Consider the following 144,179-nt stretch of genomic DNA (forward strand, 5'->3'; position numbering starts at 1 on the left):
TTTAAAGCATAATTTCTCCTTCCATTTACCATTGGCAAATAACAGTTTAACTAATTGAATATTGGTTGTTCCGGAATACTCATAACTTTAAAAATGTTTTCATTCTAGTAATGTTTTAATGTAGTTAAGTTTTTCAGCTCTTATTCATAGTAGGCAGCTAAAGGCAGTTGACCAGTGAATCCATTTATTAACGGGTGACTATGGAACACTGGTAGACACCTTTGTTATAACTGAACTAGAGCATTATTTGTGAGTTACTTACTTTTGTGTCAAATATGCAAAGTTGAGCCCATATTTATAATGGTCTTTTGGGGCCATAATTTAGTTATAAAATACCAAATTTTAGCCCTAAAATTTCTTTTACTTGCCCTAGAATTCCTTATTTTTGCCCTAAAATTTCTTAAAAATTGCCCTTAAATTTGCCCTAATTTTTTGTCAGAAGGTGCTGGACAGCCTGAATTTAGTATATTAACTTATTGTAGGGCCAGGTAAACCAATGGTTGCTAGTGTACAACATGTATTTTAGTATGTTAACTTATTGTATGGCCAGGTAATCCAATGGTTGTAGCGTACAACATGTTATTTACTATATTAACTTATTGTAGGGCCAGGTAATCCTATGGTTGCTAGCGTACAGCATGTAATTTATTATATTAACTTATGGTAGGGCCAGGTAATCCAATGTTTGCTAGCGTACAACATGTAATTTAGTTTATTAACTTATTGTAGGGCCAGGTTATCCTATGGTTGCTAGCGTACAACATGTTTATTTACTAGATATTAACCTATAATTGTAGGGCCCAGGTAAATCCAATATGGTTTTGCCTAGTGTACAGGACATGTAATTTAGTTTATTAACTTTATTGTAGGGCAAGGTTATCCTATGGTTGCTAGCGTACAACATGTTTATTTACTATATTAACTTATTGTAGGGCCAGGTAAATCCAATGGTTGCTAGCCGTACACATGTAATTTAGTTTAATTTAACTTATTGTAGTGGGGCCAGGTTATCCTATGGTTGCTAGCGTACAAACATTGTAATTTAGTATTATTAACTTATTGTAGGGCCAGGTAATCCCATGTCTGCTAGCGTACAACATGTTATTTTACTATATTAACTTATTGTAGGCCAGGTAGATCCAATGTTTTGCTAGTGTACAACATGTCAATTTACTATATTAACTTATTGTATCGCCAGATAATCCAATGTTTGCTAGCGTACAACATGTAAATTTACTACATTAATTTATTGTAGGGCCAGGTAATCCTATGGTTGCTACGAGTACAACATTTATTTACTATATTAACTTTTGTAGGGCGACAGGTAATGCCAATGGTTGCTAGCGTACACCAATGTTATTTACGTATATTAACTTATTGTAGAGTCAGTAATGCCAATGTTTGCTAGTGTACAACATTTACATTTACTTATATTAACTTATTGTAGGGCAGGTCAAACAATGTTTGCTAGCGTACCAACATGTAATTTACTATATTAACTTATCTGTAGAGTCAGGTAATCCCAATGTTTGCTAGTGTACAACATTTAATTTATTATATAACATGTAGGGCCAGGTAAACCAATGTTTGCTAGCGTACAACATGTAATTTACTATAATTAATTACTTGTAGGGGCAAGGTAAATCCAATGGTTGCTAGCATACAACATGTAATTTACATATTAACTTATTGTAATCGGCCAGGTAGATCCAAATGTTTGCTAGGGTAAAACATGTAATTTACTATATTAACTTATTGTAGGGCTAGGTTATCCAATGGTTGCTAGCGGTACAACATGTAATTTACTATATGTAAGCTTATTGTAGGGCCAGGTACCCAATGTGTTGCTCAGGGTACAAAGCATGTATAATTTACTTATATTACATTTTATTGTAGGGCCCACGGTATGCCAATAGTTTGCTAGGGTACAACATGTTAATTTACTATATTAACTTATTGTAGGGCCAGGTTATTCCAATGGTTGCTAGCATACAACATGTAATTTACTATATTAACCTTATTGTGTAGGGCAGGTAATCCAATGGTTTCTAGCGTACAACATGTAATTTACTATATTAACTTATTGTAGGGCCAGGTAATACAATGGTTGCTAGTGTACAATCATGTAATTAACTATATTACTTATGAAAGGGGCCATGTAATCCAATAGTGTGCTAGCGTACACAATGTAATTTATCTATATTAACTTATTGTAATCGCCAGGTAATCCAATGGGTTGCTAGCGTACAACGTGTAATTTTACTATATTACATTATTGTAGGGCCAGGTATCAATGGTTTCTAGCGTACAACATGTAATTACTATATTAACTTATTGTGGGCGAGGTAATCCAATGGTTTTTGCTAGTGTACAACATGTAATTTACTATATTAACGTTATTGTAGGGCCATGTAATTCCAATAGTTGCTAGCGTAGCAACATGTAATTTACTATATTAACTTATTGTAGGGCCAGGTAAATCATGGTTGCTAGCGTACAACATGTAATTTACTATATTAACTTATTTTAGGGCCAGGTAACCCAATGGTTGCTAGTGTACAACAGGCAAATGCTGCATCCAGCTCACCGGGACAGGTAGATCAAAAACCAGAAAAGGTAGCATATTACTTGTAAGGTGAATTATTGTACAATTACTTGTTGCCTACATTTGATCACGTTAAAGGAACGTTTACTAACTTTGCTTCTTGTGCTTAGAACAGTCCACAAATGAAAAATGTTTATGAAATAACTTGACACTACTAAATGTACAGATAAAAACATTTCGAAATGTATTTAAAATTTTCAATGCAAAGTAAAGGGAAAAAAAGCTTAATTGTAAACAGTATTATGTCTATTTCATGTTCAATTTTCTGTTACACTTCCAGGATTGTGTTAGTAACATTCTTTGTGATATTAATGTTCATATTAGAAATTTAGTCTTTGATATTTGGAATATTTAAAATTGCTGTCTTGTTAGCTAAATAAAGGTAGAGTGTTGGCTGTGAATCAGGTGACCAGGTTTCGACTCCCGAATGGCATAGGTTCATTTCATTGTGATTGATCATGAAATCTTTTCTACAGTCTCTCGCACTGTAGGTCTGCTCTTGTATGTTCAGAAGTTATCAGTTCTTTGTGAAAGTCATGCAACTGTTACTGGTGAACTGCTTAACAGCCTGTCCAGGAATGAGGGCGGTGCTGAACTGTGTTCTCGTAAAATTAAATGTGGCCTTACTGACGGTGAATTGGGGGGTAAACAACTCAACATCAACACCCAAATATTTTAAAAGGATTGTTATTGTTAGATTTAAACTTTTTCATGCTAGAAGCACCTGGACTGGAACATAAGCCCAGATGGAAGAACTTAATTACTATAACAATGTAACCAAGCAGGTCGAGGGGAGAAGCCAAAAGACTTACAGACTGAGACAGAGGTAGCCATAGTAGACATCAAGGCACCTGGTCAAATTGCAAGTCAGCCAAGTAAAGTGGTTTTTCTGTGGTGACTTTATTCTGTGTTTTCTGCGTCAGTCTTCTGCGCCGCAGAAATAAAACCGCAGAATATTTTCCATGTTTTTTTTAACGATAGTGTCCTACATTTGACTTGATTCCTCTCAGAAAATCAATGGACTAACGGGATTATAAAGGTTAGCGAGTCATCGAGTTATATAAAATTGATTTCTGCTAAAGTATGTAATTACTACTGCTTGTAAGGGATGTACCTACTGTTAATTATGCCAATTCATGAATAAAGATCATTTTAAACATCAACAGTGTTTGCCTGTGACGTAAGACAAAGGTTTGGGTTTAAGCCAAACTAAAGTCATTAAACCATTTTTTAACCCCTTATACATACACTAAATAATTGACGTATGCATTAATTGTTGTCTGATTACGATAACTCTGTCCAATTTTATTAAAATTAAAGATACTACAGCGTAGCGGCGGGGTAAATTTTCACACATCATTTCACGGCTGATTCCAAAAGATGCATGCTGTCTAATTGTCTGCACATGTATATTTGTTTGCAAGCAAACCATATATAATTGTTTGTAATTTACTATATAGTTTTGACAGTGATGACGAGAAACAAAATTTAAATCTGAATGTGTAGCGTAATTGCACATAAATAGGGTAGAGGTTAATTTAGACTTTGATAAGATGAGCCGCAGAATTTAATTCACGTTTTGTCCAAAGACTGTGCCACAGAAATAAAGTCCGCAGAAATAAAAACATGCCAAATTTTTGAAAAACTGCAGAATTTGGAGCCCGCAGAAAAAACCACTTAAACGGTATTGTCAAAATGCATGTTTATAACATTGATTTTCATTGGACAAATTTGAAGTATTGTCTCACTGCATGAATTTTCATTGGACAAATTTGGACAATTGTTTTTAACATAATTTTGAGTATTGTCAAACTGCATGTTTACAACATCAATTTTCATTGGTCAAATTTGAAGTTATATGACACTGCCTGTTTATAACATTAATTTTCATTGGACAAATTTGGAAAATTGTTTATAACATTGATTTTCATTGGACAAATTTGGAGTAGTGTCAAACTGCATGTTTATAACATTGATTTTCATTAAACAAACTTGAAGTATTGTCACAGTGCATGTTTTTACCATGCATTTTCATTGGACAAATTTGAATATAATTAGATTGCATGTTTATAACATTGATTTTAATGGGAAGAATTTGGGGTATTGTCTTAAAAAATTATATAACAATATTCATATTTCAGTAGTGTAAGATTAATAAATCCAGCAACCTCGCGTCTAGAGTTAATATTTCAAATTTCTGTGATGACTGTGAGAACTTTAATTTACCACTATTTCATGTGATGTGCTAGCAAGAATTCCATGGACAAGAATATAAATCAAGATACAGGGAAGTTTACTATCAAAACTCTGTCACCAAGGAAGTCACAGGTGGAACCAAACCTAAAGAACTGGACGGCATTCAGAAAGGTTGGTTTCGATGTAAGTTAATAAAGCATGAAAATCCTTGAGATGTTTAAACTTCCAGGCTAGAGCGCTGGTTTAAAAGATGGTCCTCGAGGCGTTAGTCTGAAAGAGTGTAAGTTATTTCACTTTTCTTCAAAAATATGGTAAATACATGTCGAGACTGCCTTGAGCGACCCCACGCTGATTTTAAACGACTCCTGTCTTATCCGACCTTTGTTTCAGTACTCCCAACGTATTTTCCTATAAAAAATGGTCTTGAATAAACTGACTCCCTGTCATGAATGTGACAAGCGACCTCTAATTTTGGTCCCAATGCAATGTTTTGTCTGATTTAAACGACTTTCACACCTTTTAACTGTCCGTTAATCAGAAATAAATAATACCTATTTAACACCCAGAGGGCCAAAATAATTAAGTCAATTATAATCCAGTAGCAAACAAAGTCTAAAACACACCTCTGTCTCAATTACAACAGTTAACATGTATACAGGTATCGAGTGACGTCAGTAAGCGTCTGTTAATGGGAAGCAAGGTGTGTAATGTATCATATAATGACCTGAGTAATACTGGATTAAGCTTGTGTCAGATTTTTTTTAATTAAGAGTGCCAACGGAAGATATATTTTAGGCAGCATTTTTTTTTTATTTACCTTCTATGGCTTGCATATTTAATACAGAAAAAATACGGATACCAAACCAGAAAATTGGATATGGATATGTTTAACTTTACAGTACATGGATGCATCAAAATTCAAAGTTAATTAATACAAAAAAGCTTCATTTAAATCTAAAACAAAAAAGTAAAATTAAATTTTATGTCGATATAACATGCTAATATAGAGGTTGTTTTACCATGGATTTCTTATTTTATTTTACATAAAAATTTACGATACGAATGTTTATTTGCAATTGGTTAATGTGATGCCTTCACACACAGTTGATGTATGTTAAGTCACAATGATATATAGACAGATAGATGGTATTTAAATTTAATTTTCTTTGAGACTGTATTTAGAGACTCCCTGTCATATGTGACCTTTTTCTGAAGATCCCTTGGAAAGTCGCATATGACAGTCTCGACTGTATTTCCAGATACTGTAAAATTCCTTTTAAATGCCCTTACCCCTCCCCCAGGTTTTTGATAAGAAAATCTACTCACCAATGCTGAACTAGAGTAATCCATGATTTATTCAAATCCTTCAGAATCCATTTTATTTTATAGTAAACACAAAAATGTATCATATAAACTTTTAAACTTTAACTCTTTTAAACGTAATTATGAAAACTTGTTTAACACCAAACATATTTACAATGATTATTTTGGATTTAGGAGAAATTTTAGGAGAGTTTTTATGCTCCCCTTGTCTGTCCATCTGTCTGTCCGTCCGTTATCTTGTCGGGAGCATAACTTGAAAACCCTTGGAGATAATTTGTTTAAACTAGATACAGTGGTAGAGGGCATTGAGGGGGAGTGCAGTGTCAAAGAACCATAACTCTATTTTGCCCTGTTTTTTTAATTATCTCCCCTTTTAGAAAAATCTTGGAGTTATTGCCCTTTGTTAATTTTAACAACTTTGAACTTTGTCCGGAACATAACTCTAAAACTATAAAAAGAGATATCAACATCAAACAGTGTAGGTAGTTAGATTCTCATTGAGGGGAGTGCAGTGTCAAAAGAACCATAACTCTATTCTAGCCCAAGGTTTTTGAATTAATCTCCCCTTTAAAAAAAAAATCTTGTCGAGGACATAACTCTAAAATTGTAAGAGATATCAAACATGAAAATTTTTAGGTAGATAGATCTCAATGGGTAGATGGTGCAAGTGCTTAAGAACTTGAAGCTCTGCCTTGCCAAATTTTGTAGTTATTGCACTTTGTTTCAGTTTTTAAAACATTTTGAACTTTGTCCGGGTCATAACTCAGAAACCATAAGAGGTATCAACAAGAAACTTTGTTGGTTGATAGATCGCATTGATTAGAAGTGCATTGCAAAGAACAGTAACTCTGCCTTACCTAATTTGGAATTATTGCACTTTGAACTTCTTCAAGAGACAGAACTCTGAAACTACAAGAGGTGTACTTTTCTGTGTCCAAAACCTATTTTGGGGCTCTTGTAATAAAATGTTAGACCAATGGGGGCGTTTAATAGGAGTTTTAGGATAAAAATTCACAAATCATCTCACGAATGTGGAACTCATATGTGGCAGTATCCTTAATGTTGTGATTGTTTAGCAATAATACGTCCTTTGCTCAAATTGCCATATTTACGAACTTGAGAAAACTTGAAGGATTCTTTAATCTTACGTTGGCGCCAGTGAAATTTTGTGAATGGATCAAAATTTTGCCTTGCCCAAGGGGACAGTGACATACTTCCTTGTCCATTTATCTGCCAGAAATAATATTTTGTTGCATTTGGCGCCATTGGTGAGCGACATCGGGTACCCTTTATTTTAAAATGTAAAGAATCAGTTATGGAAAGTTGCTTGCTATACATTCTTTATCTTATAATTTTTCTTTAAGTTAAGCATTTCTCTTTTTTTTTCCAGCAAGCATCGCAAAGCAAAGGGAACAAGAGAGGTAGTACTTTATCTTAATATTCAAACTTGTTACCAATATTCAAGTCAGGGAAATCATGAAGTCCTTTTTGGCTAAGTTCAGTCCATTATTTGATCAACATTTTTGAAAGAATTGTATGAACTCCCTTTCATATAAAGCAATATAAAAAAAACAATGTATGATTTCCCTTTCATATAAACAATCTATGACCCCCCTCCCGGTTCATAGTTTTATAAACAATGTTATAATCTTCCTTTCATATAAACATGTATTATCGTCCCTTTCAACAAAACAAAATGTATGATTTCTTTTCCTTTCTCATTCATATAACAATATGAAAAACACTGTATAATCTCTGTTTCATATAAACAATATAAAAAACAATGTATGATTTCCCTTTCATATAAATAATATAATAACACTGCAGGATCTCCTTTTTATATAAACAATAATAAAAACAATATATTATTATTTTACAGAAGGGGAATCAGCAGCCAGTGACGCTCCAGCCAGTACGGAGGCCCCTAACCCTGCCAAACCTCTGTCTACAATAGAACAAGCCATGCAGGCCACCCTACGCCTCTATTGAGCGACCAGCCGTCCGCCAAAAGCGTGTCACACAAACCCAAAAAACCTGTGGAGAAGGAATCTTCAGGAATAGCAGGGTATGATACATTTGAGTCGTGTCACAACAAAAACCAAACATAGTTTTCATTTTGCAATGGATTCAAACCAGCCCTGCGCATCCGCGCAGTCTGATCAGGATCTATGCTGTTTCACTATCAGTTTCTCTACTTGTTATAGAGTTGGTAAAGCGAACAGCATGATCTGATCAGACTGAGCGGATCCTTGCTGGTCGCAAACGCATTATGTTGTTTTGTTGTGATGCGGCTCATTTAACCTACTCTATTTTTGTAATGTTTTAAACCTTGCTTTGAATTTTGTAACAGTTCTTTTAAAAAGTAAAGGGGATTTTCAATATCATAATATACAAAGTTTATATACCAACCTGGTCACACTGCACTCCAGTGCAGGCCGAGGCTTACCAGACTCTATCCCGGTAAATCCCGGTGAAGATGTTCATTGTAGGATAAGAGCTAGTTTAAAGTGAGTTTTTGCTGTCAGTGAAGTGAATACTGTTTGTATAGGCTGGGCCTCTGAATGCAAAAAAAAAAACCAAAAAACAAAACAAAACAAAAAAACACTAGCATAAAACTTTTATTCAAGTACAGTACTAGAATTACTTTTCTACAAGAACTCTTTTAACATTCAATTTTCATTGTATACATCTGTTATAAAAATAAGGAATATGTATGAGTGGGGATGATTGCAATGTGTCCTTGCAAATCTAACTTTAAATTCTTTTGCAGTGTAAAAGGTTTAAAATAAATATATATTTATATATATATGTATGACTTTAACAGTTGGGCGATTGCAATGTTTCTTTGCAAATCTAACTTTAAATTCTTTTGCAGTGTAAAGGTTTAAAATAAATATATATTTATATATATATGTATGACTTTAACAGTTGGGCGATTGCAATGTTTCTTTGCAAATCTAACTTTAAATTCTTTTGCAGTGTAAAAGGTTTAAAATAAATATATATTTATATATCTACAGTAGTGAGGAGTCTGAGGAGGAAAAACCAGTACAGAAGAAACCGCCGGTCAACCTGAAGTTCCGTAACAAGAAGGAAGCAATGGATGCCTTCAAATCATTGTTGAAAGAAAAGGTATGGTTATGCCAGTTTAACAAAATTGAGATGTTCATTTAGCAGTTTATAATGACATGAGAATTTAATTAAGTGCTTATAAATAGATTCAGGGACGTCTGTGGCCGAGTGGTTAATGTTGTTGACTTCAAACCACTAACTACTTCACCGCTGCAGGTTTCGTAACTCAGCAGTGACTTTGGATTAGCTATCCAGCTAGTTTACGGATCGTCAGTATTTCTACTTATGTGCCTGCACGTTCATGCCTGAAATAATGCACACATAAAGTCTTCCTCCATAAGTAAATCTGGAAGTCACCATATGACCTATACTGTGTTGGGGTGACCTTAAACCCAACAACAACAAAATAATCTATAAATGATTTATTTGATTATTTGACATCGAATAAAAAACTTTTATTCATTGTCAAAAAATTGTTCATTTATAATTTTTTCATTGCATATAAAGTTATCTATATTTGGAAAAGGTTTTTTTACCAGGTCATTAATTGAGTAATTAAGTATGATCAGGAAAATTAAATAAATAGAGGATATTGAATGAGTGTAAGTTCAATACTGTATTTAATGCACAAGTTGAATAAAATTATATTATGCGAGCCTCTGGCAAGCATAATATTATTTTATTCATTGAGTTCAATAAATTTAGTAATGAACTTAAATGAATTTAATAATCTTATTTATCACATACCCAAAATAAAGACTGTTTAAAGTGAATAAAGAGTCATTTTTCTTTGACCCGCCTAAAGTATAGCGCTAATATTTACCCCCTCTTTACACTATGTTTGTATAATGCTAATGATGCCATGTCAAAAAATATGCATTTTTACGTAGTCGCAAAATCGGCACGGGTGTGTGATAAATACTGTTAGTTACATCATGTCCAGACAGCCTCCATTAACATAAAGATAAAAACTATAATTATGTTCAGGTTTTATGCTGGTGGACTTTTTTCTTTTGAGTGTTTCTGATGTATATTGATTCATAATAGATTCTGTACTTGTTTAAATTGTTTTTAAGGCACATTATACCTCAGAAATAAGTGTGTTTTTTCCCCTTCTTTAGAAAGAGTGTACATTGGTTTAATAACATTAAAATGAGCCGCATCATGACAAAACCAACATAATGGGTTTGCGACCAGCATGGATGCGCAGGCTGGTCTGGTTCCATGCTGGTCGCAAACGCACTATGTTGGTTTTGTCATGACACGGCTCAAATAATGATTTGAGAGCATGTTAGATGCATTACACTCAAAGACAGTACGTAATGACGAATGTGGAATTATTTGTCATAAAAGTAGCAAAATGTAAACAAAGTAGTATTTTGACTTCCATACAAAATACTTATTCACTTTAACTGTACTTATTGCCAAAAAGCAGCAGATGAAAAAGATGCCTTAGGTTATTGGCCAATGAGTAACATTTTGGAAAATATAACTGGTCATCAAAAATAAAAAGCTTGTGAAGAATAAACAGAAAAGCATTTCTGAGGCATAATGGGCCTTTAAAAAAATTTTTCAAGTACAATTTATACAAAAATACTGGTATTATGAATATTTCTACCATCATGACATAGAATTGAAGTTGGTTTATTTTTGTCATTCAGAAAGTGCCGTCTAACGCAACCTGGGAGAACGCCATGAAGTTGATAGTAAATGATCCACGCTACGGGGCGTTGAAACATCTAAATGAGAGAAAACAAGCATTTAATGAGTACAAGACGCAGCGAGTGAAGGAAGAAAAGGTGAGTTATTACGAGCAATGTGGAAAAAAAAAGTCAGAAAATTTATACTATGAGCGCAGAGCTATATTTAAATGGAGAGAGATTCTATGACATTTTACACTTAAAATCTGTATCAACAATTTATAATCCCGCAAGTTCACATTTTTTTGCCCCGCCATGTAATGGCGGGGGCATATTACATGGCGGGAGCATATAGTGTTACCCTGTTCCGTCATTCCGTCCTTCTGTCCTTCCGTCATTCTGTCCTCATCAGTTTCCGTTCATTATCTTAAGAATGGTTGGACACATTCAACTCAAATTTGACATATGGATATGTCATGAGAAAATACAGGTCAAGTTCGAATTTGGTCATGGTTCGATGATTTTTGGCAGAGTTATGCTCCTTTTACTTTGAAAATAATATGAAATTTCAGTTTCCGTTCATTTTCTCCCCAACGGTACAACACATTCAACTCAAACTTGACATATGGATATTTCATGAGAAAATACAGGTCAAGTTCGAATTTGGTCATGGTTCGATGATTTTTGGCAGAGTTATGCCCCTTTTACTTTGAAAATAATATGAAATTTTCAGTTTCTGTTCATTATCTCCCCAACGGTACAACACATTCAACTCAAACTTGACATATGGATATGTCATGAGAAAATACAGGTCAAGTTTGAATTTGGTCATGGTTCGATGATTTTTGGCAAAGTTATGCCCCTTTTACTTTGAAAATAATATGAAATTTTCAGTTTCCGTTCATTATCTCCCCAAAAGGTACAACACATTCAACTGAAACTTGACATATGGATGCGTCAAAGGAATGCGCAGGTCAAGTTTGAATTTGGTCATGGTCAATAATTTTTGGCAGAGTTATGCCCCTTTCACTTTGAAAGTAATATGAAATTTTCAGTTTCCTTTTATTATCTTCCCAATGGTACAACACATTCAACTCAAATTTGACATATGGATATGTTTTTGGAATGCCCAGGCCAAGTTTGAATTTGGTCATGGTTCAATGATTTTTGGCAGAGTAATGCCCCTTTCACTTTGAAAATAATATGAAATTTACAGTTTCTGTTCATTATCTACCCATCAGTGTTACATATTCAACTTAAATTTGACATATGGATATGTCAAAGGAATGGGCAGGTCAAGTTGGAATTTGGTCATGGTTTGATGATTTTTTGGCAGAGTTATGTCCCTTTCACTTTGAAAATAATATAGATACATCTTAGGAATAAGCAGTTTCAGTTTGAATTTGGTCGTGGTTCAATGATTTTAGACAAACTTATCTTTCCTGAATGTTTGAAAAATTTTGAACTTTCAGTTTCAGCACGCTTACTTTTAGCCATTATTTTGGCTACAAATATGCAATATGCTATTTTTAAAAGGTTAAGACTGAATAATTTCAGTGCCTTGAACATGATGTATGAAAATGGTTTGTGTTAACATTGAAATGTTTTAAGGGCTTTGAACTTAAAACGAAAAAAATAATTAATGCCTAGATATTTTGGCTGCATGCGGGGGCATCCGTGGCATGATGACACATTTCTAGTTTTTATGAGATTTCCCGAGACCATTTCTGTCATCTTGAATTTGCAAAGAATTTTTTTTCTTTTCTTTTCTTTTTTTTCAAAAATGATTTATTTAAAAAATGACTTTATGTCATTTAAGTATTTGCAATTATGCAAAAATAAGATGAAATAATAATAAAATGGAAACTGATCTAGACCAATAAACAATCATTTATTTCAAACAAGATGGCGAAAATCGACCAACTTCAACAGCCAATATATCTCGCACAAAGGATTGTGGGTATGGAGAAGAAAATATTTTAAGTTTAGAACTTCCTATCCCTTTGTATTATAAGTCTGTGCTATAGGCTATGTGTTTTTTGAGTTTGTTTTTTTTAATTTAATGTAGAAACTATTCTGGAAACAATTAATAAATAAGTATCTATCTATTTCACAAAGGAGGTTGACTAACTTTGTGAAATAGATATTTACATGTATATTAGCAATTTACTTAATAAGCAATTTGTTTGTATCAAATTTTGCATCTAGCACTTTGTTTCAGGTATGATTTATTTCTGTAATCACTTTATTACATGATTTGTTTTTGAATAAAAAACTTGTATCATAGAAATGTGAAGAAGTAGCTTCAACTAAATTATATTGTTGCATACATATAATAATATTGTTTAATACAGGAAGAAGCCAGACTTAGAGCCAAGCAGGCAAAGGAAGATCTTGAACAGTTCTTGTTACATCATGATAAGATGACCTCTAGTGTTAAATATTGGTGAGTGGTAACAGAATACAGGCCCCGTGTTCACAAAGAAAAGATCAGGAACAGACTCAAATGATCCTGATTTTATTTTCATTGTTTTATAAAACTAAAACTGATCGTATTATGCTAGAATTAAATGGTACATAATATAATTCGGAATGATAATAATTGCTTATTTACAAAGAAACCTACCTATTTTGGCATAAAATCAACAAATAACAAAACAAATACAAAAATAATCCGATCAAAATGAGAATCAATTTTAGAATCAAAATCAAAATATGGATCAACTGTAAAATGCCCGTATCTTGTAAAAATAACAATAAATCTATTCTAAAAATTCATAAAGATGCTATTTCAAGTCCAGTTTTATCAAGATAATATTGAATCTATGAGGATTAATAAAGAAGAATATTTGAGTTTTTAAATTTGATCCTTATCTTGATCCTGATCCTTAAATCTATGTGAACACGGGGGCCAGAATCTGCTGATATTTAGATTAATGCTCCCATAATTTTTATAGACGCTGCTTCGTCCTTCCAAAGTTTTATTATGTTTGCTGTAATGCTTTCCTTAAGTTGCTCCTAGCAATTATTTCGACCAATATCTTTCCTTGTATGGTAGATAGATATCTTGGATGGTCCTCTTACTTTTTAAGTGGAGTTAGGGGTCACATGGGTCAAGGACACTTATTCTAAAAATAGATGTTTACACTTTTGTTCGTACAGCCTTTACTTCTTGACCAATGTCTTTTATATTTGGTAAGACATACCATTGGTAGTGCTCTAAATTTTATCTTAGCTGTCAAAGTCAAGGTCAGCGATGCTAAAAATAGATTTTTATATTTTCTTTAATATTTTGCATTGTAGTATATTGACAGAAATCTAGTTTGAGGAGCTTCCATCATTTTTTTGCTATGTTTCATTTAAAGGCACTCCTCTGAGGATTTTATGACATGATGGGACTGGAAATAATTATTTTGAAATTAATAATCCATGGAAATAATTTTTAGAAATTAATTTTGTATTTGATGCAGGTCTAGTCTTATTACTTGTGTGCAAAATTTAGATCATCCACTCATTCCGTTTTTCCAGCTTAATTATTCCAATTGTGTCAAATTACCCGAAATTGAAAAGTGTTGCAACTCTTTTCACTCAAGTCAAGCTAAGAATAGCACAAAAATATGATTTTCAATTTATTTCTGAGTTTAAATCTTAATTTTCTTTTTCATTTGTGTCTGTTTAAAGTGCCTTGGCTGATCTATGTAAAAATTCAAATTTTAAATTATGATTTTAAGCTTTTGAACCTCAGTGGAGTTCCTTTAAAACATGACACTGTACCAGTGAAGTAACATATATCTGTATTTCAGGAAAGCTGACAGTTTGTTTTCGGACTATGATGAATGGCAAGCTGTTAATGACCGGGACAGGAGGGAACTGTTTGATGATGTGGTACATATGCTTGAAAAACGAGAAAAGGTCGGTTCATTACAAAATTCAAAGACCCTGTAACGCAAATTTTTTTTATGGTTTATGATAAATCTGATGCTCAAATGAAGATTTAACAATCTTGTATGTTTCAAACAGCATTACTTGTAAAGATATTACTGAATTTAACATTTCCTGTAAATAAAGGGAGGTAATTCGAAATTTATTTTCGATAAAGTTTAAGCTAGTTTTTTCAATAAAAAATGAATTCATTAATTTTAACGTTTAATGAAAATGTATATAAACATTTGCTGTACATGTTTTTACATATTCTTGGATGTTGTTGTCGGAAATTGTTGTAGAAGAATAATAATATTACATATATAAAAACTTCACTTAACTGTATGATACATCCTTAATTACAACTAAAATAACTAATCAGTCTTTCGGATGAGACTTTTAAATCAAGGTCCCGTGTATGGGTGCTTAAATACTTGGCACGCTAAAGAAGCAGGAGAAGCTTCTGGAATTGGGGCATCTTTCTGCATCTGTAATTGCACTATCCTCCAAAATATAAAATGACTTATACTCTCCTGGAGGACTCGCCCATATGGGTAAACGGTGTCGAGTATACATAAACACAAATACATACAAAATTACAAAATACAGGATCTTTAATCACCCCAACAAAAAAAGTATATTATCAAATCTTTCAGGTTGTAAGCTACACTATTATATACCCACATAAATGATAATATCTGCATCACAATTTTTGTTGTTGTTTTTGTACCATCCTATTGTTGTTTTTGTACCATCCTTGTTTTTTCAGTGTACATTTTGAGAAATTGAGATAAAAGTATCAATTATAAATCTGGTTAAGGTAGTGAAAGAAAAATCTTGCTACAAAATTAACAACTTACACAGACAAACCATCATTTTTCCTTATCTTTAATCTTTTTATACCCCCACAAATGAAGTTTATGGGGGTATATAGGAGTCAGCTTGTCGGTCAGTTGGTTGGTCGGTTGGTCAGTCCACATCATGATTTCCAGGTGATAACTAGAGTTTGGAATGAGGTATTGTAATCAAACTTGGTATAAAGCAACCTTATGTGGAGACTCCGGTTTGGTATTGCATTTGGACCTCCTGGCGTCAAGGTCACTGTTACTAAAAATAAAAAAAATGGTTTCCGGACAATAACTATTACGAATGAGATATTATAATCAGCTTGATGTATAGCAAGCTTATAAGAAGACCCCAGTTGGTATTGCATTTGGACCCCCTGGGATCTAGGTCAAGGTCACCATTACTAAAAATAGAAAAATGGTTTCCGGACAATAACTTGAGTTAGAAATGAGATATTGTAATCAAACTTGGTGTATAGGAAGCTTATATGAAGACCTGGGTTGGTATTGCATTTGGATTCCCTGGGGTCAAGGTCACTGTTACATTGTTACTAAAAATAGAAAAATGGTTTTCGGACATAACTAGAGTTAGGAATGAGATATTGTTATAAAACTATGTGTATAGCAAGATTATTTGAAGACCCCGGCTGGTATTGCATTTGGACCTGCTGGGGTCAAGGTCAAGATCATGTTACTAAAAATAGAAAAATGGTTTCTGGAGAATTACTGGAATTAGGAATGAGATATTGTAATCAAACTTGGTGTATAGCAAGCTTATTTGGAGATCCCAGTTGGGATTACAATTATTAATTGAAATATTTCTTTGTACACAGTTGATAGTTTATGTTCAAATTTTTCTTCAGACTACTTATTTTTCAAAAAGTCAAAGTTGCTGGTGGGGGTATTAATCACCTTCAGTGATAGGTCTAGTTGGTTTTAATATGCAAATTTTGAAATGGTTTTTATTGCTTCTATAGATTGATAAACAGGTCCATTCAAATGTCTTTTACCTGACAAAATGAATCAAGTGAGCATTTATGAGCTAAAACCTCCACATATGACCATAAAGTGACATTATGCTCAATTTTTTGCTGTCAAGTTGAGTTGAAGTTATATTATATGTAAAAAGATTGACTATCATAATGGTGATTGACTAATGATTGATATAAAAAAATGTGTAAGATAAAATATAAAAAGTACATAAATTATACAAAGACCAACACACTCTTTTTTAAAAATTGAACATTCCCAATACATTCTAATATTTAATTAATACAAAACAATATTTATAGAAATTTCTGTGTGTCATAGATTACGGATTATTCTTGAAATTTGAATACAAATATGACAAAATGTAGTTTAAATTTGACTTTGACCTGTGCACTTACTATTTACACTTGGATGGGCAAAATGCCACTTTAAAAGTTTTAAAAATTAACTTGAAAAGGTATACACCTTGGTTACAAATTAACTTGAAAAGGTATACCCCTGGGTTAAAAATTAACTTGAAAAGGTATACCCCTGGGTTAAAAATTAACTTGAAAAGGTATACCCCTGGGTTACAAATTAACTTGAAAAGGTATACACCTGGGTTACAAATTAACTTGAAAAGGTATACACCTGGGTTAAAAATTAACTTGAAACGGTATACACCTGGGTTACAAATTAACTTGAAAAGGTATACACCTTGGTTACAAATTAACTTGAAAAGGTATACCCCTGGGTTAAAAATTAACTTGAAACGGTATACACCTGGGTTACAAATTAACTTGAAAAGGTATACACCTGGGTTAAAAATTAACTTGAAACGGTATACACCTGGGTTACAAATTAACTTGAAAAGGTATACACCTGGGTTACAAATTAACTTGAAAAGGTATACCCCTGGGTTAAAAATTAACTTGAAACGGTATACACCTGGGTTACAAATTAACTTGAAAAGGTATACACCTGGGTTACAAATTAACTTGAAAAGGTATACACCCGGGTTTTTTTTTCATAGGAAGATGCGAAGACACTGAGAAAGAGAAATATCAAAGTATTTAACGAGATACTGGACAGTATGCCTACCTTGACTAACAGTACCACATGGTCGGAGGCCCAACAGATGTTATTGGACAATCCAAGATTCACAGAGGACCCCGATCTACAGAGTATGCAAATTATTTCTTTGTCTCATTTGTGTAATATTTATACAGCTTAAAGATATGCTATGCTCAAATTTGATATTAGAAAATATTGATGATTGCTACTCAGACTTTTTTGTAAATATGAAATAAACATGTTTAGATTTTATACAATATAGATATGTTATGTTTAAAATCCTCTGCAGGTAGTCATGATATGAATATATAGTGATATAAAAAAACTGGCAGTTTTTTTGAAAGAAAAGACCAATTTTATTTGAACAGTAATAGGAAACACAGCTTCCCATACATAGTTGTTAATTTTTTTAAATTTCAAATTAGACATATACAGTAAGAATTTCATGGATTGCAATAAATTTTTGTGACAACAATATTTTAATAAATGATGAGCATAGTATATGTTTAACCTGTGTTTGGAAGCCCCCTTTCATAGAAAGAAAGAAGTCAAAGTATCTATACCAAATCTACCATTTAAGGTTTTTTTATTAAAAAAAACAAAAACAAATAAAAACTAGTTTGTGTTATGAGATTACACCTAGTGTACAGTTGGGCAGGCATGATAAGTAGGCGGCCCACTTTAGTCTGGAGCATGTGTGGCCAGATCGTAGTATTATTTGACACAAATGTTCATTATCATGAGACGTATTGTTGCAAACATGAACCTTGTCATCAAGGTCACGCAGAGGTCAGAAGAAAACCGGTGTCCGTATTGAAAATTCTACATGCATTGATGGGTTGTTGTATAACTTGGCATAATAGTTCATCATTGTGAGGCAATGTTGTGCTCAAAATCAAGATATATTGTGCAAAGTCTGAGTGGCCAAGGTCAATGCATATGCAGAGATCAAATGAAGATAAAAAAAATATCTGAAAAAATGAGTACTGGCCATTTCTTCATCATAAATTGAGGGATTTTAATGTAAATTTTTACTTTTATGAAAATGTGTATTTGTGTCAAGTGTATTTCATGACAGTTGCATTCTGATTAACAGTTGATATAATGTGCAGATTACGGAACGTCCGTGGTTCTACTCAGGTGCCTGTTTGTGCCTGAAATAATGCACGGAAGTGCACCTGAGGTCTTCCTTCAGCAGTAAAGCTGGAACGTAGCGATATGACCTTTACTGTGTTGATGTGACGTAAAACCCAAAACAAACAAACAAACAAAATTATATGCAGAATCGACATTTAAAACTTTTTAATGTTATTAAACATTCTTATGATGTCATATTTCAGACATGGACAAAGAAGATGCCTTGGTATGTTTCGAGGACCACATCAGAATGCTCGAACAGGAGAATGACGACGAGAAAGAACGCGAACGACGGAGACTTAAACGACAACAGCGTAAAAATCGTGAAGGTTTTCTTGTTCTCCTTGACGAGTTACACGAACAAGGACGTCTTAATTCCATGTCCCTCTGGATGGACTTGTTTCACATAATAAGCAGTGATATACGTTTTCAGCACATGCTTGGACAGCCAGGTTTGTTTCTTAATGAAAATCATTATAATATTTTATGTACAATACTGTATGTTTAAGTATTTAGATTTGACAGTTTCTTAAGAATTTTTTGTTGAGATGAACAATTTTCCAGTTTTTTGAGAATAATATTAAATGTTTTAAAAAAGTTGAAAGCACCAGAGTTGAGAGGCAAGTTATTATATTTAAAGGTTGATATTTGCACAGTTAGAGAGATGTTATGAAATTTATAGTACATAGTAAAAACAGATCTTGAGAAATAATCGCTGTCGTGTTTGTTGATAAGGGGTATCTATTGCCGAGTGGTTTGTGGTTCTACCTGGGTGCCACAATGCCAGAAATAATGCACAGAGGGTCATCGGAGGTCTTCCATCACCATTATAGTTTAGAAGCCGCCATATAGCCTCTACTATGTCAATACGACATGAAACCCAACAAAACAAAAAAAGACATAAAATTTGGGTTTTTTTTCTCTAAAATTGATCAATCAATAATTAAAACACTGACATTCAATGATATATATTCTTATTACAGAGTTGCTGTGACATTTTATTGTTTCATTTTATTCCTTACAGGATCTACTCCTTTGGACTTGTTCAAGTTTTATGTTGAAGATTTGAAGGCAAGGTTTCATGATGAGAAAAAGATTGTCAAAGAAATATTGAGGGTAAGATACTTTAACTCATTGTTTTCATTTGTCAATTTATTTCTGATTGGCCTTACGTATATAATTGAGCCTTGCCATGATAAAACCAACATAGTGCATTTTGCCACCAGCATGGCATTGATCCAGACCAGCCTGCGCATCCGCACAGTCTGATCAGGATCCATGCTGTTCGCTATAAGTTTCTCTACATAAAATAGGGTTTGTAAGTGAACAGCCTCGATCAATGCTGGTCGCAAACACACTATGTTGGTTTTGACGTGACGCGGCTCAAATATGATGATTGAACTTCAGAAATAGTTCCACCTATAGTGTGTAGGGTTTAAAACTTAACATATCTACTTTGTTTCAAGTCAAAACATGTTTATTTTATATTTACAAAAACACTATGTAGCAATTATCAGTATTTTCGAGTATCAAATTTGAGCATAGTATACATAAATCTTTAAAGGGTATTAATCTATATCTTATGAAATATTTATATTAAACTTACCAACAGTAAAGTTATATTGGTTCCATTATTATATGGTTGATTTCCGAAAAAGTCGTAACACAGAATGTCTCTATTATTTAATAAACATGAAGAATGTACGTAAACAGAATAAAATGTTCTGGAACAAAATTTTGCTATTTTAAGTAGGGTTTTATCTGTTAAGCAATATCTTTGTGCATGCGCCACTCGCTTTAAGGCAGTTTATTGCCATTTTTGTGTCGCCTCTTCGGAGTAGTGGCGACATATAGGGATCACTTCTCCGTCGTCTGTCTGTCCGTCTGTCTGTCTGTCCGTCCGTCACAAAACTTGTCCGGACTACTCCTCATAAAGTACTGGTGCGATTTCATCCAAACTTTACAGGAATGATCAGTACCAAGTCTAGTTGTGCATATTGTCAGCATTTTCCGGTTCAATGATTTTTGTCAGAGTTATGGCCCTTTAATAATTTTTAATTTTAAAGTTTGTCCGGACTACTTCTCTTATACCACTAATGCAATTTCAATGAAACTTTACAGGATTGATCTGTAGCTCAAGTCCTTGCGCATATTGCACGGGTTTTCCGGTTGAATGATTTTTGGCCGAGTTATGGCCCTTTGATAAAAAGGTGTTTTTTTCTGTGTGTTGCCAGATACACAAAAGCTTGTCCGGACTACTCCTCATAAACTACTGGTGCAATTTCATCCAAACTTTACAGGAATGATCAGTACCAAGTCTAGTTGTGCATATTGTCAGCATTTTCCGGTTCAATGATTTTTGTCAGAGTTATGGCCCTTTAATAATTTTTATTTTTAAAGTTTGTCCGGACTACTTCTCTTATACCACTAATGCAATTTCAATGAAACTTTACAGGATTGATCTGTAGCTCAAGTCCTTGCGCATATTGCACGGGTTTTCTGGTTGAATGATTTTTGGCCGAGTTATGGCCCTTTGATAAAAAGGTGTTTTTTTCTGTGTGTTGCCAGATACGCAAAAGCTTGTCCGGACTACTCCTCATAAACTACTGGTGCAATTTTATCCAAACTTTACAGGAATGATCAGAACCTAGTCTAGTTGTGCACTGTCCGTCTGTCTGTCCGTCTGTCACAAAATTTGTCCCAACATGAAATTGGCCATCATGAGGCGACACATGTGATTACTGATCGCTCTTGTTATTTCATACAATCATTTTGGAAGTATCCTGTTTTGAAATCCAAACAATAATTTTAACATCAGATATATGAGCTGTGTCACGACAAAACCAAACATAATGGGTTTGCGACCAGCATGGATCAAGACCAGCCTGCGCATCCCCGCTGTCTGATCAGGATCCATACTGTTCACTTACAAACCCTATTACAAGTGGAGAAACTGATAGCGAATGTTGGTTTTGTCGTGACGCAGCTCATATAGCTTTATACACTTTAATTTAACAGGATAGAGGGTTTATGATAGAAGTGAACACAACATTTGAAGAGTTTTCAAACATGATCTCCGATGACAAGAGGGCCAACACTCTAGATACAGGCAACATTAAACTGACATATAACAGTGTGAGTACCATTGACCCGGAATTATAAACAAGTTTATTCAATTTTTCTAGATGATAAAAAAATACATTGCCGTGTTTTCTTAAATGATTTAATACTATGTTTAACAGTTTCCTTTAAAATGTATTTGAAATATCCTGCTAAATGCATATTATAATAATAATAATAATATCTTTTTTTAAAGAAGGCTACACATTAAGAACATACAATAGCAATCATATATATCTTATTTCCAATGTGGCCTTCTGAAATAGAAAACAACAACAACAGAACATGCATAGGTAGATAAAATGAAAGTATAATATGTAATTTTTAGAATAGAACAGCTCATATATTATAATAATAATAATAATAATAATAAAGACTTTATTTAAAGAGGCAACATAGTTAGGCAAGCCCAGTCTTCCCTATGAGCCTCTATCAAAAATGTACATATATACAGTTACAAACAAAGACTTATATAAACAAAGAAAGAAAACTAAATGTATACAAGTTATACAACAAAGAAAAGTTGAGTAATTGAAAAATGCAATAAGAAAATGAATACAAACATTTGAAAGTATGAAATTGTACATTTTATGAGACATACATGTATATATGTGATATTAAAACATAGCTAGATTATTTGGTGCCCACCAGAGAACCACCATTTAAGATAATTTGTTTTGAATGTTTGTAAGTTGGAAGAATTTCTTATGTTTAAAGGGAGGGAGTTCCAAAATTTTGAGCCTGAATATGATAGGGATTTTCTGCAGAATTCAATTCTTGGTTTGGGGACTAAAAGAAGTTTTTGTTCATATGATCTTAATGATTTATTTTCTGTATTTGTAAAAAGATTTTGCATATAATCAGGGAGAAGATTGTTTAGGGACTTGTATACTAAAATGGCCTTTTTATAATTCACTCTATCAGAGAATTTCATCCAGTTCAATTCAGAAAATAACTCATCAGTAGGCGCATCAAAATCTTTATCAAGTATTATTCTTGCTGCACGTTTTATCTTATGAATTCAACTATTAAGGAGAGTTGTTAGACATTTTTAGCTTGACTATTCAAAGAATTAGGAAAGCTACTGTACACCACCTTGGCATAGGCATCACACTTTAGCTGTGTTTCTGTATAAGTTGGTATCTCAAAAAATACGCTATGGAATGGGTTGACACTTAACATACTTCTCTTTGATTATTTAACGTGATAGGCACATGTCCCATAACTATGAGTTACGTTTAAACAGAGTTATGTCCCTTTTTTCTATGAAGCGCAGAATAATGAAGCTTGCTGTCTTACAGATAACTCTTGTTATTTTGTTTTTCAGTTAATTGAAAAAGCTGAAGCCAGGGAAAAAGAAAGATTAAAAGAAGAGGCCAGAAAGGTTTGAATTTATTAGATATATCCGATAGTTGTAGTAATTAAATCCTTGGTCTGCTTGCGCCATCTGCGTCTACCCGTGCAACCAGTGCAGACCCAGATCAGCAGACACATCCATGCCATCTAATCATGGTCTGCACTGTTTGCTATTCAGTCAGTACATATTTTGAAAATTTTTCCTAAAAACGATGAATGGTTAAGTCCAGTTTGACAGGTGGACAAGGTCAATTAAGATACTTAGTGTGGTAAAGGTTTAATTTGAATCATAAGGGCTTCATTGCTGTGGTATGGAACCCTGCTAAGGTGTGATAGTTTAACAGGTAGCTTTTGAAGGTTTGTGGACAGACTCTCACTAATATCTGAAATATCTAAGAATGGTTAATCTGGTTTCTTATCAGCACAATTATTGCTACATTATTGACCTTTGCTTTTGAATGCCTGAAAATGATTGAACTGGCCTATAATGATATTTTGAACAGCTTTTCTACCTCTATATATAAAGTGCAGTCATTCAAATTGTTAATACATCATAAGTTAGGTAAAAGTATGAGAAAAGCATTTGAGCCGCCTCACGACAAAACCAACATAGTGTGTTTGCGACCAGCATGGATCCAGACCAGCCTGCGCATCAGTGCAGTCTGATCAGGATCAATGCTTTTCGCTTACCAACCCTATTACAAGTAGAGAAACTGATAATGCACAGCATGGATCCTGATCAGAATGCGCGGATGCACAGACTGGTCTGGATCCATGCTGGTCGCAAACGCACTATGTTGGTTTTGTCGTGACGCGGCTCATTTCACCCTTAGAAGAAGTTTTTCACCAGTGACACGTCTATAAACAGTAGTAAATTAATAAAGAAACATAAGATATTTTTTTATTTTATCTGCTATACTAAAAGTGTGCAGTTTGATAATTATCTTTTGTATGATACATACATATGTCATTACAAACCCCTTGTGGCTGAGGGATGGTCTCAAAGGATTGAGACATCAGAACTGCTGCCACTATTTATCCCTGCTTGATCGCAAGAGGTGACTAGATAGTTTCGAATTATTGGAGTCTGTGCATCTTCGAGTTCTAGCACATAAGGAGGTTTTTGACCATGGTGTTGCTTTAAGTTTGTAACAACTTAGATAAGTCAAAATCAACTTTCCTCTTTCAGCACCATATGACATAAACTAAGTTGGTGCGCTGTAAAACCAAACCGAACTAAACCAAACAAACAAACAAAACAATATATTGTTAGGTATGAAACCTTGTTTTTATGCTGATTTCAGTTGAGGAAATTAGAGACAGCTTTTAAGAACATGTTACAGGAGGCAACTCCAGCCATAGAACAAGATAATAAATGGGAAGATGTAAGTATATGATACAGTGCTCTAGATAAGACTTAGAGTCATCTAGGAATCACTACAAGGCTTAATAAGCTTACTAGTTCTGTTTTTTATGCCCCCGCCATGTAATGGCCGGGGCATATAGTGTTACCCTGTTCCGTCCTTCCGTCCTTCCGTCCTTCCGTCATTCCGTCATTCCGTCATTCTGTCATTCCGTCATCATCAGTTTCCGTTCATTATCTTAGTAACGGTTGCACATATTCAACTCAAATTTGGCATATGGATATGTCATGAGAAAATACAGGTCAAGTTTGAATTTGGTCATGGTTCAATGATTTTTGGCAGAGTTATGCCCCTTTTACTTTGAAAATAATATGAAATTTTCAGTTTCCGTTTATTTTCTCCCCAACGGTACAACACATTCAAATCAAATTTGACATATGGATATGTCATGAGAAAATACAGGTCAAGTTCGAATTTGGTCATGGTTCGATGATTTTTGGCAGAGTTATGCCCCTTTTACTTTGAAAATAATATGAAATTTTCAGTTTCCGTTCATTATCTCCCCAACGGTACAACACATTCAACTCAAATTTGACATATGGATATGTCATGAGAAAATACAGGTCAAGTTCGAATTTGGTCATGGTTCGATGATTTTTGGCAGAGTTATGCCCCTTTTACTTTGAAAATAATATGAAATTTCAGTTTCCGTTCATTATCTCCCCAACGGTACAACACATTCAAATCAAATTTGACATATGGATATGTCATGAGAAAATACAGGTCAAGTTTGAATTTGGTCATGGTTCGATGATTTTTGGCAGAGTTATGCTCCTTTTACTTTGAAAATAATATGAAATTTTCAGTTTCTGTTTATTATCTCCCCAACAGTACAACACATTCAACTCAAATTTCACATATGGATATGTTTTTGGAATGCCAGGCCAAGTTCGAATTTGGTCATGGTTCAATGATTTTTGGCAGAGTAATGCCCCTTCCACTTTGAAAATAATATGAAATTTACAGTTTCTGTTCATTATCTACCCAACAGTGTTACATATTCAACTCAAATTTGACATATGGATATGTCAAAGGAATGGGCAGGTCAAGTTTGAATTTGGTCATGGTTCGATGATTTTTGGCAGAGTTATGTCCCTTTCACTTTGAAAATAATATAGATACATCTTAGGAATAAGCAGTTTAAGTTTGAATTTGGTCATGGTTCAATGATTTTGGACAAACTTATCTTTCTTGAATATTGGAAAAAATTTGAACTTTCAGTTTCAGCACTCATACTTTCGTGGAAATGTATGTAGCCATTATTTTGGCTACAAATATGAAATATGCTATTTTCAAAAGGTTAAGACTGAATAATTTCAGTGCCTTGAACATTGTATGAAAATGGTTTGTGTAAACGTTGAAAAGTTTTAAGGGCTTTGAACTTAAAATGAAAACAATAATTTGTGCAAACAAATTTGGAACTAAATATTATAACATCTGAAATTTTGGCTGCATGCGGGGGCATCCGTGGCATGATGACACATTTCTAGTTTTCAGTGTGCTGTTATGTGCCATGTGACATTAGGGATTGTAGCTTCTGGTGTCATGTAAGGCTATATATATGTAGTCAATAAATCATGTGAGGTACTGTTTGTTCCTGTCTGAAATCATTGTATAGAGGTTAAACTTAGGTCTTCCTCCATGATTATTACGCTAAAATGTAGGGATATGACAATTACAGTGGCTATGTGATATTTTAAAGCCAATAAATATAGAATAAATAATGATAATGATGCTTTTGCAAATACAAGTACATGTATTTAATATTAAATGAGTCAATTTGCATTATCCATTACATGTTGTTTAGAAATTTTGAAAGTATACTTTCTGGGTTTTTTTCAGGACCTTACACATTCAGTTTTTAAGTGTTGTTTTTTTTTTATTTCTATAAACTGAATTTGAAATGTAACATTTTTATTCATATCAAATGTTGATGACAAATACATTAATAAATTATGGCTGAATAATCTATGGGGGTTTTTTTTGTAGCAAATAGGAGCAAAAACCTTAACATTTACTATATTATTATTATCATAACTTGACACATTTAAATACCTCCTTTTTTGTCTGTGAAACGAAGAGAGTACAAAAACTGAGCTGTTTATTTTTTTACAGATTAGAACAAGGTTCGAGAATGAGGCAGCATTTGAGGCAATCACGCTGGAGGCAGAACGTATTAGATTGTTTAAGGAGTTCCTAGTGGCTGTAGAGGAAGCGTGCATGCACAGGCACCCAAAAAAGAGAAAATCAAAGAAACACAAAAGCAGAAGATCCAGATCAAGGTCACGTTCAGTAAGTGTCGGTTTTTTAGGTTGACGTTACAATATGTATGGCGAGCTATCTGACTCACTCTGGCATAGGCATCTGCGCCGTAAATTCTTTTAGTATTTTACAATACAGTTAACTCAGCATATAAGGGTATTCAGGGACTCTACATTTATATCTTTATATTTGGATATTGTTATATCTGAGAGGCAACCAAATTGATAACCGAGGTTCGGAATGGCGGCAAGAGCATCAATATAAGCGGTATATAGATATAAGCTGTATTTTTATACGTTGAGTTTACTGTATATTTTTAAGTACTTAAGAGATTTACTTTAAATGTATGTCTCTAATCATCATATACAACATATATGACTAATATTTCAAGAATTATTTTTTTGAACTTTAAATTTACAAAAAAAATATCACTTGGTATACCCATCTTGAAGGCAATGAAAAGGTTTATTTAATTTTATAGAGAAAATTGTAACATGTTAAATGTTACTTTGGCGGTGGTTCTACTCTGGTGCCTGTTTGTGCCTGAAATATTTCACAAAAGAGCACCTGAGATCTTCCTCCACTAGTAAGGCTGGAAAGTCATATGTCATATAACATTTACTTTGTTGGTGTGATGTAAAATCCAACCAAAAAAAACAAAAACACAACAAAAAAACATGTTACTTTGAATAAGACAGGTAAAGCTATCTTGAACAGTTGAACAGTTGATTTATTTTAGCATAAATCGTAGTATGTTAAATGTTATTACAGGGAGATTACTCAGAAGAGGAATCATCATCTCGCCATAAATCCAAAAAGAGGAGGAAGTCAAGGTCAAGGTCACCAAGCTATCATTCCCCATCACCAGGTAATATATTTATATGTCAAAATACATGGATACAGTCAAAATCTATTTATAGAAATATACATTTGAAATCTATTTATAGAAATATACAGTCAAAATCTTATTTATAGAAATGAATTTATATACACTGTTGAGCTGTATAGCCACCAAAATCTATTTATAGAAATATACAGTCCAAATCTATTTATAGAAATATACATTTGAAATCTATTTATAGAAATATACAGTCAAAATCTATTGATAGAAATTAATTTATAGACACTCTTGACCTGTATAGCCAGTAGAATATACAGCCAAATTCTATTTATAGAAATATACAGTCAAAATCTATCTATAGAAATATACAGTCAAAATCTATTTATAGAAATATAAAGTCAAAATCTATCTATTAGAAATATACAGTCAAAATCTATTTATAGAAATATACAGTCAAAATCTATTTATAGAAATATACAGTCAATATCTATATATAGAAATGACTAATTGGAATTGAATTGAATTGAATGACATACTAGCAGCTGATAATCAATTTGGTGATTGTGTCTTTCCATTTAAACATGCTTAAAAAATTGAAATTAACTGGAAACCTATTAAAGTTTTTAACATCATCCAGTAGTAAATAATTTGACTGAACATTGTTTGATCTATTGACATCATATTTATCTTGATAATTAAAGTGCGTCTCTTTAAAAAGGAAAGTGTACTTTTTTCCTAACTCAGACTCTGTTAGAATTTTTATAGTTCAGAATAGAATTGTTTTATTTGTTTTTCTCTTTGATGTTAGCTGAAGACAAAGATGAGAAGTCCTCAAAGAAACACAAGAAGAAGTCCAAGAAAAAGAAGCATAGAGGGGTAAGATAAAGAAAGAGTCATATTGTTAAATCAATCCCCTGTTTACCATAATCCCCTATGTCTTCCAGTGTTAAATATTTATTAAATGGACGAGAATTTTGTCAGCTATTGTAAGTTAGACACTACGTTGTATATTTAGAGCTGTTCTAGTGTTCACATGCTGGCAGATTTTTCTTTAAGTCGATGCATAGTCAAATACTTTTTACTTGTATCAATTTGAAACTGACAAAATTTTCTCCCAAGTTTGAATATTTGACCATTATAATTTTCTACATCATAATTATATTACAAGGTACATCAATCTGGCATCTATATTTTAATGATTATCACCCCTTTGAGGGGTGTCTGTGGCAGAGTTGTTAAGTTAGTTGACTTAAAATCACTTGCCCATCACGGCTGTGGGTTCAAATCCTAACTGGGACATTGAATCCTTTCATGTGAGGAAGCTATCAAGCTAGCTAACAGAAGGTTGGTGGTTCTACTATGGTGACTTGTCATGCTTGAAATACACGAAGGGGCACATGAGGTCTTCCTCCGCCAGTAAAGCTGGATAATGACATTACCAATACTGTGGGACTTTGAAGAAGTATCCAGCTTGTTAAGATGGTTCTCCTTGAGAGCCGGCTTATGCTTGGAGTAATTCACAAAGCGACACCTGAGGTCTTCCTTCACCAGTAAAGCTAAGCTGGAAAGACCCGTATGACCTTAACACTGTAGGTAAGACAACATATTAAAATAAACAAACAAACATCTCCCCTCTAAACTAAGAATTTATGCCTTTATTTGTTTTGGGGTGGAGATGGGGATATAGTTTTGCCCTTTTTTGTTTGTTATGCTGTCTGTCCATTGGTTAAAGAAACAGTGAAAAACTATGGAGTATCAGTGTCTTATGTACTATTTTTATTTTTCACCTATCATTTTTAATCTTTAATAAATTACATATTGATTATTCAGGGATTTTTTTTAAACTTTATAAAATCATTCCTTACCAGTGTCTCCCATCTTCAACATCACATAATTATGACTATGTTCATTACTACTGCAAAATCATTATTATTTGTGGGGAACTAATTTTTCGTGATTTTTGTGGATTAGGTCAATCCACAAATTTAAGATCAAAAGAAATTTCATTTCATCTGCTGTAAGATTATTTTGCCTGTCATGGTGTACATTTTACCTATTGGAAAAAATACACAGTCCATGAATTTAAGAACCCATGAAAATGTTCTTTAAGACAAAACCATGAAATTTCATGCCCATGAAATTAAGAGAATTCACAGTATATACATTGTATTATTTATATTTGAAACTTTAATGTACATGCATTATATGTGACTATTTTTGCATGTTATATATAGAGGATATTGAATGAGTGTAGTTTAATACTAAATTTATTGAACGAGTTGAATAAAATCATATTATGCGAGCCTCGGGCGAGCATAATATTGTTTTATTCAACGAGTTCAATAAATTAAACGAATATAATATTCTATTTATCACATATTAAAGATAGGAACAGTAAACTGTTAAAATGAGTAATTTTTCAATGACGCGCCTATAGTGTAACGCTAACATTAGCGCGCTTTAACGCTATGTTTCTATATAGCGCAAATGACGTCACGTCAAAGTGTTATTACACTAGTGTAATTAGTGTTTTATTAAATAGCTTAATTACACTCCTGCGCCGCGGTTGATGTGATAAACATGCGTATATTTTTATGACTATTGAAAGTATATGACATATATGTATAGTTTGTATTTTGTGTACACATATATTTACATTCTGATTTATGATACATGACTTAATATAATATACACCTTAGTGCAGTAACAGGTTAACTCCTATTAAAGAATATAACTTAAGGAGTTAACCCATTACTGCACTAAGGTGACAGTGGGATAACTATCATAAGTAATATATTTATAAAATAAAATTATAACAGATTTATCATTTATTTATCATTTATTAGCTCGACTGTCACTCAGTTGAGCGATTTAGGGCCATCATTGCCCTCTTGTTTATATAAAAATTAAATTTATGATGTATATGAATTTAAACAAACAAAAAATTTGAAATTATAGAAATTGTTGCAATGTTGGTGAATCTGCTTTTTCTGTTGTGCTCTATGGTTTTCTTTACTCTTGAATGTTGTGGCAATTGTGTTGTAATAATGGTAAAAAAAAGTGCAAAAAGATGATTTTAGATAGATGCATGAAATTTAATAGCCACGCCATGACAAAACCAACATAATGGGTTTGCGACCAGCATGGATCCAGACCAGCCTGCTCATCCGCGCAGTCTGATCAGGATCCATGCTGTTCGCTATCAGTTTCTCTACTTGTAATAGGGTTTGTAAGCGAACAACATGGATCCTGATCAGACTGCGCAGATGCGCAGGCTGGTCTGGATCCATGCTGGTCGCAAACCCACTATGTTGGTTTTGTCATGACGCGGCTCAATTCTCTTATCTTTGTCCTAATATTTTTATGTGGATATGTTTTTTCGAAGCAGTCTTTCTTGGTTTTGATATAGTCTACATGTATGTGTGATTATGGCCGTATAAATTACCATTTTGCAATAAATCCTCGGGCACAAACTAGATAATGTGTGAAGATGTTATGTTATAGACTATATGAATTGTTAGTAAAGTAAAGAATTTTGACAACTAGACTCTTTATCATTGGTCAATTAACGGTAGATAATCGGATAAAGGTTACTTCATTTATTACAAAAAAAATCAGTCCAGTGACTTATACAATAAGTTAACATTTTAGCATTTTAACAGATTAGGTCAAGACTGTGTTTTTTACGAGTTCAAAATCGATTTGATTTTATGTTTTATGTTTATTTTAAGTTTTACTTTTAATATGACATGATTCAATAAAACAGTGGGGGTGTTTACTTAAACATTTTGCATTTCATTGATGGAGAAAGACCCATATTGATAGATTTGTATATATACAACTTATCCTAGTTGCTGACCCTGAATTTTCTGAATGGACTTGTCCAATTTTAATTGTGGAATAGTCCATTATCAATTTTAGGTAGGTCCGCCAAAAATTTATAGATTTTGATCAGACTGCACACAAATGTGCAGGCTGGCCTGGGTATATATCAGTTCTTGTATTTTGACTTGTGATCTATGAGGGGGGGGGGGATAATATGATTAAGTACAGTCTACTGATAGTTTTCTTCTGTAGCTGAAAGGAATGATTTGTGAGGTTAGAGTTAGCCATTTCCTGAGAGAATATATTTAAGTTTTTTTGTATAGAATCCTGGCACATTCAAAAAAGGTCACTGTGTTAGACATGCACTTGTTTGTCAGCACTTACAAAACATACCGATTGAAAATATTTTATGCTTCTCCATGTTAAAGATATATGGGAGACAAGAGAAAATAAACCTAAATCAGCTTTGAAATTCATGTTTCGGTGCCATATGACATAATCTGTGTTGGTGTGCCGTAAAACAAAACAAAAATAAAAGCCAAATTCTCGTTCTTGCATGCCCAACAACACTACAGGTGCAGATCTCTCTATTATAAGACTGAGAGGTCATTTGACCTTTGCACTGTCAATGTCACTTGAAATCCAACCATAACCAGAGAGCTACAAGGATAAAAATTGTTTTTCCTCATTATTGATTTTCCTCATATTTGTTATTTCTTATACTTGTAATTCCTCATAATTGATTTTCTTCATAATTGTTTTTCCTCATTATTCTTACTCCTCATAATTGATTTTCCTCATAATTGTTTTTCCCTGATAATTGATTTCCCGCATAATTGATTTTCTCATAATTGTTAATCCTCATAATCGATATTCTTCATAATTGTTATTCCTCATAATTGTTATTCCTCATCATTGTTATTCCTCATACTTGTTAATCCTCATAATTGATATTCCTGATACTTGTAATTCCTCATAATTGATTTTCCTCATAATTGGTTTTCCTCACAATTGTTATTCCCTCATAATTGATTTCCCTCATAATTGATTTCCACATAATTGTTATTCCTCATAATGGATATTCTTCATAATTGATTTTTCTTCATAATTGGTTTTCCCTCAATTGATTTTCCTCATAATTGATATTCCTCATAATTGATATTCCTCATAATTGATATTCCTTATATGACAACAGTATTAGATTACTCTCTGAAAATATTTTATGCTGTGTTTTTTTCCCTATTGAACTGGCAACTGAACAAACAATTCAGCAAAGTTGATATAGTATAAATTGAATACAATTTGATTAATTACAGATATATTTGGCATGATTATGAATAGACTTAGCACAAAAAAAACAGGTTAACTTTGGGCAAAAAAATATTTGATTGGTTGGGCAAAAGGTTTTTTTTCTGAAGGGAAATTTAAATATTTTTTCACTTTGATGTTGTTTAGTTTCTGTGTCTATATTTTTCCTTGGTTACAGTTTTTATTTGCTTTCAATGCAATCAGTGTTAAAAAGAGAGCTAGGTTTTAATTGTAATGCACCAATTATGGAAATTTGGTTATCAAGATTTTTATAAAAAAAAAAGAAAGAAATATTAACTTGTTCTAGTGAAGTGATACAAATATTTTTCGATATATGTGCACAATGTTAGTTTATAAAGTTGTTTTGGTTTTTTTTCAAAATTGAATCTTTGACCAGATTTCATAAAAATGGGAGTAATGTATTAACTTTTAAATATGGTGATGATTTGACCTAGTTTTACTTATTGGCCATTTTTGAAACTTGATAATTTTATGTTGTTTCAGCAAGATAATAGTGTTGACAAAGTTTTACTATATATATATCTAGTGGGTATCCTTAGTTAAGTAACCAAAGGATTTTGATAACTTTTACCTTGTGACATAATTTTTGGCTTGAAAATTTTGGTCATCAAATCCAAAAAATAATATTGTTACAATTTCGGTCCTGAAAAAGAAAGGTCATTACTTATCTGTTATAGTTTGGTTTAAACATATTTATTTGTGCTCGATTGCGAAATAAGTTATTGCAACTCATATTAATCACTTTCGAGTGCTCTTCCTAGAACCAACCAGTACTGGTATCATGTGGAAAAACATGGTCGTGACCAGATTAGGGCTTAAACCCATGATTCCTGGGGTGAGAGGCAGACACCTTAACCACTAGTTCACCGCTCCCCTATCTGTTATTGATGGTTATTGATCAACTGGGAAACTGAATTAAGGTTGTATATCTGTTGGAAACGTAAAGATATTTTATCATATTCTAAAATACCAGCATTATTCTAAGATACTGTCATACACATTATTTGTTTATGTCATCTTAGGATTTCTGACAAATGTTATCATTAAATCATTTTGTATTTTTATGCCCCCGCCATGTAATGGCCGGGGCATATAGTGTTACCCTGTTCCGTCATTCCGTCCTTCCGTCCTTCCATCCTTCCGTCCTTCCGTCCTTCCATCCTTCCGTCCTTCCGTCATTCTGTCATTCCGTCATCATCAGTTTCCGTTCATTATCTTAAGAACGGTTGCACACATTCAACTCAAATTTGACATATGGATATGTCATGAGAAAATACAGGTCAAGTTCGAATTTGGTCACGGTTCGATGATTTTTGGCAGAGTTATGCCCCTTTTACTTTGAAAATAATATGAAATTTCAGTTTCCGTTCATTATCTCCCCAACGGTACAGACACATTCTACTCAAACTTGACATATGGATATTTCATGAGAAAATACAGGTCAAGTTCGAATTTGGTCATGGTTCGATGATTTTTGGCAGAGTTATGCCCCTTTTACTTTGAAAATAATATGAAATTTTCAGTTTCCGTTCATTATCTCCCCCAACGGTACAACACATTCAAACTCAAACTTGACATATGGATATGTCATGAGAAAATACAGGTCAAGTTCGAATTTGGTGCATGGTTCGATGATTTTTGGCAGAGTTATGCCCCTTTCACTTTGAAATTAATATGAAATTTTCAGTTTCCCTTCATTATCTCCCCAAAGGTACAAAACATTCAACTCAAACTTGACATATGGATATGTCATGAGAAATACAGGTCAAGTTTCGAATTTGGTCATGGTTCGATGATTTTTGGCAGAGTTATGCCCCCTTTTACTTTGAAAACAATTATGAAATTTTTCAGTTTCCGTTCATTATCTCCCCAAGAGCGTACAACACATTCAACTCAAACTTGACATATGGATGCGTCAAAGGAATGCGCAGGTCAAGTTCAAATTTGGTCATGGTTCAATGATTTTTGCAGAGGGGTTATGCCCCTTTCACTTTGAAAATAATATGAAATTTTACAGTTTCTGTTTCATTATCTACCCAACAGTGTTACATATTCAACTTAAAATCTTGACAATTAGATATGTCAAAGGAATGGGGCAGGTCAAGTTGGAATTTTGGTCATGGTTTGAGGATTTTTTGGCAGAGTTATGTCCCCTAATTAATTTTGAAAAATAATATAGGTACATCTTAGGAATAAGCAGTTTAAGTTTAATTTGGTCGTGGTTCAATGATTTTAGACAAACTTATCTTTCCTGAATGTTGGAAAAATTTTGAACTTTCAGTTTTCAGCACTCATACTTTTAGCCATTATTTTGGCTACCAAATATGCATATGCTATTTTTAAAAGGTTAAGACTGCCCATATATTTCCCAGTGCCTTGAACATTGTATGAAAATGGTTTGTGTTAACCTTGAAAAGTTTTTTAAGGGCTTTGAACTTAAAATGAAAAAAATACTTTAATGCACCATCTGAAATTTTGGCTGCATGCGGGGGCATCCGTGGCATTGATGACACAATTTCTAGTTTAAAAAATGTATTTTCAGAGCAAATTTTAGCTCTATTTTTCTCTGGGATAATAATACATATTCTCTTTTTGACAATGTTATAATGTAAAAGTGCATGCTAAATAGTTGAAATTGTTGGCAAACCAACCCCAGTTTATGATCATAGAAAGGTATGATGGATTCATTTTGTTTTTAAAGTTGCCAGTGTCCCCCTTGTGCTTGAGGGGTTGCCATTTAAGGGTTGAGGCATCAGAATTTCCACTTTTTATCCCTGGTGTGATTTGCAAGAAAACGACCAAATAAGTTCAAATCACTGAAGTCTGTGCATCTCTTAGCTCAAACAGGTGAGGTGATTTTGACCCCTGGTGCTGCTTCAAGCTTGTAACACTGGAGGTAAGCCAAAATCATCTTACCAGTTTTGCGCCATTTTGACCTAAAGTGTGTTGCTGCGCCCTAAAACCAAACAAAACAACAACAAAAACAAAATAGTTTGCCGGTGTAATTTTAAAAGACAAATCATTGTATTCTTAAATCTTTACTTTATGCTATCCCTGTGTTAAATGTTTATCATTATTCTGCTATATTCATGATGGACTACCACAAACTTGCTGAAGGAGAGTATTTGTAATATAAAGTATTTTTTCACTATATTTTCAGGGTGGTTATTCTTCGGGGAGTGACATGAGCGAGGGAGAATTAGAGAAACAAAGACGATTATTACTACAGCAGTTGGAGGCCCATTCTTGAATAAAATGATATTCGTTGGCAACACCATACACGCATACATTACTGTTTAATACGACAATGCTTGAAATGAGTTTTAACAATGATTTAACTATCGATTAACTTACTAAGAAGTGCATGTTGAAAATTTATAATACAGATAATATACATACTGTACGGATCAGAATTTGGTAATAAATCTCTCTAAATGCTCAGAATAATGTATGAACATTGGATATTGGATAAAAACATTACCATGGATACGAGTTTTCAAGCTTTTGCCAGAAGTTCAGATTTCTTTTATATTCCTGAAAACACTTCTTTTTCTTAATAAAAACCAATGAAAATAATGTAACAAGATATGAGCCGCGTTATGACAAAACCAACATAGTGCGTTTGCGACCAGCATGGATCCAGACCAGCCTGCACATCCGCGCAGTCTGATCAGGATCCATGCTGTTCGCTATTAGTTTCTCTACTTGTAATAGTGTTGGTAAGCGAATAGCATGGATCCTGATCAGACTGTGCAGATGGGCAGGCTGGTCTGGATCTATGCTGGTCGCAAACCCACTATGTTGGTTTTGTCATGACGCTGCTCATATGATGAACCCAAATCATGTTTAGAGTCTCCATCTGGCCTGAGGATAGTGAGAAATGAAAAATGGTATCAACTATATATAATAAATAAATTACCAACCCCGAGGTTAGCCAAAATCAACTTTCCTATTTAGGAGCCATTATGACTGAAGTTGTGTTGGTGCATCGTAACACCAAACCAAAGAAAAACATGGGTTATATACATGTATGTGTTATTAAATTGCTGAGAGTTATATGAGGTCAGAAAACATAATTTTAAGATAATCCTGAAAGTCAATCTGTCTTAACAGAATTATTTTCAAACTACTGACTTGTTCTTGTTATATATAAACTGAAAAATAGTTTTATGGACAATTATTTGTGAATGGTAAATTTGTGTTCATGGTGAATAAATTGTTGTGGATGTCACAGTTGCTTTGATGTATAAGTTGTAATTTGTCCAAGGCTGGAAACAATGAATAAATTTGGGAACAAAATAAAACAGTGTTTGTATTTTTATCTTCCCTGGGGTGTGACGTAAGACACCATTCATGGGTGTTACATCAGGAGACCCTGTCTTGTTATGTCAAAAAATCTAAGTGGAGTACCTTGAATGTTAGTTAAAAGGTTTGTATTACTATTATGATGTTACAAGATTAAAGTATATAGTCAATATTAAAGCAATTAAAGACGTTTTCGGGAGTTTTCATAGAGGCAAAATTAAAACTGTTCAATAGAATTTCTTTAAACTTGGCATGTTGTTAGAATATGATAACAGAAAAATTTTAAGCGAAAAAAAACAAATTGGGGTCACCGTTCTTATTTTTGAGTTATCTGCCCTTGAATTGGACATTTTTGTTAAATTCAAGGGCAGATAATTTACAATGAATTGAAACAATACAATTTTTTCTTTCTTATTTTCATGAAGCTTACCTTCGTTTTTATTGATATGCAAAATTTCAAGAACAAATTTAGAGTGGGTAGTTTTTATTCCCACTTTTTCTTTTAACCTGTGCATGTTTTCTTAAAAAATGGCCTATTTTTTAAGAATTTAAAGTACCTTTATTTTCATTGAAAAAAATTAACAGAAACGATGTAAGGAATTGCATGTTTTTATGTTTTGTACTCGACAATAAAAAGAAAAACATAATCCAGAAGTAAAAACAAGAATTCATTTAAGTATGTATCAGTTATCTGCCCTTGAAATGACCTCAAATAAGTAAAAAAAGTCTGATTCAGGTGCAGATAACTCAAAAAAACGAAAACGGTGACCCCAATTTTTTTCCGCTTAAAATGTTATCATATTCTAACAACATGCCAAGTTTAAAAAAATTCTATTGAACAGTTTTAGTTTTGCCTATATGTCTATATGAAAACTCCCGAAAACGTCCTTAACATGTTAAAATGTTCTGATGTTATAAAGTTACAATATAATGTTAGATTGCTTCATGTTATAAAGTAACAGTGTCAAAATGACATGTTAAAAATTGACATTCACAAAACGTTTCTGATGAATTTTTTATCTATCAATTCAGCCCTCTTGTTATAATGCAAATATTTTCAAAAATTGAGATATTTTATATACATTCTATATCGTAACAGTTATCAAGACAGTACTCTGCTAATTTAGGTTAAAGCTGTCTTCAAAATGAACACTTTGTAATAGTGTACAGCAGCCTTCAAACAGTCACTTTGTAACAGTGTTACAGCTGCCTTCAAACCAGTCACTTTGTTATAGTGTTACAACTGCCTTCAAACCAGTCACTTTGTTATAGTGTTACAGCTGCCTTCAAACCAGTCACTTTGTAATAGTATTACAGCTGCCTTCAAACCAGTCCTTTTGTTATAGTGTTACAGCTGCCTTCAAACCAGTCACTTTGTTATAGTGTTACAGCAGCCTTCAAACAGTCACTTTGTAATAGTATAATAGCTCCTTTCAAACCAGTCACTTTGTAATAGTGTTACAGCTACCTTCAAACAGTCACTTTGTAATAGTATAATAGCTGCCTTCAAACAGTCACTTTGTAATATATTTAGTGTTAAGTTGCATTCAAACCAGTTATTTTGTTATAGTCTAACAGCTGCCTTCAAACCAGTCACTTTGTACTAGTGTTACAGCTGCCTTCAAACCAGTCACTTTGTAATAGTGTAACAGCTACCTTCAAAACAGTCTCTGTAATTTGCTGGCCATTCGAAGCTGTGGTTTCATTTAGTGTGGTGTGCTGCCTAAATATCATTATGAACATTTAGTAGTGTTCAACAATTTTATTTCGGAAATGACAGTGTGTAAATATAACGGTACGCCGTTAAAAATGGAGGTAATTTATTCATTAACTTTAAATTTAAAATACATGATATTCAGGGACAGTGCATTATATTGTATAAATCAGCAGTAAAATGTTTATTTCTCTCATTTTGCAGTGTTTCAGAAATATATTTCTTGTTAATGATACAAGAATGTAAGGAAAGTCATAAAATGTAACAGTGTTCGGCTATTCGATTTTTTCGGACATGAAACATGTTATTTAAACTTGTGCAGTTTCCATTAGAAACACAAAGTGCATATATTCTCATTTTAATTACTCATCCGTCTTTCATTTGCAATTATGCTTTCCGCCTTGCATATGATTCTAACTGTCCTGATAATCTTTACCAAACAAAGAATTCACATATTTACAACAGCAGGCTTTTATTCATGGGAAAACGCTTCATGGCAAATTTGGGATTTGTGTCATGAAATTATCTAATTGTGGGGGATATTGTGAAATTTACTAATATGGAAAAATGAACCAGGAGATTGCTAACGCAACACCAAATTTATCATGGCCATTGTCTGATTGAAATTTTAACACATTAGAAATACAGGCTATACTCTGGTTTTAAAAAAAAACAAGAATAAAGATCAACAAGTAGCAATGCTACGCTCGCTAGATGGCGCTGCGCAACGAAGTGCGCAGACCAATGAAAATGTCTGACCTCAATAAATCGGGAAACCCATGACGTTTTTGCCTGTAAATTATTCTTAGACAACAGTTCGTTGGTCAGTAAAAATAGTTGCATTTATTAATAGAAACATTAATTAATGTGTAACCGTATTTTTATATCGTTGAACCCGCACCTTTCTAAATGAAATCAAATTGGAAAGAAAAGATTTGCATATATTTTTCACTTTCAAGTCCATTACACTCAAGTAAATGTGCGTTTCTTATGAAATAATTATCAATCTTTCGAATATACCCTTTAATTTCATCATTGGACCTGGACAAAGTATTTATTTTTGAAGATTTGTGACCTGCGTGCAATAGTGTACCTTATCTTGGACACTCATTGAAAACAGCGGTAAATTTGAGAGCAATCCGAAAGTAGTACTGTCAACTTCCTGTTTGTGAAAAAACAAACAGATTATACATATTTCACATATTTTCTGCGATTGAAGAAGTATTTCCCTTGGTGTAAGTTGTAATAATGTTGCAATAACTCCTGTTTTATAAGAACTGTTCACAGTTTATTATGACAATGCTCAGATAAAGAAATACGGCCAGTTTTCAGTGATTGGGTCAGTGGGTGGGGAAACGAATTGATATTGCTATTACTGGCACTGAATCAGTGATTACTATACACTAGGCCATTAAAATTAGTGTTCTAAAATTCTGTTTTATTTACTTGATATGCATGATCATTGATGTAACAGTAATGACATTAGTTATGTTTCAACCTTTGAAATGCTGACAATTTCTTTGTTTATGACATTGCCATTGGCATTGCAATGTGAGAGTGATGCAATGAACGTGTATCCCCGATTGTGTAACTTGTCATTAAAATAATTACCACTAATACATGGAATATGATGGAGGAAGTATTCACTAAAAATTACAGTATTAATCATTTAATGTTTACTCATGTAAGGCACCGTATTTGTCGTTTTTAACATTTTGACACAAGTCCAAACCGAAGTTCCAAGAGCATTAACTTATGGCATGTGCTGCTTTTTTCCGTGTATTTGGATAAATTGCATGTTCAGAAGTTCAAGTTTTTAATACTGAAGTGTGAAAAGACTGTTTCTTTGGAAATATTTCAAATAGTGATGTAAAAACTGACTGGGGTTAGAATTTTCACTTTTTTAGGAAAATGACAGTTTTAGGTATATGAATATGTGATAGACTAAAAAAATCACCAAAAAAAGAGTGTTAAATATTTCTTGTTAAAATAAAGTTTTTTGACATTATCAAGCAGTGTTCTTTTCATGTAACACCTTCATAACTTGGAAATGTAGACCAAAAAATATCATGTAGCATTGCTACAACAAGGCAAAGGCAACGTTCACAGGACGCGGCCCCCGACACACTAAAAAAAACCTAGAGCAGACATAAGGATGAAAGGAGTGGGACATGTAATGTGAAATAATATCAACTAAAAGGGGCCCATAAAGGAATTAAAGGGATAAGGGCTATAAGGTTGAAAAGGTGGGGGGGGTAAAAAATGGGTGAGGGGGGGTGGGAATTTGAACTAGATCATTTTCTATGTAGTCCAATATATCATCTGTTACCGGCTTGTTATACACTATTATAGTTTATGACGGTTACGCCTTTCATCTAAAGGAAGTATACTGCTCATAAACACAAAGCAATATATATTAAATCTAGATTAACTAATTATTTTGAGTAAACTGTGACTTTTGTGAGCTGTTTTTTTATTATTTGTTATTTTTAGATTATTGACATGCTATATTCTTAACAACTTATCATTCGACCTTTTGTTGTCTAGCTGTTAAGTTTTTAAAAAAATCATTTAATTTCATGCTCAATCATTATTTAAAAAACAATCTCAAACTGTGTAATTATTAATTTAAAATAATTATTAATTTAACAGAGCAACAGATAAGGTGCGTATTTGCGTATTTACGCAATTAATTTTATAAAATACGCAATTGATTTTTTAAGAATGCGTATCAAAACCCATTAAAAAAATAAAATACGCAATTGTCTTAAAAACCCGTGCATATTGTCATTTTCATCACCGCAAAATTAATCTGTTTTGGACAAATCATATCAATATGCATGATATCGGAATATTTCCGAATCAATGCCAACTAATCAACGGTCTCCGGTCTTCGACGGTCCCCGGTCTCCAAAGACCGACTAAGCATGAGACCGTCGATTTGTCTACTCAGGTTGACGGTCTTTACAGACCAGCAGAGACCGTTGATTTTGCGGAGACCATCAATAAGTAGGTCCCAGCTGTAACAATAGATGCTTTGAAAAGCAATATGGCGTCGTACAAAAGGGAAAGTGATTTGAAACAAAACTGTCACAAATAATCAAAAATCAGTCAGAAAACGAACTTGTTAAAAATATTATGGAATATAACATGAGCATTTTATATAAAAAATAAAACAATTGTGAAAAGTTCTAGTAAATTGTTAATCCTATTTTCTTTTTAAAACAGTTAAGATAGGCCTATCTAAATTTAATTTAAACCATAAAATTCATATCTTCATATATGAATACCCAATTGATCTTGAAATCATAGGGTATCGAGATTTTGAATACCCAATTAAATAGAGCCAATACCCAATTCCAAAGGAAATGATGGAGTAATACCCAATTCACTTTTAAAGCTTATCTGTTGCTCTGATTTAAAATAAAATACAAACATCTGTCCATTATTGCTTATCTGCCATACTGGTTTAGTAAAGTTCAAAAATGATTTTGTTTCAAACTTGACTGTCAATTAGCCAATCAGATTTAGCGCTCTGTGATAAAGGTTGACTGTCCTTACATTTTATATTTCTTTCCTACAGGTAGAAGTATAACCTGTCACTACATAAAATCATGGAAAAAAACAGCCAACAGATCCCAGGTTTTGGGTTTGATCCAGGGTATGAACCTACCCCATTACCACCGCAGCCAGCTCCTAGCAGCAACTCAGTATTTGGTGTAATTTCCAAGGTGAATAAAGGAATCTTAAAAAATCCCGGAAGTCAAACAGTAGAACCAGATGCTGGAAAAGGCATTCCGTCTAATGTTGAACAAGCTAGAGCTATTGCTAAGAAACTTTCAAATATATCTCCACAAGTGGCCAAGCAAAGAATCTTTCAAAATGCCAAAAATACCATTGAAAACATACAAAAAGGAATATGGAATCTTCCTGCAAACCAAGATAATAGACAGGGAATTTCAAACCCAGGATTTAAAGTACCTGCTGCAGTTCCCACTCCAAAGTTTACCGTCCCCTCAAATGTGGGTCAAGGTCATGGCATAGTTTCAAATCAGGGTCAAGGTCAACAGTTTAGTATATCGAATCAGCAGATGGGTAGTAATATGTATGAGGTAGATAAAAAGATGGACATTTTTATGGAGCATGATAGATCAAAACAGGCTGGTAGTTTTACACGAAAGGAAGCTCTTGATGAAATTGATCGTTACAGAGGTCCGGCAAGTAGTTCTGTTAGAGATCAAGGTTATGACGATATGAATAAAAAGAGTGAACCATTTAAAAGTGACTTTGATAGGTACTACTACGGCAGTGAGACACAGAGAAGTGAAATAAGCGGGAAGTTACACAGAGCTGATAAAGGGGGTGATTTTGCTCCAAACCAATCTCAACTGCAAAGTCAAAATTTAAGTGCACAAATGAGCTACAAAAGCTCAAGTGATTCAAGACCACATGATGATTATCAAACAGGTGTTGACAGATCACATAGACCTGTAAATGATGATAATTTTCGTGGATTCAATAACTACCAAGCCGATGATGGTAATGACTATGAGAGGTATCATGGTGTGACCTACCAACAGACTGCCGGTGAGAAATATTTTCAAAGAGAACCGTTTAGGGCAGACGAAGAAAAAGGTTTTGGAGCAGAGAGAGGAAATGCCCCAAGAAATGAGTATGACCCCGAGAGATGGCACTACAGTGGTTGTGATCCTAATGATGATAAACCTCCCGATTCCAGTAGAATGTCAAGATCGTATGACGATAAGTGGGACAACAAGAAGTCTCAAAATGAAAATGTTCCGTATGTTGATGAGTACGATGCTTATAATAAGGACAGTAAGAACAGGACGGCGAGACCAGATGAGAGGGATTATAGTGGGAGACGGCAGGAATCACTAGAGAGATACGGAAGTGGAAGCGTAGAAGCACACGATGGGTATTCACAGTCTCTGAAGGTTTTCGATTACGGTCATACTACTCGATCTAGTGATAGAGACATTGACACGTATCAAACAAGCAGGCATGGAGATGAGAATGAAAGAAGAACTGACGACAGATTTGAAAAATTTAGCAGAGACGCTAGAGAAAGAGAAACCGACAGAAGAAGAGATGTTGGATACAGAGAGAGAGAAAGTGATAGAACTGGTTACTATGGAGACAGGGAGCAGCCAAATTACAAGGAAGGGGAAAGAGAGAAGTTCTATGACGATTACTATCACCGTGAAAGAGATGAGAGATTTGACTCTAGGAGCGAAGAATATGATCACTATGGTGATGATATGGCAAATATGGAGGAGTTTCCAGAGATGGTAGAACATGGTGACAACAAGTCACAAGATGGCGGGATGCTGTACGAGGACTTCTTGTTTGGAGCCGAGGATGACGTTGAAGATATCGCTGATTACAGACACAGTGGAGACGGTACGGGATATCAAAGTAGAGAAGTTGATAGTGAGAACAGTAGAAAAAGAGATGATAAGTCAAGATGCAGTGAAAAAAAGAACTATGAAAGTAGGTCAAGGGATAAACGTTATGATTCATACAGAAGTAGGGGATCTGATAATAAAGGAAAAGAAGCTGTGCGTGGAAATCGTGATATACAGAGCAGGGAAAGATCGAAGCAAGGAAATCGGGATGTACAGAGGAGAGATAGATATGATGATATAAATGATGCACCTGGAATAAGGAAAGCTGAAAGAAATTTACCTATCACAGATGACCAGAAAGCACAAGGTATAGATCTCATGTTTTAAGATGATATTGTAAAACTTAGTTAAATTAAGAACTTACTTAAGTTAAGAAATTACTAACATTAAGAACTTAGTTAAGAATTTAAGGAAGTAAAGAGGTTTGTAAAGTTACGAACTTAAGGAAGTTAAGAACTTAGTTTATTAAGCCAAATGAAGAATATTATCTTAAAATATTTATTTATTTATTTTTTACATAATTTTCTGATTTAATTTTTCTTTCTTACAAAAATATATTCTGTCTCTTGCAGATTGCAATCATATATATAGACTTTTAATTTTATTTGAATAACTTTTGAAATAAACTGAAGATAACTTTACAATATTGGTTTATGATATTTATATTACATATATTCATCTATGATAATAGGTGTTGTGGCAAATGTACCACCTGCAAACAGTGAGCCAATGGAAACACTACCTGTAAGTGGAGTACTTGTGCAAGGACTGCCTCCAAGTGTTCTAGTCAATCAAGCTCCAAGTGGTATTCCTGCACCTGCTGTAGCAGTAATCCCTCCCCCAGGGATCATATGTAATGTAAGTACCATAATTCTTCTAAAAATATTTGAGCCTCGCCATGACAAAACCAACATAATGTGTTTGCGACCAGCATGGATCCAGACCAGCCTGCGCATCTGTGCAGTCTGATCAAGATCCATGCTGTTCGCTTACAATTCCTATTACAAGTAGAGAAACTGATAGCGAACAGCATGGATCCTGATCAGACTACGCGGATGCGCGATCCTGATCAGACTGCACGTTTGCGCAGGCTGGTCTGGATCCATGCTTTTCGCAAGCGCACTATGTTTTATCATGGCGCGGCTCATTTAATGAACCGAGAATTTTTCTTGTGAAAGCTTTTGAGCTTGCTGATTCAGCTCCGGTTCCAGATTGTGCCTCTTAGAAAAACTGAAGATTTTCCTGTACTAATAATACTAGAGAGTCGCCATGTAACCTTTATAGTGTTCGTAGGACTTAAAACAAAACTAAAACAGAAATTACAAATGTGTTTTCACTGTAAGACCTGTACAAATCTAACTGGTATCTGAAAACTTATTAAGTACATAACATATGAAAACTTATTTATAAGTACATTAGTGGCTATGTGTTAGTTCAGTTATAAAAATACATTTCAAGACAGAGGTATCTGTGATGTCACATTGATAAAATCTGTAACTGCAGTAGAATTTACTTAATTTACTTAAATTCATGTGCTTTGTGACTTTTGCAACACTTGCTTATCCTCATTTATTAGATTCAGTGTTACATCTTTATATTTACCTACATTAAATAAATTTCCATAGTAAGCGTATTAAAAAGAAAAACTGTTAAGAAGTTATAATTGTGGAGTGATAAGTGGTTTTTCTCACTTAGTTGGGAAAGAGATATTAGCCTAATCTTGGAAAAATCATCACTAAAATTACTAGGTTAGTTTATACAATTTTTTTTTTATGTTTGATTGTGTTGGAAGCTATATGCTAATTGAAACAGTCTCGAATCTGTTCCTGGAACCAACCAGTGCTAAGCTATGAATGTGAAGTTTCTTGCTCAAGGAAACAATGGCTTGCCCCTGACAGGGTTTCAACCCACGCCATTACATGATTTTTTGGGAAAACTGCATGTATTTTAATGAAAATTTCGATAAGGAAGAGGCGTCAGTAATTTGAAAAATAACTTGATATATTTGTGTTTGTTTTTTTTCCAGGATTGTAATGTAACATGCTTGAGTGAGGAGATATACAAAGCTCATCTTACTAGTGATGCCCATATACTGGTAAGTATGATCGAAGCAAAGTTAGAATGAGCCGCGCCATGACAAAACCAACATAATGGGTTTGCGACCAGCATGGATCCAGACCAGCCAGCGCATCCGCGCAGTCTGATCAGGATCCATGCTGTTCGTTTACAAACCCTATCACAAGTAGAGAAAATAATAGCGAACAGCATGGATCCTGATCAGACTGTCCATGCTGGTTGCAAACCCATTATGTTGGTTTTATCATGGCATGGCTCAAATGTATTTTAAGTTATGGTATTATTATAGAACTGATCACTGAGAAAATTTGAAATATGCTAAGTAGCTCAGATGATAATTCTGTTGAATGGTATTTTGGAGGTTTTGTGTTTGAAGTTCAGTCTGGTGGTACATTCTTCTCACTGACTCAGTAACATTTAACTTTCTTAACTGTTTTTAACCTGGCTATGTTTGATATGAAGAAAAAAAAATTTGGATTCTTCACAAGAGAAAGTTATCTAGGACTGGTAGCTTAAGGTAATGTCCATGGTTATGATAAGGTGCCTCTTCTTGCCTGAAATAATGTACAGAGGGGCACCTGAGGTCTTCCTCCACCAGTAAACCTGGAAAGTCGCCCACCATGTGACCTATACTGTGTTTGTGTGACATTAAACCCAACCAAAAAGAAATAAATACAGGATATTTGTTTAGTTCAGTGTAAGATTGAAATATATTTCACCGAGTGAGCACCAAAAGGTATTTTTCACAAGTGGCACAGCCACAAGTGAAATATGAAAATATTTTAATTTTGTTACCACTATATATGTTGTGTTTTTATTTCAGACTCTCCAAAGGAAGGCTCAGGAGTGTAAGTTGTTTACTATTTGTGTGTCTTGTTATTGTGCATACTAGTATTGATTTAATTTTGTTACATTCTGAATTTCTGATATTTGAACAATTACTTGCTCAACAAAGATAATTCATATTAAGTCTTCAACCTGTTTATTTATGTTGACACCTTGTATTGTTTACAGTTTGTCACCCCCCAGATATTAGCCAAAATCATCTTTCCTGTTTCGGTGCCATATGATCTAAATTGGTTGGTGCAACATAAAATCTGGTGTGAACTGAGGTTAATCAAACTAGCTCAATCAAGTTTACCCAGGTTGTTACTCAACAAAAAAAAAACAACAACTGAAAAATGGCTTGTTTAGGATATTCCGCATGTTACAGCATGAAAAAGCTTACTTATTTTTGATCTAATAAGTGTCAGATGACCTTAACATAGCAGAAATAAAAAAAATTGAGCCGCGTCAAGACAAAACCAACATAATGGGTTTGCAACCAGCATGGATCCAGACCAGCCTGCGCAGTCTGATCAGGATCCATGCTGTTCGCTTACCAACCCTATAACAATTAGAGAAACTGATAGCGAACAGCATGGCTCCTGATCAGACTGCACGGATGCGCAGGCTGGTCTGGATCCATGCTGGTCACAAACCCATTATGTTGGTTTTGTCGTGACGCGGCTTAATTGAATTCTTGTTTTTTCTCTCAGTGTTTCAGATGGAATCTCGACCAAGCAGGTTTGATGTTGACAGTTCTGGTAAACCGTTGAAAGCCTCGGTTCTGCCTCCAACCACAATGATTACAGGTATGGTTACCATAGCAACCTTTTATTTGATATAATAAACTTTTCCTTTGTCAATATCCCCTGTGCATCCCTGTCATCAACAAATTATGATATATAAATTACTTTATATTTACTTTATTCTATGTGTGGCCCCTATTAACTTTAAAAAAAAATGGATAAATAAACTGAGTGTAGATTATTGAAGATTAATGTTCCTTTTGATGTAGGTCTTGACCAATAACTTGTGTGCAAAATTTCTGTTTTTCCAGAATAATTATTGTTGAAAAATGACACTTTTCACTCAAATCAAGCTAAGAATAGCACTAAGATATGGTTTTCAATTTATTTCCTGGTGTATTTCTTAATTATCATAAATAATTATTCTGAAAAAAAACAGAGTGAGCAAATGATGTGAAATTTTGCACAAAAGTTATTGGTCTAGACCTACATCATATGTGTATTTATCACGAAAAAAAATTCCAGTCCCGTCAAAAAACCCTCAGTGGAGTCCGTTTAAGAATGCTAGCACTTAAAGATTCAGAATAATTTCAAAGAATGTGATTTTATATGTTTCATGTTCAGGTATAGCTTCCAACACGTTACCCAAGCCGTCGGTCGGCATGCCGGGGGCGAGAAACCTGCTAGCTGGAAATTCAGACATCGAAATGGACGCGCGACAAGACGCAGTGTCCAGATATAGGTCAAAGTCCGACTCTGATGTCCAAGGTGTGTATTGTTTGTTTATTTCACCCTTTGTTGACACTGGTCAGGTCATAATTAAACACTACTAAAGGTAGTCACTTAAAACTTAACGCATGTCTTTTGGATCATAATTGAAGGTCACTCTTCAAGGTCCATAACTTTGGCATGAATTTTGATTGATATTGCTTTCTACTGTATAATGTAATTCTTATATTATGGAATAAGGTATTATGTTATATATATTGTTTTATGGTATAAGTATAATTGTTAACTTTCTATTTTTAGTAATACCACCAAAGCCACTAGGTCCGTTAGAGACAAGGTCGGTGCAGTGCACGTGGCTGATACTTCACTGGAGGACACGGCACGAGGATGAGGAGGCGTTGATAGATAAATATGTCGTAGAATATAGAAATGCACGAGAAATACGCTGGGTTAGAGTCGGCACAACCACAAAACATGAATTTGAAGTGAATGGGTAGGTGATATAAATACATTTAGCATTAGTGCTATTATCTACAATTTCCAAATATTTGCTATAATTTTTTAATGAGATTTATAGAGATTTACATAAAAGGGATCACCTCAGATTTATTTATAAAAGCTTCCATGATAAAGTATTCTGAGTTATTCTATACGTTTGGTAGTCTAATTTTTGTATTTAGTCATTGGAATTCCTTTAATTTTTGATAAACTGTTTTGTAGATCCATAAAAATAATTAAGTCTGTTAAAGGGACTCCACTGAGGTGTTTTACATGACTGGACTGGAAATAATTTTTCATGATTTGTGTACCATTTGATAAAGGTCTGGACCAATAACGTGTGTGCAAATTTTCAGATCATTCCTTCACTCAGCTTTACTTGAACCATCATCTTTATTGCGCAAAATGACATTTAAAGAAATTAATTCAAAGCTTTTCACTCAAATCGGACTAAGAATGACACAAAAAATATTCAATTTAATTCTGTGTTTATTTCTTTATTAACTTTTTCAGATTTTTTTTCTATTTTAAGCGCTTCACTTATGTAAGAGATGTATATGTAAGAATTACAAATTTTATGTTTTTATGCTTTTTGACTTCAGTGGGACTCCTTTAAGAGTTAGTACTTTCTATATATCTATCTGAAATATAAAACAGAGCTCGGCAACACCATGTAATGGATGTGTCTAAGTAAGGTATATGTCTATAAAGAGAGGCATAAAATAAAAGTAACTTTTGTAGCAAACAGATCTGGAGGTATTAATGAAAACTGAAGATCTATAATATATTGTTTTTCTTTCGAAAGTTTACAAGAGAAGACAGACTACCTGTTCCGAGTTTACACGACCAATAAAGATGAACGGAGTGAATATCTAGAGTCTGTTCTTGTCACAACGAAGATAAGACGAGGTAAAATATATAACATACAAATTAACATATAGTTTAAACATACATGCTTTCATTGCTTTGCTGTTAGTTTGATTATGAAACCAGATCAGGTGTTGGTGTTCGAGGCCGAGTGGTTATGGTCGTTGACTTAAAACCTCTTGCCCCTCACTGCTGTGGGTTTGAAATCCATCGGATAGTGACTTTCAAAGTTTGGATTCTTTTATGTGAGGAAACTATCCAGCTAGCTTACTGAATGTCGGTGGTTCTACTTGGGTGCCCGTTTGTTCCTGAAATAATGCACAGAGGAGCACCTGAGGTCTTCCTTCACCAGTAGAGCTGGAAAATTGCCATATAATCTGTACTGTGTTGGTGCGACGTAAAATCCAGCCAAAAAAAAAGACCTGCAACTTGTTTAGTACTTTGTCATAAATAAATCATGTAAATCACTTGAGACTTAAGTATGGAATTGAACAAATGATCGCTGGGTTTAGAGGTAGATCCCGTAACTACTCAGGCTACCACTTTCTTTAAGGAAAACGTTTATTTGGCTAACATTTTCATGGGTTTTATCTATGTGCAGTTGGTAATGTTGCAGAATATTGTTATAAAGAGGGGTTTTATTAGCTAATTTTTCTCAATTTTGAATGTGTTACCCTTAATTGTTAAGAGGGTATTCATAAATTGAGTGATAATGACAAATTAAATACAATTTGATGCTTGCTGCTGAAATAATCCAATAAAAAATATAATAGTTCTTCCATTATTGCAGAAGGGTTCTTCCATTATTGCAAAATTATTTTATTAATTGTGGGGAACTAATATTTGTGGTTTTCGTGGAAAGGTCAGTCCATGAATTTAAGATCAACAAAATTTCATTTCATCTGCTTTAAGATTATTTTGCACCACATTATTTTAAAAAACAGTCCACGAAATTAAAGAACCCACGAAAATGTTCTTTGTGACAAAACCACAAAATTTCATATGTATGAAGTAAGATAAATTCACAGTACATTGTTCACTCATTTTTGTGACTATGTCATGATATATATTAATTATAATAAGATGAAATAGGTTTTCCATGACATTTTATGACATCATTATGTGACATCATTTTATGACATCATTTTGTGACATCATTTTGTGACATCATTTTGTGACATCATTTTATGACATCATTTTTACAACATCATTTTGTGACATCATTTTTATGACATCATTTTTATGACACCATTTTATGACATCATTCTATAGATTCATCAGAAAGGGATCATAGAATAGCGAGAAGAGATACAGGCAGAGACAGTGGAAGACGATTAAGTCGGGATCGGGTCCGTCGGTCCAGCAAAGAAAGAGATAGAAAAACTAGCCGAGATGTTGGTAGGAGTTCTGCAGGAAATAGGAAAGGTAGTGGAGATAGAAAACCTGGTAGGGAATCGGACAGAAGCTCCGCTACAAACAGGAAAAGAAGTAATGATAGAAAGAGAGTCACAGAGAAAAGATCTACGCGAGATGGGTAAGTTTGTTCATTTGTTCTATAAATAGATTTGTAAGATAGATAGGTCATTAGATATAGTTTGCATAACTTTTAATCTTAGAACAACAAAAAGTATTGATAGAAAGGGAGTCACTGAAAAAAGATGTATGCGAGATAACGCAAGTTTTTTCATTTGTTCTATAAATAGATTTATTTTTAGATTTGTATAAACTGTTTGTTTAATACACAGAGATAGTAGAGACAGCCGACATGGTAAAGTTAAAGACAGCAAGTCCATGAAGAAAACATCAAGTATTAGCAGCAGTACTGACAGTCAACAAAATAAAGCTTCAACGTCTGATGTCAAGGAAGTAAAACAGACGGACGAAAGTAAGTTAATTGTTTACAGCAATTTTCACACTACTAAACTATAAGAATCTTACACCTGATGCCAGTGTCTAGTTGATCTACTCAGATGCCTGTTCGTGTCTGAAATAATGCACGGAAGGGCACATGAGGTCCTTCCTCCACCAGTAAAGTAAGCAAGTTGCCGTATGACCTATACTGTGTTGTTGCATATTACATATAAAACATATTTATTAGGAAAAAAAGTACGAAAACAATTACAATATTGTGATTTAGCACTTTTTTCTGATACTCGCATATGAATTTACATAACAGCGAAATGTTAGCCTCAGCATGCGATTCACTCATAATATGTGCCCAAGAATGATGGCGGTATAAGATGTTTCTGTCACTGATGTAAACAGTAGAAAAAAATTCCTGTCTGATTTGCAAAACATACAACAATACTGATAATCATTGTCTGTAGTAGCCTCACCTTTTAAAGTAAAAAGGTGGAGGTAAAGTAGTGAATTTTTTGTCGGTCTCAACGTTCGTCAAATTTTACGGAAATTTATTTAGTTTATTGCTTAGAAACTAAAAGACATCTCTTGAAAAACTGAATTATTTACTGTCATAGTGTGACGCCATTTCTTAAAGGCAGGTAACCCTTACATTTATTTTTTCTCTGTTTGAAGTTCAAATTTCCGGTGTTGAGCAACTCTTTTTGTTAAAGGTAATTTTCTCAGAATCAAATGTAATCACTTCAAATATTAGTTCACTTTTACCTTGCCTCAAAGTCTATTTCATCAGTTTCATATAATGAGTGAATAAACCTAAATAAAATCATATTTGGATTATTCAGATGTTACTGTAGAGAAAAAGACCGAAGAAATGGATGTTGGCACCGAGCCAGAAGTGCCTGCGGAACCAGTTCAGGAGGAAGTGGAATGCTTGCTATATAGAGAGTTACCGAACTACGTCAATGAGCCTATGCTAGGTATAGTTTAGAATTTATACACTATTTTCTGCAGTGCAAAAACAATGTTTTATACACCGGGAGTAACTTCCGGACATATCATGGTATAGTGTCACGATCGTCTGTCCGGCAAATATCCAATAGTTAATGAGCTTCATCCGTCCATAATTTTAGTTAAAAAAAGGAAACCTGCGGGTTATATTGTAATGATGGATGATTTGTTTGTGGTGTAAGATTTTAGTAACGCCACATATTAATTTACATCACTACTCTCAAGTTTCTGAATGTGGCTGACCAAATCTTGATATCCCCATGATAGACCATTTTGAAAATGGACGCTGAACTCTCCGATTTTAGAAAATTGGCAGGATATGGGATAAAGAAATTTTTTAATTTTTTTTTCAGGTCTTGATAACATTTATGAAATCCGAAGTTATTTACCGAAAATACCCCCGAGATATGTGTGTAAGCTGTGTAACAATAAAGGATCACACAAGATTATTGTAAAACATATAATTGGATTCCCACACAAACTCAACTATTTTGTAAGTACCCATAATATAATACATAATACCATGTTCATTTGCTTGTTACTTGACCAACAAGGGGTGTCTGTGGCCGAGTGGTTAAGGTTGTTGACTTCAAACCACTTCACACCGCTGTGGGTTCGAATCCCGACGGACTTTGGATTCTTTCATGTGAGGAAGCTATCCAGCTAGCTTACAGAACGTCGGTGGTTCTACTCAGGTGCCCTTTCGTGCCTGAAATAATGCACGAATGGGCACCAGAGGTCTTCCTCAACCAGTAAAGCTGGAACGTCGCAATATGACCTGTACTGTGTCGATATGACGTAAAACCCAAAACGAACAAACAAACTTGACCAACATTTTATCATATGGGTAACTTCTGTATATGCCTTTCTCTGGGTGATTCATGATTCTGATCTGATCAATATGTTTCATAATACACTTCAGCCTTATTAAAACGCTCATGTTGGGGTCCAATGTCTCAACACCGCGTTCTAACGAGGCTCTCATTAGAACGCTCATTGCGAAATTACCGCATTACCCCACCCACTGCATATATATATAACGCTGATTTTTTTTACTTACTGTTCAATGAATATCGACATTATCTTTTTCTTAAACCATTCAATGATGTAAACATATATTATATTCACAAATAATACTAATTATATTTAAAAGAAAGGAAAAACTTTCGAAAGAAAATTATAAATAATGAATGTAGTGTAAAACAGGTAGCCATTACTGTAATGACGTTTGATTAACTAGGGGACACAACTAAAGCTGGACTGTAAATAACACTGTAATTTACAGTCCAGCTTTAGTTGTGTCCCCTAGTAAATCAAACGCCAATTACTTCCTGTCATGGCCGCTCTATTTACAGTGCAGGATTTGAAATTGATTTTGGGCTTGTGGGTTATTTAATACAGCGAGGTTTACATGTCAAAGATATGTGTGTGAATTTTATTTTATTTATACTCGCCACCGAATGCCAATGTAACAGTTATGATATGAATTTGAGATTTTGGAAACAATTTGAAGACAGGTAAAACAACAAAAGAGCGGATAAACGCTTACCTGGGCATGTTTTTCACACCTTTGGCGATCATAAATGTCCTAATAACAATTGTTTATTGTACTTGGCTATCAAATTGAGCAAGCGTTATAGCGCGCTATAAATCTAAGTCTACTTAAAAAAAAATTATTTTTTTTGGGAAGTTTTTTTTTTTTTTTTTTTTTTTTTTTGGGAGCCAAGGTCTATGAGCGCTCTACTGAGATTAGCGTTATAGTGAAGAGCGAGTTATCGAGGCTACAGTGTATTGTGTTAATTTTTACATCATTAGAAGAATATTTTATGCTTGATTACAAGTGTGTTTGATAATTTTATTGCATCAACATTCAATATTAATCTAGGGTAAGCTTAGTAACTCCTGTTCAGTTACGCATGTAGATTATATAAAATTGTTGAATTGGGTGTCGGCTAATACAGGTGTAGTTTTAGCATGATGTATGTCCGTGTAGTGTTTATACCAGACTGTTATTTAGGTCACGCATTAATGGGAAGTCATGAATCAATGAGAACAAGGTGCTTTCATTAGAAAATGCCGACTTTAAAACATTTGTCCTATGAGTTGATTATGTAAACATTTGCCGGATGAATTTAAAAATAGAATGTTAATATTCTCTCCCATTTTGCAGAACTAAGAACATATTTCTCTCCCATTTTGCAGAAATAAAAACATATCCTTTCCCATTTTGCAGAAAAAGAACATTTTCTCTACCATTTTGAGAAAAGAATATTTTCTCTCCCATTTTGCAGAAAATAGAACATATTTTCTCCAATTTTGCAGAAAAAGAACAACCCAGAAGTGTTTGACGTGATTAATGTGATAGCGTTAAAGAAACAGCAGGTGGAGAGAGCAAACTACGAGGCCCGATTGGAGGAGGATAGGATCGGTAGAGGTTCAGTGCGCGTCATGCTCATGTTGAATCCGGAAGATAATAACGGCAAGATCGTTTACTGTGATCCTATACTTGTAAAAGGTAAATGTGGCATATTGATTTAGTGAAAGGTAATAAAGTACTAAATACATAATGGTTGTGGAAAATTACATTGGCTTTGTGTGCGTGTATATATTTGAGTTTATTTATACTTGCCTCTGGTTGCCCATATGGGTGAGCGAGGCCTCCAGATGAGTATTTTGGAGGATAGTGCAAGATACAGATACAGAAAGATGCCCCGATTCCAGAAGCTTCCCCTGGTTCTTTAGTATGCCAAGTGTTTAGGCACTCGTACACGAGACCTCAATTTAAATTCTCATCCAAAAGATTGATTAGTAATTTAAGTAATGTTAAGACAACAAGTCTAGCACTCTAACTGATTGAGCTATGCGGGCTGGCTATTTTTGGCTATATATCATACTACAATTAATATATTTATGTTAAAAATCAACTCAGACTTCCTTTTTTACCACTTCTGTATGTTTCCATTTTTAGCACATCTGCTAATTCTATTTTTAGCACATCTGAATGTTTCTATTTTTAGCACATCTGTGTATTTCTATTTTTAGCACCAGCACCTGTGAGGACAAAGGAGACTGGTGAAGCACCTGAAGCGTACGATGTCAGTTTTCAGTCTCAGTTTGATGATCTCTATAATGAAGCCATCGAGACACAGAGTATTACTGATACAACATTGATAGGTGATTTACTGTAAAATCATTATAATTTGAGGGACGGATAGTTTAGTTACTGTAAAATCATTTTTTTTTTGTGGGGCACTAATGTTTGTGGTTTTTCATGGAATAGTATTAAAGATTAATCTGCCAAATTTAAGATCCGACGAAATTTTTATTAAATCTGTTGTATAATAGTTTAAATATTACATATTACATTATTTGCCACCCCTTTGAGGCTGAGGGGTTGCCTTTGAGGGTTGAGGCATCAGAATTGCAGCCACTGTTTATCCCTTTGTGATCGTTAAAGGTGACTAAATGGGTTTGAATAAATGGAGTCTGTGCATCTCTTAGCTTCAGCAGGTGAGGTGGTTTTGACTACCTGGTTTTGGTTACAGTTTGTAAAATCAAAAGCCAAAATTATCTAGCCTGTTTTTGCGCCATATGACCTTGATTATTTTGGTTTGCCATAAAACCAAACTAAAACATTATTTGCATTTTACTTTTTTTTTTAAAGACAATTAATTTAAGAACTCATAAAATTTTCCTTTTTGACAACATCATGAAATTTCATGCACACACAAAATTAAGTGAATTTACATTAACATTTGTTAAATCACTGCGTGTGTGTGGACACATAATTTGGCCTTGTATTTATCCTATCTTGCTATGTTAACCAGAAAAGGGGAAAACTCCAATTTTTATAGTTGAGACCATCTCTGGCGATGTGGCTGGGTTCATTCAAGGGCTCAGATTCATGTAAATTTTTAACGAAAACTAAGGAAATAGTACCAAAGAATGTTTCATGTCAACAAATAAAGTGATTTTAGCTTGTCTAAATCAACTACAATGTAAAGAAAAATATGTGGTCCCTGATAGCAAGATATGGTGATAAAATAGTAGATTCAGTCAAGTATTCACATGACACTTGCAAAGCATTTTATGGATGGGAAATTATTCGTTAATCTCATATTTCTTTTGCTTCATTCACACAGGTAAAAGCTTTCAGGACTTATAATGAGTTTAGGATTTTTAGACTCCAAAAACACTTGTAATATATGACTATAAAGGTTTCAAATTTCTTTACCCATTCTTTTATAAAGCATGCTTTGGTTGGTACTTATCACAAGTTGTGTTCATTTAATACAAAGTTTTCATCATAAAGTTACATTATGTCCATCCAAGGGTATATAGTGAGTGAACATGTTGAAATCAAAATATGTTTGCATTTTGCAATAATTCTTTTCAATTTTACAATTTACTTAGCATGAGCAAATAATAAATAATTTGCATGGCCCAAGGAAATTGCTGTAAATATTTTCAAAATTTACCTGTAACATTCAATTTATAAAAAAAAAGTGTGGCAGAATTTTTATATTTTAGGCAGAATTAAATTTTATCCTAACCCTTTTCCACTATCAACTGTTTGTCAATCACATTTATAATAGTCTTTTGAGATATATAGTCAATTCAGATCAACTTGACAATAAAAAAAATGAGAAAAGGGCTTTTTTTCCCTTCTATAGCAGGGGCCGTCATAGAACTGCTTCCACAAATAAAAATTCTTTAAAATCATGCAGTTTTCCCCAAAAATTGAATTAACATCAAGTTTTTTTTCTTCCCCTTATGCAAATAGTCCATATAATTTTTCCCCAAAATGAAGGGCAGGGCTGCTTCCCCAACCTGTGAAAAAAAGCCCTGGAGCATAATGTAACTTTAATTATAATAATAATTAAAAAAAACCGCAAAAACACAAAGATAAATTAAAACACTAATATAATTGTAGGATTGGACTATGTTCGGGAAATACTTCATCCTAGAATGGAAAAAGAGCCAAAATACACGTGCAGTTTGTGCTCGGTAATGTGCCATAATTCAACTATTCTCCCACACATACTGGGGAAAAAACACAGGACTAATTACCTGGTGAGTAGGAAATACTTTTTTATTATTTGTTAAAGCTAGATACGTTGATGGTGCTACATTAATTTGAGCTTATAAAACTATCTGTATAAAAGGAAATACACGGATGTCCAAAAGCCTAAAAAAACATAAAATTTGAATTTCTTACATAGAATAACAGTTGTACATAAAAAGGAAAGATATGCAAAAGATAATAAAGTAATATATGCTTTTATGGATTTTTTAGCCCAATTTTTAGCTCACCTGTCACAAAGTGACAGGGTGAGCTTTTGTGATCGCTTTTCGTCCGGCGTCCGTCCGTCCGTCCGTCCGTCGTCCGTCCGTCGTCCGTCCGTAAACTTTTACTTTAAATGACATCTCCTCATAAACCACTAAGCCAATTTCATCCAAACTTCACAGGAATGTTCCTTTGGTGGTCACCTTTAAAAATTGTTCAAAGAATTTAATTCCATGCAGAACTCTGGTTGCCATGGCAACCGAAAGAAAAAACTTTAAATATCTTCTTTTAAAAAACCATAAGAGCTAGAGCTTAGATATTTGGCATGAAACATCTTCTAGTGAGTGTCTACCAAGTTTGTTCAAATAAAAGCCCTGGAGTCAAAATTGGCCCCGCCCCAGGGGGTCATTGATTTTCCCAATATGCATATAGTAAAAACTTAAAAAATCTTCTTTTAAAGGACCCAAAGAGCTAGAGCTAAGATATTTAGCATGAAACATGTTCTAATGGGGGTCTACCAAGTTTGTTCAAATAAAAGCCCTGGGGTCAAAATTGGCCCCGCCCCGGGGGTCATTTATTTTCCCTATATGCATATAGTAAAAACTTAAAAAATCTTCTTTTAAAGAACTCAAAGAGCTATGGCTAAGATATTGAGCATCAAACATGTTCTAATAGGTGTCTACCAAGTTTGTTCAAATAAAAGCCCTGGGGTCAAAATTGACCCCGCCCCAGGGGGTCATTGATTTTCCCTATATGCATAAAGTAAAAACTTAAAAAATCTTCTTTTAAATAACCAAAAGAGTTAGAGCTAAGATATTTAGCATAAAACATGTTCTAATAAGTGTCTTCCAAGCTTGTTCAAATAAAAGCCCTGGGGTCAAAATTGGCCCCGCCCCGGGGGGTCATTGATTTTCCCTATATGCATATTGTAAAAACTTAAAAAATCTTCTTTTAAAGAACTCAAAGAGCTATGGCTAAGATATTTAGCATCAAACATGTTCTAATAGATGTCTACCAAGTTTGTTCAAATAAAAGCCCTGGGGTCACAATTGGCACCGCCCCGGGGGTCATTGATTTTCCTTATATGTGTATAGCAAAAACTTAAAAAATCTTCTTTGAAAAAACCCAAATAGCTAGAGTTAAGATATTAAGCATGAAACATCTTTTAGTGAGTGTCTACAAAGTTTGTTCAAATAAAAGACCTGGGGACAAAATTGGCCTCGCCCCGGGGGTCATTGATTTTCTTTATATGTGTATAGCAATAACTTAAAATCTTCTTTGAAAAAACCCAAAATAGCTAGAGTTTAGATATTAAGCAAGAAACATCTTCTAGTAAGTGTCTACAAAGTTTGTTCAAATAAAAGCCCTGGGGTCAAAACTGGCCCGGCCCCAGGGGTGTCATTGTTTTTAACTATATGTGTATAGTAAAAACTTTAAAAAAATCTTCTTTTAAAAAGCCCAATGAGCTAGAGCTTAGATGTTCAGCATGAAACATCTTCTTATGGGTGTCTACCAAGTTTGTGCAAATAAAAGCCCTTGGGTTAAATTGGCCCTGCAACGTTGGGGGGGGGGGGGGCTAATATACAGGTGAGCGACCTCAGGGCCATCATGGCCCTCTTGTTAGTTTTAATCATTTAAATACTTTTCATTTTTTTGACATTCTTATATCTCCGCACAACAAAGTTGTAAGGGGGGTATACTGGAATCAGCTTGTCCGGCCATCGGGCGATATGCTGTCCGGCACTTTTTCCTTGTCTGCCCAATAACTAAAGATTCCTTTGACCCACAGTCTTCATATTTGGCAGGTTAGTCATGATAAGTAGATAACTTCTTTTGATTTTGAGGTAAGAATCCTTTGACCCACAGTCTTCATATTTAGCATGGAGGCAAGTCATGATTATTAGATGACCTCTATAGATTTTGAGGTCACTGGGTCAAAGGTCAAAGTCACAGGGGCCTTAAGTTCAAAAAGTGTGAATGCTCAATTGCTTAAGTATGCTTTGGTCAATAGTTTTCATATTTGGCATTGAAGTTGGTTATGACTAGTAGATGACCCCTATTGATTTTGAAGTCACTAGGTGACAGGTCAAGTTCAGGAGGGCTTTGACTAAAAAAAATGTGTCCACCCAATAAATTAAGAATCCTTTTGACCCACAGTCTTTATATTTGGCATGGAGGTTAGTCATGACCATAGGATGACCCCTATAAATTTTGAGGTCACTGGGTCAAAGGTCAAGGTCACAGGGCCCTTGACTAAAATAAGTTTTTCCACCCAATTACTTTAGAATCCTTTGACCCACAGTCTTCATATTTGGCATGGAGGCTGATCATGACCGTCATGATTTTGAGGTCACTGGGTCAAAGGTCATGGTCACATGGGCCTTGACTAAAAAAAGCTCTACGTTTCAATTGCTAAAGAATGCTTTGGTCAACAGTCTTCATATTTGGTATTGAGGTTGTTTATGACTAGTAAATGACCCCTATTGATTTTTAGGTGCCTGTGTCAAAGGTCAAGGTCACAGGGGCTTTTACTACAATAAACTTGTCTACTCAAATGCTTAAGAATGCCTGTCCCCAGTGTATTGATTTTGACATTTTCACATTTGAAGCATGTAGAATACATAACTTAGCAAGACACTGGCTTACTAACCTCAGATTTGGCAGCAGGGAGGTTGTCTTTGTGCTCTTAATGACCACTGTTGATACTGACAAAGTGTTATGCCGGGGTATTCACACCAAGACAGTGGCAGTTCTAGTTCACATAAAAATGATAACAGAGCAAGCTGATGATCTGAAATTTTGCATACAAGTTATTAGTGAAGACCCACATCAAATGGTACATAAATAGGGGGGGGGGGGGGGGGGCGGGGGGAGTCCTGTCATGTTAAAAAACCTCAGTTGATTGAACCTAAGAAAGAATATAATTATATAGAAATTGTTGTTAACACTTGTTTTAAAATTTATTTTTTTAAAGAGAGTTTACCATGAGGAAGTCTATGATTTGATAGTAAGTACCCGAGACCAAAAACACCTGTTGACGAAGAAGATAAAGGAATTTGCTGAGAAAGATGGCACAGGGACTATAAAGACAAAAGTAGCGAGGAACGAACGCTTGTGGAGAGATAAAGCATGTAAGAGATAATATTAACCCTTAACATGCTGAATATTTTAAATGGACTTGTCCCACTTCCATTTTTGGGACTGTCCATTATCAATTTTAGGGATATCAATTTGAATAATTGAAGTTTGTAAGCCAACAGTATAGAGCCTGGTCAGACTGCACGGACGTGCAGGCTGGCCTGGCTCTATACTGGTGGCAAAGGCTTAATGCTTTCGGTTCCAGCACTTTAAGGGTTAAGTCACTATTCAAGGCCTAAAACTCTTAACATAAATTTTGATAGAATTAATTGATTTCCCTTCAGTGGGTTTAAAGAAACCCCACTTCAGGGAATTGATTTTCCTTTGGGTTAAAATATATCCCCCTTGTGTTTAAAGGTCGCCCAACCTTTGGGAATTGATTGTCTCTTGAATTAAAGATAGTCCCACATTTGAGAAATATTTACCCTTATGTTAAAAGATGAAACACATTAATTTCCATTTTGCTAAAAGATAGCCTCACATTTATGAATTGACTCTCCGTTGGGTTGAAATATGGACCCATGTTTGGGAATTGATCTTCTACTTTTCCAGTTACTTAGGCAACTAAAATAAACTAAGTTGGTCCTGTTTTTACCATATTGATGGTTAAAATATTGCAGCAAAATCAGAAGATGCCAAAACACAGGAAGAAATGGAGACTCAAACCCAGGGAGATGAAGGGGGTAATACAGATGACCCTCAAGCAGAGGCGTCCGAGAGTCAACAGGAGGAGGAGGAAAGTCAAGGGGGCAGCCGGGTTCAAGCCATCAAGTTCGGTATCAAGAAGACCGAAGCTCCACCCACAAATGTCAAACCAATCAATGTACTTGACCAGGACTTGGGTAATATTCTTTTTATATTGAGATAAAAGTATGTGCATCTTAGTTGCATAGCCTCATCAGTCAGTCAAGCTTGTTTCGAAATGTATGATTTATTTTGGCAGCAACACGTTATTTTTCTCCATGATTCCTCATAATAGTCCTATTGGCCTCCAGGACATCAAAATAGTATCATCATAAAAATCAACTTGCATATATATTTAGTACCATTCAGTGAATCACTGAATTCAAAATTAATAGGTCAACTTTTGGTAGAGAATAACAGTAGGTCATGACTGGAGACTTGTTCGGAGTCCGTACTCTCATTTCCTGTTTTAAGAACATTACTGTTCTAAAATTCTAAAATTTCTATTTTGGTTGGATGTTATCTAAATTCTTTAACCTGCTGAATTTATTCAATGTACTTTTCCAGCTTCCATTTCCAGAAGTCTCGTATCAATTTCAGGATATTAAGATGATTGTTTATGAGACATTATCAGGAATTTTATTTTCGATAATCTTGTTTAAACATACCATAGTCCAAGTACCATGTTTAGTAATAAGTACTGTCCAGTAATAAGGTACATTGCGGAGTTTATCCACTTCGCATTTGCAAGGGTGGTAAACCTCTTCAGGGTGTGTGCATTAACTGTTGGGACGCGACACTTGGCTGAAACCTTGGTCACTGGTTTGGCCATTTTTACCTTGTATAAAGTCTTTGGGCAGTCCATCTCTGTTGCCAGTATATATGCCATTTTAGTTAACTAAATTAATTTTAATATGTGTTTTTATTCTTAAAAAGTAATTAATAGACATGTTTCATGCATTTAGGGCAAATTGTGATGGTTTTTTTTTGTCAGTCCAGAAAGGTTCAAATTGTTTGTAATCTCCCTTTGTCCATCAATTTTCTACGTGTGTGCTTTAAATAGAGGATATTGAATGAGTGTAAATTTAATATTAAATTTAACAAGATTAATAAAATCATATTATGCAAGCCTCCTCAAGTTCAATAAATTTAGTGATTCTACACTCATTTAATAGCCTCTATCTCTACCATTTCTTGACATAACTGTATAAAATATATTGTGATATTACGCAATTTCAATCTAATTTAATTCTAGGTCTATTTTAATGTAATACTGAACTGTTTAGCTTTGTTACTATTTACAGCTACACCAAAACACAAAGAAGCATTTGATTGGACGAAAGAAAACAGTAAGTATGAACATTTTAACCTTATATGTTGTGATATCTATAGATACTGGTTTTGGTTGTAAATTTTTTTCATATTGGAGTATGCCTTTAAAGACCCAAGTATGCTTCTAAAGCCTATTATTGGCCAATTATGCTTATGAAATGCTATCATTTTTATTTTTAGAAAATTTCTTAAATTTGATGTGTTGTAGTTTCCAAAAAGGTTGCTCATTGGCCAGGTAAATGAACGAGTTTTTGTTTGTTTTTTTGCTCTTTGGCTATTTATATAATTATAGTGAATAAGTATTATGTATTAAAGTCAAAATACTACTTTGTTTACATTTTGCTACCTTTGTAACAGATTACTGCATGTTCATTGCTACTTTCAACAGTTGTTTCAAGATCTGGCATGCTCTATATTATTGCTTGATAATTTCAGATATACTGCAGTCACGGATACAGAATGAATCCATAATCAAATGTAGTAGAAAGTCCAAGTTCCTTACAGTGTACTCGGAGTTCTTCAAACGCTACCCTGTCATTGGTAAGCCATAGAGATAACATTTCATATTTTCAACAGAACATAGGTTCATTGTGGCTAAGGGTTTGCCTTTAAGGTTGAAGCATCAGAATTGCAGCCACTGTTTATCCCTGTGTGATCGTAAGAGGCGACTAAATGGGTTCGAATTACTGGAGTCTATGCATCTCTTAGCTCCAGCAGATAAGGTGGTTTTTAACCCTGGTGTTTCTTTAAGTTTGCCACACCCAAGGTTAGCCAAAATCATCTCCCCTGTTTCCCAACATATGACCTATATTGTGTTGGTGCACCGAAGAACAGAAGACGAAAACAACAGAATGTACATGTACCCTAATAACTCACTTGTACAGCTATTTGTTTTTATCATAAGATTTTTATGCACATTCAAAATTAAATGATCGGTTTTGTAATTGTTGAATTCCACATAGTAATTACAGTTGTTATGCTCGTAGACTGAATTTCTCTTACTGTACATGTATTCCTTTTAAAGTACAAATTCCGCTGTAATAAGTTTTTTTCATCTTAGGAAGATGGCAAAATACCTGTTGTTGGTTATACATGTATAGTATAAAACACCTCAAATTTTCAGCTTGTTCCTAGTTAGTTTCTTGCACCGAAAATGATAAGTTACTCATACTTTATAAAACATTAAAGGAACTGCACTGAGGTCCAAAAGCATAAAAAATAAAATTTGAATTTCTTTACATAGATCAGCTAGGTCACTTTAAATAAAAAAGTGATGCAAAAGATAATTATGAAATGAATTCTGAAATATATTGAAAAATGTATTTTTGTGCTATTCTATCCATATTTGAGTCAAAAGTATTACAAGGCTGTTAGATTTCGGGTCTGGGTCTGGAGTGAGTATATGATATATTCTGGAGTGAGTGAATGATATGGAATTTTGCACATAAGATATTGGTCTAGACCTTCATCAAATGGAACATTGATGTCGCAAAATATTTCCAGTCCCATCATGTCAAAAAGCCTCGGTGGGGTCCCTTTAAGACGTTACCTTAACTACCAATATAGAGGAATAATGGCATTTTAAGTTATCTTAACTCACTGTTAGTGGCAATCTAGTCTATATGTGTTGTAATATATATTTAAATGGTTCATTTTTTATCCACAGCTGTGTATGTTCATAACTTGATATACATTGCATCACAGACCTCAAAATGCGGTGTTGGGCTGAGCAGTAAAATTAAACTTGTTCTCAAGGGATTCACTTTTCTTGTTTATTTATATCAGGTATTCAGTGGGTAACAGAGTTTCAGAAACAGGACGTGAAGCAAGAGCCCTGGTACATGTGCTCAATGTGTCAACAGAAATTACAGTGGAAAAATATCCTCGATCATGTGACCTCAAATCTTCATAGACTTAATTATATGGTATGTCAGCATAAAATTATGGTATGTCAACATAAATTATATGGTATGTCAGCATAAATTATATGGTATGTCAACATAAATTATATGGTATGTCAACATAAATGATATGGTATGTCAACATAAATTATATGGTATGTCAACATAAATGATATGGTATGTCAACATGAATGATATGGTATGTCAACATAAATTATATGGTATGTCAACATAAATTATATGGTATGTCAACATAAATTATATGGTATGTCAACACAAATTATATGGTATGTCAACATAAATGGTATGTCAACATAAATTATATGGTATGTCAACATAAATTATATGATATGTCAACATGAATTATATGGTATGTCAATATGAATTATATGGTATGTCAACATGAATTATATGGTATGTCAACATGAATTATATGGTATGTCAACATAAATTATATGGTTTTTCAACATAAATTATATGGTATGTCAACATAAATTATATGGTATGTCAACATGAATTATATGGTATGTCAACATAAATTATATGGTTTTTCAACATAAATTATATGGTTTTTCAACATAAATTATATGGTACATCCTTATTTTGTAAACTAATCGCTTTATATATTAATATATATATCCTATTTAAAATGCATAGATAAGTTCTTTTAATTTGTCAGTTTAAAGGAGTTCCTATCGACTCTCTAGTGGTTAAGGTCGTTGACTTTGAACCACTTTCTCCTCACTTCCCCTCACTGCTGTGGGTTCAAATCCTGACAGTGACTTTGGATTTCCATCATGCGCGAAAGCTTTCAAACTAGTTATGGCACTGCACTTTAGGTCAATGAAAAAAGCTTACATACCAAATTTGGAGTCGATCAAACTTATAGTGACCAAGTTATGCTCTGGACAAGCCTATTAAGTAAAAAAAAATAACAAAGGGCAGTAACTAAAAAATCATGAAGTACAAGTTCTTGTGCAGCACTTCTTCTCAATGAGATCTGTCATCCTATGAAATTTCAAGTCATTAGTTTTTAAAGTGTAGGAGAATTGGCCCGAACAAAAATAAAGTATTATAATTAACAAAGGAATGTTTTACTCAGGTACCCGTTCTTGCCTAGAATAATGCACAGAAGGGCATCTTAAGTGTTCCTTCACCAGTAAAACTGGAAAGTTGTCATATGACACCTATACTGTGTTGGTGCAATATAAAAACCCTACAAAAAAAAAAAAAAGAATCGTTTATTTACTATTATTTATAATGCCACATAAATTCTTGGCAGAATTAATCATTTCAGTAGGTTAAAAAAAAAATGATGGCATGTTTATTTGTTCGATCATGGTATATTTACAGAAAAAAAGTGATTATCGTCAGATGTATAACGCAGTGTATCACGCCATCAAGAAGGATAAACAGTCTGCTCGGCCCCTGATCGAGCAATATTCTAAAGAGATCTCGAGTATCGAGGGCCCTCCGACGCAATTAGAAGTTATGCTTGAACTTAAGATAAACACGGAGGCATTCAAATCTGTTGCTAAAGTACAAGGTAATCATTAGTTTATCTGAATACTGCAAAATCCTTATTATTCGTTGGGAACTAATATTCATGGTTTTTATTGAAAGGTAAGAAGAAAACCAGTCCTTGAATTACAGAACTCACGAAAATGTTTTTTGTGATAAATTCACGAAATTTCATGCCCACGAAAATTAAGTGAATTCATAGTATTAAGCTTGTAACTTTTCAATATGAATTGTAAAAAGCCATAGTGTTAACAAATATACATGTGTTACTCCTGGTCGATATTTTATACCTTTCATTGAATATGAAATCATGATGGTGCAAAGTTGCTTATTATTTTGGCATTTTGCCCCAATTTTGGGTCATTTAAAAAAAAAACAAACAAAAAAACAAAAAAAACATTCAAAACTTTATTCTGTACAACATTAAGTCTTACTAAAATTTTATATCAACAAAGATAGAAATATTATACAATGTATCAACAAAAGATATTTTATCATAGGAATATTACTGATTCAGAGTTTCATGAAACAATTCCGCCTGCTTAGCTCAGTAGAAAGAGCACAGGATTTCCAGGTGCCGCTAGATGTATCCTTGAGCAAGGAGAGTTTTTCCTTGACATTTAATCCTGGACATTGAGCCAAAGGGTCGTTTGCCTCTCACTGCTGATTCTGACATTCATGTGGTATAAGTAACAAGTCACTGGCAGAGAATTTAGTAATTACGGCATAGTTTTCTACGACCGTGGCCGAGTGGTTAAGGTAGTTGACTTCAAACCACTTGCCTGTCATTGCTGTAGGTGCAAGCAGCGCAAGGCTCAGCAGATTCTACATGTGATAAAACTATCAAGCTAGGTTATGGAACGTCAGTGGTTCTACTCAGCTGCCTGGAAAGTTGCCATATGACCTATACTGTGTTGGTTAGATGTAAGACCCAACCAAAACAACAAGACATTTAATGTCTTCCTCCACCAGTAAAGTTGGAAAGTCGCCATATCACCTATATTGTGTTGGTGTGACGTATGACCCAACCAAAAATTTTAAAAAAATTGGACCAACAGCAGATATTTGACCACATTTGTGTTAAAACTTGGATGGAGATCTAATGTACCGTCAAATAATTAACTGTAGGAACGGTTGAAATTTTTCAGAAAATGTCAAAGCATATGGTACAGCAACATCTACTACCCAACCATCTGGTATACAGATAAACATTGCATCTACGTAAGTTACCTTTTGTATATAATATTTTTGTCTAAAAACCTTTTCTTAGGCCTGTTATAGAAGATCAAGTACTTGCATTAGAAATGTTAAGATGCTGACATCATTTTGAAAAGTGATCTGTAAAAATGGAAAATTTTGCATTCTAATTGTTTAGATTTTGAAATAAAGAAGGTGCCAATTTTACTTCTGTGTGTTTTTTCCCTTGCAGCCGGTTTTATAGCTCAGCTGTGATTGACATTACAATTTGAATGTTATTTCTTGTTAGACAGAAAAAGGAATCCTGAAATTTATGCTGTGAGGAGCACCATATATTTTCCTACTATAATACAATGTAATATTGATACAAAAAAAACTCTTGTTTTTTTTCTAAATAAAAAGTAGTGTTGATATATTAGCTTAGTACTTGATATAATTTTTTATACTTTATTTTTAAGGTCATTATCCAGTAAAAAAGTTTCAGAACAACCTGCTGCAGTAACTGTTGAAGCTGCAAGAGATTCAAAGCCTCCTGAAACTCATCTAACCAACCAACCAGCTCAAACTCATGTGACCAACCCACCGGCTCAAACAACTTTCCCCTCAAGCATTGCTCCAGTTTTAAATCCTGGAACACAAATTCAACAATCATATCTTGTACAGCCACCTCAGACAGTTCAAGCTCAAGTTCCCGCATTAGTTCAGCAACAAGCTCCAGTGCTTGTTCATCAACAGGTCCAGCCACCTCCTTTACAACCTCCTTTGCTAAGACCACCACCACTTCGTCCCCCTCCCTCAGCTTCCTTTCCTACCATGCCATATCCTCAACATAATGTACAAGCAGGGCAAGTCCAGGGAGTTTCCATTGCAACATCGATGCCTCCACAATTGCAGTATCAGAGTGCTTCAAATGTTTCTGTTCCACCTCCTAGTGGGAATTCTATTCAGCAGTTTGCTCCACCGGTAGCTAATAATCCAGCTGTAACTGGAGGACATCAAATTCAGTCTATGCCAGTTCCTTTCTACAATTCTAATTCAGTACCTCAGCGACAACCTCTTGTGCCAGGACCAAGACCTAGACCATTGTTATCTACCAATCCGGTCCAAAGGCCACCACCAATGCCTTACCCGCAAATGAGTCAGAATCCGCATCTTAGACCAGACCTAGGAGCACCATCATCTTTACCTGTTTCCTCAATCCAGCAACCCCTGATGCCTCATGGGCAGCCTCCAAGAATGCCAGTTTACTCAAGCTCTCCATCAACTCTTCCAAACACACCTATTATTTCAAGTTCGTCTTCAATTGTGCTATCTACCAACCAACATTCTAACTTTGTTAATCAGCCACCAAATTCAGTTTGTCAAAGACCGCCACCTTGGCAGAAACAGAACCAAACATTAACCGGACCTGTTCCTTCTTTAATACCATCGTCCTCTCAGTATGGATCTTCTTTTAACCCCATGACAACCAACAATGTAACTCATTTATCTACAAATTCACAGATAATTACAGGGGCTAGAAACAAGGAGCAATCTAATATTGTACAAACTGTAAACTCAAATGCATTTAATAATAAAAAGATAGATTTGGTGGAAGACAGGCAAAGGTTTGATAAAAATAATTCAGTTCATGACGTAAGAAATGATGAGGAAAAGAATAGATATAACAAACAGTACAACAAAGATTTTGATGGTAGAGATAAACAAAGAGATAACCGAGAATCAGACAGAGGAATTAAAAGATACGACAGAGAATCTAGGTACAATGATAGTAACAAACGATTAAGAAATGAAGACAGGTTAACTGATATAAAATCTGAGAATGTAGCAAGTCCACGAAGGAGTCCGTCTTTTGGTAGGATGAGTAAAGATTCTGGTGAAAGAAAGTATGTGGGTGAAGGATTTGATAGAAGAAAAGATAGAGATTTAGATAGAGATCATGCAAGGGATAGGAGAAGATCCAGAAGCCCTTTCAGATCTGACAGAAGAAGTCCTCCTCCTCAGATTAGAGAGAGAGACAATGCTAGTAAGTTTGGAAATAGAACTGTTAGATTTTCAAGAAGATCTGATCGCAGACCTAGTCCAGGTAGAGAAACGGATGATTCTCACAGAAGAGAAAGAGTACGAGAGAACCGTCCTGATAACAGAAGAGAACCTACCTTTTATGGTGAAGAGCAAATTCCTTATGAAGACTATAATGAACCTCTTGATGAAGCTAAAGTAGATGATCTAGTGAGGAGGTATAGTGGGCGTGTAGATGAAGACTACGACAATTTTATTGGTAAGGAGACCGAATGGGATGATATGATTGATACTAGGTTTGCTGGAGAAAGACAAAAAGATAGCTATGAATACAAAACTCACGATGACAGATACTTTGACGAACGGGAAACTTATAAGAATGAGTTTGAAAATCGTGATCGCTTTGAGAATCGCAGGGGTTATGATGATGAGTTGTATAAAAGGAGTGAAAGAAACGAAAGAACTTACAATGTTCATTCAGACAGACTTGGTATGGGTAGCAGTAAAGCTGATGAATTCAGAGACAAAACCAGTAGGTATGGTTCGTATTCTAGACGCGGTTCGGATATGAAGAGGAACAGCAGAGAGCGAGAGTATCCTCCACATGCAAATGAGAGGAGGAGAGATGATAAAGATGTTTATCTTGCTGATCGACATAGAGACAGGGTCGAGGTACAGGATAATCGTTACTTTGGTGACACAAAGAGAAGAGAGGGAGAAGAAACCTCAAGACATGTCAGGGAATGGCATGAAGACTTCAGAGGAGATGACCGGAATCAGGGGGATTTTAGAAGGGATAGGAATGAAAGGCAGAGTTATAACATGGGGGAAAGACGTGTTGGTGATGCTTTTGACAGTAGAGCATCGGGCAGTAGAGAAGTTTCAGATGAGAGGAGCAGGTACAGAGATGATTATGATGAGGGGATGTATGAGGAGCCAAATGGTGACGATGATATTGTTGTAAGTTATTGCGAAACCCTTTCCATGCTTAATATCTAAAATGTTCTTGTCCGTCTTTAAATATAGACAAAATCATTTATCTAACGGGAAACTTGTAAAATATGTACCAGTACATGTCCTGACTGAATAATCAACAGTACAAACGGATGTGCTGGCTGATATTGGTCTGCACTGGTGGCAGCCAGCTGGATAAAAGAAAATAGAAAATAAAACATACCGTGGTGGGAATCAGTACACACACAAACTGTAATCTGTATTCATGACTTATAGAACTTACATTGTAACATAAAACATATATGATGCCAGTTAAGTGTTGGTGTGGCTAAATCCCCTGAAATAAATTAATAAAGATTTGTGCGAGAAACAAACCCAAAGAAACTGTCTTGTTTGTTTTAATTTATTAACTTATTCTTGATATACAATGTATATATCTATCATGTGTACAAAGTAAATATTCTTATGTTATTATTTTTGCTATACATTTTTCAGCCGGATCCATCCAGGGAAGAAATTGATGCATTACTACGTAGGGCTGTAAGTACTTATACATCAAATTGTTTGTCTAGTATACACCAAATTGTTTGTCTATTATTCTGAAAAATACTTTGATACTGAGGTCATCCCCCACCAGTGAAGCTGGGAAGTTGCATTTACTAATGAATTGGTAGATTTTAGTGTGAATTTTAGAGGTTGAATTATTAGAGTCTATGCATCTCTAAGCTCCAGCAGGTGAGGTGGTTTTGACTTTTAATTATGTAACACCTTAGGTTAGTCAAAATCAGCTTTCCTGTTTCAGCGCCACATGACCTAAATTATGTTGGTGCATTGTAAAACCAAACTAAACAAAAAATGATATAGGGTATTGGTATGGAATTAAAAACTTAACCGATAAAATGCCAATTGGAATAGTTTAACCAAGTATGGTCAATGTAATTCTTGGTTGAGGCATCTTTTTTCTAGACATTAATTTTGACATTGAATGTAAAAAATGAAAACTTACCATTTGATCAATTTCAAAATTTCTGTTTGATACAATTGTAGCCTAGTTCTGAGATGAGGACAGATAGTTACATCCCCTGAAATTTTTGTAATGAAATGAGGGAAATATACGAGTTTGATTACTAAGTGCTGTATAATTTGAGGTTAATGCTATAAATACAATTTTTTTATTTCTAGAGTACAGCTGTGACACCTCCAGTGGATGAATTTAATGAATATCGGGTAAGATATGTTATTTTATGGAAAAAATATTTAGTTAATCGTCCAATATGTATGTTTCACTATCAGTCTATGTATTTAAATGTTTTATTAGTTACCAATGGTATGATTCTGGTCATGTGTTCAGGAATAATTAAAGTCAGAAGCAAAATCAGGATAAAAATTAATGTTTTTAGATTTGTACATTGATTATGGCAATTTATTATCATGAAAGATTAAAATGGTAATGGAAATATTAAATTAGAAGCAGCATAACATATGAAAAGATGAAATTTTACAAAAAGTGAGAGAAAAAAATTAACTTAAATGTTTTCATGAAAAACACTCAATTTTATTTATTTTATTAAGAATGAAAACCCTATGGTTCAAACAAATAGACAGGGAGGCGGTATGATGTATTCCAGGGGAGGTAGAGGGCGTGGTGGATACAGAGGAAGGGGCGGTCCTAGATCTGGCAGATAAAGTGAGTATTACCTCTTTGATGTTTAGTTGGTTTAAACATATTTATTTAAGCTGGATTGCAATACAAGTTCTTGCAACTTATATTAATCACTTTTGATTCTGCTTCCTGGAACTAACCAGTACTGGTGTCATGTGGAAACATGGTCTTGATCAGAGTAGGGCTCGAACCCATGATCCCTGGGTTGTGAGGCAGGACCTTAAGTTAACCACTAGGGCACCGCTCCCCTTCAGTTTAGTTGTTGAGTATTATACTAATGTAATGTTAGTGACAGTGTCTACTTATAGCAGATAACAAATTGCTCAAATTACAATATTGCCCATATATCCATTTTAATTACTTCAGACATGATGTGATTAAATATTAAAATTTTGCATTTTCCGAGTGTTGTAAGACAGTATCTTTATTTTCAGATCACTAGACAGTTAAAAGACATCAACATAAAGTGCCATCAAAGACAAAGCAAAAGAACAGCAATGTACATTTTTGCATGAAGTATTGTAAGCAAGGAATGTACAGTGATATTGCATTGTATAGATTGACAATTGTTGGAGGATTTTGTATAAATATTTTGTTCACATGGTGAACTTTTTACAGTATTATTGCATTTATGTGTGTGTATGTGTGATAAATTCAAAGGGAGATAATTCAAAATTTAGTGTTATGGGAATTGCTTTATTTTTGTGTATTCAACAAAATTTATGTGATGTCAGTTTATTTGTATTAAACCTGCTTGCCTCCAGATGAGCTAAAATATTTAACAAATCAAACAGTTTACATGTTTTGCACGAGTAATGACTTATTTTTCAGTATTTTTTCACTATATTTATGTATGAGTAATACGGTGAGGGCTATTTTTGCATATTTTGACCTTGGTGGTTTTTTTTTTTTGGTATGTATTGTACTAAAAAGTGAAATTTGAAAATTGTCAGTGTGGATTGAAAAACAACAAAATGAAATTAAACATTAATCAGATGGTTATTTACAAAATCAGGGTTATAAAGAGGACTGATTCTATTTTTTTATAATCATTCGACTCTGGGTTGCTTTTCATGGAAAGTCGTAAATTAGTCTTAAAGCAGCATGCCTCCATATTATGCTTATTTTCATGAAAATTTTGAAAATTTATTTAAAAATGAAATATTGTGAAGTGAACAAAGAAAGTAGTTTAACACATTGCAAACGGCACTTACAATACACATAAATTACCAAAAAGAGGTCAAATAAACATAAATACCTCTTACTGTGTAAGTAACGCAGTAAAATAATAGTGATTGATATTACAAAATCAGTCATTAATCGCGCATAACATGTAAATGATTTTTTTTAAAGATCTTAATACATTTTTCTAAAGATTGATTTTGTTTAAATATTTTGGCTCATCTGGAGGCGTGCAGCTTTTAGACCAAAACTAAGACATTTATAGCAATTTTCTGATGAACATTAACAGATTGTTAAAGTGTGTACATTAAAGTGTGTGCCATTGTATCTCTTTTTCGTGAAAATGAAATTAATTAAAGTCTTTGACTTAAAAAAATGTATTAAAACCGTTTTAAATCAGTCTGATTGTGGTCATAAGTACTAGGACTTGGGACAAGCTATGGATTGCAGTCTGTATGTGTTGGTACAAAAATATAAATATCTGGTACAAGTCATTGACTAAATAATATGTATTGAACTGTTCTTGTGCTAGTCCTATTGTTGGTCATTAGTCCAAGGACTTTGGATATATCTAAGACTCTCTATGGATTGCAGCCCAGGTATATGTTGACACAAACATATAAATATCTGGTACAGAATCTGAGTCTGTGACTAAATGATATGTATTGAATTGGTCTTGCGTTAGTCCTATTGATGGTTTTAGGATACTCATGAGTCCTAGGACTTGGGATATACTTAGGACTTGTTATTTATCGAAGTCAACATATTTGTTGGCACTAAGATAAATATATCTTTGGTGTAAGCCATGTCTTTTGTATTGAGCGAATTAATTTTTTTTAACATGGCCATCTCGAATAATAGTGCAGGCACTTTGAACACTTTTTTATATAGATCACCGCCCTTAATGACTGATTTATAATTTTTATAAATTTTGATGGATTGATCAGAGGGTTTTATGTATCCGCTGATTACGGTTGTACATTGTATTTTTGTATTTGTTGTTGTACTTCTCATTGTTTTTGTATATGTTCATGAATGGGATTGTGCTAAATATTGCTGAAAATAAAATGTGGACATGATGTATTTGTTGTTGATGGGTTGTTCAGTTTTTAGCTCACCTGTCACAAAGTGACAGGGTGAGCTTTTGTGATCGCTTTTCGTCCGGCGTCCGTCCGTCTTCCGTCCGTAAACTTTTACTTTAAATGACATCTCCTCATAAACCACTAAGCCAATTTCATCGAAACTTCACAGGAATGTTCCTTTGGTGGTCACCTTTAAAAATTGTTCAAAGAATTTAATTCCATGCAGAACTCTGGTTGCCATGGCAACCGAAAGAAAAAACTTTAAATATCTTCTTTTAAAAAACCAGAAGAGCTAGAGCTTAGATATATGGCATGAAACATCTTCTAGTGAGTCTCTACCAAGTTTGTTCAAATAAAAGCCCTGGGGTCAAAATTGGCCCGGCCCCGGGGGGTCATTGATTTTCCCTATATGCATATAGTAAAAACTTAAAAAATCTTCTTTTAAAGAACCCAAAGACCTAGAGCTAAGATATTTAGCATGAAACATGTTCTAATGGGTGTCTACCAAGTTTGTTCAAATAAAAGCCCTGGGGTCAAAATTGGCCCCGCCCCGGGGGGTCATTGATTTTCCCTATATGCATATAGTAAAAACTTAAAAAATCTTCTTTTAAAGAACTCGATGAGCTATGGCTAAGATATTGAGCATCAAACATGTTCTAATAGGTGTCTACCAAGTTTGTTCAAATAAAAGCCCTGGGGTCAAAATAGGCCCCGCCCCAGGGGGTCATTGATTTTCCCTATATGCATATAGTAAAAACTTAAAAAATCTTCTTTTAAAGAACCAAAAGAGTTAGAGCTAAGATATTTAGCGTGAAACATGTTCTAATAAGTGTCTACCAAGTTTGTTCAAATAAAAGCCCTGGGGTCAAAATTGGCCCCGCTCCGGGGGGGGTCATTGATTTTCCCTATATGCATATAGTAAAAACTTAAAAAATCTTCTTTTAAAGAACTCAAAGAGCTATGGCTAAGATATTTAGCATCAAACATGTTCTAATAGGTGTCTACCAAGTTTGTTCAAATAAAAGCCCTGGGGTCAAAATTGGCACCGCCCCGGGGGTCATTGATTTTCCTTATATGTGTATAGCAAAAACTTAAAAAATCTTCTTTGAAAAAACCCAAATAGCTAGAGTTAAGATATTAAGCATGAAACATCTTTTAGTAAGTGTCTACAAAGTTATAAAAGACCTGGGGTCAAAATTGGCCCAGCCCCGGGGGTCATTGATTTTCTTTATATGTGTATAGCAAAAACTTAAAATCTTCTTTGAAAAAACCCAAATAGCTAGAGTTTAGATATTTAGCATGAAACATCTTCTAGTAAGTGTCTACAAAGTTTGTTCAAATAAAAGCCCTTGGGGTCAAAACTGGCCCAGCCCCAGGGGTGTCATTGTTTTTAACTATATGTATTATAGTAAAAACTTTAAAAAAAATCTTCTTTTAAAAAAGCCCAATGAGCAAGAGCTTAGATGTTTAGCATGAAACATCTTATGGGTGTCTACCAAGTTTGTGCAAATAAAAGCCCTTGGGTTAAATTGGCCCTGCAACGTTGGGGGCCTATATACAGGTGAGCGACCTCAGGGCCATCATGGCCCTCTTGTTTTATTATACCCTGAGGGCTATATAGGAGTCAGCTTGTTGATCCATTGGTCCAAGTTAGGAATGAGATATCTTAATCAAACTTAGCAAGCTTATATGAAGACCCTGGTTAGGATTGCTTTTAGACTCGCAGGGATCAAGAAACTGTTACTAAAAAAGAAAAATAGTTTCCAGGCAATAACAAGAGATGGGAATGAGATATTATAATCGAACTTGGTATATAGAAAGCTAAGTAACTAGCAAGTTATATGAAGACTTGGTTTGGATTGCCTTTGGACCCCCTGGGGTCAAGGTCACTGTTACTAAAAGTAGAAAAATGGTTTCCAGACAATGGCGAGGGTCAGAAATTTGTTATGCAATCGAACTTACATTTAGTAACTTTATGTGAAAACCCGGGTTTTGACTGTTGTTTGACCCAGTGTGGTCAATATCACTGTTACTAAAAATAGAAAAATGGTCTCCAGACATTAACTAGAGTTAAAAATGAGATATTGTAATCAAACTTGGTGTTTAACAAGCTAATAATTATGAAGACTGGTTGAGATTGATTTTGCCTTTCCTTGGGTCAAGGTCACTGTTATTTAAAATAGAAAAATGGTTACCTGGCATAGAGGTTACGAATGAGGTATTGTAATCAAACTTGGTGTATAGCAAGCTAATATGAAGACTGGTTGGGATTGATTTTGGACCTCCTGGGGTCGAGGTCACTGTTACTGAAAAATAGAAAAACGGTTTATGGACAATAAAAAAAGTTAGAAATGAGATATTGTAATCAAACTTGGTATATAGCAAGCTTATATGAATACGTGTTTGGGATTGCTTTTGGACTCCCTTGGGTCAAGGTCACTGTTTCATTCCAAATGCTAATTCAGTCTTATTATTTAGCATATTTGTAAATATTTTGCCAAAACAATTTTTAATTGTTATCCCTCTATAATTGTTGACTTACTTTTAGCTCACCAGAGCCGAAGGCTCAGGGTGAGCTATTAGTATCAAAGGGGGATACTCCGGCGTACGTCGTCATGCGTCAAAAATCATCTTCTCTGAAACTGCTGGGCAGATTTACTTCAAACATGGTCTGTAGCATCCTTGTGACAGTCACACTTGAATTTGCTCATGTCATTTCAATTGGCCCCTTTTAGGGGTCAATAGAGCTGAAAATAGAAAAAGCTTTAAACATCTTCTTCTACAGAAATAATTAATGGATAATCACCAAACTTTGTCTGTAGAATTCTTTGGTAGTCTTTTATCAAATTTGCTCATATTAATTTGACTGGCCCCTTTTAAGGGCCGCTAAAGCTAAAAATAGAAGTACCTTTAAACATCTATATCTAGAGAACTAATGGATGGATGATCACGAAACTTTGTCTGTAGCATTCTTGTGTAGACTTTTACCAAATTTGCTCATATTAATTTGATTGGCCCCTTTAAGGCGTCTCTAGGGTTAAAAATAGAAAAACCTTAAGACATCTTCTACAGAACTAATGGATGGATGATCACCAAACTTTGTCTGTAGCATTCTTATGTACGCTTTTATCAAGTTTGCTCATATTAATTTGATAAGCGCCGTTTAAGCTAAAGCTTAAATGTCCCAGGTCATGGCATTTCTTCAAATTATTGTTTAAACATATTCTATGCTCAAATTAAAAATCATAAAATATTGACAATGGATAATTTTCAACTCTGAAAAGCAGTTGTTTCTGGTTAGTGACACAGGGCCTACATGGCCCTCTTGTTGTACATATAGGATTAATAATATCCTGATTCCAAAACTCAGGAAAAAATATCTGAATCCAAAATAGCATTAAACAATAAACAAATAATTTTAAACCGATTCATTATTTACATTTTTAGATATTCATTTAAGATATAATCAAATACAGAAGGACTTGTTTAAATAAAAAAAAATACTTTATTTTTTCTTAATTTCTTCATTAGTAATTTCTGGAGAAACAACTTGTACATTCTCAAGATCTAAATTGTCAATATCTAGATCAGGCTCATTCAACTTAACAAAATGTTCAAAAATGACTTCTTTTAAAATATAATTTACAGTATCCCTGCTATCAATGCAATGTCCATTTCACATACCCCAAAACGTTTTTGGGTCAGACTCTTTTAACCCAAGTATCTATTTAATAATATGATCTAAATAAGACTTGATTTTCTTGTTTATCATCTTTTTATATGATTTTCCACTAGACATCAATGACTGAAAATTATCAGTCTTACTTCTTCTATTACAATTTTTATCTGACAAGTATTTTCAAAAGTAGGACATTTTACTTGTGATGATATCGCCACGTCATGTGGTTATCTGCTTTTTACTTTTGCCTTAGATTTAAATATAGATTTGCGAAAATAACCCATGAAATCGGAAGTTAAGATATTGCGTAGTTATGATTATATAGAGGATACTTACTTACTGGCGTTCGCAATTACACGACTACGCCAGTATCTACGATGAAGGATGTGGTCCGTCTCAGGTCCTCATACAGTGGATCAAGTTTTAGTTTTTAAAACATGGTTTTGTTTTGTTAGTTTTGTTGACTTACAACTCTTGAAAGTTAGTGTGGTTCCAGATTTGTAAGTATTGTACAGGAAAATCATTCAAAGTGATAACGTGTCGGAAATATGGCAGAACTTGATGGGAATTCGGGCATGGTTGATATATGGACAACTATAACAAGAAATAAAAATACATCATTAATGAATGACATAATTACTGCACTAGAAAATCATCATCATCAATTCTTTGACACAATTGGAGCAGTACATACTCTTGAAGTAAAGGGTATATTTCCGCCTAGATTTTGTAAACATCTACGGCAAATAGTATCCAATCCAAATTCACAATATACAAGCCGTGAAAAACTTCAGATTCTTGTTCTTTTAATCTTTCAGAAGGAATCGATTGTTCAACCATGTGAAATTCTTGACCTTATAGGTCTATCAGACCTTGCTGAAGATATTCATATTGAGCATAATGGTCCCATCCAAAGACAAATACGTAGGGCAACAATTCCACATTCGGAAGAATTACAGGTACATTTTTATGATATGAAAAGTTTAATTGATAACGTATACCCACCTGAGAGGTTGAACTTACTTACGAACGATACAAATAATCTAAAAAGATCATTTCAAAATATCGAAGACGAAAATAAACTGACATGGGCTGCTAATACGTTTGCTGTAAACACATGGTTATTAGTTCAACATTGTCAACGTGACACACAAAAAATAAGAAAGGTTCTGTACGACATGCGGGCGAGAAGCTGGCCTGCTGGAGTTGACCAAATACTTGCGGAGATAGTATTTGAAAGCAAAATGGCCGTCGTAGCAACCATGGAGTGCTCGTTTGAATTTGCTAAATTACACAGACGTAATGCAAAATTCCTCGCAAGGGAATATCATGACCCCCTTTCTAAAGCACTTATTTGCCACGACAGCAAATATGTAAGTCAAGCATTGAAGAGAAATAACGTTGAAGATAATTCTTCCGTCATGAGGGAGTGTCAAAATGGACTCCAATTTTTAGAGTCCGAAAGTAGCGATAACCATTTCTGTGTTCAAATGCAGCGTTTGTTTCTTTTGAATATCGCTCAAGAACATCTTCACATTGGAAATGATCTACAAATTGACCATACTGCTCCGATACTGCCAGAAGAATTGAAATATGCTGATAACGTTATGTGTGTTGTTTACAGAAATATGATGATCGGACAACCCGTTGAACGAAGGCGAGAAATGGTATACAAAGTATGCATGGCGAGGCTACATGATAGGCAGGGACATCTGGATACAGCAAAAGCCTACTTGGGAGATGCCGAACATTTGTCAAATGATGGTGCTTTCTTTGAGGAAGAAAAAAGAAACATTCACCGCTACAAAGCTATTCTAGATCGTGCATAGATCATCGCGTTTTGTTTCTTTTTATTTTGAAATTTAGGAATAAGACTTCATAGCAAACCTATTCTTTACTTATTGGAAATAAATGTTTAAATGACATTATTGACTTGAAAAAAGTCATTGTTCTTTTTATGAAATATATTGGGCTAGAATATGGATAATAAAAGTGTATTCACGTCACTTTTCATATCACATATGAAGATGATGACCGCATATTTCATACCAATCTTACTGTTTAAACCGGTGCAAGGGGGGGGGGGTGAAAACATTTTCAAAAAAAGTGTCGGCTGTTGATTACTATGGGTTGATAATACATTTTTTACATACTTCATTATTTACGTTTATATTTACATTTTTTATTTACATTGAATATTTACATTATGACGTGTATTAACTGTACATTTTGTGTGTTAAAATACAAACATTTTGTTTTAATGAGTCGTACGCAAACAATGCATGTATATTTTGTCATAATATTGTAATAGCTTTTTCCAAGAAAAGGTAAACATTTTGTGTTATCAATAAATACCTTTAATTTGTAACAAGGTTATACAGTCATGTTTGATTAGTAGATAAGTGTATAGTAAAAATTGTTTATGTTGCGAAACATCATTCGGAACATCTCAGCTATTATCAATAACAACATACTTAATAAGTAGTTCTGCCACGTGTTTTTTGGTGTAAACTTAAACAGAGTGTGTAATCTTTGATAATGTATAACGAATATATATATGTATATACATGTATTTGACAATCAAATGAAAATAAATCTGTTTCGGTAAAATTATGATTAAACATATGTCTGATGTCTGATATACAATTGTAAATAAATTTGAATTAATGTCAACCGGTCTTTCAATTTCGTCAAACAATAATAATGTATTTAAATAACGTGTAGTGTTTACTTTTATATCTATAAATTTATTTAATCTAGGTGGACATTTTTTTTAATTTTCGGAGCAGATTATGTAATAAAATGTATTGCATTTAATCAAGATAAACTGGAAATTCATCGTCAAAAATGGAATATAATTTACCCCATACGAATACATAAAATATGACAATAAAGTTACTTACATGCATGAATAAAAGAAATAAAAATACAATTAGTCAAAAACTGTAGATGTATCTTCTGTATTTTTGTTCTTTTGTATTTCTTTTCACCTTCTTTACTTTTCCCGTCCGCTTTTTAACATTAGGTTACTATGGTGGCGTGTCATTCGTGTTTTTGCCCCGCGACCCCACCAAGCGAAAAGTCGATAATTAATATGTTAAAATGGGGGGGGGGGGGGGGCTTGCGCACCCCGCCATTTTAACTTGTTAACTTTCGACTTTTCGCTTGGCGGGGTGAAAAAAACGAATGACACAAATCAGCCACCATAGGTTACTCTAATAAGAGTATCGTATTACTGTGTGTGTTTGTTATGTTAGAAATATGTACAGTTATAAATCTTGTTGGTATTTAAAAATTTGTAATGTATGTATTTATGCGGATGTGGGTGCTTGCGTGCGCTCGTGTGTGTTTTTGTGTGCAAAAAAAAACCAACAAACAAACACAAACAACAGTTTTTACCATGTTTTGTATGACTTGCGCGATACTTATCTTACTTTTTGTACATTTTATTACTGTATGATCACAGGGAGAAGAATAAATTGTAAAAAAAAACTCCTAGCATTAAATTACTATTTGTTTTCATGTTTAGCCGAGACTGAATTACCGTTTCCGTTCTGTGTATTTCGAAGTTTGACGGAAAGGGCTAACTTTTTGGAGATACTAAAGGTTCGAGAAAGTGCTTGGACGTTTTTCCAGAAGAAGGTGTGGTTTTAAGTTCGCTCTACTTGTACATACACTCGGCATAAAATTGTAAACCTGAAATTCATCATGTGTGATAAGCAAGTCTACCTCATTTTATTGAAATGTAACCCAATAGTCTCGTCTAGTTGAATCATGCGCGGCCGATTTCAGTTTTTTTTTTAGCTCACCTGACAGGGTGAGCTTTTGTGATCGCTTTTCGTCCGGCGTCCGTCCGTCGTCCGTCCGTCCGTCGTCCGTCCGTCCGTCGTCCGTCGTAAACTTTTACTTTAAATGACATCTCCTCATAAACCACTAAGCCAATTTCATCCAAACTTCACAGGAATGTTCCTTTGGTGGTCACCTTTAAAAATTGTTCAAAGAATTTAATTCCATGCGGAACTCTGGTTGCCATGGCAACCGAAAGAAAAAACTTTAAATATCTTCTTTTAAAAAAACATAAGAGCTAGAGCTTAGATATTTGGCATGAAACATCTTCTAGTGAGTGTCTACCAAGTTTGTAAAAATAAAAGCCCTGGGGTCAAAATTGGCCCCGCCCCAGGGGTCATTGATTTTCCCTATATGCATATAGTAAAAACTTAAAAAATCTTCTTTTAAAGAACCCAAAAGGCTAGAGCTAAGATATTTAGCATGAAACATGTTCTAATGGGTGTTTACCAAGTTTGTTCAAATAAAAGCCATAGGGTCAAAATTGGCCCCGCCCCGGGGGGTCATTGATTTTCCCTATATGCATATAGTAAAAAATTAAAAAATCTTCTTTTAAAGAAGTCAAAGAGCTATGGCTAAGATATTTAGCATCAAACATGTTCTAATAGGTGTCTACCAAGTTTGTTCAAATAAAAGCCCTGGGGTCAAAATTGGCACCGCCCCGGGGGTCATTGATTTTCCTTATATGTGTACAGCAAAAACTTAAAAAATCTTCTTTGAAAAAACCCAAATAGCTAGACTTAAGATATTAAGCATGAAACATCTTTTAGTGAGTGTCTACAAAGTTTTTTCAAATAAAAGACCTGGGGTCAAAATAGGCCCCGCCCCGGGGGTCATTGATTTTCTTTATATGTGTATAGCAAAAACTTAAAATCTTCTTTGAAAAAACCCAAATAGCTAGAGTTTAGATATTAAGCATGAAACATCTTCTAGTAAGTGTCTACCAAGTTTGTGCAAATAAAAGCCCTTGGGCTAAATTGGCCCTGCAACGTTGGGGGGTTAGGGGTTGGTGGGGGGCCTATATACAGGTGAGCGACACCAGGGCCATCATGGCCCTCTTGTTAAACACAGAGCTAGCCGTCATATTGTGTAATACTTCTTAAACAGAAACTTCTGCTCTTATTCACAACTCCGAAAAAAACATTATTGTCAGTAGCCATGCCACGGCTCTCTGAAAATCAACGTAATCAGGGTATTGGGATGCCGCAAGCAGGTGTTGGGGTTATGGGCGTTGCACGACATTTTGGCTGCTCTATGCAAACAAGATATAGTCTAAGTATACGGTTCGGTAACACTGGACCCGTTCATGGTTGTCCTAGATCTGGTGCACCTCGTGTGACGCCATTAAGGGACGACTACGTCATTAGGCTCAATCACCTTCGCAACCGGATTTTGCCTGTTACAGCTACTGCTCTGCAGCTACGTAACAGTGCCTAAACTATCCGAAATCGCCTTATGCAATCCCACATTGTACTGGTCAGATACTGAGACTTCGCCATAGGGTCACCAGGTTGACCTGGGCACAGCGTCACTTACGCTGGACACGGCACCAGTGGGTCGGGTTATTTTTCAGCTACGAATCTCACTTTAGAGTAAATCATGCTGATGGCAGGGTGCTAATCTATCGTCGCAGAAATGAACGTTTCGCACAATGTTGCATCCGGGAAAGGGTGAACGTTCCGCATAATATTTCATCCGGGAAAGGGAAAGGTTTGGTGGGGTAAGTGTGATCTTATGGGGAGGGATTATGGGGACCGGAAGATTCAGCTTGTGGTTGTGTGCGGCAACCTTACAGCACAGGGTTATGTGCATATTCTGGCAAACACTCTTTTACCATTCATGCATGGTCCTGGGTTAATTTTCCAGCAAGACAATGCAAGACCACACACTGTCCGTTTAACAGCCAATGTTCTAACTCGCAAGTCTCATTTACTATCGCCTTTCATTCCTGAATTGTTTATTTGGACCCCATAGGTCAGAATTTGTTAGTGTCTAAATTGTTTTTTTGGTTAGATCGGCAAAAATGTGAGTAAATCGAAGCAAAGTAAAATGTAATTAGATTTATCCGGATACATAGTCGGTTTTTTTTCTTTTCTTACTTTAAGAGGAACCGTAGAATCCGTTTGCATGCCTTCAGACTATTCCTCGGAATATAGAACAACGGACCGTGTTCAGAAATGCCAACATACATGCCAAATACATACAGATCAATAAAACAAAAAATAAATACACACCAATAAGCAAAATACTTTTTTCTTGAAGAAAAAAATACAATGTAACGTAATTAACATTTTATGTAGGTTTGCATATATAACATTGAATAATATATTACTAAACAATTTATGCAGATCTCGTAAAAGTTAGAAGACATCGGAAATGAGATTAACAGATAGCAAAAATATATTTATCATTATAGATTTACTAAATGCACGAATTTCATGTCTGTAAACACTTGTCTTAAATTTTGTGAGTACATTAACATTGTGAAAATCCAGCCATGACGTGTCGTTTAAACACTATCGATGGCAAAGTTGAAATTAGAATTAGGAAAGCACAACAAAAGCAGAAGGAAAAAAATTCTTGGAGGGAAATGGGTGGGTTTTAAAGTTTTAAAACTAAACTTTATGATTCACATTAACTCAAAACAAAAGTTTCTTTATTATACAGGGAGAAAACTAGTATAAATATTACATTGTGACATGCCAGGGTTGTCTCCCTTTTTTAAACTGCATGACTATTATTATAGCTAGCTACCTTAATTTTTTAACATATAAAATATTAATATAGAAATAATATTATTTGCGTGTCACTGGAGTTCGACAGTTTAAAACTGGTATTGGAAATGCACACTTACACAATTACAGTCAAAAACAATTCAACAATTATATGGTATAAACAAGATTCGTTTGTTTACATTTCTATCAGCTGGCATCTGTAAAATGATTATTCTATTTTATTCTATTTGTTATGTTTGTAGTTACTTTGTTTATATTTTCAGATTTTATTATTTATCATATCAACTGATGAACTGAATAATTATACCTCAATTAAACAAACTTTAAAGATCTTGTTTGCTATAATTGAGGTTGTTACCACACTTGAGTGAAATTTGTTGTACATTTATAATTATATAATTATGCTTATAAAACAATTTTCAAACAACTAAGAATATGTAAAAAATGTACTGCAAATCACTTTATCCTTAAATGTCCGATATATTCTGAGTTAAGAAAGCAATACATTCCAAGATACTAAATTCATTTCATAAATGCAAACTGGTCGCAAGAAAGAACTGAAAAATTTAGTTATATCCTGTGATAAAGCTTTTAAATTGAGGGATAGTTTGTTATAATATACTGACGTGGAAGCTTTACTCTCTTTCTCTGTTTTTTTTTCTGTTGTTTCAAAAAATGAAAAAGTATCATTGTAACTGTTAAATGCGCATTAAATTGTATATTCATCATGTAGATTTGTTAAGTTATATGTGAATATGAAATTGTACATATATTATTTATTTATTTATTAATATTTGCATCTTCTCAATTAATTATATCTCTTTTTCAACACATAACAAAATATAAATACCATGACAAAACTAATCTTTATAATTAAGTCTAGTTTTGTTTGTTTTGGTTTTGTGTGGGTTTTTCTTTATATAAAAAACGTACAAAATCAGTAAACGTATTCATTTATCATACAGAAATTAATATTGATCATGAATTATTAAGGGGAAGTAAATCTTAAAATACTGGTTATGTAAAGTTACCTAAGTTATTCCCCTTCATTTGTCACAATTAAAACTGCGAGTTTGCTTTTTTTGTGGATTCTATTGATAGGCATTACCGAATTTCTCAAACATAAAAGAGTATGGTATTGTAGCTATAATTGATAATGTTAGGTAAAGATAGACCAATTCTTGTGTATTATATATATGTACATATATTCATATGCTTTTTAAGTAATTTCTTATCTCATTAAACATTCTCACATAACATAAACCATTATTTTGCAATTATATATATGTTCATGTCATGTGTCATTTATGTATTATATGTTGTATTTGTATATGTAATATGGCGATGAGCTTTTTATGCTTAAACCAAGAAATAAAGTTTCTGTTCTGTTCAAAAAAAATAAATATTTGTGCACATTATATGTACGTAATCACTAAAATATATGCATTCTTTTCTTATTGAAAAATCTGACGTATATTGACACTTTATAGAAAATAATTTTTTATTACCTCCCTTTATTTACATGAAATGTTAAATTCGGTAATATCTTTATAAATAATGCGTTTTGGAACTTACAAAATTGATAAATCTTAATTTGAGCATCATACTTATGATACAAAACCATAAAAAATTGTGTTACAGGAACTTTAAAATAGTTTTGTTATCCATCATCTCCATACAGACATGTTCTACAGCTCACAGTCGTTAGGAAGCCGAGAGGCAGGTGAATGTGCGTGCGTGTGTGCGTGCGTGCGTGCGTATGTGTGTGCGCGTGTGTGTGTATTTGCGTTTATTTATACTCGCCACCGGTTGCCCAAATGGGCGAGTCCTCCAGAAGAGCATTAGTCATTTTAGATTTTGGAGGACAGTGCAGTTACAGATACAGAAAGATGCCCCAATTCTAGAAGCTTCTCCTGGTTCTTTAGCGTGCCAAGTGTTTAAGCACCCATACATGGGACCTCGATGTGTAGTCTCATCCGAAAGACTGTTTAGTAATTTTAGTTGGCCTGCCCGGAAATCGAATCCACAATGTCGGGATTACAAGTCTCGCACTCTAACCGATTGAGCTATGCGGGCTGGCTGGCAAAAAAAGATTGAAATTGAACTGTTTACGGTTTATATACCTGTGTTATATCACGGCTTTAATTGAACAGTACACTACGAGAGGCTGGTAACATATAATTTCGTTATTACTATTACATTTGATCATTCTCAAGCGTGGCTTCTCAGCTACCTTACGGTTGTGAGCTTTCAAATAGGGGTATATATATAATTAGTTTGAAATAAATATTATTCATGTAACTCACTTTGAAATTATTCAGAAACTCAAGATGAATAACTCTGTTTTCAATTGATATTCAATTTGACATAATTAAGCACCTTACTATTAATTAACATTTTACCGGAGCAAACTGTAAATTAGCTCTAGTGAATATTTAGGGAAATGTTAAGAATCACCAAAGTTATTTTTAGTGTAAGTTAAAAAATAAATGTTGATATATATCAATAATCTTTCTTGATGCGTGGTGATCTTTCTTTTCCAATGAGACAATTTCTTATTATATTTATCTGTTTGCTATGCAAGTTATTCCAACTTCTGTCAGCGATAGTTCTAGTTTTTATTTCAATTATGAAATTTAAGTTATGATAAAACTTTGCAACATTTCTTTTATTAAAACCATTATATATAGATCTTGTTATTTATCTTTTGTTATTAAACCAATAATATCGATTTATTAGGTAGTTGTTAAAATAGAAATAAATATTTTATAAAAGACCAAAACTTCCGGGTCTGGTGTGGTACTTGTACGGAAAATAAAAGTAGTGTAGTTTAAGCTACGAAAGACCTTTAAAAAAAGGACTGTTAAATTGTTGAGATCAAGATGAAATATAATAAGGTTGGAGAGATATTGTTCGTTTTGTTCATGGTTTTATTAGCTGTGACAGAGGGTCAGGATTGGAGAGGGTATGTTCAATCTTTAGTATGTTATTCAACTCTTTCTTGAAAATAAAAAAAGAAGTAAATGCCTGAAAAAACAACAAAAAAAGAAGAAAACAAAAACGACCAATATCTATGAGATGAACTTGACTGAGAGTAAGTTAAAATTTTGACATTTTTTTTGTATGATAACTAGTTTATTATTTGATATTGGTTTAAACACAATCGTAATAAAGACTTAAGATAATCTGAATCAAAATCTACAGTTCTACACTATAAAGAGATTGACCATAAGATAGTATACATTAGATTCAGAAAAGACGCTATTAGTTTACTTATTATGTAGTTACTATGTAGTTACTATGTATTTACTTATTATGTACTAGTATCTATTTTGGCGTGATCAGATTTGACATAAAATGATTCAAATTTGATGTCAGGCTTTACACGAAATTCCCCTACTTTGAAGTCATTGTATCATGATATAAAACATGTTTTAGGAATTTAATACTTAAGTAAATAACTCTTTTTAATGCACGTACATTTATATGATGCTCTAATTCATACGTGTGAACTCACCCACTTTTAGCGGGAGACTTTCACTTTCTGCAGCCATATTTTCAAAGATTTTTCTTGAAATAAGGGTTATTTTAACAACTTAAAGAAATCTCCCTATGTTTGTGTTTTTGTTGTCAGAACTTCCTTCTTTGTTTATAGCAAATTCTAAAATCTCCCTCTTTTTTAAAAAATCTCCCACTCCACCATTGAAAAAAGTTGCTAATTGGATAGTCACGTTTTTGACTATAATCAATATATGCACTAATTGAAAAGTCACGATTTTGACTACGATCATTGTACTTGCTTTACACTGCGGTTTTTTACTTGTATGAATGCACTTAAAAATCATCGTCAGTTATACACATTTTTTATAATATTAGATTTGTATAGCATATTTCGTCACCTTATTGCAGTAACTGGTTAACTTCTTATATAATTTAATAGGACTTAACCTGTTACTGCACTCACTAAGTTGACGCAGTATATTAAATGATACAGCATTAGTCTGCTTAATTGACTTTTTTTATTTGATCGGTTAATGATTAATATATTGTTCCGATACAATCATATTTTATACAAATTTTTTATACATATAGAGATTGTAGGTTCAATACTGAATTTATTGAACGAGTTGAATAAAATTGTTATGCGAGCCTCTGGCGGGCAATTTTTTTTTTATTAAACGAGTTCAGTAAATTTAGTTATAAAATTACACGAATATAATAGTTATTCTATTTATCACATATCCAAAATAAAGACTGATCGACGTGCAAGTAGTGTAGCGCGTCTTTACGCTATTTTTGTATAATGTAAATGACGTCACATCAAAACACATGCACGGCCGTGATTTAAGGAGTCGCAACAGCGTACGGGTATGTGATAAATTGAGGATATTGAATGAATATAGGTTTAATACTAAATTTATTAAACGAGTTGAATAAAATCATATTAAGCGAGTCTCTGGCGAGCATAATATTGTTTTATTCAATAAGTTCAATAAATTTAGTATTGAATCTACAGGAGTATAATATTCTATTTATCTAAATCTAAAATAAGAAGATTTAACTGTTGAAAAGAGTTATTTTTCATTTGCTTCATTGCTTATTTAACACATCATCAATTTTCACGTAAACTGTGCACCGAATGGGAACTACTTTACTAATCTTATTGACACATACTTAATCATTTTTTAAGTAGGGACAGTTTTGATTATGTATTTTCATGTTGATTTAGGGAAGTAACGTAAGTTTCTCTTTCTCAGTTATGAAAACAAAATTCATTAGTTTGTAAGACTTCAAATGCAGCCAGTATGTTTTAAAATATCAATTCGTCTTCAAAGCACATTATGCCTCAGAAACAAAATGATTTTTACTTCTTTAGATTGGGCAAACATTCTTATAATGTTTAAATAGTGGCTTTAGATGCATGTTACGTGAAGAAAGTACTGATAAATCATAAAAGTAACAAATTTAAACAAAGCAATATTTTGACTTCCATACAAAATACTAATTCACTTATACCCAAAAAAGCAACGGATGAAAAAGATGGCATGTGAGAACTTTTTGGATACTATAAAAGTACATTAAAATTAAAAAGCTTTTGAGAAATGAAATTATAAGTAATTTGAGGCATTATGGGCCTTTAAAGGGGGGGGGGGGGCATTATGTGCCTTTAAGGATTGCGTTATGGGCCTTAAAGGGACAGTATAACTAAACCAAAACGTAAAGTATATGCCATGTCAGTCTCTCGCCTAAATATCACCCTATTTGCGAGTATTTTGACAAAATAGTTTCTTAAAGGAACTGTACTGAGGACAAAGAGATAATTACATGTACACAACATTCGGATTTCTTACATAAATGAGCTGGGGTTCTTAAAGGGACTACACTGAGGTTAAAAGGCTAAACATAACATTTGAATTTGTTACATAAATGAGCTGGGGTCCTTTAAACAGAATGACATGCAAATGACAATTAAGAATTTTACTCAGAAATAATTGAAAATCGTATTTTTGTGCTATTCTTAGCCCGATTTGAGTTAAAAGCGTTTAAACGCTTGTAATTTTGGGTCATTTATTTACAATTTCCGCCTATATGACTAAAATACTGTTGGGAAAAGGCTTAAAATGAAACAAACAAAAAAAAATTACAATTTGAATAATGTTTCTGGAAAAAACGAAGTGCGCGAATGATCTGAAATTTTGCACAAAGATTACTGTTCTAAACCTACATCAAATGGTTCATTTATCTGGAAAAATATTTTCAGTCCCATCATGTTAAAAAACTCAGTGGTGTCCCTAACAGAAAGACGTGCAAATGATAATTAAGAATTTTACTTAGAAATAATTAAAAATCGTATTCTTATGCTTTTCTTAGTCCGATTTGAGTGAAATGCGTTGAAATGCTTTTAAATTTTGGGTCCTTTTTCACCATTGAATTTCACCATTTTCACCATTATTCTAAAAAAAACAACAACAAAAAACAAAACAAAAACGGAGTGAGTAAATGATTTGAAATTTTGCACACAAGTTTTTGGTCTAGGCTTACATCAAATGGAATATTTATTTCGAAAAATTATTTCAAGTACCGTCATGTAAAAAAAAAAACCCAGATGAGTCGCGTTAAGCTGTCAAATATTTGTTGGAGTCGGTACATAATGTACTACTGGTTGAAGTGGTAATCAAGACATCAGTATATAATGTTGTTTCATTTGAAAAAGAAATCCCCGTCATTAATTGCTCCAATGAGAATATAAAAGCATGAGAAAGGTAAATACAACTGGTTAAAGTAAATACTTCCTTGTATGTAGTATTTTATTACTTACTGTACTTACTGTTTACAATAAAGAATAAAATAAAAAATGTATGCATATTATTTAATAAAGACGTTTTCTTCGGGGAGGAATGCAATTTCTTTTACAATGAAGCGCAATTTAAACTAGAGTAGAATTTTATTTTAAGAATTTGCTTAATAAGAGCGAATTACTTGCCCCTGAAATGCAGTTCTTCTTTCTTTCAAGAGCATATATCTCAAAACTACATGTATCTAGCAAGGTTCCTCGTTTGATTTTTAGTTTGAGTATTTATTTTTATTTCTGTCATGGTGCAAAATTAGCTGCAATTCCATGTGAAACATTTTATTCTATAGTAACTGTTGCTTATGCGAAATGATAGAAATTCTCGTCGAGTTATGCCCCTTTCTGAAAGTTTACTCAATAAATAATAGCAACCAATTTTTAAATAATCCTTTATTTAAATTTGCATGATAACTTAAGATATTTGGCAGGAATTATGGCCTGGCAGTCCGGGAAGCCGCGGCATAATTATACTCGTATTATCCAAATTTCACTACACTTCCGAGCGGGAACTTATCAGGAAGGCGGAGTATGAACTAATAGATTGTATTCTTTAGTGTTATTGCTCAGCAGCAAGATCAAGAAGGCGATGCTAAAAGAGCTTTATTATGAAAATTACTATAAGCCAATCAAAACACAGTATGCCAACGATAAAGTTTAAAGTGCATGGCAATGGCTAAAAACATCCAAAGGCCGTACGGTTAGCTCAACGTGAATCGGGCGATCCTGGTTCGATTCCCGGACGGCGCAGGTCACTTTCGTTGTGATTGATCATGAAATATTTTCTACGGTCATATGCACTGTACCTCTGCTTTAGAAATGTCAAACACGTATTTAAAATGTTTAAATAATCGGTTTAGAGCATGTTAGATGTGTTACAACATTAGAAAATCATCCGAGAAAGCAGGAGATTCTCTTAAGCATATTCACATCACCTCAAATCAATAAATACTTCCCATCTAAATCGCCGAACTATCCGAATGATCCACATTTAATTTATTTCTTCTTCTTTTCTATTTTGCTGAAAGTTTCTTACTTCATTTCTTTCTATCTTAATTTACGTTATTTCTCTTTAATTTTATATAACAAATGATGCAGTCTTGTATTCTCATTCATTTTTTTTGTATTAATTTTTGCTTTACATTATAACTAAATGTTAGAAACAATTTTGACTTTAACTTCTTAAAAACAATGTAAAATCAGATATATTTCAAGCAAGTCACATATACTGTCATACCGTATTTTAACACGTATTTAAAATGTTTAAATAATCGATTTAGAGCATGTTAGATGTGTTACAATATTAGAAAATAGCACTGAAATTGCAGTAATGTGCCATAAAGGTAGCAAAATGTAAACAAAGTAGTATTTTGATTTCCATACAAAAATACTCATTCAATATCTTTATACCAATTGTCTACACAGTGATAGAAGCAAAGATAGTTCATTTATATGACAAATATGTTAAAGGTATTTTATTGCTCAACGGCAATTTCACATTGTACCCGATTTTCAAACGAGATCGATTATTTACAATATAACAGATCCATTTTACTACATTTAAAGCAGCATGCCTCTAGATTCATGCTAATTTCATGAACATTTTGAGAATGTATTTCAAAGTAAAATACTGTAAACAAGCTAATTATAGGATAGTAAGCTTGTTGAAATCGGAATGTATGACCTTTTTAAAGAAGAAAAAAAAATGTTTCTTTTCTGAGGCTTAATTGGCCTTTAATAAAATTCATACTATAGAAATTTAAGAATAATTGTGCTTAACTTTTATTAAGATATATACATATATATACATCTTTTTAACCACCAAAATATAAAATGCGGCCAATAAACATTATTTATTGCATGTTCTTAAAAGCAAAATCTAAAGATATGATTTGCACATTTATAGTACATAATAAATGTTGCAATATTTATGTCTATATTTGGACGGTTAACAAATACCACATTTATACTGAACCGTGCAAGAGATAATAATGAAGTATTCGGCAACCATAATTTTGGTAGTTTGAATGCGGAAGAGGGTTTCAATTTTTCAAGTGTTTTATTCAAACATGTATTCATATCTGTCGAATTAAAACAACAGCATGTCATTTATGTATCGGTTAGTTGGCATTTAACCTTTAACCCTTCTCAGAATGCTACCCTTCTCCAAACGCCACCCACTCCAAACGCTACCCTTCTCTGAACGCTAGCCTTCTTCCAACGCTTCCCTTCTTCAAACGCTTCCCTTCTAGCAACGCTTCCCTTCTAACAACGCTACCCCTTCTTCAAACGCTACCCCTTCTTCCAACGCTTCCCTTCTTCCGACCCTTCCCTCTAACAACGCTACCCCTTCTTCAAACGCTACCCCTTCTTCCAACGCTTCCCTTCTTCCGACTCTTCCCTTCTAACAACGCTACCCCTTCTTCAAACGCTACCTTTCTTCCGACGCTTCCCTCTCCCAACGTTACCCTTCTCCCAACGCTACCATTCTTCCAACGCTACCCTTCTTCCGACGCTTTCCTTCTTCCAATGCAACCCTCTCCCAACGTTACCCTTCTCCAAACGTTACCTTTCTCCCAAAGCGACCCTTATTCCAACACAATCCTTCTCCCAACTCTACCCTTCTCCCAACGCTTCCTGAGCAGAGAAGAACAGATCAATGAAAATTTCACCATCAAAACCCCGGTAAATCGCCGGAGAAGGGGGGGGGGGGTGACAATATAAAACCACAGCTCATTTCCTTCTTTAATGAAGTGCATTGTTATTTTCCCTTTTGCATTTGATACTGTTTATCTCGCACGTCAACATGAATAATTAACGGAAATTAATAATCTCTTGCCTCAAAACCACAAAAAACTGAAAGTAAGATATCAACAATTCCGTGTGCTAATTTTTTAGTGTATTCTAGAAGCTCAATTTACAAATATATTCATTTAAAGGCACACTATGCCTTAGAAATCAACAAAATTTAAATTCTTTCGAAAGTTCAAACATATGTTTAATAGTGTTATAATGATAGACTTAAATCATGTTAGATGTTAACCGAGATGAACGTGCTGTAATGTGTGGCAAAGGGCAAAGGGAGTAAAATGTAAATAAAGAAGTTTGTTGACTTCCATACACAATATTAAATTACTATATCAATAGTAAAATAGCAAAAGAAGTAAAATTTTATCTAAACTGTATCAGACCACCAAAAAATGAAGCTTTTGAGAAATAAAAACTATAGCATTTAGGGGGCTCAATGGGCCTTTAAACATTTTATATAGAAGTCAAATACTACTTCGTTTACAAATTGCTACTTTTATGACAAATAATTTCACATTTAGTGATGTTTTCTCAAGGTAGTAATCAGCCTAAATCTTAAAACCATTATTCAAAAGTTATAAAACTCACGTTTACCAAATCATATCCGTTTCTGAGCCACTATATGCCTTTAAGTGTTTGCATTCATTATAATATTTGAGGTTATTTTACCAACAAGTTTCACTTAAAAAAATACACGTATTTCCGTGCATAGAATAAAATTAAATAGTTGATGGTGATTTTTGATATGAGTAACAGATGGGGAAGTTAGATGAGTGGTGATCGTGCGAACATCATTCTACAAGTCCAAGCCAAATCCGTGTTGGCATGTTCACACTCAACTTGCACATGTAGTCCCTTACAAAAAATGTTCTTTGTAAAAGATATATACATGTATATGAAACCTGGCTCTAAGGCAAACATTAATATAAATGTATTTATAACCATTTATTTTAAGAAAGTACGCACCCCCTAATTCAAAATCCCAAGGTACTTCTTCATCGCGAGTATAGCAAAAGGGACTCTATTGAAGTTTCATGAAATGGCGGGACCAGAACAAAATCCGATATTTGTGTACCATTTAAAATAGGTCTGAAAAATAACGTGTGTGCAAATATTCAGATCATTCCCTTACCCCATTTTTTCCCCACAATAATCATTTTTATTTAGCAACATGACCCAAAATGAAAAGCGTTGCAACATTTTTCACTCAAATCGGACAAAGAATTGCACAAGTTATCGGGTTTTTATCTATTGAGAGTATATTTCTCTATCATCCTTTGCAGAGTTTTCCATTTTAAGTGTCTTTACTTGGCCTATTTAAAATTTTGTATTTTTTAAGCTTTTTGATCTCTGTAGAGCTCCTTAAATTTGTCAGTTATATTTGTTCCGTTACACTAACTTTAACCTTGACCACGCTAAATTTCTTAAATTGACTCGTCCGTCTTTCAGTTTGGACACAACCATTAATTTTAAATGGGAAATCATTGTAAGAAATAATAGTGTAAACCATAATCAAACCTGGTATGCAAAAGTCACATAGTTATATTCATATGTCGCTAGCATGTGCTATTACTATTTACTATTTCAATAAAGGTATATGTTTGTAAACGGATGCATATTCAAAAAAATATATATTTTGTTTTACCGATCATTATTATTTTACGAAAATCAATCTAAATAAAAAATAAAGCCGAATTGTTCTTTAAAAAGAAGGCAAATATATCAGGTCTATAAAACCTAGATCTGACCTGTCAGAAAAGAAAGGGGGACTTTATCTGTGAAAAATTGTACATATCTCAAAATTGGCCTCATCAAAGTTTTCAATTTCATTGTATCTCTAAATAATGAATTGAAACTTTAATGTAAACCTAGTGGTGCTGAACAGTAGAGAATCTAAGCGAAATTTATACCTGAAAATTAGAACAAGGAAGTACGAGCAAATCTTTATATAGTCTCATTATCCTCGCTTGGTAGATCAAACCATCTTTGTATATATTTTTTGTAAAGTAAAACATTGACATGATCAATATGCTAAAATTACATCGAAAATATTTTTAAAATATAGTTGACTCTCATTAAGTCAAAATCGCTTTACTCAAAATTTCGCGTTAGTCGAAGAATTTCTAAAAAAAAATGTATTAGTATACACTCGAATTTATGCATGCGTCAATTTTGTACTTGTCCATCTTGAATTAAAATTACACAAAACACACTTTATATCCAAGTTGATGTTTCAAGTGTTGTGTCCAGATTGCTTTTTTTGGTTCAACTATTTACTAACATATGGCAAGAGTTTTTCAATAACGTTTTTTTATATATATAAAATAATAAGTACATTTATGATATACTTAAAGAAACATAAAAAATGTACTAAAAAGACATTCAGTTTAGATATGAAGCTGTTCAGAATTCCAAGTTTCTTTTTTTAAAGTAGACCGGAGATTATTTAAACAGTTTGCTAACATAGAAAAGCGTTCATTTATATTTTGAAGCCTTGAGCTGAGCCATGTTGTATCATTTACACGTTTTGTTGCCCTGACTCATTACATAAAAGATCATGTAACACAATTTTTTTAAGGTTTTATATCATAAATATGATGCCCATATTAAGATTTATCAATATTGTAAGTTCCAAAAAAAGCATTATTTATAAAGATTTTACCGAATTTAGCATTTCATGTAAATAAAGGGAGGTAATTAGACATTTATTTTCTATAAAGTCTAAGTCAATTTTTTTCAATAAGAAATGAATGCATTTATTTTAATGATTACATATAATGTTGACAAATATTTGCAGTACATATTTTACATAGTCTTCGATGTTTGAAAATTGTTTTGGAAGCATAATTATATACATATATAAAATTTCGGATTCAATAACTACTCATTTACATGATAATCATATGTATTCTGTCTGTCAACTCAATTATATTTCCAGTGTTCAAGTTCCATATCATTGTGAAGAAAGTCTAAAAAGTGTTAGGGATTTTCAGATATCAACATTGCTACCTGTACATATATTACTTTGGCTTTACCAGTTTAAATTGTCCTTCTTGGCTTATTTTGCTTATAATTTATTCTCATCATAATTTTTGATGGATGGTCAAAATTTTGCAAATGTCTTCACCAAAGCCTGCGCAACACCAAGGTCAAGTTCTACTTGGAGGTAAAGCATGTCATTTAGCGAGGGAGGGTATCCGTGTTCTATGCATGAACATGTGCATATTTCTAGTTTATTTTTCATTAGATTCCCCCATTCCTTTCAAAGTCGAATCCTGTGACAAAACTTCCTTGTCTAGATAGGTATATAAGTATCTAGATCGCAAAAAGAAAAGCATTAGAGGGCGGAAGTGTAGAGAAGGCAAAATGATTTGGAACAGTTTTGGAATAAATTTCAGTGTTTTAGTGGTCTGTTTGTTAATAACGGTGGGGAACGCACAAAATTGGAGAGGGTGAGTTTTTTTTATGATATATTTTTTTTATTATTCTAACTCCGATGTTATCTTTGTGGTAAAAGTGATAGTGAATTAATGTAAAACACGTTTATTCGATTCATAATCTGAAATAAAATATTTTACTTTTATTGGTCATGTTTTACAAAAATTCTTGAAAATCTTTCATTTTATCCATTTTCAACGGACCCGCGAATTCGCTAGAATATCTGGCTATTTCAGTCCATGAATGTTCTAGTAAAATTTGATGATCAATTCGTTACGTACCGTTAATGACGTCATTTAGCACCAGACGTTTCTCTATGATATATGCAAACGTAATTTAGTTTATTGTCATTGTTTTGATTATTCACGTAAAACAACACTATTTCTGGCTACAGGTTTAGAACATGTTCCGGTCCCTTTATTTGTTTTTCATCCACATTTACCTCCTTGCTTTATGTTGTTGTCTTCAAAATTTATTATTTTTCACGCAACTTTAAATTTTATTTTTTGACATTAAGAAAACAGATCATTTCTGTATATTAACTCAAATCAAATTGTTTTCTTCCACGTGTATATGTATCAAAGTGTATTCGGTAAGTATTGATAATTTTAACCTGCCAAATGTGGGTACAATTTCTTCTTTATTGAAAATCTCGACCCTGTTTTGATACATTATTGATTTAAAATCGATCAAAACTGGGCGGTAAATATTTTACAGACCGATTTTAACTTTCACGGTCTATCCTCACTTTGCTCGTCGCTTTGATATTTTTTCTTTATCCGAAAATGAGAATTTTACCAACAATATGTTGAAACTTTATCCGTATTGAACCGTATTATGAAACACGTTGCAAGTATTTATTCCTGAATAAATACCAAAAATATATATCTATAAACATCACAAAATATTTTTCAGTACATAAATCACGCGCGCTTAAACAGATGTAAGGAGAGGCTAAAAAGATGCTACGAAAGTTATACTTTGTAATTAGCCATCCGTAATAATTTGTTTTTACTTATGCAAAATGATTTTGTTATTTAAGAGCGTTCCGCTTGGAAAGGAGAGAAACTTAAGTTATATATATTTTACAAATTTTATTTTACAAAATTAATGAATAATTCACTTTTCGTTTAAATAAAAACTGTTCGTGACTTTGCATCTGATGAGTAAAGCATATTCATCGTTATCGTTATATTTTAAAGAAGGCGTAATAATATTACGACTAACTCGGAGGAAATTAATGTCCGAAACATAATCTTAGTTGTTGTTGGTTTTTTTAGCATCCTTGGGTCATATTTCCGTAATAAGGTGTTTGTTACGGTATTTTTCTGGGTTAAAATTACAAACATGTACATAAGAAGTTTTTGATGTTTGAAAATGTTGCAGGTTTGGCAAAATGAGTATGCTTGTATATCACAACGGTTATTGCCAGCTGTCGCCCACGCTCCCCGGCACCGCCTTATTTAAATTAATTATATACTAATATTAGATAATTGAGAAACATAATAATAACGTATTTTGTGTTTCGATACTCGTTTCGCACCGCATCGTATCACATTACATTACATCACATCACATCACATTACATGACCACATCGTGATTTTCGGACCGGATCCCATTCTAACATCGTATACTATTACAGTTATTTCCTTATGTAACTTGAAACAATTTACATCTATAAATAATACATTTTTATACATCCTATTCATTATAATGTAAAGTGTCTATGACACCTTTTATGAAAGAAAAGATTAAAGCATTTTAATATTGTCCCATACCCCGAAAACTGCCTATCAACATGACCGCCGCACGTGCGCGTGACGTCATTCGGGGTATCTTTGTTGCGCATGCGATGTGTCTAAATATGGCATTTAGCATACAATGCTTGTAAAAGTCTTTAAAAAAAAATATATAAAAAAAATTCATTACTGTAGATTTGGCGGTAAATTTCATTTTCGAAATATATCATAAAAATATTTTATTGATAATGAATGTAAAAAATAAAGAAATAATCAGACAAACGTGTCAATTAACAACTGAAAGTAGAAAATTATAGGGTTGAAATAAATTAGATAGGAAACCTTGCTATAATATGTTTTAAGTTTCAACATAAAATAAAAATAATAAATGTCGCGTTTCAGATACAAAACAGATAAAAAAAGTGTCAGGGTCTAATGACTTTATACCACATATTTGTAGCAAATATTTGAATAATCTATTGATCATATATCTGATCTAAGATCTGAAAAATGTACATAAATGAGCCGCGTCACGACAAAATCAACGTAATGCGTTTGCGACCAGCATGGATCCAGACAAGCTTACGCATCCGCGCAGTCTGATCAGGATCCATGCTGTTCGCTATCAATCTCTCTACTTGTTATAGGGTTTGCAAGCGAACAGCATGGATCCTGATCTGACCGCGCGGATACGCAGGCTGGTCTGGATCAATGCTGATCGCAAACGCATTACGTTGGTTTTGTCGTGACGCGGCTACAATTATGCCAGTTCGATCTAGACTACTTGGAGTTTATATTCAATCGGTGACCCGTACTTGACCTTACTTGACCTTATTATACTGTTTTGATGATTATCTCAATTATTCTATTATAGGTTTTGATTAAGGTATTTGATTTAGTGTTTTCTGCTGTTATTCTTAATTTATTTTTATACATGTTTCTTTTGTTGTGATATGCCATGTAAATTGTTTTAAAATGTAGATATATCTGTCTTTAATTAGTTTCGCCCATTTGTTTCTCGTTTATTTTAGGGCATACGTAAGGGGGGTTTTTTTTTACTTCGGACCTTTCGCGGTTTTTCACGGAATAGCACTTACGTGTCACATTGAAGGATCCACGAAACCGTCGTATGAACACATCGGTGGATGTTTTCAATTAAATATTTTATCATTTCATGTTAAATTGTTGAATCCTACTTAAGCGGTGCTATATGGGGATGGGGCGTGGACGGTAGCTTGAACTTTCCAGTCCCGTCCATACATAGTCTCAATCAAACCGAGCCTGCAACATTTTATTTCATTTGTTCGTTCGTTTGTTCGTTCGTTCGTTCGTTCGTTCATTCATTCATTCATTCATTCATTCATTCATTCATTCATTCATTCATTCATTCATTCATTCATTCATTCATTCATTCATTCATTCATTCATTCATTCATTAAATGAACACTAACCAATTTAGTGTTTGAAATTACTTTTACAAACCATGTAAACAGTCGATTTACTACACCGATAAAAAAAGTTATAAGCCTATAAACTAATGTAAATATGTAACTTTTCATTTGAAATGCTTTTACATGTATCCTATTGGACAACGAATACTTTCAAACACTAGATACTGTAATTTGAATATTTGTTATGGGTATTGTGCACGCATGGGCATACAAAACAGGTATTGTAAGTTAGTGAAAGTAGATACATGTACATGCTATATTAACATAATACTATTTTGGTTTTTATAACAATTTTCATATCATAAACAACTTGATATGATACATGCATAATTACAGAAAACGACACTTCTCCCGCCGAAATTTTATACTTACAAGACGCATCCACAGTTAACAAAATATGCAAGCCCGCAAAGCTTAATCGGTTAAAGCGCAAGACTTGTTATCTCGACATTGTAAGTTCGATCCTCGGGCTGGCAAACTAAAGCTACTATGAAGTACAGATGAGACTTTAGGTCGAGGTCCCGTGTGCTGGTGCTTTAATACTTGGCACGCCAAACAACCAGGGGAAGCTTCAGGAATTGAGGCATCTTTGAAAAGCTTTCAAACGCTTTATTCCCTTCAATTTGAGCTTAGAGTTGCACACGATAAAAGTAAATTTTCATCTTGATATATAGTGTATTTCTTTAATAAAATTTAGATGTTTTCCTGTTTTTAAGAGTGCCAAGTGATCTATGCAAGGATTTCTAATTTAATTGTTATTAGTAACTTCTTACCCCTTTGGACCTCAGAGCTCCTTTAATAGCTATTTATTTGAGTTGAAATTTAAGTTATTATAAACGTCTGCCAAAATTTCTTTCAGATTAATGATATTATGTACAGCAATTTTCTTTTGAAAAATAACCTATAATATCGATCTGGTAAATGCGTATATAATTACAGCTTTTTTTAAAGACTAAGATGACTAAAACTTCCTGGTCTTGTGGGAGTACTTATAAACAAGAATAGTTGACTCGAAGAAAGACATTTGAAGAAGGACCATATGTCATATTAATGTAAAATGATATATAAAACGTTTGGAGTAATTTGGTTAGCTTTGTTCGTTGTTTTGGTAACCGTAACAGAGGCCCAGAATTGGAGAGGGTATGTTAATCTCTGATTTTTTCTGTAGTTTAAAACTTTAATTAAAGGGACACCACTGAGGGTTTTTTGTTTTGTTTTTACATGAAGGGACTGGAAATATTTTTTCAAGCTTTGTATACCATTTGTTGAAGGTCTAGACTAATATTTTACCTGTACCTTTTCAGGTCATTGGGTCAGTTCGTTTATTCTGTTTATTTATTTTTATAGCGCAAAATGACCAAAAATTGAAAAACGTTACAACGCATTTAACTCAAATTGGGCTTTGAATCACGAAAACATTGATTTTCAAATAATTATGAGTATTTTTTCTATAATCTCTGGTATATTTTCACAACTGTAAATCAATGCACGAATTAAATTTTTTATTTATTTTAAGCTTTTGGACTTCAGTGAAGCTCCTTTAACTATCTCCTTAAGTTTCAGGAGTTAAGAACACAACAGAACAGAGTTTATTTCATACCTTGTACACACATAGGAACATCTTTATAACAAACATGTGGAAATGTCATTTAAAGTTACATGATTTACAATATAGAAAAAAAAAACATAAAAAAACAACAAACAAATCGAATCCGTTCTCTTCCGCGAACTAGTTCTGATGTCATATATATGTATGTGAAAACACGATTGTGTTTCGAGTAATGTCCAAACCAATTCTCGCAGCGTTTACTAAGCGGACGCTGTCTTAATATGTGCTCACTTAATAAAACTTGCGAGTGACTTTTATCTTTGGCATATTTATATTTTGTAATATATTTATAAAATTATAAACATAATTTAGAAACAAACTTTATTTAAGTATTTACACTATAAAAGGATGGTCCTTAAATGAGATACTTTCAACCCGTATTTTTGTAATGTATAAAACATTTGACAGGAAATGATTGAAATGAACTTGACACGAAAATACATAACTTTAAAGTATTATATAAATCATGTTTAGGAATTTAGCACTTAAGTAAGATACTCAGTTTAACGGACGATGTATAATTATTAATTGTTTGAACATGTTAAAGATCCTGTACGCTTTGTGATTGATATTTTTACAGTGTGTATACCACACTTGCAAAAAGTTATATATGTATATAATTATGCAAATAAAACATTTTTCAAATATCGAAGAATATGTAAAGTGTGTACTGCAATTATTGTTGCATATTATATTTAATCAATAAATTATATGCATTCATTTCTTATTGGAAAATTTGACTGAGAATTTATAGAAAATGAATTTCTAATTACCTCCCTTTATTTACATAAAATGTTAAATTCGGTAATATTTTAATAAATAATGCTGATTGGAACTTAAAATATTGACAAATCTTAATTTGAGCATCATATTTATGAAATAAAACCATGAAAAAAATGTGTTACAGGATCTTTAAGGAGTGAACTATTAAAGTATTACAACTGTGTCATTCGCACGGTCATCGTTTTTTGTTTTGGTTTTTTTTCTTTGTAAACATTTTCTCATTTGTACAAGTATTAGCATTTCTAAAAATGCTAGAAATCGCCGTTCGGCCAAGTGCTCAAAAATCGTTTTTTCGTAAAATACACTTCTTCCAGAACAATAGTGCTAATTAAAAATATGCTTTTTTCTTCAAAAAGAAATATTCCGAATATCGTTTACCCCACAGGAACCCACACACTGGTTTCGAGGCTTTTACAAGAAGATAGTATTTCAATTCTACATAAGGTAACCCGACAAAAAACATGGCGGATGGCGTGCCCCGTATGCGCCCCCTTTTGAGATTTTTTGTCAACCATTTTGTTATCATGTGGTATTTATTCTACATTCTACATTCTGATTGGCTTAGGACAGGCGGTGTATTGGTAGAAATGGTCTAAATTTGTTTAACCATGCATCATACAATTTTGTAGTTAGAATTTCGTTACACTATTAAAACTAAGTGATGATAATGTTAAAAAAACACACACACACACACAAAAAAACACACAAAAAAAAGCTCATGTATATTAAAAATATTGTGTGAAGTAAGTGTAAGAGTTTAATAATTCCAAAGCGGTGTTTTCAGTTTAACACATAGGCATATTGAAAACATTTGAAAAGAGATCATTTAATCTTGGCTTGAACTTAGAATATAATAACGAAACACTTTGATCGAAATAAATGGGGTTTACCGACTTCGTTTTCAAATGAACTGCCCTTATTTTTGTAAATTTTGCTCATTTCATTCACGATCAAAATCCGCTCTCTGCTTCTCATGTAACTGATTCTTTTGAGTAACTGAAAGAAGGGAATAAATGGTAATGGTGTCTGTCTCTCAACCCAGGGATCGTGGGTTCGAGCCTTACTCGGGCCATGACCTATTTCTTCATATGACACCAGTACTGGTTGGTTCCAAGAAGCGGACTCGAAAGTGATTGATATAAGCTGCATAAACTTGTTTCGCAATAGAGCTTAATAGATATGTTTAAACTAACTGAAGTTAAAGATTTCGAGAATTGGAAACGAGTTGTGTACTTTTATTTACTGTTGTGATTAATTCTTTGCAAATTTGCTTTTAAAAATATTGTCGATTGTTATAGAATTTTCAGTCTCCCTCATTAAAGACCCATTACGACAAAAAAAAAAAAAAAAAAAAAAAAAAATTCTCGAAAGCATTGCACTTTTGGAGTCAAAGAGTTACACGTGCTCAACATGTTACTTCTTGTTCAGTTTGTTAATTAGTGCCGTGATAATGAATCATCATGATTGTTTTGTATGATCCATTAGTATAACAATTACAAAAACACATGTTCAACCTTTCTAAAGAAAGACGATAGATAATAATGAGCCGCGTCACGACAAAACCAAAATAATGGGTTTGCGACCAGCATGGATCCAGACCAGCCTGCGCATCCGCGCAGTCTGATCAGGATCCATGCTGTTCGTTATCAGTTTCTCTACTTGTAATAGAGTTGGTAAGCGAACAGCATGGATCCTGATCAGACTGCGCGGATGCGCAGGCTGGTCTGGATCCATGCTGGTCGCAAACGCACTACGTTGGTTTTGTCGTGACGCGGCTTATATGTATTTCTGAGGTATAATGCATTTTGAAATTGAATGAAGGGAATATAAAAAAGTTTAATGGAATTCCATAAAATTTTGTATTGTGACCAAAGGTAAAATGAAAATCAAAAGCAAATTGTAAAAGTAAGGGCTGTCAATTAATGTTAAGTTATCTGCTTGAAATGACCTGAAATAAAAAAAAATAAATAAATAAAGCAGACAAAACAACAACAAACAAACAAAGAAACAATAAGATAAAATCACGGGAATGTAACCCGAAGCCGAAGACGGTGACCCCCAGTTGTTGTTGTTGTTTTATTTCGGTTGATATTCTTAAAGGGAAAGACAAGGTTAGAATAAAAACTTGATTTCAGAAAAAGAATACTATAAATAATAAGTCTGCAAATTTTCTGCCGCCAAATAATAATATTAAACGAATGATAACAAAATTTAAATCGCTAAATCACCGATTTCTACAAATCGGTAAGCGCGGCCATGTTTGTGTATTGGCCGTATAAAAACAGGTGCGCGTGATGTCATTTCCCCACATCTTTAGATTCATGATAAATCTAGTTGAATCGTAAGGAAATATTAATATAATAATTAAATATTGATCAGACAATTTAATTTTCACAGGAGGTGTAGAGGAGATTTTTTATGGTTCAAAATACGTAACAATATCAAAAAAAAAATAATAAAAGATAAAGAAACGTACGGCTAGCCAAAAGTTCTAGCCGTACGTGAGTCACGAACGACTAGCCAGGACGCACTGTATTGTCTAGCCGTACGGCAATTTTCAAAATTATATGGAAGTCGAACGTTATAAAATTGTTGATTTTCATGCTTATCATTTGTTGTTTTATTTGTATGAATTATTAAATCATTTTTGTTAATTTTAAGCACATGGATCGAATAAAAAATGATCGGAGTGGAATAAATAAATAAAAAGAACATTGAATGAAAAAAAAACGGTGAATTGCAAAAATAATTATATAATTTTCAAAACAGTAGATAAATATCGAACATAAAACATGCAACGTTTAAATAAATCATTCTTTACGTCTTTTTACAATTACACTATGTTATATACCGCTTGTATTATTATCAATGTATTAATATCAGGGTTGTATATTTTTTGTAGAGATTCAATGATACATTGCTAGTCTGGTTAATTGGCCTATATCGAATATTTTAATGATTGATTTTTTGTAAATGATTTGTACATTGTTCGGATATATTAATCAATAAATGATTGATACGCTATTTCTAAACATTTATGTTTTTAAAGATTGTTTCATAATTCCAAAGTAAAGTTTATTTTTGTAACATAGGCCTCCGGCCCAAAATACAACATAATACAACAAACATGAAATAGCAATGGTAAAATACAATGAGATGATCATAGATATACATAGTATATTGTAATATAAACATTGGTAGACATCATATCAATTTTTTTTAAAGATATATAAAGAATTTCGTAGATCACTTGTAGATTACACTATATAATTACCTTTATATTGTTTTATGTATGTATTTTTAAGTACTTAATTGGCGTCTATATTTAAGTGCATGATCGAGAAAACGTGAGATATATAATGTCACATCTGCGTTTCTTACAACAGATATAAATTTTTCACGTGAAGGATTTTTCACCAGTATATCTGGTAGAATGTTTTTACGTATAGAATTATATATCATTTCATGAAACGAACAAAATTTGATATATGTAATACATAATTTTGATACAAAAATATTAAGTATCAAAGTCCCGATAAAATTAATGGTAGAAATGAAATAATTGCCGTTTCGTTAAAATTCAGATCGCTTTAATTCTATGAGTAATATACTTTTTTCCAATCGCATCTTTCCGACTCTTTCCGTCAAACTTCGGATCATAGTCGAGGTGTTCCAGTGCCATTTGCAATGGCGTTCAACGCTAAAAGGTCGACACACGCACAAGCGGAATGATAGCGTGTCATCGCCATACGATGCATGGCGATGCGAAGCATAATTTCTAACACTTATTATTTCAATTCATACGAGGACCTTTAAAAGTACGCGTCTTTAGTAGTATTCTTTTTGAATTATGGAAAAAAAGTTTAGTATTTCGTCAAACTTAACAATAGACAAAATGTTTTAATATCCCACATGCGTGTAAAGGGGTGGCTGTCGTAAAAATACAAATACTATGTGGACTCGGCCTAGTCAATTTTCGTACTCAGTTAGTTAGTTATTCAGTCATATTTGAGGTTTTAATTCTGGATTTCACGATCCTTATTGAATTATATACTTCATCCTCAATCATCAACACCATCCAAGTAAAAAAATGAGACCTGAAATTTGACATGCCAGCCGTCTTTCCCAGAAATCTGTATTCTGTTGGGACGCTCTTTAAATTGTCCACGTATGCTGGTGGGTGCTACATCTTTACAAATCCTTCCGGCTGGTGAATACACACACAAAAACAACAACTTTTAAAGTCATCATATAACACACAAAAACAACACATATGCAATAAATACACTTTAAGTATGGCCAATCAAACCAGGAATGACATAAATACGGGGGCACTTCAAAATGTTAAAGAACGATGCGGGTGTACATAAGTCAGTCTACCGGCCATATTTTGGGTCTATTTGGAGTAAACAGGTTTAAAAGCTGTCAAATATTTATTGAAGTCGGTACATAACGTACCATTGGTTGAAGTGGTTATTTTAATCATCTGTAAATAATTTTATTTTATTAAAAAAAATCCCCTTTATTATTGTTCCAATGAAAATATAAAAGCACGGCATGATATAGGTAAATTAAAATGTTCAAAGTAAATACTTCCTCGTACATTATATATTATTGACATAATAAAACGAAATAAAAATTTAATGCGTATATAATCCAAGATTATATACATTTGTATAAACAAAGGTAATTCTACACCTTAGTGACCTTACTTAACTTCCTTGTCTACCAAAAAGGAACATTGTGTAAAAACATTAATGCCATGTTTTTCGGTGGTTTTTTTTTAATTATTATTCTCTAAAAGAATATATCTTAAGGTCCAGTCCAGTCAAGTTTGGCGACATTAAATGTTAAAATCATCCTTTCCTTCAGAAACCGGTCTTTACATATTGAATATAATCGATGCAGATGATTCTCTATTTATTACTTTAAATTAATGCTAGTAACTATCAAAAGAACAACGCAACCTTCTTTGAAATAAATTTCCGTTTGCATGAACAACGGACCAGATTTATGAATCTTTTTGAGAACTTTTTCCTGATAAACGTTAGAAGGTACACCGTTGTTCAATATTTAGGTTTTTTTTCGGCCGTAGGCTGTTTGTTTCTATCGCGACTTCCGGTAAATTAACAGGCTATTTGCCATCACTTTTCCGGTATTTATCGAACGCGTAATTTCATGTGTTAGTAAAAATAAATACATGATATAAATATTAAACACTGAAACCAGATTAACAACAGCTGGAATTCTATTTTGATAAGATACGTCTTGTTAAACGTTTACTTCTTTAGTAAATTTATAAGCTTAAAAGGAAAGAAAACTAACAAGCAAAAAATAAAAACTAAGTGCTACGGAAAGATGATATTAAGAGTATTTTATTTGAAATGAAATTGGATCAGAATAAATTTTAGACGTGTAAACATCCTGGTCTCTGTAAAACTATACATTTCCAAAGTGTATATTTTCACAATTGTTAATACAAACATAAATAACTACGAGGTTTTTATCATCTCATTGAAATTCTGTGCACGAGACGTAGGCCTAAGGACATTTGTTTTCCTAGCTTTCTTTTGTACGGCCATGAATGCTTGTGCAACAATATACACTTGTATATAGAGTCGTAACAAAAAAACTTTATCTTACTAATAAAAGTTTTGAAAACATTTTATAAATTAACGAAATAACCAGTATTTGCATGATCCTTTATATTAGTAACTTGTGTGCTAACTTCCTAGATGACGAAGCAGCTGTATGGGTAATGAGACACGAGGTTATTCCCACGGTCTAAATTTGTAAACAAAAATTATCATTTTTATAAATTTAACACGGAATAACCTTACATAGATCAACGCCAATTCTATTTTTTTATATTATATAATCATATATGACTGCTTGCTCTTTTTTCAAGAACAGATTCTCTCTAATCAATTCAGGAAATTTCTTTAGCTCAAATCGCACCTCTAAATCACTACTATTTAAATTTTAGAAAATTCGCTAATCCAGATCGAGTATTAAATTTTGGATCATTGAATTAAATTGAGACAAATTTTGCCTGTGCAAATTGGACTTGGAAGTATTGCTCCTTCAATTCGAGTCTATATATTTCGCTTACTCAAATCTTGTCTAGAATTTTGTAAGCTCTGGCAATTTCGCTGATGGAAATTAAGGCAGTTAAAATTTTGTTTATTTAAATCGAGGCTGGACAGTTTGTTTATTCAAATGAGTTTGGGTGTGTCTAGAAATACTGCTTATTCAACTCGAATTTGGAAAGTTTGCTCATTCGAAATCTATCTAGACTAATCGAGTCAAAATAATGCTGATTATTCGAATATTGTAGCGTAAATTAAATGGATAATACGTAATGTATACCGTGTGTTTCGACGATTTCGAAATTCAATTCATTTTTAGCTGATGGATACCAAAAAGACAAAAGTCCTTGCTGTAATAAGCTTAAGCTAGATGATAAATTACATTGTTATTAAATTTTGCAATTAATTAGTATGCGATATTTTATGTAATATTGGGAACCTGACATCTGATGTTTATTAAGCTTTATTTACATGAAAATCAATACACATGAAATATTTCATTTTGTGAACATCAATATATTTTAACATTTGTCATCATGTAATGTTTGGACATCTATTGTCTCTCCAAAAAAATATTCAAAATGTTTAAGCATTATTATTATGCCTCTTTACTGAAAGACATTTTCAATTTGTACATCACGCAACTTTTGCCTATTTAGCTGGTGAATATGATGTGATATGTACTAAAGAAATTATATTGATCAATGCTGTATGTAAAATTATCAGTGTGCTAAGTTTATTTAGCTTTGATATTTTTTTCTGATTGATAAAAAAAGTGAAAAAAAAGAAGAAGAAAAGCAGCAACGATATAACAAGGTTTGGCAGGGTCGAGTATCTTTCTTTTTCTTCAAGTTCTTCTCGATTTCTTTAATTACAGAAACACGGAGCCTTATAAAGTATGGCAGTCGGACACATGTAGAAGATGTATTTGCCGATATGGAGGGTAAGTGTATATATTTATTTCGCTCTATAATATATTACCACATCTAACTGTAGCTTTTAGAAATTGTTCATATAACAATGGTATTTACTTGACTTTTGTGTAAATCAAGTCGCAGGTCCCACCCAATTTTTCATATATCATTAGAAAAATATCAAAGCCCAAATTCTAACCTTCCGTCTGATTATTATATATATATATCACATATGTACATTTGTTGTGTATATTTGTAATCTAATTAAACAACTTAATGTCTTTCTGATGATGAATGACATTTGATAAATGTAAAACCAAATTATTCACTAGCTTTGTGATTATGTATTGCGTAGAAATAATGTCAAACCTGTAATATTACGTGGTTTTGTATGTGAGTACATCACAAGTAGACAACATATAACTCTTATGAGAAATAAGAGACACAAGTGTATTCTATGACTACATGTTTAATACTGGAGATAAACTCTTGACAAGAACTGTTGGACTACTTTCTAAGCATGCGCATGTATAGATTTATATAAACAGTCTCATAATACAAAACGAAACTATTTGGCGTCTGTTTATTTGTTTGTTTGGTCTTTTTTTCAAGATTGCTTTTATCACATTTCTTCAGTTATTGTGCCCAGTGGAGATATTTCACTTGCAATACTCTTGTGACTAAACTAAGGTGTTTAAGAGGATGGAGACATAGAGGGGATTATAACTGTAATATCCGTGAGTATCATTATTTTTCTGACACTTTTATCTTATTGTATTTATTTATTTTATTTCTTTATTTAACTATTTATTTATTATTTTATTTATTTATTTATTAATTTTTATTCATTTATTTATTTATTTGATTATTTATTTGTTATCTTATTTATTATCTTATTTATTTATTTAACTTTAATTAATTAATTTATTAATCTATTTATTTATTTATTTTTAATCAACAAATGTTGCTTATTACAGGGGTAACTGAACTTGCCTGTGACAAATATGTATTAGATATGTCGCAGTCCAGAAGGGTGCTGGGCTTGAGGGTTGCTGCAAAAATGCAGAGACTCCTCTCAGAAAATATTTATTATCAAACAATATGAAGTCGGGCTCGCGCCATGAACACCTTCAATACGAGTGCAAATACAAAATAATGACAAATGACACAAAATCATGAATGATAGATACAGACATTCATATTTACCTGCAAAAATACAGAGACGCGCTCTCAAAAATATTTATTATCAAACAATATGAAGTCTGGCTCGCGCCATGAACACCTTCAATACGAGTGCAAATACAAAATAATGACAACTGACAAAAAATCATGAATGACAAAATATAGAATAGCAAGTATGGGATCAATACAGACATTCATATTTACATGACGAGCTCTCAATATTTGTTATCAAACAACTCGTCATGAAAACGTGCGGATGAGTGAAGGTACTTAGTGCGGAAATAAAATATTTAAGAATGAGATCCGCACCAGTGGCTAGTGGCTAGTACATGCTTGTTAATAAATGAACGAATGAAGAAATGAATGAGTACATGAATAAAAGGATGAATAGATGAAAGATAGGAAAAGAGACACAAATATAGGACTTCACAAGATATATACAATAACAAGTACAACAGACATGGCATGGACATGTACATAACATAATCTACGGTATACAATACGAGACATACATTGACAAACACCATATAACATTAACACATCAATATGACCCTGTGACAGATATAGGCTACATATTTCTTACATAAATGCTCAAGCACTAATATAAAACTAGGCTATGTATAAATTACAGTGATCAGGCCCCCACACTGAAGGGCAGTTCTAGGGGTATACACTATGTGTTGTGGATAGGAATATTGTACACTAAACACAGCAGAAGCAAAATACCATTTTCGATCTTAAAATGGGGAGGGGGTCTGTGTTATTTCTTATACAAAAATTCACAAGTGTTTACAACATTTTAAAATTATTTTCTTTTGACATTTTCCAGCAATATGTAGGCCAAACTGTGGATTGGTCGGAGAGTGTGTCGCCCCTGGTAAATGTGACTGCAAAGGACTGGCAATAGGTCAATATTGTCAAGAGCGTAAGTAATTCTTTTCAATTATATACCACGAAAACGATATTTTTTTGTAATATTGATAAGTTAGATAAGTTAGGCCTGGTGATGAATCAAGTCATCAAGAAAGCAAGACATTCAGCCTGTTTTTCCAGGTTACATGTAACAGAATCAAAGTACGACGGACTGAAGACGATCTAGTTAATTTTGATACCTATCATTTTAGACTATCAGTACTTAAGCCGTTTTGTATTTATTATTTAGATCAATGTAATAGCTAGAGCTAAATCTTATTCCTCTATTTAACTGGAACTTATAAATCTTCTTTTTTTAGTGATATGTTCTTATCAGAGACCATGTTACCCAGGAAACTGTTATTCTAATAACAGATGTAACTGTACCAGTGGATTCACAAAAGAAAGTTCGGCGTCGGAATACGGCTGTTTAAAAAGTACGTTTTATATCAAAGATGCTGTTTGTTTTTATCTATACTCTGCAAGAATCGGACAAAAATGAACTACATTTTCTTACACATTATAATTATGATCTTACATTAATAATAGCTAATCGACCTATCGTTTTCAGTCTTTTGGACGGGCCGAGAGAAAATATACACGTATTGATAACAGTTTTTTATAAAGGAAAAACAGAGTGAGCAAATGATCTGAAATTGTGCACAGAAATTATTTGTCTTCACCTACATCAAATGAAACATGAATCTCAAAAAAATATATCCAACCCCGTAATGTCAAAATATCTATTTTATCGTTTTGATGACACGACATCATGCTTTTTCTCTTTCTTTTTCTTTCTTTTTATCGTTTTTTTAATAATGTCAAAATTAAGGAAACTTGGTCACATAAAACAGTTTGCTAATCGAAATATAATTATTTACTTAATTTACAGTTGACACAAATAACAAACCGTACATTGGTAAATCAACAAGTGTCATAGAACACACTAGAAAGACGGATAAAAAATTCCTTTTCTACTTCTTGTTGGACGGCACGGATGAGACAATGCGCAATCTTATTGTTTGGAGTAATCAAAGGGTGTTTAACATCATGCGTTTCACATTCGAGGTTAGCTACGAGCCACCTGAGCCTCTGGCTGAAAGACCGGTGTATGTTCATGAGACAAAAGTTGGTATTACAGAAGGGAAAGTTTTACTTCGAGTTCTAGATTACAAAAATGGTATATAAGATTCAATCATTGTTTCTCTTTAAATATTGCGATATATCATATAATACCATGTCATGTCATGTCATAACCAAAGTTGCAGTCCTTGTTTGTTTACATATATTGCGCATACACGTCTTTGATGAAAGAACAGACTTAAACCAGGTTTGTTTTCATTAAACCTCGCATATTACTCTAATCATTATTCAACTTGGCTACACTACTATGATTAATTGTGTTTGTATTGTAATTTTCACTATCATATCGTATAAACATACATATATAATATCATCTCATATAGGGTACTTATCGCACCACCATATATTTTCGATTCGTTCCGTATCTTACCATGACATATAGGGGCAGGGAACATATTCGAATGATGGCCCCTGTTAATTGTTTTTTAATAACTCAGACGTTTTGAATGTCCTGGAAACTTTTGATATATCTCTGTCAATGAAATGTTTTCTTGTTTGTGTCAAGTACGTATATTTACCTGTTTGTGTGTAGGAAATGAGCAGTCAAACTCCCCACAGCGGTTACGTCACGCTTTGCTCCTTTTGTTTCTGTACTGATCAGGGGAAGTAACCGCTGCGGGGTGTTTGATAAGCAGTATTTCATTCGGAACTGCCTCGGCTCACAGGTGGCAGTATCAGTGTTTGGACACCCCATCCCTATCTGCCTCTGGACCCCTACTACAACCCTGAAAAAAAATAATTCAACACTCTAAGGCTTACTATAAGGTACCAAATACAAAACCTCCGATAAAATTATATATATATAAAAAATTGTCCACTATCAAATTATAGTTATAGAAAGGTGAAAAGCCCACTATATGTTCATTTCCCAAACAATGTGGAACACGGGAAATCGTCGTTTCGGCGACTGAGGCGCATTCCGGAGGCATTTTGCTGCATCATTCATTTACATCAATAAAAAGAACTTGAATTATACAGCTTACTTAATTCAAGTTTAACGAATATCAATATTCTATCGATTTTTTCTATTTCACGGTATTTTTTGACTTGTCGCTGCCATTTTGGATTCTGATACCTATGTGTTATACGCGATCTGATTGGACGTCAAATTTGGCTCGTCCAATCAGATCGCGTATTTCAACCCAGGTATCAGACTGCAAAATGGCTACGACAATTAAAAAAATACCGTGAAACAGAAAAAATCGGAATGATAGTGATATTCGTTAGACTTGAATTAGATAAGCTGTGGAATTCTAGTTCTTTTTATTAATGTTAATGAATGATGCAGCGAAATCCTGCCGGAATGCGCCTCAGTCACCGAAACGACGATTTCCCGTGTTCCACATTGTTTGGCAAATGAACATATAGTAGGCTTTTTACCTTTCTATAACTATAATTTTGATAGTGGAAATTTTTTTTTATATATATAAGTTCATCGGTGGTTTTGTATTTGGTACCTTATAGTAAGCCTTAGAGTGTTGAATTTTTTTGTCAGGGTTAAAGTATGGGTGCAGGGGCAGATAGGGGTGGGGTGTCCAAACACTGATACTGCAACCTTTGCCTCGGCTATTATCTATAGTAACCTCGGAAACAATACGGATGGAAAGTAGTTCTACCACGTAGTTTCAGATGTAAACAGAAACAGAGATAATGTAAATCGAATGTATATATTTGACATCTAATGTCTGTTCCGGTACTCTTATGCTTGAAAATATGTCTGACAACAATTTGTAATTTAAATATGCCCACTGATGTTCAATTTTAAACAAATCCGACTAAATGTCAACAGGTTGGTTTTTTGAACTTTCGGTTTCTTAGCGTAGGTTAGACCGAAAGACGCATCCGTTCTGTGTATTCATACTATTATGTTCGAGGTCCTTATCCGAAGTCTGACGGAAAGGATCGAGTAGTTGCGATTGGTAGTATTTAGGGGTTTTTATCCGAAACTAAGCATATTGGTAACTTTGTATGTATTTGTGACTCTCTGAATGGAGGTGAAAATGTTAAAAATCAAGCTTTGACAGTTGGCGCCAAACAAGTAAGAAATTTTGGATAATTTTTGTGAAAAATCTAAACATATGACAGACTCTTTATTGGTCATTTTTGAAAATGTCATTGATTTCACAATGTGTTACTAATATTTTAAGGAATATGGCGAATTCTAGAGTAGGTGCTTGCTGCACCTTCATAAGAATTGCCCATATTGGTATATTTTAGGGATGGGGTATTTAAAATATAAATTGCTGTCAGTCATTATTTTTAGGAGCATTGCATGCAAACTATTATTTTCTCCACTGGTCATAACTACCGTATAAGTTGACTCTTATTGATTTTGGAGTCACTAGGTCAAAGGTCACAGCGGCCTTTAATGTCAGAAAGGTTTCCATAGATCATCTTAAAATATATTAAGGACAAAGTCTTTCTATTTCAAAAAGCAATTGGTTATAACTAGCAGATGACCCCTATTAATTTTTAGGTCACTAGATCAAAGGTCAATGACACAGGGACCTTTAATGTCAGAGTGTGTTCCGCTGATGATTTAAAAAATTGTTAATCACAATGACAAAGTCTTCATATTTCACATACTGATTTGTCATAACTTGTAGATGACCCCTATTGATTTTGGGTCAAAGGTCAAGGCCACAGAAGCCTTAAATGTCAAAATGGTTTCCACTTATTACCTTGGAAACTATTGATCAAAAAAGTTTTCGTATCTCACATACTGATTGGTCATAATTAGAAGATGACCCCTATTCATTTTTGGGTCAGTAGGTGACAGGTCAAAGGTCATGCTCACAGAGGCATTGAATTGTAGTATGGTTCCTGCTCATTATAATGAAAGCTATTTATCACAAAAAGTCTTCATATTTCACAAAGTGATTGGTCATAACTAGTAGATAACTCCTTTTGATTTTGGGGTCATTTTGGCAAAGGTCAATGTCACAGAGGCTTTTAAAGCCGCTTATTATCTTAAAAAACATTTATCACAAAGTCTTCAAATTTCACATACTGATTGGTCATAACTAGTAGATGATCCCTATTGATTTCTGGGTCACTTAGACAAAGGTCAAGATCGTTAGGGTTTAAAAGGTCAGAGTGGTTTCCGCTTATTATCTTGAAAGCTATTTATCACAAAGTCTTCATATTTCTCATATTGATTGGTCATAACTATCAGATGACCCCTATTGATTTTGGGGTAAGTAGGTTAAAAGTCAAGGTCACAGGTACCTTTAATGTCAGAATGGTTTCCATCATTATCTTGAAAACCATTTATCACAAACTCTTCATATTTCACACATTGATTGTTCATAATTAGTAGATGTCCCCTATTGATATTGGGATCACTATGTCAAAGGTCAAGGTCACAGGAACCTTAAATGTCAGAATGGTTTGCGCTCATTATCATGAAAACTATTTATCTATTTATCACAAAGTCTTTATATTTCACATATTGAATAGCTATATGTAGTAGATGACTCCCATGGTTTTTTGGATCACTAGTTCAAAGGTCTTGAGCACAGAAGCCCTAAATGTAAATATGATTTCCGCTTATTACCTTGAAAATTTGTATTATAAAGTCTTCCATGTACCTATATATGGCAAGTTTCTATAACAAAATTACCAATAATGTAAGTCAAGGGCTAGAAAGAGAGCATATGTGTCGTTCTACATTTCTTGTTTTTGTTGTGTCATCCCTGAAAATTTCCTGTCTGCTGGTGCCAATTTAGAATAAACTTAGCATTAAGTTACCCCTTGTTAAGTTTCTTAGAGTAGGTTAGAACGATAAACCATATTCTTTCTGTGTATTGTGTTCGAGGTCCTTATTCGAAGTTTTACGGAAAGGGCGGAGAAAATGCAATTGGTGCTTAGCATAATTATCTTATCCTTCCACCCAGAAATGAGGTCCTGAATAATACACACAAAACAACCTTTAAAGTCCCCAGATATCACACAAAAACTACAAAGATGCAAAATATACACTTAAAATATGACCAGTCAAAAGAGGGACCACTTTAAATGGGGCACATGAAAATTTACAGAACTATTTTCTAGACTGCAACAGGTTGGGACCAAGGCGACACTTATCACATAATACCATATTGCATCAAATTATATCATATCTCTTAATTAAAACAAACATATGCTATGCATACAATTTAATTTTTTTTAAATCTATGTAGCTATATTGTACCCTAACTATACATGTACATGTATACACACTAAAGATATTGATTTAAAATAACGTGTTTTATAAAGCAAAAATCTTTTTTTATCATGTGTCACACCTGGTCGTTTATTTATTTATTTATAAAATATTCATTTATTTATAAACACTTTAGATGAGCATCCTACACAAAAGTACGACATCAACTGTCCTTCATCAAATCCGTTAAATCCACAACAATTGTTTAATTGTACGATAGAGAATGCAGAATTCAAAACTCTGATAGAACATGCAGACACGTGAGTAGAATAAGAAAATTATGAAGTTAATGTTCCTTAGTAAGATCGAAACATCCTATGAAAGAAAATGAAACTTCTCAGCATATTTTGATCCGGCATATTAACACTCATTTTATTAAGGATCGTGTCATTTGGATTTGGGAAAGCAGACAAAAACCCACACGTCAAAACACTTAAACTTAGAATATTATAGAGTGGACACAAGCCCAGCCTTTCCAATGATTTATTAATTTACCACATGATTTGGATCTCGCATTTTATTTTACATGTGGTCAAGACAGTCTGTTTTAGATTGCTTATAACTGATAAAATGCCATTTTTATATAACAATACATGTACTTAAAAAAATTTAGCAATAATCATTCCAGTAAAGCCAAATTTATCTTTTTTAATTATTTTTAGGTTAAAAGTTACTTTTGTAGCTACAAATGGAGGTTATCGACAGATGACTTATGAAAACATTCTACGACCCGAGGAAAAATTCACAGGACAGACTAGTAGAAAAAATGTAATATTTCTATATATGTATCCAAATTATCTTTAAACACTCCCCGCATGTGATAGCAGAATACCCTTAAGTGCAAATATCTAGCTTTAATTTGAAATACTTTCATAAATAAAACGTATCTGGAACTTCAAAATACATATGTATTGTAAAACTCCTTCAATTTTAACAATAAAAGTAATTTTTAATTATAAAGCATGAATGAGAGCACATTGTTATGAACATTAGTGAGAAGGTGCCAGATTTTTTTATTACGTATTCATAATCAGAGTCGGAGTTGATATTTTCATGCTGGTGAGGAAGGATAGCGATAATGATGTCCGCTTGGGTCTACAGAATGTTAATTTCGGGAGACCTCGTCAATTACAATATGTACAGACATTATACGGAGTTTGACGGAAATGTCCAATAAGTTACGTTTGGGAATATTACTTTCACCAGTAATGGTTAATAACGCAAACCATTGGCAACTCTAAATGGGCCGTCAGGCATTTTTAATTTACACACAGGTGTTCGCCATAATTTTTGTCATGCCAGAAAGGGTAAAATTATCATACAATTATCTCCCCTTGATCATCAAGCCAGCACCTGTTTGGTATAATATGAGCCGCGTCACGACAAAACTAACATAATGCGTTTGCGACCAGCCTGCGCATCTGCACAGTCTGATCAGGATCCATGCTGTTCGCTTTCAAATTCGATAACAAGTAGAGAAACTGATAGCGAACACCATGCTGGTCGCAAACCCATTATGTTGGTTTTGTCATGACGCGGCTCAATTATATAGTAAATGGGTACTGGCTTGATGATCAAGGGTAGATGATTGTATGATAATTTGACCATTATTAGCATGACAAATGTGTCGGAATTGTGTTATCAATTTGTGATTAGTTTTTGTTTGCCCTTAAATGATGTCATTTTAACAGTAAATATATTTATTGTGACAAGTTGACGCTGCGAAATTGTTTTACGTCTGCATACAGAACAAGGCCAACATTCGACAAAATTTAACTGGTCAACCAATTATTTTTTCAATAATACATGTAATTGTTTTGTTTTGCTTTGTAGGTCTATTTCAAATTTGATTTCCAAGCCCCGAAACACTGCACTGAAGATGATATTGGCGGATATACTTTTACTGACTGTGTTAATTCAACAATGTTGCACGTCCCTGAAGAATTTACTAAAGTAAGGTTCTTTAAAGTAGTTATACCTCGTTTAAACATTCTTTTTTGGACATTTCGTAACAATAACTTTGTTAGATTAGAATTTTTCTACATTTTTTAATTAGTACTAATGGTTTGTTTGTTCACCAGAATACACAGACGTTCAGCTGATAAACTTGTCCAATTAATACTGTGCCCGGTTAACATCATCCATTGATTTTTAGCTAACCTGAGGACAATGTCCTCAACGTGAACTTTTGTGATGGCTCGTTGTCCGTCGTCCATCGTCCGTCCGTCAACAATTTTACATAACATCTCCTCCTAAACCACTTGCCAAATTTGTTGAAACATTGCAGGGATGTTCCTTGCATAAAACTCTACCAAAGTTGTTCAAAGAATTAAATTCCATAAAGAACTCTGGTTGCCATGGCTACCAAAAGATTTTTTTTACAAAAATCTTAAAAATTCTCTTGTAAAAAACCACACGAGCTAGAGCTTAGATATTTGGCATGAAATATCTTATAGTGAATTCTACCAAGTTTGTTCAAATAAAAGCCCTAGGGTCAAAATTGGCCCTGCCCCGGGGGTCATTGATTTTTCTTTTATGTATATAGTGAAAACTTAAAAAAAATCTTGTAAAAAACTGATAGAGCTAGAACTTAGATATTTGGCATGAAACATCTTCAAGTAGATGTCTACCAAAAAGCCCTAGGGTCATCATTTGCCCGGCCCGGGGGTCATTGATTTTCCTTATATGTTTAAAGTGAAACTTGTAAAAATCTGAAAGAGCTAGCGCTTAGATATTTGGCATGAAACATCTTCAAGTAGATTTCTACCAAATGTAGCCAAATAAAAGCCCTACGGTCTGAAAATTAGCCCTGTCCCGGAGTCATTGGAGTCATTGATTTACATTATATGTAAATAGTGAAAACTTTCTTGTAAAAAAACCAAAAGAGCTAAAGCTTAGATATTTAGCATGAAACTTTTTCTAGTGGATGTCTACCAAGTTTGTTCAAATAAAAGCCCTAGGGTCAAAATTTGCCCTGCCCCGGGGGTCATTTTTCCTTACATCTATATAGTGAAAACTTAAAAAATCTTCTTGTGAACATCCAAAAGAGGTAGAGCTTAGACATAAGGCATGAAACATCTTCTTGTGTATTTCTAACAAGTTTGTTCAAATAAAAGCCTTAGGGTCATAATTGGCCCTACCCCATGGGTCATTTATCCTTATCAGTGTATAGTAAACACTTTAAAAAATCTTCTGAAAATCCAAAAACACTAAAGCTAAGATATTTGGCATGAAACATCTTCTAGTGGATGTTTACCATGCTTGTTGAAATAAAAGCCCTAGGGTCAAAATTTACCTGGCCCAAGGGAATCGTAGTCGACAGTTCAATCCCCCAGCCAGGTCAATGTGTGTTCTCTTTTTCTGTTATATTTTTATTAGCTCACCTCTCACTTAGTGACACTTAGTGACAGGCTGAACTATTTAATTACATGGGGGCCACAGCTAAAGTTAGAAAACAACAACATCTAAACTACTGGTTCAATTTGAAATAAATTTACACAAAATTTTCCATGGTGACATTACACAAAATTGTTCAGATTAAACTGTCCCTTGTTTTCAAATTGTGCTTCTTGGGTGAAACAGGGCTCAAGTTTGACCTATTTCTCAGGTGAGCGATCCAGGGCCCTCTTGGGCCTCTTGTTAAGATTGTACTTCATCCAAAACTAGTTTTACATGTTTAACAACTGTTTTCTACTTATAACACCTGGTTGTTTCATATAACACTCCTTTCTCTCGTTTCCTACATATGACGCTTGTTTCCTGCCTAAAAACCCGTTTACTATATGTAACATTTCTTACATTTAACTTGTGTCCTACATGCAACTTGAGTTTACTACATACGAGTTTAACTCTCGTTTCCTACATACGATGTATAACTCTTGTTTCCTAGATAAAACATCCGCTTCTTACGTACGATATAACTTGTGTCCTACATATATCTTTCTTTTCTACATATGATCCTGCAGATTACCGTCATATTACACTTATGTCTGTCATATTTTACTAGAGTTCTACATAAAATTCCCGTTTTGGAGGTGTAACGCCATTTTTCTACATGTAATATACCCGTTTCTTACATATAACTTTTATATTTCATATAACACTATTGTCGAACATATAACACGTGTCTTATCAAGATACTTTTACACGTAATTGATCTTTAATTGAAAGTTGTATCTATAAAGGAACCAATCAGAGTTCGCTGGAAGGGCTGGACAGACGACAAGTATGGATCACAAATGTGGATGTACTATTTAGAGCTTCACAAACTTGTTGTAAAAGATGCTACACTAGAACTCACTGAACTTAACCCAATCAAACCTATGGCCAGAAATCAAACGTTACACATGGGTAATACGTCACACTACCAGACGTTTACTCCTCTGGAACCAGGAATGTATAGGTATGTTCTAATTATTTCACCATGGAAATTATTATTTCACCATATAGAAATCACATTTTTGATCCGTATACTATGGTGGTAGCATCCATTTTAAAGCCATGAAATATTTGACCGTCAGTTTATAAAATATCGATCCATGAGATTTTGTATCGAAATTGTATAAAATGTTGCTCGTGTTTGTAGTAAAAAGTTGAGTTTTTAAGCGACATTTTCTGTCTACAATACATAGTTGACTAAGCCACGCAAACACATATGACTGAAGTGTACTTTAGGCAGCCGATCGCGGCCATTATAATCCGCGATATTTTGTTTTGATGCATACCTTGTAAAAAGTCGAGTTAAAGCATTAAGCCTCGAGTTATTATGCCGTGCATTGTCTCTGAGCAAAAAGCCGCAGCACTCACCGCGATATTTTGAGACCGTTGCTGAGAAACAAAATGTCGCGTCCTATAAATTATCCCCTCGATCTTTTTGTGCAATTTCTACAACACTGGCAAAAAATGTCATGTTATTTCCTTCTGTTCCTCAATTTTTTATAGACGAACAAGGGATAAAATGTAGGGTCAAACCATGGAAGCTACAGGCCACTGGATTCAAAATGTGCCTTGGTGTTTTCAACAACTGTTATAAAATATCGAGGTTTATACGTTCACTGATATTTTGTATGATTTCGGCAGAAATCTCGCGGGTTTGTTAGTTGCTCGCGACATTTGATAATTAAACGATAAAATTTCTCGCAAGGTTTTGTCTGTTTTATAATTTTTATTTCTTTTTATCTTTATAACAATGCTGGCTTTGAATTAGTCATGAAAACAATTAAAATCATTCTCACATCGGCCATAAGGTGTGTGACCAAGCAAAATTAGTGCGATCAGTGGAAGGAAATAATGTAAACCATTTAAACTTTGACGTCCTTTTTTAAAGTCTGGACACAATTTATTATTAATACCTATGTTACTATATAGTAATAAAATCTAAGGTATGTCAGGGCCATTATGGCAAGATCTGAGTCATTATGCAATTTTGGCTGCCTTGCTACTTGGCATTATTTTTCCATAATGGGCGAGTGAATGAGCGCACGTGCAGAATAACGTAATAAACTCTCAGTGACTTTCAAGATGGCTGCTGACGTTGAATGAACTGTAGTCACTTGCACACAAATATTTCAAAGTTTAAATGACATAATCACAATCACCAAAGTATAACATTGAAGATTTATAAACTCAAGACAAAACATGACACTCAGAAATTCCAAAAATGATTGACGGTAGAAAAGAGATCGGATCGGTGGCATTTAGACCTAGACATTAGACTCAGAAACCGTTCTTGAAGGCACAAAACATCATAAAAAACTGGCACAAGATCTGAATTTAATTCTCACAAAAATGTAAAGAGAAGGGTAATCTATCGTAAAAAAACATCAATAAAAGAACATTTTTTATATTTATTTTGTGTTGTCATGTTTTCTCAGTTAATCGGAAGGTTAAACTGTATGACAGATATTTGTTTACATTGACAACTGTCCGTTTTTTAGAAAGGGCGACAACCAAGATTGGCGGCGATGTCTTAACGTCGTATTTCGGACATAGGTATTAAAGACCTTAATACTTGGTTGCTGCACACCAGTATGCGATAATGGCTCTCAAATTTATTATGTCCTTCTGGCCATCGCATAATGGTGAGCAGCAACCAAGCCAAGTATTAACCTCTAAATAATTGTCTTTTATTGTGCAATAGATGTTATGCGCTTAATTGAAAAAAAAAGACAAAACAACTAGTGTAAAGCTATAAAACGGAAGGTTGTTTACTTTTTGCATTCTTCGTGTAATATTGAAATGAAATATTTACAGTAGCATTGAATATTGAAATGAAATATTTCAGTATCTTATTGGAAGTCAGGGATATTGCCAACAATTCACGGATAGCTCGACGGTTTGTCCTGTATGATAAAGAGTCAGACGTAGAGTTGAATCAGAAAAGTCCTAACGGATTGCACGTGTCGTCTGCTGAAAACCACACTGGCTTCAAATGGCAGTCTGCCGGAAGTGAAGGTAGTGATATCTGTTTATATGTAGTTAGATATGGATTATATCTCACCAAGGAGGGTGTAATTAAATGTAAACTTGTTTATTGTCACAAGATACTTTAAAATAGACATTTGTATTTATATGTCTCTAATTATCACTAGTTCGGACACAATGTCGAGCAGTTCACAATCTTGTCATTCTACCATACAAGAAAACATTAAATAACAAACTTCTTTATTTTATTTTGACATATAACTGTATTAAAAATCTTATGCCAAAGTTACATATCGACATACTGTAAAAGCAAAGTAAATATTGTGAAACAGAATTTCTTAAAAGTTTTCATGATCTTAACTATATAGTTTTATGACAGAAACAACAATGACACTTTTTACCATTTTTTTGAAAGTTGTTTGTTTCAAAAGTGTATGGAACTAATATTTGAAAGCCATCCCCCAATCCCCCATTTTTTCCCATTTTTCCAATATATTTTTTAGGAGAAATTACGGACATTGTAGTCAACTGGACTGGATATTTCATGAACAAAGCTCACGAGGAAGGTCATTACAATAATGAAATACAGACTTTTAAACCACAATTTGAAGATTTAGAAGATGATGGTATTCTTTACACGAGAAAGTAAGTCAGTGTGTTAAACATTTGTATGATTTATTATGGTGTGCATATTTTAATATTGTCATTGATGATGATTGACGGGTAGGCTAACGGCTGTTAATAAGAAGGATTAAGTTCGTTAATAAGAGGCGTTAAGATCTCAAAAAAGGGTTAATTTGGTCAATGAGGGTTTAAGGTTGTCAATGAGGGAAGGGTTCAGGCCATAAATGAGGGGTTAAGATCATCAATGAGGGATTAAGTTTGTCAATTAGGGGTTAAGTTTGCCAATGAAGGGTTAAGTTTGCCAATGAGGTGTTAAGGTTGTCAATGATAGGGTTAAGGTCGTCAATGAGGGGTTAAGGTTGTCAATTAGGGGTTAATGTTGTCAATGAGGGGTTCAGGTCGTCAATGAGGGGTTAATATTGTCATTGAAGGGTTAACGTTGTCAATGAGGGGTTAAGGTCGTTAATGAGGGGTTTAAATTGTCAATGAGGGGTAAAGGTCATCAATGAGGGGTTCAGGTCGTCAATGAGGGGTTAATGTTGTCATTGAAGGTATAAGGTTGTCAATGAGGGGTTTAAGGTTGTCAATGAGGGGTTAAGGTTATCAATGAGGGGTTAAGGTCGTCAATGAGGGATTAAGGTTGTCAATGAGGGGTTAAGGTTGTCAATGAAGGGTTAGGGTTGTCAATTAGGGGTTAAGGTTGTCATTGAAGGGTAAGGGTTGTCAATGAGGGGTTAAGGTCGTCATTGAGGGGTTAAAGTAGTCAATAAGGGGTTAAGGTTGTCAATGAGGGGTTAAGGTCGTCAATGAGGAATTAAGGTCATCAATGAGGGGTTAAGATTGTCAATGAGGGGTTAAGGTTGTCAATGAGGGGTTAAGGTTGTCAATGAGGGGTTAAGGTTGTCAATGAGGAATTAAGGTTGTCAATTAGGGGTTAAGGGTGTCAATGAGGGGTTAAAGTTGTCAATGAGGAATTAAGGTCATCAATGAGGGGTTAAGGTTGTCAATGAGGGGTTAAGGTTGTCAATGAGGAATTAAGGTCATCAATGAGGGGTTAAGGTTGTCAATGAGGGGTTAAGGTTGTCAATGAGGGGTTAAGGTCGTCAATGAGGAATTAAGGTCATCAATGAGGGTTAAGATTGTCAATGAGGGGTTAAGGTCGTCAATGAGGGGTTAAGGTCATCAATGAGGGGTTAAGATTGTCAATGAGGGGTTAAGGTCGTCAATGAGGAATTAAGGTCATCAATGAGGGGTTAAGATTGTCAATGAGGGGTTAATGATGTCATTGAAGGTATAAGGTTGTCAATGAGGGGTTTAAGGTTGTCAATTAGGGGTTAAGGTTATCAATGAGGGGTTAAGGTTGTCAATTAGGGGTTAAGGTTGTCAATGAGGGGTTATGGTTGTCAATGAGGAATTAAGGTCGTCAATGAGGGGTTAAGATTGTCAATGAGGGGTTAAGGTCGTCAATGAGGGGTTAAGATTGTCAATGAGGGGTAAAGGTCATCAATGAGGGCTTCAGGTCGTCAATGAGGGGTTAATGTTGTCATTGAAGGTATAAGGTTGTCAATGAGGGGTTTAAGGTTGTCAATTAGGGGTTAAGGTTATCAATAAGGGGTTAGGGTCATGAATGACAGTTTAAGATCGTCATTTGGGGTGTAAAAGTAGTCAATGAGAGGTTAAAATAGTCAACCAGTGCTTCAGGTTGTCAATGAGGGATTTTAGTCTTCAGTGAGGGGTTGATGTAAATGCATCACTCGATGACATCATATTTATAGGTTTTTCGATGACATCCTATTTATAGGTTTGTAAATGCATCACTCGATGTTATCATATTTATAGGTTTGTATTGCATCACTTGATGACATCATATTTATACGTTTGTAAATGCATCACTCGATCATATCATATTTATAGGTTTGTAAATGAATCACTCGATGACATCATATTTACAGGTTTGTAAATGCATCACTCGATGATATCATATTTATAGGTTTGTAAATGCATCACTCGATGATATGGAAGGGGAGAGAACTCGTGATCCTATCGCTAACATTCACGGTATTGTGAAATTTGAATACCAGTATACCAGGGACATTGGTTCACAAATACCTGGAGCAGTCTGGACGAAAGTTGAGCCAATTAGTGAAACGACCACAATACGAGAGCAGATGAGTAGCGGTAATGATAAATTCATATACTGTTTCCGGTTTACAATTACTTTAAGATTGTATTATATAAGCTCTTAGATTTATTTCTTACAATAAGGATAACTGCATCATTATACTTTTCAGCACACCATTCATAGGAGCTCGGGAACGGAACCACAGATTGTGTAGCATATTTCTGATCCTTTACCGGCTTTACATATTGTTTGTCAAACCTATAAATATCTTTTCACATCATCCGATAGTATAGTTTTTAGAAAAAAAAACTCAATTTATCAAAATCTGTTATTTGGAAAAGCGGTTCAAAGTTAATGGTTTATTTGTCAATTTTTTAAAAGAAACAGATCGTGTTGAATTGGCATTGTATTCTTTGAGGCGTATCACTCGGGTAGAAAGAAAAACTATCTAGATGTAGGAGAAACATTTTTTGAAAAGCTGTTACAGGATCGATAATATGCGCAATCTGCGGTCCCTTTTTCGAGTTCCTTTGACAGCAACATACATAGTGGATTTGATTTTGTGCATGTGTCTGTTTGTGTCATGTCTTTTCCATAGGCTTGTTATTCATTATTTGATATTTACCATCGTAAGATGTAGTAAAAAAGCCAAGGTTACATTTAGAGGTCAGATTTGTTGAACAATCAAATACATTTTTTACTGGTTGGGTAAGTTAACAGTGACACGATATACATAATTTCTGTTTTAATAACAAAATATACTACTAGTTTTATTTTATAAAGCAGTGATTAGATTTTTGAATTTTACCTCATAGAAACTAGCATATGTGTTTATTTGTAATAATTTTAATTTTTGTTAAAGACATTTACAACAACTGTGTTTAGTCCGTTTAAGACATAGACAGTTTTAATCATATTTAACATTGATCACATATCATGAAAAGATATTAATATACAATGTCAGATAAATAACTCTTTCAAGTCGGTCTTTATGTAGTTTTGTATGAATATATTCTTCAGGCGACCAGTTAAAGATAAGGGTTCGAGCTTATGATGTCCTTGGCAACACAAAGATGGACTCGACCATCGTGACAACAGACTTTACTAAACCCATTACTTCAAGTGCTGACGATAACACTACCACACATATTGTGCAAAATACTAACGTCAAACCCTTCAACTATTCAAGCAGGTATTTGTGTAATTTGTTTAATTCCTTACGACGGGGCAAACTTGCCCGATGAGTATGAAAGAAAATAACATAATAATGCCAGGTCCTTAATGTTTTTCTCCAGGTCCTTTACTTGACCCGGCAAGTGCTGACAAACATTTTATATAAGTGAGTATTGATATAGTCTATACTATTTTTTCATCGCTGTACCATATAAAAGAAAAAATGAATTTAAATCAATTTGTTTAAACTGATAATGACCAGAAATTTAACGTTTTCAATAAATATTTTCAAAACTATTTCGTTCTTCTATTTTTATCTTAGTTTTGTTCATATATATTGCATATTATGAAAAAAATCAAGTTTCATTATTTAACTTAGCGTGTTCCTATATTTATCTTAGCGTGTTCCTATATTTAACTTGGCGTGTTTCTATATTTAACTTAGCGTGTTCCTAGAAGCGTATGATACTGAAAGTGGCGTCCGTGATATAGGTGTTAACATAACAATCATGATGCAAGGTGTGTCTAACATTTCTGTCAGTAAAATGGTCAAGGCAAACACAGACGATGTAAGTATTCTTTCTTTCTTTTTTTTCTTCCTACATTCCTTCGTTCCTTTCTTTCTTCTCTCTTCCTTTCAGTCCTTGATAAACAATATTAATTCATATTCACGTACTTAATTTATATCTTTAACACTTACTGATTTATTCAATGAGAATAAGTCATAGAAGAGGTCGGTATTCTGGAAGTCGTAACCAGAAATCCAAAAATGTTGAAGTTGAATAAGATCCTCGTCACTTTGGGGATTTGAACCCATAATGACCCGATTAAGAGCCCCGTGCTTTATTTCTTAAAGCGGTCCAGCTCAACTTTGTAAAATATTTCTTAGACTTTCATTTTTTGTCACTTTGTGTATGTAGACCCTTTATAATGATACACATTTGCAATGTCGCTTTTCACTTGATAATTGTGACGTTTATAAAGATTTATATACACGGCTGGTGTCAATTTGTGGAAAAATGTCTTTTTTTCTCTCGAAAAAGATGCTTGGTGTACTGTAAATTTGAATTTATTTGACAGGCCATATATCGAGCCTCTGATTATATTTCCAAACAACAAGGGCCATATAACCTGTCAAAAATCTTGTTAACTTATGTCCTGAAATCGTCTGATCTCCTCAATGATGTTCATAGTCTTAATACATTGTACATGCAAAAATGAAATGCAAATATTTTCTTTGTTATCATCTTTACAGTTACATAGCAATATTTGTTTTTTATGTCAAAACTTTTTAATTGCAAGACGAATTTTAATCAAGGTAAGTAAGCAATAAACGTTGTTGATGTTCAAGATTTACTTCCCCTTCAGAAAAGACACCCGGACAGAGATAGTGAGTGCGTGACGTCAAGAGACAAGACAACCTGCTTTTTAAAGAAACAAACTGTGAACATAGACAATTGTTGGCTGACGGTACCAAACCAAGCGTTACTGTCGTCTGCTAGTGCCATAATAGATGTTATTGCCTATAACCAAGCCATGCTACCCAGCAGTGTCAGATTTACGGTATACATGTATACAAATTAAATGTGATAAACATGTTTTCTCCTTTTGACTTGACTAAAAATGATAATTAGAATGTTCTTTGACTTGTTTATACAGTAAAGACTCATTACAACGACACTGTTGGTTCCCAATGGATATGTCAGTATATCGAATAAGTCAGTATATTAAACTTTATCATTCATCATGTAATGATATGCTTATTCATTGGTATCTGAACATTTTGTATTTAGATCTATAAAAAATCTATATTGAAAGAAACATGTGTGTATGTGTTCACTTTATACATTACATATCATACATATTATACAACAAACAACAACTTTAGAATAATAATAACTAAAATATTTAAAGATTGGTATGAAAATGATAATAAAATACAAAAGGACTTACAATTATAGGACTTTTAAAAGTTAACAATCAACTAACCAAGCTTCAATACCTGTTTTAACACCTTGCGGCTTTTGTTCACGGCTCAATGATATGCGCGATTCACTGACCAAGTGTCATTATAACAGGTACTGATTGTATAGAAAATAACACGTTCGGTTTCCAACTTCATTGTGTCCGAGTCACAATACCAATTTTCCGTTATAAAAGATTATAAGAACGTTGACAAAAATTGGTTTTCATCAATTCACTGTCGTTATTTGAATTTGTCAACATAATGGATTTCGATGTTTTGAGTCCTGACTGCATTTAGTTCTCTTATGAAAGAAAGGCCTACAGTCATATGGAGCATTTTTCAAATTCGAGACTAAGTGTCATTGTGTCTTTGTGTAATTTTATCACATACCTGTAAAAATATAAAAAAGATAAAAGTTTTGAAAGAAAATGTATATAATATGTTAATATTGATAATTTTATGATAATTCAATGATAATTCCATAAGGATTTTAGAATACACGGGAGGCCGGTGTTATGGCCATGTCACGATAATCTGGGCTGCCGTGAAGGAGAGTGAAATACTTCAAGTGAATATTGATAAACTGGTTCATGACCAGAGTGAAATTGAAAAATCTACAACTTATTATAGAGCGCTTTTCGAATTAACCACGTACGAGTCTTAGTCACATTGTTTCTTTGTTGTAATACAAGTAGTATAGGGACCTCTTTGGCGCCACAACTGGCACAAAGAGGCCCCCATACTACTTATACATTTACCAAAGAAAATATCAATATATGCCACCATCTTATATTTTCAGATTCCAGAAATAACTGCATTAGATGGTCTTGTAAGCTGTAAGTTCTGTTTTAGTTTTGAGATTTTTTATTTCTTGTTAACCAGGTTTTCAATAAACATTGTACTGCCGAAAACAGGGGCGGGCAGGCGGGTGGGCGTCAACTTTGGTTTCAGCACGATAACTTGAATTTTCTATGGCATATTGACACCATACTTGGTGTATAGGTAGGTTATATCAAGACACAGCTTGAGATTGCTACCCAGGTGTCTGTGATCAAGGTAAATGTCACTGTTACTAAAAAAGAAATTTAGTTTCCGCTCAATAACTTTAGTTTGCTTTATTCTATAGACACCAAACTTGGTATATAGGTAGGTTATATCAAGACACAGCTTTGGATTGCTACCCAGGTGTCTGTGATTAAGGTCAAGGTCACTGTTACAAAAATAGAAATTCAGTTTCCGCTTAAAAACTTCAGTTCGCTAAGGCCTATTGACACCAAACTTGGTGTACACCTAGCTTATATCAAGATGCAACTTGTGTTTGGTACGCAGGTGTCTGTTATCAAGGTCAAGGTCAATGTTACTAGAAATAGAAACTCAGTTTCCACTCAATAACTTAAGTTCTCTTAGGCCTATTGACACCAAACTAGATGTATGGTAGCTTATATCAAGACGCAGCTTTGGAATGCTACCAAAGTGTCTGTGATCAAGGTCAAGGTCACTGTTACTAAAATAGGAATTCAGTTTCTGCTTTGCTTAGTTCTATTGACACCAAACTTGGTGTAGAGGTAGCTAATATCAAGACGCAGCTTGGGATTGCTACCCAGGTGTCAAGTTCAAGGTCACTGTTACTGAAAATTAAATTCAGTTTCTGCTCAAAAACTTCAATTTGCTTTGAACTATCGACACAAAACTTAGTATCTGGGTAACTTATATCAAGACACTATTTTGGCGGGCGGGCGTCAACTGTTACTAAAAATAGAAATTAGGTATCCGCATAATAACTTGAGTTTGTTTAGACCTATTGGCATCAAATTTAAAATGTGGGTAGCTTATATCAAGGGGCAACATGGGATTGCTACCCAGGTGTCTGTGAACAAGGTCACTGTTCCTTAAAAAAAATCAGTTTCCACATAATAACTAGTTTGCTGTGACCTATTGACACCAAACTTGCTGTGTCGGAAGCTTATACTAAGATGAAGCTTGGGATTGTTACTTAAATATCTGGGAGCAAGGTAAATGTTCCGTACACTTTGACCTTTGATACTTAATTAAGCATGTGTGTAGCTTGCATGAAAATTTAACCTGACATTGATACACAGGTATCTGGTATAATTTTTAATTTTAACCAGTGAAACCAATTTTATGTGTTGGTACAAAAAACAGCATCATTTTTTACTTCACAGCCATATTTCATTATTAATTCCTGTCACATCAAAACTTGGTGGTTGAAAACCTGCTTTTCGTCACATTGCGGCGCTTCTTGTTTTTCTTATATTTTTTTTTTATTTTTTGTTTATTCAATTGCTTTATGTATTTTCCATCTTTTAGTTATTGTCAGTAACTCAGACAGGCTAAATTTCGAGGTGATCATTTGACCAGAGGCCTCAGGGTTTGACCCATTAACATCCAAAATGACCTCATCGGGCATGTGATTTAGTCAGATTGTGCGTCATATTTGATAGAATTTTCTCCTGCATCTGGAATTTTTCATTTTCATCAAAGAAATTGCTAAAATTATACACATTTAACAAAGTAATTGGATGTGTATCTAAAAATGTATGTTTAGTTTAAGCCATATTTTTCACCCTTTATGGAGACTTAAAGATAAGTTTTTATTATTCTTTTCATTTCTTATTTTAAATACTTTTGTTTATTCTGATTTTATAGATAATGGACCTGAGTCAGCACGAGTGGAAAACGTGAAAACCGGAAGTTTCCGAATAGTTTGGGACTTTCCGACAAAATTGTCCTGCTATGCTATACAAACTTCAATTATTTTAGTGCTGTTCAAGAAGGTAAGAAAGGATGTTTACTGTTCATACAACATATTTCTAATGCATTTTATTAGTTATATAGGAGATTGATTATATCCTACGAAAGTAGGGATTAAATACTTCAACGACAGTACCCACTATTCTTAAAAAGAGGAATTTCACATTGGAACAATTTAAAAAGCGGAGTTTCTGATTCATACAATTGGTTAGGAGCCTTTTAATATTCATACAATTTAAATGGACAGAGTTTCGTTATTAATACCTTAAAATAGGAGTAGGTGGGGTTTCATTGTCATTTATACTTTATCAAATATGACGAGTTAGATAATATTTTCTTGACCTTTCTAACTATCGTTTCAAATGGGCTGACTACGCCAACTTTTGCTATTACTGTTGCTACTGGTCTTATAATTTTTTAGAACATCTAAACATTATTTTCCAGTCGTCAAACGGGGATATTGAATTAGTTACCCATGTAATTCCTGGTTCAAACACATATTTTGACGTGGCCAACCTAGACTCTGATACAGAATATTTACTTGATTTCATATCACAAATAGGTGATAAGAAAAATCCACCAATGAAGCTTACGGCCAGGACGTGTAAGTATATAAACGAATACATCCAAAGTTAAACATTGGCCAACATGGTCCTTGACTTTCAATCAATGGTCCTTCACCAATGTTGTTTGGGTTCGATTCCCGCCAGAAACTTTGGATGTTTCTACCTAGCCAGCTCAAGGAAGGTCAATGGCTGTACAGAAATAACGCATGGTGGAGCAAGCCACCAGGAAAGCGCAAAAGTTGCCGTATGACCTTCACTCTGTTGGAGTGACGTAAAACCTGACGAAAACAAACACGTTAAAAATGTCAGTGTTTACAAATAATATAATACTAAAAAGTAATGCCTGTTAACATACTTTTTGAATTGAATAATTAATCTGAACTGATCAAATATATATTTTCTTTATAATCAAGATACAGTACATCGGTTTTCTTTTTTTAACCTCTAAGTTATTATATAAACTAAATCGTATTATATTATAAAAACAGACATGTATATTTGCAACTCTATATTATGTTGATTTCTATTTGATAAACATGTATCTTTATTTCAGCTAAAGAGCCGGAAACTGGTCTGAGTGTTGGAGTCGTGGTCGGCATAGCTGTAGGTATGGTAATATCCCTCTTATAGTGTGACATCTTAAATTGTGACATCTAATAGTGTGACATCTTAAAGTGAAAAGTCTTATAGTTTAACACATCTTATAGTGTATCATCTTTAAGTGTGTCACCTTATACTATTAAATAAAATAACGTGGCACATCTTAAAGTGTATCACTGTGTATGTGACATCATTAAGTGTGGCATATTAAAGTTTGACATATTATTGTGTAACATCTTAAAGTGTGACATCTTATACTATGAAATCTTATAATCTTGTACATTTTAAAGTGTGACATATTCTGATTTATTTTTGATTATTTTCGTAGTTTTTAAATGCCGTCTGTAATGTGTAAATTGCTTTCTTTGTTCCCTTGACAATATTTACTTATTGATACATCTTAAAATTATTCATTAAAATTAGCAAGAATCTTATTCTAACCGAAAAAACTAGCAGTCGTATCTTTTTATTTTTACAGTATACTTATTGCAATATTGTTTTAACCCAGTAGATCAGTAAGGTTTTGTACTATTTTCAGGTGTACTATGTATTGTTGCCCTGGTGATTGTTATCTTTATATTCCTCGTTCGGAGAGGTTATGTGCATCCCCAAGAAAGAGCCCGCCGGGTAAAAAGGGCAGTTACTAGGAAATACAGACAAACCGTATATGGGGAGTCGGACACGATCAACCATCGCCATCCAACCGGTGTCTCGAATGAGGCATACGATGCTGAGAAATTTGGCAGTCCATATGACGTAAGTGGCAATTTGTATGACGTCACATCATTATCCATTATATAATGTACTGTCTGCAATTGATTTAAAAAAATTCACACTAGGGGGCGTGACAAATGTTGCATGAACATACTCAATCAAACTGGGTCTGTTATTTTCACTATTTGCCATTGTTTTCATGACTTCTGAGTGATCTCCCTTAAAAAAAAGAAGATATCATAAAACATGTAGATCTGTTTTTCTTGCATATCAGACAGGATTATCTATTGTTTAATAACCTGTCTTACATCCCCATATAAGACAAGTAGCTTTGTTATAATGACATCATTGTGCCTTTTATGAATGAATTGCGTTCTTAGGATGACATCATTTTACCCTTCTGAATGAGGTTCGTAAGTTAATACGCAACTGTAAGAAAAAAATGTGCGTAATGAGAATATCAGTTTTTGTTATTTCTGTTCTGAAACTGTTATGTAATATGCAAGAAAAAGAATCAAACCTCGGCTGTCAGTACAGAAAGGAATATCTACCTGTAGGGTAACTAACAGTTTGGCGGAAATTCGGCAGAGCCTCGTTACCGCCATAAACAGTTACCCTCGAGCTAGATATTCCGGTCTATACCAGCAGCTAGTGTAAAATTCATATAATATTTATTATAGTCCTTATGAATGAAATATTGAGTCATATTGATAAAAAAATTATTTTCAATATGAAAAATTTTTTTTCACAGCAGTGATACATATTTCCCGTCTTTTCACTGGTATCTTGCCGGACTTCTTTCTTCTAAATTCAGCTTATATACAAAAGTAACCCTTTACCTCATATACACGCGAAACAACGCACATTCGACCCACCCCCAATTTCTTAGGCCTCAAATAGTGAAAAAATGTCCTGTTGATCCTGAGAAATGTTGATTAAAAAAGTGACCACTTTTTGGGCGCGGCCCACCAACCAAAAGATACATCAGGGGGTTGCCAAAAGGGGGATGTTCCCCCTTGTGTTTGGGGGGTTTGAAGGGGCGGAGTCGCTTTATCTCAATCCATTTAGAAGTTGCAGCACTTTGAAGTCAATTTTGATGGAAAAAAATCCATGCAAAATAGTGATTTTTGTCAATTTTGAGATGTCCCCTCGTTGCGATGGTAACAGGAAATTTAAGCCTGAGCATGTTGTTACAAAGGCAATGGTCCAGTCAACATTTGTGTCAAGTTTGATTAGTACTGAAGCAGTTTTTATAGTTTTATAGCAATTTGAACATGTAACGGGAGACTTTTCAATGAAAACAGCCATTTTTCACAAAATGCCCACAAGGTATTGGTTAAAGAGGAAGTCTTTTGAATACTTAGGTCAAAAAGTATAAAATAGACAAACATTTTTCTCTATAAATATGTGATTTGTTTCATCTCATGGCATGAAAATTATCATATATATTCCATACCACTCAATAGACATTATTCATGTCCTAATAGAAAAAAAACTCCTTTATATATTTAATTGTATTTTCATTCATTAGAATCGGAAGACAATGAGTGAGCACGAGGAGCTGTACCTTTATGGAGGGATGGACATTAACATGCCGGAAGTAGAACATATTGATAGAAACGATATCTCGTTTGAAGGTATTATAAAGGACGGCCATTTTGCAAGAATCTACAAAGCCACATGGAGGACAAGCCGAGGAGAAAACACAGTTGTCGCCAAAACATTAAAAGGTTTGTTACAGCACTAATTAAAATGTCCAGTATATAAAAATGCATATGAATGGTAAAAATACCTTTAAACGGTTTGCTGATGTGGCATTTATAACTTTCTACATGTTAATTATTAATGATCAAGCTATTTAGGTACCGCTGTACATGCATGTCTTTAAAAAATTGCTTATTCAACGTCTTGTCTTGGTATTCTTATTTTGCGTCATTCTAGCACTTTTTTGTGGCGTACCTATGAAAATGGAATATGTTGATACACAGAGGTACATTTTTAATGTGCAACATGACAGATACATTTTTAATATGTGTGAATCTTTTATTGTCCAACATCATGTTGGATGCTACAGATTTCTCTGTTGCTGACAGGTGTTGCTCTAAACAGATTCAATTGATTATTTAATTTCATGCCTTACTAGCATTGTAGTATAAGTATTGATAAGGTTGTTGTTGAGAGATTATTGTTGTACAGAGGGCGGCTATGCAAAGGTTGCATTGTGAATTTATATTGACACATTATTGTCTGTAATTATAGATAAGTTCACACCAAATGATGAAATGTTGATGAGAGCCAAGATCAACTTCACCGGTACAGTGGTTGGTAGCCATCCCAACGTCTTGAAATTCCTAGGAGCTGTTGTTGGCGATGAACAAAGTAAGTAATAAAAAACTATTAGGCAATCATCATGCTATATCGGTGATATCCGTGTTTTTTTTACATTTTAGCTGACTTTGTGAATGTGAACGTACAGAGATTAAATTATATCTTAGATGACAGAAATAACTATTCATATTCTGATTTGCGGTTGTTTGAAAATGTGCTTTGTATTTAAAATGGAAAATTTTCTTTTGGCAAAATCGTTGTAAACATAAGGTAGTACATATCAGCATCATCGGTAAATTTCGATAATTGTTGTTTTCACTGAAAAGATATTTAAATATATTAAAGGAACTCCACTGAGGTTCAAAAGACTAAAAACATAAAATTTGAATTTCTTACATAGATGAGTTGCATGGGGCACTTAAAATAGCAAGATATGCAAAAGATAATTAGGAAATGTAGTCAGAAATAAATAGAAAATCATATTTTTAATGTTATTCCTTGCCCAATTGAGTGAAAAGCTTTGCAGTTTTGGGTAAATTTTCATAATTAGAATTATCAATTTGAAAAAAGGCATGAGTGTATGATCTGAAATTTTGGATAAAAGTTTTTGGTCTAGACCAAATGATCTCGAACTAAAAATATTTCTAGTCACCTTATGTCAAAACAAACACAGTGGAGTCACTTTAAAACACATTTAAGCATAGTTTCTGTTCTTTTACTAAAAAGATATATAAATATATTGAACTTTACATTTTTATCTATATTTATTTTTCTTAGATTATAGCTACATAATTCAAACTAAAATTATATTACTTCAGTGGTATTCGTAATTTTCGTTTTTCTGCCAAGTATGAAAAAAAATGATTGAAAAAAAAACTATAAACATGTAAAAGTAGTGTATGTTTACTAACAAGTAATTACATGTTGTATTTTGTAGTGGGTCCATTTATTGTGTATGAGTACTGTGAGAATGGTACATTAAAAGACTATCTTGTACAAAACAAGAACAACGTTACCATCGAGTTACAAGAACACCTGTATAGATTCGGTCTTGATGTCGCAAAGGGAATGGAATATTTGGCTAGTAAAGGGGTATGTGGCAATACACAGTTTTTGAAAGCCAAAGTTTAATTAACGCTTTATTATTGAGTAAAAAGTTTATCTTTGGGAAAAATTGTCACTTGAATGCATTAAGTATGTATTGGGAATTTTAAAACATGCATTATTTTCTATCCTAAAATGTTTTCAGCATTGAACATAACATAGAAAACAGAGAGTGAATTAATAATAAATACTGCAAGTTTGTAATGTTGCTATTGGATAACCGTGACGTTTATATAAACTATATGCATAGCTGCTTTGAATTAATGAAGTGTTTTCATGTTTCCCTCTCAAAAAGGGGGAAGTTTGCTGTATTATAAATTCAATATAAAGATATTTGAGAGGTTATATGGCCATAAATAAACGGGTTTTTGCAATAAAACCCTTGCAACACAGTTCGGGTTATATAAAGAGTCACCTGTTTTTAAAAGGCCATATAATCTTTCAAAAATTATTTTATTTATAATATATTGTATTATATTATATTACATTATATTACATTATATAGATCGTTCATAGACGTCTTGCTGCAAGAAACATTTTACTGACTTTCTTAAACGAGATCAAGATTAGTGGATTTGGACCGCAGCCCGACGAATCTTCTGATGGTGACTCGGAAAAACAGGTAAATACAGTTTTGTCATCTGCGTCTTGTATATTTTGGAATGCTTTCATGAATACAGAACTCTATTTAATTTCATTTTATTCAGTAAACAAAAGTTTGTCTTGTATTCAATCATCGACAAGGAAAAACAACAACAATATAAAAATGTAATGAAATAAACACTTTTGATTGGTGATGAATAAAATTTGCCGTCTGCTTCAAATGAACAGTGACATTAAGGAAACAGTTCATTTGTTTCAAACTTTTGTTCTTGGGAATTGAACTATTATTGATATGCACAAAAGATTTTTTAACATTTTTGATGTAAAGTAAAATAACAAAAAGCTCAAATAATTTGATATTTAGATATAAAGAATTATTTGTTTAAAAAAGTTTCTATATGGTCAAGATGAGGTACTAATTGATGTTACTCCTAGATTAAGAAATAAAACAGTTGCAATATACATAGCCATATTTTATTGTTGGTTTTAACTTTTCGAGTCTTTTAATTCAATTTTCCATTTCATAACGATGATTTGAAATAAAGGATATTTTTTCACATTTTTTTATTTTACCTTTTATGTTTTTTGTTGTTTTTTTCTCACAAATTAAATCTTTTCTAGCTTAAATTTAAAAGTTAAACCTTACGATTTGAACGAAGCCATTTTTTAGACACAACAATTGGGCTTATTTCACATGTAGTTTCAAATGTGTTCATTCCAGGAGCGTATTCCAATAAAATGGGTAGCCCCAGAATGTATGACGTCAACAAAGGACGCCACAGAAAGAAGTGACATATGGTCGTATGCTGTCGTGCTATGGGAAATATTTACTTTAGGTACATCTTATAGTTTACAAATGAAATTGAAGAAGAAAAAACAACGGAAATTTAAATTTGAAAAAATACGCTTACAATGTAAAAACATGCAAGTAAATAAGTAACAATAATAAGTTTTCATAACTTTTTTTCTATCAAATTTGTACCAAGACAAGCAGCAAAGGTTTGTCCTTGATTGAATCATAAACTGTATATTATTTCTTGATCATTTTTTCTTTCAGGCGAAACGCCATATGCAAAGATGAGGAGCCGTCAACTTCCGGTAAGCCTCAAGAAAGGCGAGCGTCTACCTAAACCCGAGCAGTGTGATGACACGTAAGTATTTTAAATATTTATGAAATATATTTTCTTAATATAATTACAGCAGAACCTTTAGATATATATAAAAGGGAATCATCTATGAAGCAATGTTATTAGAAATAATTGATTTAATTTAGTTCTTCTACAATTCATTTTCATAATAACATGCAGGGCAAACAGCAAAGCCAATCTATGTTTCTTATCAATTGTTTGTCCACATTCGGAGCTGATTTATGAAAGAAGAGAGCATTCAATAAAATTAGTTTTCTTCTCACTTATACCTTTGAAGTTAGTTAGTTTTTGTTTAGTTGTTGGTATTGTTGTTCTTTTCCTTTTTGAGGGGCAAGGGAGGGGCATGATGGAGAGTTTGCTTTGGTTTACAGTTGTCAAGATATTTTACTGACCATTTGTGTTTAAAATTAAAATCTATATGCCTACAGCTGACTTGATGCTTACTTCAATTCTAACATTATATATGATATAATATGATTAATCTAATTATTTCTTTAGCTGGTATGGCGTTATGAAGAGATGTTGGGAGTATGACCCGCACAACAGACCACTGTTTGTAGACGTGAGATCTGAGCTGGATGAAATGTTTGTGGCGTCCCCTGGTGACGATTACTACTACTACAAACGTTAAATTTTGTATATAAAAAACTATTCCGTGTATTGGATATATGTGCAAATATTACAAATTGAATGATTCAAGGAGAGATAAAAATTGCATTTCAAAGACCTTATGTTAAACTCTGAAATATCTTGCTGGGAATAAAAACAGACTTTTGTCACCAGAAAAGGGTCATAACTACACATACATCCGATTATAAATTTAAAAAAAAAAACCAAGAACTTTGGTATATTTGAATAACACAAGGCAAAAGTTTACATCTTGTTTTTGTTTTGTTTTTTCAAAGATATAAACATGTATTTTTTACTCTAATCAACCAGGTAGATCTATTATATGAACTTTTGATAATATTTTTGTTACATTTTTTTTTAAATGGCATAATGTGAATTATTGCTAATTTTGTAAAACGTTGAAAGCTGCATAACTCCAGATAAACCAAAATATTTCAAGAAAATCAACTTTGAGAAAAGACTTCTAAATTTGAAGTTTAGCAACAATATTCCAGATAAAGTTATGATTTACATGTTATGTGCAATTATTGACTGATTTTGAAGTGTTCTTCTGCGTAACTAACGCAGTAAGGGCTTTTTTGTATATATTGAAAACGTGTACTGTAAGTGATCTTTGTAATGTTAAAATTACTTTTTTTGTTTGCTAAACAATAATTTACCAATTAGCATGAATCTGGAGGCATGCAGCTTTAAGATTATTTACATCTAGACTAAATTATTTCATTCATTCACTTGACATTTTTTTTACTATTTACAAACACTTTCAGATTTCTCATTACTTGTATAGCATTAATTTGTTACTTGAAAGCTATTATTTCATACAACAATGACTGGGGATATTAGATTAATGTATTGTCTGCCCATCTCTTTGTGAAATACAGTACACGTATTTTATTCATTATAATGAGGATAAGATCAAGTCGTTGAAATGCGTCCCCTGGCTTATTTTAAAGACCCTGTAACACAATTTTTCATATGGTTTTATATCATAAATCTAATGCTCAAATGAAGATTTATCAATATTGTAAGTTTCAAAAAGCATTATTTGTAAACATATTACCCAATTAAACATTTTATGTAAATAAAGGGAGGTAATTAGAAATTAATTTTCGATATAAGTCTACGCCAATTTTTTTTCAATAAAAAATGAATGCATTTATTTAAATGTTTGATAATAATGTGCATAAAGTTTTGCTGTATACAAGTATATTTAACATGTTCTTGTATGTTTGGAAATTGTTTTAGAAGAATAATTGTATCCACATACAAAACTTCACTTAACTGTATGTTACATCCTTAATTACAACATACAGGATCTTTAATAAACATGGCAAGAAACATTTTCGTTAAAGGCCCATTATGCCCCAGAAATGCTTTTTATTCCTAATTTTGAAAACCTTTTATTTTTGTTGTAATTTTTTTAGGTCCCAAAAAGTTAATCAATGCCAGTTCAAAGAACTATCTTTTTCTCCTGTTGCTTTTTGGCAAATAGTACAGTTTATAGAGAATAAGTATTGTGCATGGAAGTTAAGATACTCCTTTGTTTACATTTTGAACTTTCAGGGGACAGATTATTTCACATTAAAGCGTTTCTAGTATTTTCTTCAGTAAAAAAGTTAATCAATGCCAGTTCAAAGAACTATCTTTTTCGTAAACATTTATTCGTTTGTGAGGTAAAATGTGCCTTCGAAAATATTTTGATATGTTATATGACCCAATATAAATGACTGTAAGCAATATATAGATTATGATATACTACAATTTCTAAGAGAAAAAAGACGAAAATTAATACTTCATTAGTTAGCAACAGTCGATGGTATATTTTGAACAAATCTTTTCTTCAAGTTTTTATATGCACTGATACAAATAAAATCTCGAATCTAAATATGAAATTGTATATTATGTAACTGTTTTGCAAGTGATATATGACCAAGTAAACTAGATATACTAAAATGTGAATAACTAGAGTGATTAACCAGTTAATTGTTCTAAGTTTATATATATACAACTAATTATATATACATGTATATTGGAGGAGCTTCAGTATTAACAATAATAATGTTCACTACTGTTATGTTTCGATCAATCGCATCTTCTCGGCCCTTTCCGTCAAACTTCGGATGAAAAATACTGCATGTCGAGGTATTCCGAGAGAATTCCAATAATACTGCAACATTTTTTTAACAACCGGTAGTTTAGTTATTTGATAAGCATATGTTACGTTATCAGACAAGTATACCAAAACAAAATAAGTATACTTGTCCGACATAACACTTGACTGAATTGAAATCTTTTTCATAAAAAGTGGTTGTTATACACTTTTTATGAAATAGATTTCAATTCAGTCAAGTGTTATGTTGTGACATTGTTTAACACTACAATGATACATGTACACATTTGGGGAGGGAAATGGGTATAGGGTGGTCATGAGTTTTAGAAATCAATTAAAAAAAAGAACGTGGGATATAGGCCATTTATCAAACTTTCTTCAACAGGTTATTCCTCTGAATACCAAAAATGAACATAAATATTATAAGCTATAAAGATTTTTGACAGGTTATATTGCAAACAACCTTTTATGTACGCCCATATATCCGGTAAGAAAAATTTATAGCTAATTTATAATACATAAAGCATTTTTTTAAGAGAAAAAATTATAAAACGTTATAAATCGACAGCAGCCACATATATAGTTTATATAACCGCCACGAGTGTCCAATGAAAAGAGATGTTACAAATTTGCAATATTTAAAGTTATGTAGTAATTCACTACGTATAATCTGTTTTATATGTGACATCATTTTGTAAGGTTTCTACATTTCTTTATATATCTTCATATCCATAAACATAATCCTGATGAAGAATTATTGTCGCATACTTATATAAATTACATTTTAACTAAAATCAGTCATTAATATCATGTATTTGTTTATATTGAACTGTATAAAATTTACATTAAAAACCTATCTAACATTATGTACATATTATTCACTGTTCATTGTTTTAGTACTTGTTGTAAAACTGCTATACTTTAGAAATAAACTCTTTTAAATGAATCTGTTGTTTAAGAATTGTTAATTTCACGATAGTAGTGTAACAGATTCTAGTGGGTTGCCGTGTAACAGATTCTAGCCCATTGCCTATCAAAGAATCTTGTGCATTGCTATGTAACAGATTTTGGTGCATTGCCGTGTAGCAGATTCTAGTGTATTGCCCTTTAACAGATTTTTAGTGCATAGCAGTATAACAGATTCTAGTACATTGCCGTATAACAGATTTTTAGGCAATGCCATGCAGCAGATTATAGTGTATTGTCGTATAACATATTCTAGTGCATTGCCGTAAAACACATTCTAGCACATTGTCGTATAACGGATTCTAGTGCATTGCCGTATATCAGATTCTGGAACATTGCCGCATAACAGATTAAAGTGCATTGCAGTATAGCAGATTCTAGCACATTGCCGCATACCAGATTGTCAAGAAAAATGACTGCCTTGATGTTATTTAATCTAAGAAAAGATTTCGTTATAAATACTTAAACCAATTTCCAAGATATGGGGTGGAC

General features: G+C 33.5%; 3 protein-coding genes across 6 annotated transcripts; all 3 read left to right on the forward strand.

Moving 5' to 3' along the window:
- Positions 1–2,103: 2,103 nt before the first annotated feature.
- On the forward strand, positions 2,104–37,243 carry LOC132751979 (pre-mRNA-processing factor 40 homolog A-like). Its single transcript, XM_060742212.1, has 19 exons — positions 2,104–2,125; positions 2,531–2,630; positions 4,855–4,984; positions 7,515–7,545; positions 8,004–8,088; positions 9,145–9,256; positions 10,858–10,995; positions 13,191–13,282; positions 14,640–14,748; positions 17,605–17,755; positions 18,986–19,234; positions 19,807–19,898; positions 21,801–21,917; positions 23,230–23,286; positions 24,563–24,643; positions 26,798–26,974; positions 27,716–27,812; positions 28,594–28,661; positions 36,100–37,243. Exons 1-19 carry the CDS (start codon positions 2,104–2,106, stop codon positions 36,187–36,189), a joined length of 1,998 nt encoding a protein of 665 aa, XP_060598195.1. The 3' UTR covers positions 36,190–37,243.
- Positions 37,244–38,927: 1,684 nt separating this feature from the next.
- Positions 38,928–74,957, forward strand: LOC132751966 (uncharacterized). 2 transcript variants are annotated; one of them, XM_060742194.1, is made up of 28 exons: positions 38,928–39,059; positions 42,542–44,691; positions 45,076–45,242; positions 46,411–46,479; positions 47,284–47,308; positions 47,999–48,094; positions 48,656–48,799; positions 49,061–49,253; positions 50,064–50,167; positions 51,398–51,659; positions 51,871–52,010; positions 52,828–52,962; positions 53,347–53,486; positions 55,316–55,508; positions 56,036–56,167; positions 57,927–58,066; positions 61,255–61,411; positions 62,039–62,260; positions 63,407–63,451; positions 63,870–63,974; positions 65,220–65,359; positions 66,689–66,881; positions 68,005–68,077; positions 68,512–71,035; positions 71,525–71,569; positions 72,212–72,256; positions 72,602–72,716; positions 73,108–74,957. In XM_060742194.1, the coding sequence occupies exons 2-27, from the start codon at positions 42,573–42,575 to the stop codon at positions 72,713–72,715; spliced, it is 7,722 nt and encodes a 2,573-aa protein (XP_060598177.1). In that variant the 5' UTR covers positions 38,928–39,059; positions 42,542–42,572; the 3' UTR covers position 72,716; positions 73,108–74,957. The 2 variants fall into 2 exon arrangements, with proteins under 2 accessions (XP_060598177.1, XP_060598176.1); XM_060742193.1 differs by having other exon boundaries at positions 73,127–74,957.
- Positions 74,958–88,083: 13,126 nt separating this feature from the next.
- LOC132751968 (uncharacterized) lies at positions 88,084–141,746 on the forward strand. 3 transcript variants are annotated; one of them, XM_060742197.1, is made up of 28 exons: positions 88,084–88,181; positions 110,361–110,426; positions 111,034–111,134; positions 112,409–112,504; positions 112,812–112,928; positions 113,384–113,671; positions 117,975–118,098; positions 118,501–118,606; positions 119,672–119,791; positions 122,023–122,240; positions 124,122–124,291; positions 124,765–124,906; positions 126,876–127,063; positions 128,028–128,199; positions 128,626–128,749; positions 129,549–129,743; positions 130,946–130,982; positions 132,814–132,941; positions 133,363–133,522; positions 134,038–134,091; positions 134,623–134,840; positions 136,330–136,528; positions 137,058–137,177; positions 138,064–138,218; positions 138,736–138,852; positions 139,555–139,669; positions 139,891–139,984; positions 140,480–141,746. In XM_060742197.1, exons 1-28 carry the CDS (start codon positions 88,099–88,101, stop codon positions 140,610–140,612), a joined length of 3,840 nt encoding a protein of 1,279 aa, XP_060598180.1. In that variant the 5' UTR covers positions 88,084–88,098; the 3' UTR covers positions 140,613–141,746. The 3 variants fall into 3 exon arrangements, with proteins under 3 accessions (XP_060598180.1, XP_060598178.1, XP_060598179.1); XM_060742195.1 differs by lacking the exon at positions 88,084–88,181 and adding an exon at positions 97,677–97,825; XM_060742196.1 differs by lacking the exon at positions 88,084–88,181 and adding an exon at positions 102,025–102,142.
- The last annotated feature ends 2,433 nt before the right edge of the window (positions 141,747–144,179 follow it).

The sequence above is a fragment of the Ruditapes philippinarum genome, unplaced genomic scaffold (assembly GCF_026571515.1).
Source record: "Ruditapes philippinarum isolate M1 unplaced genomic scaffold, ASM2657151v2 ctg1029_1_1_1_1, whole genome shotgun sequence".
Classification (NCBI taxonomy): domain Eukaryota; kingdom Metazoa; phylum Mollusca; class Bivalvia; order Venerida; family Veneridae; genus Ruditapes; species Ruditapes philippinarum.

Excerpts from the sequence above, each read along its gene's own strand:
- LOC132751979 (XM_060742212.1), top strand. The coding sequence starts at position 2,104 with ATGGTTGCTAGTGTACAATCAT. Across the intron at positions 2,126-2,530 it reads GGTTGCTAGTGTACAATCAT|GGCCAGGTAACCCAATGGTT; the intron begins GTAATTAACTAT and ends AACTTATTTTAG. Across the intron at positions 26,975-27,715 it reads CCAGATCAAGGTCACGTTCA|GGAGATTACTCAGAAGAGGA; the intron begins GTAAGTGTCGGT and ends ATGTTATTACAG.
- LOC132751966 (XM_060742194.1), top strand. The coding sequence starts at position 42,573 with ATGGAAAAAAACAGCCAACAGATCCCAGGTTTTGGGTTTGATCCAGGG. Across the intron at positions 51,660-51,870 it reads AAAAGATCTACGCGAGATGG|AGATAGTAGAGACAGCCGAC; the intron begins GTAAGTTTGTTC and ends TTTAATACACAG. Across the intron at positions 63,975-65,219 it reads CAAACGCTACCCTGTCATTG|GTATTCAGTGGGTAACAGAG; the intron begins GTAAGCCATAGA and ends TATTTATATCAG.
- LOC132751968 (XM_060742195.1), top strand. The coding sequence starts at position 97,740 with ATGATTTGGAACAGTTTTGGAATAAATTTCAGTGTTTTAGTGGTCTGT. Across the intron at positions 127,064-128,027 it reads ACGAGAGCAGATGAGTAGCG|GCGACCAGTTAAAGATAAGG; the intron begins GTAATGATAAAT and ends TATATTCTTCAG. Across the intron at positions 134,841-136,329 it reads AATTTGGCAGTCCATATGAC|AATCGGAAGACAATGAGTGA; the intron begins GTAAGTGGCAAT and ends TTCATTCATTAG.